Source organism: Pygocentrus nattereri, chromosome 1 (genome assembly GCF_015220715.1).
Source record: "Pygocentrus nattereri isolate fPygNat1 chromosome 1, fPygNat1.pri, whole genome shotgun sequence".
NCBI classification, from domain to species: Eukaryota; Metazoa; Chordata; class Actinopteri; order Characiformes; family Serrasalmidae; genus Pygocentrus; species Pygocentrus nattereri.
The window spans coordinates 5,129,854-5,234,114 of NC_051211.1; the positions used below are offsets into that span (position 1 = coordinate 5,129,854).

Below are 104,261 nucleotides of genomic sequence, written 5' to 3' on the forward strand. Positions count from 1 at the left end.
TTAAACCCTGTCCACTCACTGTCCACTCTATTAGAGACTCCTAACTTGTCGGTCCACCTTGTAGATGTAAAGTCAGAGATGACAGCTCATCTGCTGCTGCACAGTTTGTGTTGGTCGTCCTCTGGTCCTTCATCAGTGGTCACAGGATGCTGCCCACAGGACGCTGTTGGCTGGATATTTGTGGTTGGTGGACTATTCTCAGTCCAGCAGCGACACTGAGGTGTTTAAAACCAGTGCAGACCAGCGCAACACACACTAACACACCACCACCACATCAGTGTTACTGCAGTGCTGAGAATGATCCACCACCCAAACAGTACCTGCTCTGTGAGGGTCCATGGGGGTCCTGACCACTGAAGAACAGGGTAACAGAGTATCAGAGAAACAGATGGACTACAGTCTGTAACTGTAGAACTACAGAGTGCAGCTATACAGTAAGTGGAGCTGATAAAGTGGACAATGAGCGTAGAAACAAGGAGGTGGTCATAGTGTTATGGCTGATCGGTGTATGTAATGCTGATGATGAAGAGTGATAAATCTTTTTTGTGTGCTACTTCATCTTACAGTGGTTTGCACTGAATGGATACAAAAGGTTTTACTTTTAGATCAAAATCTTATCTTGAAACTGTAGAAACACAATGTCTCAGCCATCAGCAAGTGCAGTGACCACATTTCGTCTAACTGCTTTCTGTGAAGGAGCTTTTAGAGGCATTGAACTCTTGTGGACTCCTGTGAACAATTCTGACGTAGCAAGTTCCTCTACAATGAAACTTCACATCAAACCACTTTAAGTGGCTTTATTTACATTTGAACCATTTAATTATGCAGAATTGTCGGTGGAATGCCCCTTTCGAATGGCCAGGAGCGGCTAGCAGGTCCAGGCTTCCGCTCCTCAGTCCTATAGCTGAAGAATAACTCAGCCAGGCTGCCTTTTCCATGATTTAATAAGGCTGGGATTTGAGGTTAACAGCCTCTACTTAGAAAACTCCCTGACAATTAGGAAAAAAACGAACAATTCCTCTGTTTTAGGACGTTCTATTGAAGTTCTATCCACTGTTACTTTTGGCTCCTGACCAGCAAAGTTGGGGGGAGGACATTCCTTCAATGCACTGCAGGCCATTTACTTTGTCTCCAGAGAAAGAGGAGTGTTCCAGGGGTGGAGCTTTCCTCCTGTAGATAAGGTCTAGCAGCAGAGGACTGAAAGCGCACCTTCCACGCTCCCTGTACCAGTGTGCATGTGGCAAATCTCCTGCCTGACAGAGACCGGACCATCTTACGAGCTCACAAACTGAGGTAAGGAGTAACGTCTGAACGTTGTCTGGACATCGCTCTCTTTCATGTTTCACCACTTTGCTGACAGAGCGCATTCCATTGTATTTACTCTGGACGTGAGGAAGTGGCAGAGGAAGCGTAGCAGAATAGGTTCATTTGGGTCAGTGTCCTGCAGCAGATCCACAGTTATGGTCATGCAGTAAAGAGGCACTGCAAACATTTCCACCCAGCCAACCTTTGATCATTCATGACTGAGGCGCAGTGTATGTGGTGATGGTTGTTAAACATAATTTAAGGGTGGGTCACTCACTTCTATGGTCTTATATGGTAGATAACAGATGTCCTTTTCCCAGGGTGTTATTACTCACTAAAGGGACACCTTTTAAATGATGGGTAAACAAAAATAAGAAATAATAGAGTAAAATGTATTTTGCACTGACCAATCAAAGGATGATAAATACAAATAATACTGGGTTGCTACAAAAAAGGCTTGGAAATGGTTAAACAGGTTATTGTATTGATATTATTCCCGATAACTGTCCTTTTCTGAGTAAATAAACACCTACCGCCCAAATAAACAGACAAAAGCTGTTGAATCATAGTTTATTCTCCCGCTGTCAATGTGAATGTATTAAGCTACACAAAAGGAGCGTCCAGCGGCCCAGCCCATACTCGCGGTCTTCCATGCAGGAGGCTGAAAATATGCCCGTGCAGGAAAGGTGTCATTTCCGTCGCTACTCCAGACGTGTTTGGGACATTTACATCATGAAGAAAGAATGCTTTTCATCACTAACAAGGTCTACATCATGAACCTTGCATGCCGAAACCCATCACTGTTGCTAGAACAAATTCCAGAGCGACTCGTAAAATGTTTTTCTATTGCCACATCAGCGCAAAAGAACATATAACCCAGGTGTTGTTAGGACGCTTTCCCTGATTTGAATATAAAAAGGCTGTTGCACAAGAACTGGGGTGGGTCTTCTGGACAAGGCAGTGCCTCTCATTCTTGAGATCTGAGCTGATCTGGAGTGAATTCAAACAGATTTGGGTAGTTTGGGTTTTGTTGTTTGGGCTTGTGGCGCTATTTCTGACAATATGGCCTTTGTGCTTTGTAGCAAGTGTCATATTACTGTACAGCAAATACCACAACAAATGCATGTTTGGTAAACGCAGTAATACGGGCCTCTGAGTGAAGTCACAATACCTTTCTTGCCTCAAACTCTGTGGAACTGTTAATAGATTTTCTCATGTATTTTCCGACGCACCGTTCACTGTTCGGCTTCAAGGCGGCTGCTATGACTGTTTTTAGTTGTGAGACATACAATTGTGCATATTTACAGATAGAATTATGTCATAGACTCATGAATCACAAAGCAAGTCTAATTATTCTCCTGCTCAGTGGTTCAGGGAGGTGTGGGATGATTTATGTATACAGTTGGCACAGAGCTAATTACAGAGTTTTAAGCTGCCAGGGCCTTGGAGCTCCGGTGGAAGACTAAAGAAGCTTCAGACACCGTACAGATAAACTTTTAATCCAAAATATCTTTCACATCAATTGAGCATGCCAGCTGTCATTTACATTGGACATTTCATGATGGATGGGCCAGTAGAAATGCTCCAACTTCATCCTTGGAATAAAACCACTTTACATTAGCTTACATTAGAAGTTAAGAGAGTTTTTGCTGTAAACGTATCATTTTGGAGATTTTCTTTGGACAGCGGCTAAATGCAGTCGTACGGAAAAGTTTGGACACAATTCCATGCTCATTTTTGATTTTCTAAGTGAAAATAACTCCTCCACAGAGAAAATGTATAAATATACTTCTTCTGCAAACTGCATTGTAAAAATGGCTTGTCAGACCAACCTAAAACATTACTAGTAAACTGAAAGTAAATAAATTAGTTTTATTCAACTTCTATATTTTGAGCGAATGCTCCTTTCAAGCAATGGAATTTTTCGCGTTGAATAAAACTCGTTCAACTGCTTGTTACTATATGATGTCATTTTTTAAAGGTTGATCTGATGTTCCTTTTTTTATACTGTGTGGTGCCCAATTTCTGTTTACTTGTTGAGCTCAGTCCTGGAAAATAAACTGTGTCATATGTTTTGTACAGAACATATTTTATGTTTTATTTTTCATCAACATGCAAAATTCAGCAAACGTTTTACAACCAGTAACTGTGTATTAAAAGGTGCAGAAGTGTTCTCTCCGTAGAGGGTGTGTTAACTTCGCTTAGAACGTAGTTTGACCAACTTTTGCATATGACTGTGTATACATTGTATGCGCTAAAGCACCTGAGCACTATTATTTAAAAACATTTATTTTGAAAAAAAGTACATTTTTTGCTGTATCTCTTCAAAAAAATTGGCTGATATCTTAAGTAGTTAATAGCTACAGTTTGGCTCCAGATTAGGGCGGCACGGTAGCGTGGCGGGTAGCGCTGTCGCTTCACAGCAAGGAAGGCCTGGGTTCAATTCCCCGGCCGGGCGACCAGGGTCCTCTCTGTGTGGAGTCTGCATGTTCTCCCCGTGTCTGCGTGGGTTTCCTCCAGGTTCTCCGGTTTCCTCCCACAGTCCAAAGACATGCAGTCAGGCCAATTGGACATGCTAAATTGCCCCTGGGTGTGAGTGTCTGTCTGTCTGCCCTGTGATGGACTGGCGACCTGTCCAGGGTGTATCCTGCCTTCCGCTCGATGACCGCTGGGATGGGTTCCCGCTCCCCTCGAACCTGAGGGAGAAGTGGCTTAGAAAATAGATGGATGGATGGCTCCAGATTCTCCAGGATGCCTTTACTCATTGCATGGAATTATAAACTTCATCACCAGCATGCTTGACTAATGAAGTATGATCTGCCAAACCAGGTGCCAGATAATAACGAGGCAATAAATGCTGACTGCCTAGAATAATTTGCACAGCACTGTACAGACAGTCTATTCAGAACTGGGTACATTCTTAGATTATTTAATTTCGCTAGAATACTTTCTAACTGACTTTGTGGTGATATTAGCATGCAACATTGTTTCCATTGGAGATGGAGTCATGCAATGACCAAAAGCCCAAAAACCGTGTGCAGTGACGGACATAGAGTGCTATATAAGTAGCATAGATGGTGTAAAAGATCTGGAGATGTCCACTTTCAGATGTTTGCAGCCAATGGCAAAAGATCCCTGGAGAGACATGTTTCAGGAATGTTAATCTTGTCATCTCTGCCTGTGGGAGTCTGTGTTTCGTATGTGAGTGAAATGTCATTTGCAATTTCTCAGCGAGAGAAAAGTGAGCTGTCTTGTGACATGCTGTGATTTAATACTCCCTACTTTTAGTCAGAGTGATAAGGAGGGAGATTTCCAGCATGTTCTGTCCAGCTTTAGGGATGATTTATCTTATCCATTAGAATGCTCCCTTTCCTAGTGTTGAGTGTGGATCTTATAAAACTTTACTATGGAGTTAATCTGTACCTGAAACACACTGTATATGCTCAAGCTTCCATAAATGGTAGCTGTTTGATGGTGCAACACGTCCTACCAATGAGGTTTCTTAGAGCCTGTCCCTTCAAGAACACACCCAAAATGAAGATAGCACTGAAAGGAGTTGTCTGTTGCGACAGTCTGTATATCTTATCTCTGAAATATCAACAGATGAGAGACTGGACTGCCCTGTGTAGCTTGGGAAAGACGTTTTACATGGTGCAGCTTTCATGCAACTAGTTGCATGCAACATAATTTTAATGCAACATGAAACAATTAGAAACAAAGTTGCACATATTTATTTACTAAACTACTTAGTCAAATTAGCATCCATCCATCCATCCATCCATCCATCCATCCATCCATCCATCCATCCATCCATCCATCCATCCGATTACCTGGAGTAGCATTTTATGCCTTTTGCTAAGAAAATAACTGTATACCATTGAAGTTTTCCTTTACCTTGTAGTATTTCAAGTTGTAAAATAATAATAATAATAACATTAATATTTTTCATGTAATAATTTAAGTGAAACACATCCTGAGCTTTCCTTATTTATACAGAATATTCAATATAATATTTGAAAATATTTGATTTGCTATTTCATGCAACTTCTTTCACAAAGCTGCAACTGTTCAAATGAGTTGCAAATAGTTTCATGAAAGTGTACAATCAAATATTTTTCTCTTTCTGTCCGGCTGGGTCCGCTGACTTTGGATGGTAGTTTACACTGTCAGTGCAGACAGTTTGTTGATTTTTTACAGTTTACAAGGACACTTGGACTGCCTAATGCTTTGTGTACCCAGACACTGTGATAAAATCTTATTGCTCCTTTACAGCTGTTCATTATGGTACAGTGATCGTTTTAATGATCTCTATGATGAGCTCCCTGCATGCATGATGATCCACTTCTAGACCTTTAGAGAATTAGCATCCTAAAGATAAAGCATTAGTTAATCTGCAAGATTAATGCAGTTTAATCATTTACCAGCTTCCTGCATCTCTAGTGTCGCTATGCGAAACACCAGCCGCCCATTTTTGTAAACAGACCCTTATGTTTTCCCTGAATGTCATGATAGCCTGTATGCACACGCACACACACACACACACACACACACACATATATACACTGATCAGGCGTAACGTTCTGACCACCTCCTTGTTTCTACACTCATTGTCCATCTTATCAGCTCCACTTACTGTATAGCTGCACTTTGTAGTTCTACAGTTACAGACTGTAGTCCATCTGTTTCTCTGGTACTCTGTTACCCACTTTTACCCTGTTCTTCTATTGGTGTGTTAGTGTGTGTTGTGCTGGTCTGAGTAGATCTGACACAGCAGTGCTGGTGGAGTTTTTAAACACCTCAGTGTCGCTGCTGGACTGAGAATAGTCCACCAACCAAAAATATCCAATATCCAGCCAACAGCATCCAGTGACCACTGATGAAGGACTAGAGGATGACCAACACAAACTGTGCAGCAGCAGATGAGCTGTCGCCTCTGACTTTACATCTACAAGGTGGACCGACAAGGTAGGAGTGTCTAATAGAGTGGACAGTGAGTGGACACAGTGTTTAAAAGCTCCAGCAGCACTGCTGTGTCTGATCCAACTGATCTGACCAGCACAACACACACTAACACACCACCACCTCATCAGTGTTACTGCAGTGCTGAGAATGATCCACCACCCAAACAGTACCTGCTCTGTGAGGGTCCATGGGGGTCCTGACCACTGAAGAACAGGGTAACAGAGTATCAGAGAAACAGATGGACTACAGTCTGTAACTGTAGAACTACAAAGTGCAGCTATACATTAAGTGGACAATGTAGAAACAAGGAGGTGGTCATTTTAAAATACTCTTTAATACTTTTTAAAATGTCTGCTTGTTACAAAGGAGCCTTTAAAAGACACATTTACAAATTGAGACTTAAACAAATAGAGGTTGTTACAGTAGACATACAGTACCCCTCCCTCTAAGCCCTGGCTGTAATAATATGAATAACCAAATTATCACCAGATATGTCAACAGCATGTGGTATGATAACAAGGAATACTGCCTTCAATAAAAAGCTGATATGGTTGACATCTGGTCTGTAGTCAAGTCAAGAGGCTTTTATTGTCATTCCATCTATGTACAAGTACACAGTGGAGTGAAATTACGTTCCTCCAGGAATAAGGTACAAGAAGTAAAAAGGAACAATATAATGTAGGGAAATAATGCCCCTGGTTCTGTCTCACCTGGTCTTTTATATATTTTATATTCTAGTTTACCTGGTATATTTTATGTTATATAATATATATATATATATATATATATATATATATATATATATATATATTATTCTTTCATATAATATGTACTTATGTGTTGAGTTCTGTTCATAGCCATTTCATTGCAAAATAATTATGGGATTTATTTTACAGTGACAGGGGAACTTTGGTGGCAGACACAGTTGGTGGAATTCAGCATTATAGTAGACGGTAGAAACGTTATGCCAAAATGTGTTAAAGTAAAGTGTAGCACTTTATAAACACATATTTTTATCACAGCAAACCTGATTTGTGTATAGTTTGTTGTAACAGTTAATGAGGTAACTGCACATATAATGTGTGTATTTCAGTGCAAAACATGGTACTGCTTTTCCTACACAATTTCCTACACAAATGATATGCATATATTACAGTGCTTCAGAACTGTTTTCCTTTTTAATTTTACTTACAGGTTTGGGAGCAAGAGATCATCAGAACATGGCAGTCCAGGAAAATGGCCAAACCCGAGGGGCAGTGGCTGGGGTGTTTCTCGAAAAGTCAAATGAGACTATCACCATATACCAAGCCTTTAAAAAGCGGCTACTAAAATCAGGAACATGTTTGGCTCTTTTAGAAGCCCAAGCAGCAACGGAAGGAATCATCGACCCTCTTAACAACAGAAAGCTCTCAGTTGAAGATGCTGTCAAAGAAGGAATTGTTGGGCCAGAGATGAAGGAAAAGCTGCAATCTGCAGAAAAGGCTAGAAAGGGTTATGTGGATCCCTATACCAACCAACCAATCTCATTATTCCAAGCGATTCAGAAAGATGTGATTCCTAAAGAATATGGAATCAGGTTGCTTGAAGCACAGATCTCAGCAAAAGGCATTTACGATCCTGTTGAGCAGTGTTACATTTCAGAAGAGAAAGCTTGTGAGCTAGGGCATTACGAAAAAGGCATCTTCACAGACCAGGTGGATACCCTGAGAGTGTTCTATGACCCAAATTCTCAGGAAAATCTCTCATATTCACAACTGGTTGGGAAATGTTTTTCGGATCCACAGACTGGCTTGCAACTCTTCCCAGTGTATATTACATTCAAAGGTCTTCGCAGGGGAGTGACTTCCACTGAGCTGCTGGCATCGAAAATCATTGACCAAAAAACGTATGATGATCTACAAAAGGGCACGACCACAACAAAAGATGTCATGCTTATGGAAACAGTTAAGGAGTATCTGGAGGGGAAAGGGAGCATTGGGGGAGTGGCAGTGCTCCCCTCTAATGAGAAAATGAGCATCTATCAGGCAATGAAAAAAAGCATTCTCATGCCTGGTACAGCCTTGATTTTATTAGAAGCACAGGCAGCTACTGGATTCATGATAGACCCTGTTGAAAACAAACAGTTCAGTGTTGATGATGCCATCAAAAACAAACTTGTAGGCCCAGAGTACCATGCAAAACTACTTGCAGCAGAACGTGCTGTCACTGGTTACAAGGATCCATATACTGGTAAAACAATTTCACTGTTTCAGGCACTGTCAAAAGATCTGATTGTCAAAGAACATGGAATCCGTTTGCTTGAAGCGCAGATCGCCACAGGTGGAATTATTGATCCAATAAACAGCCACAGAGTTCCTGTAGATGTTGCATACAAACGAGGCTTCTTTGATGAGGACATGAACACCATCCTTGAAGATTCCGGGGATGATACCAAAGGCTTCTTTGATCCCAACACAAAAGAAAATCTTACATATCTGCAGCTGATCGATCGTTGTGTTATTGACCCCGCCACAGGCCTCACATTGCTGCCTCTCTATGAAGAGACTGGTGGCCAAAATCACAAATTCATTGACTACAAAACCAAAGTAACCTTCAAAGGTGTTATGGTTAAAGTGACACATGGAAAGTACAAGGGAATGACTGTTTCACTTTGGGAATTACTGATGTCAGAATACTTCACAGAAACACAAAGGCAAGACATCTTTCAACAGTACAGAAAAGGAACCCATACTGTTGAGAGGATAATCACCTACGTTCTGGAGATTATTGAACATTCAGAGAGAACAACCCATGTGATTTTTGAAGGCATCAGGGACCAGGTCACTGCAGATCAACTTGCTGAGGCTGATATCATTACCAAGAATGATCTAGAGAAACTAAAAACAGGGAGTATAACCGTAGAAGACATTACAGAGGATGAATCGGTTCAAATATACCTTCAAGGTAAAACAAGCATTGCAGGGGTCTTGCTTCCTGACTCTCAAGTTATGACAATCTACCAGGCCCGTCGAAAAGGAGTGCTAAGACCAGGAACATCACTGATCCTCTTAGAAGCCCAGGCAGCAACAGGATTCATCATTGATCCAATTACAAATCGGAAATTTTCAGTTGCCGATGCTGTTAAGGCTAGAGTAGTGGGGCCTGAGCTTCATGCAAAACTGCTGTCAGCTGAAAAGGCAGTGACAGGCTACAAAGATCCATACACCAACAAAACCATATCGTTGTTCCAGGCAATGCAGAAAGAGTTGATCTTGAAAGATCATGGAATTCGCCTGTTGGAAGCCCAGATTGCCACTGGAGGCATAATAGATCCAGTAAACAGCCATCGAATTCCTGTCCATATAGCATACAAAAAGGGGTACTTTGATGTTGAAATGAATCAGATTCTGGACGATCCATCTGATGACACAAAAGGATTCTTTGACCCAAACACTCAGGAAAACCTTACATATCTGCAGCTTATGAACAGATGTGTCACTGACCCCAGCACAGGCCTCCGCCTTTTGCCAATCAAAGGAAAAGATAAGCGAGTCAAAATACAAGACAGCATCAAAGAGATATTTCAAGCCACATATGTCACTGTGAAATATGGAAGATTCAGTAACAAGAAAGTGACACTCTGGGATCTCATTAACTCTGAATATTTATCAGAAGAGAAGAGAATGAAGCTGACACATGGGTACACATCAAAGACGCTCACAATTGAGAAAATCATTACAATAATTCTGGAAATTATCGAGAACAAAGAAGTTCTGAGGAATGCTGATCTCTACATCAAGGGTCTTAAGAAGAATGTCTCTATTTTGGACCTTCTTAAATTGAACATCATAGATGAGAAAACATACAAATTCTTGCTTGAAGGAAAACTTGGACTGAGAGATATTCTTCAGATGGACTCAGTGAGGAACTCTGTAGAAGGAACCAGCTCCATTGCAGGTGTGATTCTGAAACCATCTGGTCAGAAAATGAGCATCTATGAGGCTAAGAAAAATGGTCTGCTTACCCCTGGTACTGCTTTATGTCTTCTGGAGGCACAGGCTGCCACTGGCTTCATCACTGATCCCATACACAACCAAAAACTCTCTGTTGAAGAGGCCTTAAAACAGAAATTAATCGGGCCAGAGTTATATGAAAAGCTCTTGTCTGCTGAGGGGGCAGTAACTGGTTACAAGGATCCTTACACAGGCAATAACTTGTCCCTTTTCCAAGCCATGAAGAAGGACCTTGTTCTGCAACAGCATGGGATCCGTTTACTTGAGGCTCAAATTGCCACAGGTGGCATCATTGATCCCTTGACAAGTGTCCATTTACCTCTTGAAGTTGCTTACAAAAAGGGTTATTTTGATGCAGATATCAACCAGATACTATTAGACCCAAGTGATGACACCAAGGGTTTTTTCGACCCTAACACAAAAGAGAACTTAACGTACAAAGAGATGACAACAAGATGCATCAAGGATCCAGGCTCAGGATTTCTTCTTTTGCCACTGACCGAAAAAGGGAAAGCACAACAAGAAACTGAAAACATCCTCTCTGATTCTGAAATAAAGAAGGACTTTGAGAAGAATACAATCGCGATTTCCGTTGGCCGCTTTTCTGGAAAATCTCTTTCCCTGTGGGAGTTGATCAGTTCTGAGTACTTCACTGATGAGCAAAGGCAAAAGTTCATTGAACAATACCGATCAAAGCTGCTAAAAATACAAGACATTGTCACTATAGTCCTTACAACTATCAAAAAACTGGAACAAAGGGAAGCAACTCTTGAAACAACAATGGGCTTGAGAAAACCTGTTTCTGTGCAACAGCTTTTTGATTTTGGAATCATTGATGCCCGTACTTACCAGGATTTGCAGGATAGAAAAACTACTCTGGAACAAGTTGTAAAACAGGATTCAGTGCAACGCTATTTGAAGGGCACAGGATGCATTGCTGGAGTGAAAATTCATCCATCAGAAAGAGTGCTGGATATATACGAAGCCAAAACAAAAGGACTGCTCAGTCCTGACATGGCACTGATACTACTTGAAGCTCAGGCAGCAACAGGTTTTGTGATTGAGCCCATAAAAAACAGTCATCACTCTGTTGAAGAAGCTGCCAAAGAACAACTCATTGGGCCAGATCTACTTGAGCATTTACTCCTTGCTGAACAAGCTGTTACTGGATTTACAGATCCATACACAGGTGAGGAAATTGCCTTACTTGAGGCCATAAAAAAGGATCTTATACCCAGAAACCATGGACTACGACTCATGGAGGCACAGCTTGCTACTGGAGGTATCATTGATCCAGTTCTCAGCCACCGATTGCCTGCCAGTCATGCCATAAAACGAGGATGCCTGGATGAGGAGATCAGTCAGCTTCTAGCCAACCCTGATGATGACACAAAATGGTATTCAGACCAAAACACAAAAGGAAATCTAACTTACCAACAGCTCAGAGAAAGATGCATCAAAAATTCAAACACAGGACTTCTGCTTTTGCCTGTACCTGAAAATAATGAGAGGTCAATATACACTGATGAGCAAGTGAAAACAGTCTTCAAAGAGAAATCACTTGTCAATGTTGCAGGAAAGTTTGAAGGACTACGGGTGTCATTGTGGGATGTATTAATGTCTGAGTACATAACAGCAAACAAGAGAAAGCAGCTAATTGAAGAGTACAAGTCAGGAAAATTAACAATGGAGGAACTCATACAAATGGTTATTGCAATAATAATTGAAGTTACAACAAAGAGACATTCTTTTAAAGGCCTCAGAAAACAAGTTTCAGCCAGTGAGCTTTTTCAATCAAAAATTATAACAAAAGAAATGTTAACTAAAATCATCAATGATGAAGTAACAGATGACGAAATCAATCAAACTGAATTCATTCAAAAATTCCTTGGTGCAACAAACTGCATAGCTGGGGTCAGAGTTGAATCAACAAAGCAAATTTTAAGCATCTATGATGCCAAATCCAAGGGACTTCTGACTCCTGGAACTTCACTGGTTTTACTGGAAGCTCAGGCAGCTACTGGATTTATGATTGATCCAGTGAAGAACAAAAAACTCTCAGTGGAAGAGGCAGTGGCTCAGGGAGTTGTGGGGACTGAATGGAAGAACAAACTTCTGTCTGCAGAGAGAGCAGTCACTGGTTACACTGACCCTCACAATGGAAACACCATTTCACTGTTCCAGGCCTTGAAGAAGGATCTCATTGTCAAAGATCATGGCATCCGTCTTCTGGAAGCACAGATTGCTACAGGAGGCATCATCGATCCAGTGTACAGCCATCGAGTCCCTGTGGAAGTGGCCTACCAGAGAGGATATTTTGATGAAGAAATGAACCAGATCCTCTCTGACCCAAGTGATGACACCAAGGGCTTCTTCGACCCCAACACGCAAGAAAATCTCACATACTTGCAGCTGGTTGAGAGATGTGTGAAAGATCCAGAGACAGGTCTAAGCCTGCTTGTCATTGTGAAGAAGGGAGAATACTACTTCTTCATTGATGAACATACAAAGAACATCCTCAAATCCACAACCACAAACAAGGCCGAAGGTAAATTCCAAGGACAGGTGGTATCTCTCTGGGATCTCTTACACTCTAAATACATCACAGAGGAGAAGAGAAGAGATCTGGTCCAGCAGCTTAAATCTGGCACAATCACAATTGAATACTTCTTGGAGCAAGTTCTGACAATTATTCAGCAGAAGACATCTAGCACAACTATTACCACTATCACCACAACCACCACCACTGAAACAAAACAAGCCCCGACCTTCCAAGGCATCAAAAAGGAAGTGACTGCTGAAGAGCTGCTGAAATCCAAAATCATTGATAAGAAACTTTATGAAGACCTAAGTGCTGGGAAGGTCACAGCTGACCACATAAGCAAAATGGATTCTGTACGAAAGTATCTGCAGGGAACCGACTGCATTGCAGGGGTGTTTGTGCAGTCAACCAAACAGACCATAAGCATCTACGATGCCAAGTCTAAAGGACTTCTGACTCCTGGAACCTCACTGGTTTTACTGGAAGCTCAGGCAGCTACTGGCTTTGTGATTGATCCAGTGAAGAACAAAAAACACTCAGTAGAAGATGCAGTGGCTCAGGGAGTTGTGGGGACTGAATGGAAGAACAAACTTCTGTCGGCAGAGAGAGCAGTCACTGGCTACACTGACCCTCACAATGGGAATACCATTTCACTGTTCCAGGCCTTGAAGAAGGATCTCATTGTCAAAGACCATGGGATTCGTCTTCTGGAAGCACAGATTGCTACAGGAGGCATCATCGATCCCGTGTACAGCCATCGCGTCCCTGTGGAAGTGGCCTACCAGAGAGGATATTTTGATGAAGAAATGAACCAGATCCTCTCTGACCCAAGTGATGACACCAAGGGCTTCTTCGACCCCAACACGCAAGAAAATCTCACATACTTGCAGCTGGTTGAGAGATGTGTGAAAGATCCAGAGACAGGTCTAAGCCTGCTTGTCATTGTGAAGAAGGGAGAATACTACTTCTTCATTGATGAACATACAAAGAACATCCTCAAATCCACAACCACAAACAAGGCCGAAGGTAAATTCCAAGGACAGGTGGTATCTCTCTGGGATCTCTTACACTCTAAATACATCACAGAGGAGAAGAGAAGAGATCTGGTCCAGCAGCTTAAATCTGGCACAATCACAATTGAATACTTCTTGGAGCAAGTTCTGACAATTATTCAGCAGAAGACATCTAGCACAACTATTACCACTATCAACACAACCACCACCACTGAAACAAAACAAGCCCCGACCTTCCAAGGCATCAAAAAGGAAGTGACTGCTGAAGAGCTGCTGAAATCCAAAATCATTGATAAGAAACTTTATGAAGACCTAAGTGCTGGGAAGGTCACAGCTGACCACATAAGCAAAATGGATTCTGTACGAAAGTATCTGCAGGGAACCGACTGCATTGCAGGGGTGTTTGTGCAGTCAACCAAACAGACCATAAGCATCTACGATGCCAAGTCTAAAGGACTTCTGACTCCTGGAACCTCACTGGTTTTACTGGAAGCTCAGGCAGCTACTGGCTTTGTGATTGATCCAGTGAAGAACAAAAAACACTCAGTAGAAGATGCAGTGGCTCAGGGAGTTGTGGGGACTGAATGGAAGAACAAACTTCTGTCGGCAGAGAGAGCAGTCACTGGCTACACTGACCCTCACAATGGGAATACCATTTCACTGTTCCAGGCCTTGAAGAAGGATCTCATTGTCAAAGACCATGGGATTCGTCTTCTGGAAGCACAGATTGCTACAGGAGGCATCATCGATCCCGTGTACAGCCATCGCGTCCCTGTGGAAGTGGCCTACCAGAGAGGATATTTTGATGAAGAAATGAACCAGATCCTCTCTGACCCAAGTGATGACACCAAGGGCTTCTTCGACCCCAACACAAAAGAAAATCTCACATACTTGCAGCTGGTTGAGAGATGTGTGAAAGATCCAGAGACAGGTCTAAGCCTGCTTGTCATTGTGAAGAAGGGAGAATTCTACTTCTTCATTGATGAACATACAAAGAACATCCTCAAATCCACAACCACAAACAAGGCCGAAGGTAAATTCCAAGGGCAGGTGGTATCTCTCTGGGATCTCTTACACTCTAAATACATCACAGAGGAGAAGAGAAGAGATCTGGTCCAGCAGCTTAAATCTGGCACAATCACAATTGAATACTTCTTGGAGCAAGTTCTGACAATTATTCAGCAGAAGACATCTAGCACAACTATTACCACTATCACCACAACCACCACCACTGAAACAAAACAAGCCCAGACCTTCCAAGGCATCAAAAAGGAAGTGACTGCTGAAGAGCTGCTGAAATCCAAAATCATTGATAAGAAACTTTATGAAGACCTAAGTGCTGGGAAGGTCACAGCTGACCACATAAGCAAAATGGATTCTGTACGAAAGTATCTGCAGGGAACCGACTGCATTGCAGGGGTGTTTGTGCAGTCAACCAAACAGACCATAAGCATCTACGATGCCAAGTCTAAAGGACTTCTGACTCCTGGAACCTCACTGGTTTTACTGGAAGCTCAGGCAGCTACTGGCTTTGTGATTGATCCAGTGAAGAACAAAAAACACTCAGTAGAAGATGCAGTGGCTCAGGGAGTTGTGGGGACTGAATGGAAGAACAAACTTCTGTCGGCAGAGAGAGCAGTCACTGGCTACACTGACCCTCACAATGGGAATACCATTTCACTGTTCCAGGCCTTGAAGAAGGATCTCATTGTCAAAGACCATGGGATTCGTCTTCTTGAAGCACAGATTGCTACTGGGGGCATCATCGATCCAGTGTACAGCCATCGTGTCCCTGTGGAAGTGGCCTACCAGAGAGGATATTTTGATGAAGAAATGAACCAGATCCTCTCTGACCCAAGTGATGACACCAAGGGCTTCTTCGACCCCAACACAAAAGAAAATCTCACATACTTGCAGCTGGTTGAGAGATGTGTGAAAGATCCAGAGACAGGTCTAAGCCTGCTTGTCATTGTGAAGAAGGGAGAATTCTACTTCTTCATTGATGAACATACAAAGAACATCCTCAAATCCACAACCACAAACAAGGCCGAAGGTAAATTCCAAGGACAGGTGGTATCTCTCTGGGATCTCTTACACTCTAAATACATCACAGAGGAGAAGAGAAGAGATCTGGTCCAGCAGCTTAAATCTGGCACAATCACAATTGAATACTTCTTGGAGCAAGTTCTGACAATTATTCAGCAGAAGACATCTAGCACAACTATTACCACTATCAACACAACCACCACCACTGAAACAAAACAAGCCCAGACCTTCCAAGGCATCAAAAAGGAAGTGACTGCTGAAGAGCTGCTGAAATCCAAAATCATTGATAAGAAACTTTATGAAGACCTAAGTGCTGGGAAGGTCACAGCTGACCATATAAGCAAAATGGATTCTGTACGAAAGTATCTGCAGGGAACTGACTGCATTGCAGGGGTGTTTGTGCAGTCAACCAAACAGACCATAAGCATCTACGATGCCAAGTCTAAAGGACTTCTGACTCCTGGAACCTCACTGGTTTTACTGGAAGCTCAGGCAGCTACTGGCTTTGTGATTGATCCAGTGAAGAACAAAAAACACTCAGTAGAAGAGGCAGTGGCTCAGGGAGTTGTGGGGACTGAATGGAAGAACAAACTTCTGTCTGCAGAGAGAGCAGTCACTGGCTACACTGACCCTCACAATGGGAATACCATTTCACTGTTCCAGGCCTTGAAGAAGGATCTCATTGTCAAAGACCATGGGATTCGTCTTCTGGAAGCACAGATTGCTACAGGAGGCATCATCGATCCCGTGTACAGCCATCGCGTCCCTGTGGAAGTGGCCTACCAGAGAGGATATTTTGATGAAGAAATGAACCAGATCCTCTCTGACCCAAGTGATGACACCAAGGGCTTCTTCGACCCCAACACAAAAGAAAATCTCACATACTTGCAGCTGGTTGAGAGATGTGTGAAAGATCCAGAGACAGGTCTAAGCCTGCTTGTCATTGTGAAGAAGGGAGAATTCTACTTCTTCATTGATGAACATACAAAGAACATCCTCAAATCCACAACCACAAACAAGGCCGAAGGTAAATTCCAAGGGCAGGTGGTATCTCTCTGGGATCTCTTACACTCTAAATACATCACAGAGGAGAAGAGAAGAGATCTGGTCCAGCAGCTTAAATCTGGCACAATCACAATTGAATACTTCTTGGAGCAAGTTCTGACAATTATTCAGCAGAAGACATCTAGCACAACTATTACCACTATCAACACAACCACCACCACTGAAACAAAACAAGCCCAGACCTTCCAAGGCATCAAAAAGGAAGTGACTGCTGAAGAGCTGCTGAAATCCAAAATCATTGATAAGAAACTTTATGAAGACCTAAGTGCTGGGAAGGTCACAGCTGACCATATAAGCAAAATGGATTCTGTACGAAAGTATCTGCAGGGAACTGACTGCATTGCAGGGGTGTTTGTGCAGTCAACCAAACAGACCATAAGCATCTACGATGCCAAGTCTAAAGGACTTCTGACTCCTGGAACCTCACTGGTTTTACTGGAAGCTCAGGCAGCTACTGGCTTTGTGATTGATCCAGTGAAGAACAAAAAACACTCAGTAGAAGAGGCAGTGGCTCAGGGAGTTGTGGGGACTGAATGGAAGAACAAACTTCTGTCGGCAGAGAGAGCAGTCACTGGCTACACTGACCCTCACAATGGGAATACCATTTCACTGTTCCAGGCCTTGAAGAAGGATCTCATTGTCAAAGACCATGGGATTCGTCTTCTTGAAGCACAGATTGCTACTGGGGGCATCATCGATCCAGTGTACAGCCATCGTGTCCCTGTGGAAGTGGCCTACCAGAGAGGATATTTTGATGAAGAAATGAACCAGATCCTCTCTGACCCAAGTGATGACACCAAGGGCTTCTTCGACCCCAACACGCAAGAAAATCTCACATACTTGCAGCTGGTTGAGAGATGTGTGAAAGATCCAGAGACAGGTCTAAGCCTGCTTGTCATTGTGAAGAAGGGAGAATTCTACTTCTTCATTGATGAACATACAAAGAACATCCTCAAATCCACAACCACAAACAAGGCCGAAGGTAAATTCCAAGGGCAGGTGGTATCTCTCTGGGATCTCTTACACTCTAAATACATCACAGAGGAGAAGAGAAGAGATCTGGTCCAGCAGCTTAAATCTGGCACAATCACAATTGAATACTTCTTGGAGCAAGTTCTGACAATTATTCAGCAGAAGACATCTAGCACAACTATTACCACTATCAACACAACCACCACCACTGAAACAAAACAAGCCCAGACCTTCCAAGGCATCAAAAAGGAAGTGACTGCTGAAGAGCTGCTGATATCTAAAATCATTGATAAGAAACTTTATGAAGACCTAAGTGCTGGGAAGGTCACAGCTGACCACATAAGCAAAATGGATTCTGTACGAAAGTATCTGCAAGGAACCGACTGCATTGCAGGGGTGTTTGTGCAGTCAACCAAACAGACCATGAGCATCTACGATGCCAAGTCTAAAGGACTTCTGACTCCTGGAACCTCACTGGTTTTACTGGAAGCTCAGGCAGCTACTGGCTTTGTGATTGATCCAGTGAAGAACAAAAAACTCTCAGTAGAAGAGGCAGTGGCTCAGGGAGTTGTGGGGACTGAATGGAAGAACAAACTTCTGTCTGCAGAGAGAGCAGTCACTGGTTACACTGACCCTCACACTGAAAATACCATCTCACTCTTCCAGGCATTGAAGAAAGATCTCATTGTCAAAGACCACGGGATTCGTCTTCTGGAAGCCCAGATTGCTACTGGGGGCATCATTGATCCAGTACACAGCCATCGTGTCCCTGTGGAAGTGGCCTACCAGAGAGGATATTTCGATGAAGAAATGAACCAGATCCTTTCTGACCCAGGAGATGACACCAAGGGCTTCTTCGACCCCAACACAAAAGAAAACCTCACATACTTGCAGCTCATCGAGAGATGTGTGAAAGACCCTAACACTGGACTAAACTTACTTCTTTTAAAGAAGTAGATTCACAGATGAACCTGATACAACCTATGTGACACTGACTTAACCATGCGTTAAACATTTCCTGGCAGATATCGTCATGAGCTTTCATGTACCTGCTTTTTTACAGACTTCAAAACGATGCCATTGGTAAAGGGGAAACAACTTTTTCATAGATATTTTACTTCTACATAAACTTTAGTTAGATTATTTTGCTTTCATGTACTAAACGGTTATATTTTAGTAACAATATATGTGTTTTGGGACTTTCATGTTTTAGTATTTTAAGTTTTACCTGTTCTCCTTAAAATACATTGTTCTGAAAACCGTTACATTTTCCCTGCCATCCATATCTCCCTTATTGTGATGTGTTAATACAGAGAACCCATGAAATGGTAAAACGTCTCAGATTTGACTGTTAGTGCACTGATTTTGGGTACATTTGTATATGTCTATTTGATTAAGATCTGATGAAAACATCCCAATCAGCAATACTTGACTGGAAGAAAAGAGAATGCACTAAAAACATAAGAAAATATGAATCTTTATTCTCAATACACCTTTCTCATTCACACTGGAATATTGAATGTTTTTCTTCATCTGCTGCACCTTACTGGAATGTTTTCTTTGTCTTTTGCATATGAATAAAACATCCTTAAACCACAGCTGTTGATGTGTTAACATTATAACAAGCAAACTTAAATTACACAATGTCTTTGTTACCTCATAACACTGGAAGAGCTTTGATGTTGCAACAATTCCAGGTTGTGTTCATACATAACATCATACTACTACAACGTCACACTTCTTGCACATTAGTCAATCCTATGAACCAACTGAACTATGATCATTTGCGAACTCCTAACTGCATTACCACAATACAAACATGTCAATACACCATTGAATGCAGTTGTAAACTAAAACTTTCAAAACCCATGTACAAAAACAAGACACTACAATTTATCCAGGAGCTGTTGAATGTCCTCTTGGCCACGATAAACCCGTTTGAGTCCTCTTGGAAGGTAACGGCAAGAGGATAGATTCAAGTAGCTTAGAGCTGTAGCCGGGGCCACTAGTAACCTGTGAAATTGAAGATAATGTTAATGTTATCCGTTAACTGGTCAATTGTACATTAAGCAGGACAGTTCAAAACGATACATGACCAAAAGCATGCATACAGTTATAGGCCTCTAAATACATGCCTTTTTCACAACCCCCCCAGCTTGGAACTCCACCTTGCTGATGTACAGTTAGAGACTGTAGCTATTAACTGACAGTTTGCATTAACTATCCTCTGGAACTCCATCAATGGCCAGTTTCTGACCACAGAGCTGCCTCTGTCTAGATATGCCCCAAATAATATCTAACTGAGGGGGGGGTGATCAATTGTGCAGCAACAGAGTAGCTACAGTTAGTAACTGTAAACCTAAAATGTGTATCTATATGGTAGGCGTTTCTGATAAAACGGCCAATGAGTAAAGGCACGAAACAGGCGTACTCAATAAACTGCCAACTCTGCATGCACAATGTAATTTAGGGGCAGATGTACTAAGTAAGGCATTAATTACCACCAGTCTAACGACAAGTTGCACTGTTGGGGTAGCCAATGTAGCAGTTTATCTGACCTGAATCTTAATCTTAATTCAAATTTGACCAGAACAATTTAACCAAGTGTTTGACTCACATACCTTTAAAATGATAGTTATTACCAAGAAAGTGTGTAATTTATTTCAACATAAGCAGTTATTGTGGAGAAAATAAGGCATTATTTTGACAGTCACTTATTTTCTCAGTTGATTTTCTCCGTTTCTGGATTTTCTTTGCTTGTTAGCGGAGGAGACAAACTTGAGTTCTGTGTTGTGCCTTTAGAAAATATGTAATATTGTAAATTCCTGCTTAGATTCACTGAGGTTGCAATTTTGAGCGTAACCTCTTAACTTTCTCCTCCAATAATTGATCAATTAAATCCTGCTTCCTGCTTGAGTTTAAAACGGTTGCGCAGGACATCTACGTGCAGTACTTCAAAGAATGGCCGTGGCATCTCTGTTATAGAGCACAGAAACTACAGCATGCAGGAATAACAAAGTATGGAGTAGCTTTAGTAAAGCAAGCACTGCAGAGCCAACTGTCAAATCATTATTTAGGAAAAACCTTCACGTTGAAATGTAAAATCTACCCAAAGTATTAGGAAACAGTAGTTTAAATCACTTTTTTCATTTAAACTATTTGGTTTCATTTTTTTCCCCTTTACAACTTTATTCTTAATGTGGCATGCATGGGTTTGTGTTTTTTCTATTAAAAATAAATGTGTGTGAAACTGAAAATGTGTCTTTTTTCCCCTCTGAACACCAAAAATAAGACAATCTTTTCACAGGAGTTAAACAGTGCAGACAGTATTTACTGTCGGTCTTGGTAAATGGAAGTAGATGTCTCATTACATTAATCTTCTCCCAGGGTTTTGAGCTTTGAGAGGGAAGCTCCTATAAATGCAGATGCAATTAGGCAAAATCACAAAACAGCAGCGACCACTCCTTTGGTCTTATTATGGACGCTAAAAGACCTTTGTACCTTTGCATGAAATAATCAAGAAAGCTACTTTGTAAATCGTTAGTTAATCTGCACTTTAGTCTCAAAATATAAATACTATAAAAAAAATATAAAAATATAAATACTATAATATAAAGTATAGTATAAATACTATACTATAATATTATATATTAATAATATAATAATAAATACTATAATAAATACTATAAATACACAAAATATAAATACTAAAATATAATATAATATATTTCGATTACTGCTCCCTCATTGGCAGGAGAGCTCCTGTTAGTACCTGAGTGCAGATGAGGTGATCTTTGTCCCACTGACATTCAAGGAGCGGAAGGCATCTGCTCCAGGGCTGTGGGCCAGATGGCCCATTGCAATCTCCATGTCCTCTTCTGTGAAAGGTTGGTTGGTCAGATCCAGCTCACGCAGGGTGCTACTCCATTTCTGAGTGAGCATGTGGATGCCCTTGTTGGATGCCACCATAACGTTGCTATTGAAATAGAGCCCCCAGTACAAACACTCCAGCTCTAAAACCGTTGAGAGAATAAGGTGCAGCATGAACACGTTTTCATGAATATATTAGATTTTATTTTTAAAAATAGATGAAATCCTTTGACTAGCAGGTTGTCATTTTTGGTGCAGCATCAAATGGTTGCTTTCTCTAATCTACTGAGCAAGGAACAGTGGGCTAAATGTCTAATTCAAAGCTGCGCTATGTAGGATTTGGGGATTTGGAGACCTCTCTGGTGGAAATGTGTAATTGCACAATCTAATGATTGTGAATGCACTGAAAGATGGTGAAGAAGGATGGTGAAGAATGCATCTTCTGAGGATGTGAGTGAATTATCGACTACTGTCATCAAATCTTCATCAGTGCAATGTTGATTTTAAGACGATTTGAGACCTAAACATTGAGCCAGACCTTCTTTTTGAGCCAGTGCTCATGAGGTTCATATGTAAAGACGTGTGAAAAACCCCAGACTCGACGCCTCTGACTTTATATAATTATTTCAGGCTTGACTCACAGCAGCACACACCATATTTTAGCCTGTTTTTATTCACTGTCATGACATAAAAATATGAGCTAATGTTTTATAGTATATAACATTAATTTACTAAAACAATATTCTGTTTGACGAGAACAGCTTTGCGTCTCTATATGTAACAACACTTTACCTTCACAGGGCAGACTGTGGAGTCCCATAGCAGTTACGCGTGAGCAGCCACGCAGGTCCAGCACCCGCAGCTGGGGGGAGCCATGGAGAACATTTAGCAGGTCGAGATCTGTTAGTAAGGAATGCGCTGAAGAGGCTATACACAATTCCTCCAGCAGGGGGAAGCCAGGAGTGGAGCTGGGTGTGTTGCGAATCATTTTTGGTATAGGGCTAACGTTCATCAGCCTGAAAATCTAAAACCAGAAACAACGAGGAAAAACTGTGAGAATAAAGTCGGCAGAGAATCAACTGTGCAACCAGAGTGGGCTGCTTCCACAGACCATGACTGGTTCTACGTTTATATATTCAAATGTATTAATAACTAATAATTAGCATGACTCATGCTAAATTCACATCATCATACAAGTGTTTAAAACATTATTTGGCAAGGCAATGAAATTTCAGCAAAAGACTTACACACACACAAAACCCTGTTTCAAAACAAGAGGGATGCTGTGCAAAATGTAAATAAAAACAGTGCAATGATCTGCAAATCAAGAAAATAGGACAAATATTTTATAATTTTTTAATTTAATTTTGAATTTGATGCCAGCAACACATTTCAAAAAAGTTGGGACAGGGGCAACAAAAGACTGGTAAAGTTGTGTACTGCTTCATATATATATATATATATATATATATATATATATATATATATATATATATATATAAACTCCTGGAGGAGCATCTCACAACTAATTCAGTTAATTGGCAACAGGTGATTGGATATAAAATATGATTGGGTACAAAAGATCATCCCAGAGAGGCGGAGTCTTTCAGACGTTCACCACTCTGTGAAATTTGCATGAGCAAATTGTGCAACAATTCAAGAACAATATATCTCAACGTAAAACAGCAAAGACCTTTTGCTTTTCGGTACATAATATCATTAAAAGATTCTGAGAATCTGGAGAAATCTCTGTATCTCTTTGACAAGACATTGACAGTATGTATTGGCTGGCCATGACCTTTGGCCCCTTCAGGTGGCACAGGATTAAAAACAGACATAATTCTGTAGCGGAAAGATCACTGCATGGGCTCAGACGTCTGAAGAAGAAGAAGCACTTCTGAATATTATTGCCTGTGAACACAGTTTGTCGCTGTATCCATGAGTACAAGATAAAACTCTACCACGCAAAGAAGAAACTAAATATAAATAGGAGCCAGAAACACTGCCACCTTCTCTGGGCCTGAGCTCATTCAGGATGGACTGAGACAAAGTGGAAGTGTCCTGTGGTCCGACGAATCAAAACTTACAATTAGCTTCTGAAAATCATGAATGCTGCATTGTCAAAGCTAAAGAGGACACATCTGATGTTCAAAGCTACAACTGGTCTCTTATAAGAAGTGATAAACATGCTCCTGTCTCAACGTTTTTGAAAGGTGTAGCTGTCACCAAATTCAAAATGGACATATATTTTTCAAAAATAAATAAATACAAAAATAAATAAATAAAATGTCTTTGTTTCAACATTTGTTTTGTTGTCTTCGTACTATTTTCAACAAAATACAGGGTTTAAATGATTTGCGCATTTTATTATATTTTTATTTATATTCTGCACCACGTCCCAACATTTTTGGAAATGGAGTTGTATTTTCTACTTTTTTAAGGAACTTCCTTTTTACATACTTTTTACATTAAACTTGAAATGTGACTTTTCATTAGTCGTTTTCATGTCAAGCGATGGGTGGTTTTAATGAAGTGGCGATTCTTCCATACATTATAAAATCCAGGGTACATGGATGCACAAAGAGAGTGCAAGCATTAAAAGTAGTGCAGCAAACTAAAAACAACTGTTTGACTTTAGACAGCAAATACTAAAAGCTAAAACATCTGCACTGAGCAGTTTACAGAAGAGACAACAAAATGATGGTCATAGTACACACGAGAAGTTTTCCTATTCTTATTTTTTCCTTTTGATCTAGTGAAGTTTCGAGCCATCAACTTTGTGACTGAAGTCCAAGTCAAATGACCCAATTCCACACCTTGAAACTGCAAATCAGTGAGTGCAACTACCGTGTTTTCAAGCACTGTACCTGGAGCTTAGGGCAGCCAACCTGTAGAGCCTGTATGCAGATAGGAAGTGGGCAATATCCACTGTCTAACTTCGTGTTGATCTCCAACAGTCTGAGTTCAGGACAGCACCCCCTCTGTAAACAAACACCTAGATGTTTTATACAGTCATAGGCTAAAGTTTGGGCACCCTGGTCAAATTACATGTTAATCTCTTGTCAATGGGGTGGGACCCTCAAGGGTTCATCTCAATACCTTTAGTCAGGGAACATAACTGAAGCATAATCCACTGAAATTATATTTTCTAAGCTGTACCGACTCCACACGCCCCGCCTCGCCTCCAGGCTTTTGATTTTAGTGATCCATTTTAAAACATTAGATGAAAAAAAAAGGTATAAATATGTATTTTTCACCTGGAAAAACTTATAAGGTTAACATTTGGACCTTAAAACCACTGTTGTACCATTGAGGGAACATATACACTGATCAGCCATAACATTATGACCTTGTTTCTAAGCTTATCAGCTCCTCTTACTGTAAAAATAAAATAAAATAAAATTATGACCACCCCCTTGTTTCTACGCTCATTGTCCATCTTATCAGCTCCACTTACTGTATAGCTGGTCTCTGTAGTTCTACAGTTACAGACTGTAGTCCATCTGTTTCTCTGATACTCTGCTACCCTGTTCTTCAGTGGTCAGGACCCCCATGGACCCCCACAGAGCAGGTACTGTTTTGGGTGGTGGATCATTCTCAGCGCTGCAGTAACACTGATGTGGTGGTGTTGTGTTAGTGTGTGTTGCACTGGTATGAGTAGATCAGACACAGCAGTGCTGCTGGAGTGTCCACTCACTGTCCACTCTATTAGACACTCCTACCTTGTCCGTCCACCTTGTAGATGTAAAGTCAGAGACGACAGCTCATCTGCTGCTGCACAGTTTGTGTTGGTCATCCTCTGGTTCTTTATCAGTGGTCACAGGACGCTGTTGGCTGATACTTTTGTTTGGTGGACGATTCTCAGTCCAGCAGTGACAATGAGGTGTTTAAAAACTCCAACAGCGCTTCTCTGTCTGATCCACTCACACCAAAGCAACACACACTAACACACCACCACCACGTCAGTGTCACCGCAGTGCTGAGAATGACCCACCACCCAAATAGTACCTGCTCTGTGAGGGTCCATGGGGGTCCTGACCACTGAAGAACAGGGTAACAGAGTATCAGAGAAACAGATGGACTACAGTCTGTAACTGTAGAACTACAGAGTGCAGCTATACAGTAAGTGGAGCTGATAAGATGGACAATGAGCGGAGAAACAAGGAGGTGGTCATAATTTTATGACTGGTCAGTGTATATAGTTTGTACCTTAATGGACAAAAAAATGTATCTGCAGAGAAACTTTATTTCTAACAGTGTAAAGAGTAACATTAGTGAGCAAGAGAGAAAAAAAAGGAAAACTGTCTTACACATAAAACACTGAGTAGTTTTTCACTCTTCGAGTTGCGTGTAAGAAAGAGCCTTTTCAGTTTATTTCCGTTTGTCTCAAGGAAGGAGATCAGGCCATCGTCCCGAAACTAGATTGTAAAAGAAAGAAAACAACAAGATTTAAATAATGGGATTGAGAGCAACACGTGAGGTTACATTACATCACCAGCGTGAGATAAAAGATCTCAGGCCAACTTGCACTTTACGGCATAAGCATGCATAATCCTGGGCTGAATAAGCAGTTTTAACATAAAGCCGTTCCATACAAACCTCAGTGTGTTGCACATTTATGCTCTCCAGAGATGGACAGGCAGTGCCAAGGTTTTGAAAGGCCTCTTTTGTCACACCCACGCAGTATGACAGCTTGAGAGACTGAAGATTTGCGCAGGATTCTGCCACGACCTAAAAGTCATAGTTAAATAGGATAATCACTAAATGAGAGCAGTCATGCCGTCGAACAGCTTTGATCAATTTTTCAGCCCTCTACGTAAACATTCAGAACAAAAATCATGATGTCTTATGCCGTATTTCAAAGGATAGGTTTTTTTTCACCCTTTTTATTCCAGAACACATAAAGCTCAATTCCTACATGTCTCATTGTTAATTTTAGCTGTTACAGCTGGTGGGGACATGGCTATATCAGCAGGGGTCACACCCCTCACATACAGCAGGTCATTTCATAAAAATATCTAGGATTTCTCCAAAATAAACAAACATTTTTACTCCAAATCAGACAATATGTCGACTTTTGCTGTTTAACGGCACTCATGACAGAAGTCTGAAGTCACACACTAAAAAAGCAAAGAGCTTAAAAGGCTACGTTTACACAGCAGGTAAAAGTGGCCCAAATCCGTGTTCCAGTCACTTCCATGGCCACAGGTGTATGAAGCCGAGCCCCTAGGCCTACAGACTGCTTCTACAGACATTAGTGAAAGAATGGGTCGCTCTCAGGAGCTCAGTGAGTTCCAGCGTGGTACCGTGATCGGACGCCACCTGTGCAGCAAGTCCAGTCGTGAAATTTCCTCACTACTAAATATTCCACAGTCGACTGTCAGTGGGATTATAACAAAGTGGAAGCGATTGGGAACGACAGCAACTCAGCCACGAAGTGGTCGGCCACGTAAAATGACAGAGCGGTCAGCGGATGCTGAGGGGCATAGTGCGCAGAGGTCACCGACTTTCTGCAGAGTCAATCAATACAGACCTCCAAACTTCATGTGGCCTTCAGATCAGCTCAAGAACAGAATAGAGAGCTTCATGGAATGGGTTTCCATGGCCGAGCAGCTGCATCCAAGCTTTACATCACCAAGCGCAATGCAAAGCGTGGAATGCAGTGGTGTAAAGCGCTGCCACTGGACACTGGGATGAATTAGTGCGGAGACTGTGAGCCAGGCCTTCTCGTCCAACATCAGTGTCTGACCACACAAATTAAACTCCACCTGCGACTGCGGCTAGCTCTGTATTTCTTGCGACTACTTGTTCTATTGAAGGAATCTGAAGAAGGTTCTTTAATGGACGGCTCTAGATTGACTATTTCTGTTGTGAGTGAGCTTGAAGGGGTTGTTATGTAATTTATTGGACCTATAAGGGAAACTTTGCTGGCCATGAACACCCAATCTGGGTACAGAACAGGCAAAGCAGCACCGCATGGGGCTGTGGGGGATTAAGTGCTTCACCCAAGGACACAACCAGGTATACCTGGTCAGTCATGGGATTTGAACCCCATGATGGCTCACCCTTCCTACCACTACGCTACCGGTCACCCCATATTTAATCCATTTACTGAGTAAAAATGATCCTCTACACAGTATAAACTGAAATATGACATTTTCTACACATTTTCGTGCACAATTTATATTTATTTGCTGAGTTTAAATAGTTAAATATACCATTTTAAAATATTCCATAACTTTTGCATAGACCACACTGTGTGTTTTAGTTTTTCACAATATGTTAAATTCAGCAAAGTAACAATAATTATGCGATAAAATGTGCGTTTGTATGATCTCTGTAGAGGATTCGTTCACTTATTTTCATTCAGAATATCATGAAGTCACACAAATCAATATTTAGGAGAGGGCATATTTACAGTTGGTCATGTTAACCTAGACATGCAGTTTATTTGAAATAAATGACAGGAATTACTGAGAAAGCATTACGACAATAACAGATTTACTGGGTAAAATTAACCCAGCATTCTGGTCAGTTCAGAGTGTAGTGAGATCTATTCAGCTACAAATTACTCGTTAACTATTTCCTCTCTTTAACAGAGGCAAACTAACATTAAGAAGAAAAAAAAGTGCACATATCATCCAGTAGAGTAACTCGGAATACCTGGACAACATAGTCGACGTGCTTCTTCCAGTGAGAAAGCGTGAAATCCCTCAGCTGGGAGAACCTTGGAGAGAAGAAACAGGGTAGGACAAACAAATGAAATAATAAAAAGAGCCTTTATGTGATGTAGACTAGATCTCAGCGAGAGCCTGTAAGCTCCATAAATTGACACAACCCCTCGGTTGGAGATGAAGACTGTACAGGTAAGACCACTGACCTGTTTTGCGCTAGCCAGTTTATAGTGTTCCTAATCTTCTGTTCGGTTCCAGGTAACTGACTCTTACCAGGTTCAATCCAGCAGTAGCCAATGGACACACTGCGCCAGAGGCTTGGGGAAGATGCAGCACTGTTCCACAGACGGCAAACTCTGCCAACCCTTCCAGAACACAACAGTTTGAGTTACTAAACAACGTTTTAAGCCAAATTCAGCGCTTTAACAATCCCACTAACTCAAAAAAAGATGCAAAAGGTAATCGGAGTGATCTGATGTGAACAGCTACTGAAACTCACCGAGTCAAAATCGCTCACAGTGCTGATAGGAACCAGACGTCTGAAGAGTTTAATTCCTCTAAAACCTCCCTCACAGAAAATTATTACTTGAAATGGTTATGAACAGGCTGCCTAATCCTTGATGTAAGGTTGAAATTTGAACTGAAAATATTTTCTATAAATGACTTTTTATGGAGCGCTGTCGCCTCACAGCAAGGAGGGCCTGGGTTCGATTCCCCGGCCGGGCGACCAGGGTCCTCTCTGTGTGGAGTTTGCATGTTCTCCCCGTGTCTGCGTGGGTTTCCTCCGGGTTCTCCGGTTTCCTTCCACAGTCCAAAGACATGCAGTCAGGCCAATTGGGTGTGCTAAACTGCCCCTAGGTGTGAGTGACTGTCTGTGTCTGTGTGTCTGCCCAGCGATGGACTGGCGACCTGTCCAGGGTGTATCCTGCCTTCCGCCCGAAGACTGCTGGGATAGGCTCCAGCATCCCCCCCGCAACCCTGACGGAGAAGCGGCTTAGAAAATGGATAGATGGACTTTTTATGGCTTCAGGCTTGAAGGCTGAATTCAGGGAACCTGATGGTATGTTGTGATTGTATCCTCATATATTCGTCAAGCTGGAGTTTAGTTGCTTCTGACTGGTCTATCCAATCCACAGGCAGCTCAGGAGCTCTGTGCTATTTAAAAAAATCCCTTCTCAAAACTTACAATTACAATTTCATCTTCCAGAACTAGTTTGATGCACTGTTTTAATGATAACCATCTCAAAACTTTGAGGAGGTCCATGCAGGCAGTTGTAAGGCAAAACAGCAAAATCGACAAAAAACAACCTTTTTTCAGATTTACCACCATTTTACCATCATCAATACTACATATTAAAAAATTCTTGCCTGTTGGTTTTGGATGGTAAATAAAATGTCTACATTGTGACCCCTGGTTCCTCTCACCATCACGGTAAAGACATCCAAGTCTCTACAATGACCATTTCACATCAAACCACTCTGACTGACTTTGTTTACATCTTTTTAAAGACTGGTGGAATTCCTCTTTCATCAGTGCACTGAGGAGTTGAGCCAGTTGAAGGCTGCAATAATTCTAAGCGGTGACCTCCATGATTTGAGCTTGATGAGCTTTAAAAGAAAAGAAAAGATATAAGTCAGTACCTGCACAGAAACGGTATGGCACCATCTTGAAGAACTGCCAGCTCAAAGATTTTCACCAGCACCTCCACTGGCAGACTGTGGCCCCAGTCAGCGCTCTCTGCGTGGTCCACATTGACCGACGCTTCCTCTGTGACTTTAGACAATCTGGGCCTTGTAGGATTTCTCCTCCTGTTGACGGGGGCGATCTTCGTCTTAGTTTTCTTTCTTCTGCTTCCCCGTCGTTTAGGCTTCCAAACGCTGTCAAACTGGTTAATGTTGGATATAATGAGCAGCATATCCTCCCCATGCTGTACGGTGTAACTGGGTCTCGGGGCTCGTCTGACGCTGCTTCTCTTTTTCTTCTTGCTCTTTTCTTTGAGTGACGTCGATTTCCTTTTCAAGGGTTCTTTTCCTTTGGTACTTCTTTTCTGAGATGTTCCTGCCCTGTCTGACTGAGGATTCGCCTCCTCTTCGGTACCCGGCGTGATGTGCTGTGAAGATGGGCCACTAACTGGCATTTCAGCAGGAGCAGACGGCTCTTCACGAGGGCTGTCCATGTCTGACGAAAACCTGATCTGTTCAGTGGAAAAACAGAGGTAGGATTCTACAAGTTGATCATATAGAGCAGACAGACCATCCTTCTGAAGGAGGCCTAACGCATGTAATCAAAGTCTTGAAGCTCCAAGACTCTACATTGTTCTCCTTTTGTAACATCTACGAGGGTTTATGCACCCAAAACGGTTGTGATTCATTTTTACACAACCTCTTTATCCCTTAGAATTAGGCTGTGGTGAAAAGGCACCGCAACACTGATTCTTCTATGATCTCATGCAGTCTGGGGCCTGGCATTAAGTCAAGGAGGCCATTTATATTTGTATTGTACTTTTAATGCTCATGAAAAAAAAAGACTAGGATGTGCGCACAATCAGTTTCAGACCAAAACCACTTACAATCCCCAAACTCGTAAGTAGAATCTTCTGAGAAGAACTCAAAGGCAGCCTTAAACAACTATAACTGTACCTTTAAGACTGGTGTGTGGCTTTGTTTACATTTTAACCATTTAATTATGCAGAAATGTCAGTGGAATTCCCCTTTTGAATGGCCAGGAGCGGCTAGCAGGTCCAGGCTTCCGCTCCTATTCCTAAGAATAACTCAGCCAGGCTGCCTTTGTCACTAATGAATAAGGCTGGAATTTGAGGTTAACAGCCTCTACTTAGAAAACTCCCTGACAATTATGAAAAAAACTAATTCCTTTGTTTTAGGATGTTCTATTGAAGTTCTATCCACTGTTACTTCTGGCTCCTGATTGAGAAAGTAGGGGGAGGACATTCCTTCAATGCACTGCAAGCTTTGTTTCGAGAGAAAGAGGAGTGTTCCAGCGGTGTAAAGCGCTGCCACTGGACTCTAGAGCAGTGGAGACGTGTTCTCTGGAGTGACCAATCACGCTTCTCCGTCTGCCAATCTGCTGGACGAGTCTGGGTTTGGCGGTTGCCAGGAGACGGTACTTGTCTGACTGCATTGTGCCGAGTGTAAAGTTTGGTGGAGGGGGGATCATGGTGTGGGGTTGTTTTTCAGGAGTTGAGCTCGGCCCCTTAGTTCCAGTGAAAGGAACCCTTAAAGCTTCAGCACCAAGAGATTTTGGACAATTTCACACTCCCAACTTTGTGGGAACAGTTTGGGGACGGCCCCTTCCTGCTCCAACATGACTGCACACTAGTGCACAAAGCAGGTCCATAAAGACATGGATGAGCCAGTTTGGTGTGGAAGAACTTGACTGGCCTGCACAGAGTCCTGACCTCAACCCGACAGAACACCTTTGGGATGAATTAGAGTGGAGACTGTGAGCCAGGCCTTCTCGTCCAACATCAGTGTCTGACCTCACAAATGTGCTTCTGGAAGAACGGTCAAAAATTCCCATAAACACTCCTAACCCTTGTGGAAAGCCTTCCCAGAAGAGTTGAAGCTGATATAGCTGCAAAGGGTGGGCCGACATCATATTAAACCCTATGGATTATAAATGGGCTGTTTTTGTTACTGCACTTTTAAGACCGATATAAACTGACTGGTAACTTACGTAAACCACCTTCTACCCACACTCACTGAACATAAGAGCACTTTGCAGTTCTACAGTTACAGACTGTAGTCCATCCGTTTCTCTGTTACCCTGTTCTTCAGTGGTCAGAACCCTCACAGAGCAGGTACTGTTTAGGTGGCAGGTCATTCTCAGCACTGCAGTAACACTGACGTGGTGGTGGTGGTGTGTTAGTGTGTGCTGTGCTGGTAAGAGTGGATCAGACACAGCAGCGCTGCTGGAGTTTTAACCCTCTTGCTATCTTCAAATTTCCCTTTATTTATAAAATTAATTTCTTTTATCAGTGATGTAAGTTTGACCCTAGCAATTTAAACGTCCAGGAAAATATCACAGTTCTGTTGTGAATTCTGTTTTAACCTCATGTGGTGCGAATGTTCAGCGGGTCCCTCAGTGCTACAGGTGTGGTTATGTTAAGTTAGGACCGTAAAGCAGAGGAACGTTTTTGAAGATTATGAAACTGCATCTTATAGTGAGCTCAATATCATTGAAAACAACCAAGACCAATGTGTCACAGGCTGATATTTCTTATACTTTATATAATTAAACCAGCAAAACTGACAAAATGTGTATACAACACTGAAATCATCATGTCAATTTCATGTTTAGCAATAAATTGGAAAAAAAAACGAATTAAAAACAATGCAAAAAAAGGTCAATCCCTTAAATTGAGATGTTAAACACTGAATGGGGTCAATTAGACCTTAAAGAATAGGAAGATCAACATGACTCAATGTTTAACATCACTAAATAAATGACCGACAACCTTTTTTTGTAAAGAAACAAAGTAGCTAACACACAAACCTGTGTGATCATTTTAATAAAATAACTTTTTTGATGTTTAAATTGAACAAACACTGTGTCCACTCACTGTCCACTTTATTAGACACTCCTACCTTGTCCGTCCACCTTGTAGATGCAAAGCCAGAGACGACAGCTCATCTGCTGCTGCACAGTTTGTGTTGGTCATCCTCTAGTCCTTCATCAGTGGTCACAGGATGCTGCCCACAGGACGCTGTTGGCTGTCAGTGGCTGGTGCTGTTGCGGCAATTATGTTATTTCACCTGGACAAGAATATTGACAAATACAGGTGTTTATGGTCACACGCGGATAAGCGGATCTGTGAACTGATCTCAGCTTTGTTAGATCTGCATTTGTGCACATTGAACAGCAAACCTGCTTTAATGATGTGTGTTGGTGCTTCATCTTTAGCAGCTTAACCAGTGATATTGTCCTTGCTATGATACAAGCAAACTACAAGGTGTGTATCACTGAATTTCTGCAGTTATCCGATTTTTCAAATGGTCGTGTAAACACCATACTCCGATCTAGAAATCCCAGTCGTGGGCTGGAGGCTGGGGAACTGGCCCTGTAACCGGAAGGTTGCTGGTTCGATCCCCAGCACATGACAGGTGTCCTTGAGCAAGACACCTAACCCCCAACTGCTCCCCGGGCACCGTGGATAGGGCTGCCCACCGCTCCGGGCAAGTGTGCTCACTGCCCCCTAGTGTGTGTGTGTGTGTGCTCACTAGTGTGTATGTGGTGTTTCACTTCAAGGATGGGTTAAATGCGGAGGTGGAAGTTTGTGGGATTAAAAAAAGTATCACTTAACTTACTTTCTAATATAGCAAGAGAGTTCTGGACAAGTGATTAGAAACGATCTGAACTTTTCGTTTTTAGCCGTTTAGCTCCATTCACCCCCATTCATTGACGACTCGCTCGCGGGCGCCCTCTGGCGTTGCGCAGTCGTGTTTTTGATATAACACTGGAAATAGGAAGAGGCCAGACTCCCCCTAAACCGGCCTTGGACAAAGCTTTACGCTTATCGCTGCTTTTGTTACAAAAGGGGGGAATGCATCACTAAATGTGAGCGAAATCAACTTTAACAGCCCTTCTAATTTGTGAAATGTATCGTAACTTACCTGCTTTACTCCTTAAATGTGGACACTCGAGCGCTCGCAGCACTCCTTTGTTGTTGCAACTCGTTTCCCACGATGCTCTGCTCTACGAGTCCGAATAGCCAATCCAAGGTTGAGTCTCAGGCCGCATCGCAAATGTCGCCTTGCTGCCTATGTAGTGCACCATGTGAGGCGTGACTCGTTGACGATTTCACCCAAAATAGTGCAGTTAGTTATAACATGCGCACGCTATCTGAACACTGGACGGATCTTTGTTGGAAATGTTACGACACGCTTGAGTGTAGGAGGCGTTATGGTTTTAGCCCCACGTAGTGCCATACCTAGTGAGCAGGGAGTAAGGGAGCAGTTTGAGACACAGCCCGGATTCGAGTTCAGATTCTCCTCGTTGCCCTCGAGTGTTTCCTACTGCCGACGCAGTCTCCTCCGTAAAACCGCGCTGTGTAGGTGAGTCTGAATCACTAGCAGCATTTATCTTCTAATATGCTGTAAAGTCATAAAATAGACCGCGTTTACCACAAACTCTGTGCCTCCAGCGCACGACAACGAAGCTAGGTTAGGTTAGCTTATTCACCAGCTCGCTTTTCGACTTTTTTTCCCGTTCCACCTTAAAGGGTTGCGCAGTTTAAGGTGGAACGGGAAGCCTCGTGTTTTGTTTGGTAACGTTAACTGGCTAAGCTGTGTTTGTAGGTTGGCTAGAATCGCAAACTTTCAGGCAAATCCAAGTGTTGCTTCATTCAGCCAGCCAACGTTAGCTTAGCTTGCGTGACTTAGTCAAGCTAGGTTAGCTAATTTTAGCTGAGGTTAGTTTCCCAATGGAATTTTTCCGGTCCACCTTAAGCGAGGAGCTCCACCGAATTTGGTTAGGATGTAAACGGAGTCATTCAGAGCGGTCTGGTGTGAAACGCTCTGTTCTGGAGAAGCTTACTGAGTCAGAACTGTTCACAGTGGTGGTGATAGGAACCAGACGTCCACCTCTAAATACTCCCTCACAGAAATACACACACAAACAGCAACAACAAAACAGATTTTAAGCCCAAATCTCGTTTCATAACCGTCATTAAAATGCCTCAGCACATTCATAACAACTTCATATATAGTCTTCCTTTCAGGGGGCTTTTAGAGGCGGACGTCTGGTTCCTATCACCACCACTGTGAAGAGTTCTGACTACCAGTTCACTCTGAATGGCTTTGTTTACATCTCAACCTGTGCACTTATGCAATAATGAAGCAACAAACTCACAGCAACATGTTTATTTGGTGCGAGAATCCGCTGACATGGCTAAAATAGACCCAGGCGTGGGTTAAAAGTAACAAAGTAGGTCCCTAACTCAGTTCAGAACACAGCATTAGTAATACTGAGCTGAGAAACCAGAGCAGTATAATTATTATTAATTATTAATTATTATTATTATTATTATTAAATCTGCACTAGACTGAAAAACAGCGGTGTAGTAATAGTCATGATAATAACTGCAGTGGTTACATGTTTATCTCTGGGATTGCGACATGTGGCGAAGCTGCTGACCTTTAGCACCGATTCTGATGTTCAGTAAAGGAGGATCTGCCCAGGGTTCCTCATTTGATATGGGCCTCGTTTCAGTTCTAAGCTTGGTGCGGTTGCATGCTGGTGTGCAGTTGCACGTTTTTCTTTCTCCCCTGCTGAAAATCCACTGATACTGCTTCCACTAACACTAGTGATCAAGCTGCATGAGTGTGTATACATTAGGCTAACCTGTAACATACTTATAAAACATCAGATATTAAAAAAGTGGTTCGCCAAAAATCGAGATGCACCGATATGGAATTTCTCGTTAACTGATAATTGCAGTTGTTTTAATTCACTTGCTTTATATTGGTATGTACACACAGAGTCTCTGGTCTAAAGAGCCTCTGCGTGTGTGAACAGACGGCATTAAGGCTGGAAAAAGTAATGTCATGGTTCACCCACGTGTGTAAAGGAGCTCCCGCAGCTACGTTTTCACACGTCACCCCATGTTTTGAGGACTGAAGACAGTTTAGTGAAAAATGGAAACGAAAAAAATCTGGTGATTTTATTTGGATGGTCCCCTGTAGATGCTCTGCAGACTTAAATCATCAACAGACTTTCTGGTGGTGTTCAGTTGATTATCAACAATGTTATGGTTGTGGTTAGGAGTAGGTGTAGGTTTGCCTTGTGGTTAGGGTTAGGGTTAGGAGTAGGTGTAGGTTTGCCTTGCGATTAGGGTTAGGTTTAGGAGTAGGTGTAGGTTTGCCTTGCGATTAGGAGTAGGTGTAGGTTTGCCTTGCGATTAGGGTTAGGGTTAGGAGTAGGTGTAGGTTTGCCTTGCGGTTAGGGTTAGGGTTAGGAGTAGGTGTAGGTTTGCCTTGCGGTTAGGGTTCGGTTTAGGAGTAGGTGTAGGTTTGCCTTGCGATTAGGGTTAGGTTTAGGACTAGGTGTAGGTTTTGCCTTGTGGTTAGGGTTCGGTTTAGGAGTAGGTGTAGGTTTGCCTTGCGATTAGGGTTAGGTTTAGGACTAGGTGTAGGTTTGCCTTGTGGTTAGGGTTAGGTTTAGGAGTAGGTGTAGGTTTGCCTTGCGATTAGGGTTAGGTTTAGGACTAGGTGTAGGTTTTGCCTTGTGGTTAGGGTTAGGTTTAGGACTAGGTGTAGGTTTGCCTTGCGGTTAGGGTTAGGTTTAGGAGTAGGTGTAGGTTTGCCTTGCGATTAGGGTTAGGTTTAGGACTAGGTGTAGGTTTGCCTTGTGGTTAGGGTTAGGTTTAGGAGTAGGTGTAGGTTTGCCTTGCGATTAGGGTTAGGTTTAGGACTAGGTGTAGGTTTGCCTTGCGGTTAGGGTTAGGTTTAGGACTAGGTGTAGGTTTGCCTTGCGATTAGGGTTAGGTTTAGGATTAGGTGTAGGTTTTGCCTTGTGGTTAGGGTTAGGTTTAGGACTAGGTGTAGGTTTTGCCTTGTGCTAAGGGTTAGGTTTAGGACTAGGTGTAGGTTTTGCCTTGTGCTTAGGGTTAGGTTTAGTGTTTAATAAACTCTTGAAGTTCAGTTGCTTTTAATATATATTTTTATTTGAATGCTACTATAAAATACTAAATACTACTAAATACTAAAAAGTATTTGCAAAGCCTTTACAGTGGACTTTCCAAATAAAGTGTTACCAAAAAGTTTACACAAAATAAAATGGTCCCTGGCTCTTTTTGGCTTATGTTTTGATGTTCAGGGTGAAGCCGAGAGCTTCCTCAGTCACTCAGCATTGCTGAGATGCACCTGAGCACAGAGAGATAACAGGCTAATCGAGTTATCCGATTCATAAGAGTGTAACATTTTGGAAATGGAGACTGAAACCGTGATACCAGCATCCATGGTCTTGTGTTGAGGTTCCGTCTTCCTCCCTCCGCTGGTGGTTTTGAATAGTGAATAAAGTGGCTGTATATACACTTGTCCTCACTCTCTCTGGGTGGGTAGGATGGCCCCCTTCTCCCCCCATCACTCTAGCTGTCGTAACAGAACTGGGGGTTGGCGCTTTCCTCCGAGCGCGTTCGGCTGTCCCGTGACGTCGCGTTGATACCACACTGGTGGTATCATGTGACTGGGAGAGCCTTAACTAGAGGGTGGATTTGGATGCGACCAAATTGGGGGGAATATTGGAAAAAATAAGAAAAAGCTTATTCTTGTATTGTAGTCATTGCATCCCCTGCTTCCCATCTTCACTGCTGTAGAGAGATCTGATTCAGTACGTTTCTCAACAAGAAGGTCCGTCACATCAAACCACTTTGAGTGACTGTTTACAGTATCTCAACAACTGAATGACGCAGAAATGGGGAAAAAAAAAGTAAAATTATTTAAATATATTAAGAAACTATTAACTAACCAACCAAAATATGTTTAACGATGGAAGTTGTTTTTCTGTCAGAATTCACCAAAATACAGTGTGATTCAAAAAGTTTTACGAGTGCTCAGTGTGAACCTCCTCCAACGCAATTTCGTCCCATGCTGGATTGAGTACGTCGGGCGTCGCTGCACTCGCAGCTCTTTCAGTGCGATTTCCGAGATCATCCAGTGCTGTGGAACCAGCGACGAACGCTCTGAGCTGTTGGAGGTTCACGATACGCAGTTCTGACGGATTCACTCTCATTGAAGTGGAGAACGCAGAATGCTTTCTGCTCAGGGGTCTCGTCTCCCCTCAGACTGAAGGGAACCATCTTCCGGTGACAATCGGAAACTCTGACACCCCTCTTACAATTTGTGTGTGATTGGTTCCTCAGCGCCTCACGGTTGTAAAAATGTGGCGCTTTGAAATCGGATGAATCTTTTTGAGTCGCCCGGTAGCTTTCACTAAGGGTGGCAGTTACAGGGAAACTCACTTCAGCCAGCAGAGGGCGCTTCTAGGGATCTAGAAGAATGGAAGGTTGCACCACTGGCATCTACTACACAATTTCAGAAGCAGGATGATAGCTGTTGCTTGTTTATCAGCCATAATTTAAATATTGTGCCAATAATAATTGCGTTTTTTTCTACTTATTGTCAGATAAACAGAAAAATGCATTTATTATTGGCCTGATGTAATTCATCGCCCATGGATATATTGTGCATTCCTACAGGTTTACGTAATTTTTCCCATATCCCAGATGTGAACAGCCAGGACACGTCTGGTGTCTGAAGGTTGCCTTTTAGTTTTCCAGTGTAGTGAAGGGTAATATAGCCACATGGTTTTGGGTGGTGTCTGTTACTTTAGCCTCATAGCGCCGGTGTAAAACTAAAGAAACACAAACTACAGACACCAAACTGGTCTTTGCTGATTAACTGCATTTGTAATAAGGGGAAATTTTTGTGTGCATTTTTTTGGTGAGCCAGTTCTTTAATGATGGTACCATTATGTCTTGCAGGGCCGCTTCTCAGCTGGGTGGGGAATTGGGCTTTTCTATTTTTATCTGGTGTTGAACACCTAGGACACCCCACTCCAGCCTTAGAACCGGCCACTGCGCGCTACCAGAATGAGCAGAAACTGGACGACGATTTTGTGACCGTCAGCACTAAAACTTTTATCTGACCTTTATTTGGAAGCTTGTGCTCCTCTGGATGTTTAAAAACCTACTACCCAAGCCACCGCACGACTTCGTGCCGTTATGGAGGACCTGCAAGACTCCGCTTTCAGTGGTCCCACTGCCCTGAGTCTCACAGCTGAATTAAGTAAGAAAAGATTTCATTTTATTTTTAATGCAGTTCAGTTGGTTTTAAAAGAAGCCAGAATGTATTTTAGGGGTGGGATTGTTTTAGACCCCTCAAAATTCCATTTGATTTTGCTTCAAGGTGCCGAGATGCAATTATAAAACGACTTTTGGCTTCTGTAGCCAGCGTTATTCTTTCTCCTGCGTTTGTCATGAACGTTAATTACTGTTAGTTAAGTTTTAATGTCGCCTGGACACACTTCTTCAGTCTGTAGGCCTGTTTTTATCATCTAGTAAGTTTAAATAAATAAATAAAAACCTAAAAAAGGAAAGGAAACATTGTTTTACTGTTGTCTGTCATGTATAGATCCGAGTGTTTAATTTTAGAAGCTTTGGATACCGATTAAATATTTTAATAAAAAATTTTATTTTTTCACATTTTGTGTTGCTTTTGTAAATGAAACATTGTCATACAGCCAAGGTATCATGACGGGTTTAAATACTGGTCATTGCAGTTTTTGCTTACTCTACAGTGAGTCCTTCAGTAAATTTGTAAACCTTGCTCTGAATATGACTGAATTAGCCTGTTAGCAAGTTGTGGTTGTTTTAAAATAAATAAATAAATAAAGGCGATTCTTAACCATGTTATTTGTGCTTTTCCATCGTTTACTATTATTGTGGATCTTTTCGTATACATGAACATTGTGACCACTTTGTGACTGCTGGCAAATGCATTAGTGAGATCCTGCATTTTTCATCCTCCAAGCAGGGCTGTGTTAACATGTCCTAACATATACAGTCTTATTTTATTAGTTATTATTAGTTTTTTTTTTTTTTGGTGACAGTTTATTTTCAGTGGTCCTTTTTAAATGAAGCAAACACTCAACAGACTCTCAGTAACATGCCAAACACATGAGGGTTAGGATTCAATTTTGGTTTGAGGTTTAGGTTTAGTTTTTGCTTGAGGTTAAGGTTAGGGCTAGAGCCAGGGTGAGGGTTGGTATTAGGTTTTGGGTTAGGGTTAGGATTAGGGCCAGGATGAGTGTTAAGATTAGGTTTTGGGTTGAAGTTAAGGTTAGGATTAGGGCCAGGGAAAGGGTTTTGGGATTAGGTGTAGGTTAAGGTTAGGATTAGGGCCAGGGTCAGGATTAGATTTTGGTTGAGGTTAGGGTTAGGGTTAGGGCCAGGGTGAGGTTTTGGGTTGAGGTTAAGGTTAGGCTTAGGATTCGGGGCCAGGGTGAGGTTTTGGGTTGAGGTTAAGGTTAAGGTTAGGGTTAGAGGCAGGGCCAGGATGAGGTTTGGGTTGAGGTTAGGGTTAGGGCCAGGGCCAGGGTGAGCTTTTGGGTTGAGGTTGAGGTTAAGGTTAGGGCCAGGGCCAGGGTGAGGTTTTGGGTTGAGGTTAAGGTTAGGTTTAGGATTAGGGGCCAGGGTGAGGTTTTGGGTTGAGGTTAAGGTTAGGGTTAGGATTAGGGGCCAGGGTGAGGTTTTGGGTTGAGGTTAAGGGTAGGGTCAGGGGCCAGGGTGAGGTTTTGGGTTGAGGTTAAGGTTAGGTTTAGGGTCAGGGGCCAGGGTGAGGTTTTGGGTTGAGGTTAAGGTTAGGTTTAGGATTAGGGGCCAGGGTGAGGTTTTGGGTTGAGGTTAAGGTTAGGTTTAGGATTAGGGGCCAGGGTGAGGTTTTGGGTTGAGGTTAAGGTTAGGTTTAGGATTAGGGGCCAGGGTGAGGTTTTGGGTTGAGGTTAAGGTTAGGTTTAGGATTAGGGGCCAGGGTGAGGTTTTGGGTTGAGGTTAAGTTTAGGGTTAGGGCCAAGACCAGGGTGAGGTTTTGGGTTGAGGTTAAGGTTAGGTTTAGGATTAGGGGCCAGGGTGAGGTTTTGGGTTGAGGTTAAGTTTAGGGTTAGGGCCAAGACCAGGGTGAGGTTTTGGGTTGAGGTTAAGGTTAGGTTTAGGATTAGGGGCCAGGGTGAGGTTTTGGGTTGAGGTTAAGGTTAGGGTTAGGATTAGCGGCCAGTGTGAGGTTTTGGGTTGAGGTTAAGGTTAGGGTTAGGATTAGCGGCCAGGGTGAGGGTTTTGTGTAATGGAAATATTAAAGTGTTAATTAAAGTGTTTTCTTTTACAGTAGGGAGACAGTATAAAAGCTTTATGATGTTCGTTATCAATTCATTATCTTTCAGGAGAGAATTCTGATGTATAAGAATTGATCACTCTTCCCACCCCTAATTTTTAAGGGTAGTGTTTTTTTTTTTTGTTGTTTACATGAGACGCTTTCATTTCTCATGGCGTCCTAAAAATGTAAAGCATATGTCTGTTTTATTTTTTCTTTTCATTTTTGTGATAAAACGTGCTCTTTTCCAGTGTATTTTAATAATGTTTGATAACAGTAGTGTCAAGCATTCCCTTACGTGCTTTTATATATGCACTTCTTTGCAGAGGATGACTTCTACGTCAAGCTTGTTGATGACTTCCTTGGACCTCAGACTGGTGATTTATTGGGTCCAGGAGAAAAGCCCTGCACAAACCGGTTCTTGGTGCAGGTTGGACTGATGAGAGAGGAAAACGATGTTCCATGGGTCAATATATTAAAATGGCTTCAGAAGACTTTTCCCAAGAATGAATCTGCAGATTTTCGTTGTTTGATTGAGAGGAACTCTGAAACGGCTCTGAGTTTAACAGGAGATGCCAGGAAAAACTTCCTTGATTCAGATGTTAATTTTGAATTTGTCGGCCCTATATGTGACAGCATTGGCATTGGACGAAGAGACTTGCTGGAAATGTCAGATTTTTCTGATCGTGCAAAGCTAACAGATGTTACTAATGGTCTGATATTGGAGTTGACCAGCTTTATTGCAAGAGAAAAAATTGACCCAGTTGTCTTGGTGTCATGGCTTCGTAACTTTGATCCCACGTTCTGTAGCGATGGTAAGATCCAGAAAGCCAACAAGCTCCTTCAGGCCAGTCTAAAAAAGTTTAGGATACAGTACCGAAACAGTCAGAGGAGCAGGAACAGGAGCAGTGGATTGTTTGACGAATTTCTTCATAGTCCGTTTGAACTCGTTTCTGATATTGATGACTTGGAGTACAGGAAGGCAGCAGTAGTCAAAGGTACCTGGAAAAGGAAACAGTTTAGATTAACCCCAGAAGGGTCTAATTTCCAAAAGCTTAATATCAAAGAGGAAAACGAACCCTTTGATATCTCAGAGGATAATGCTTCATTTGGGTATGGAAGAAGCATGGAGAGTGGTCTCGATTCCAACCAGGCACCCCACCTGACAGACGTCAAGGAGGAATATGATCCTGTAAGTATTAGGAGTGAGCCTGCTCAGATCCCACCACTAGACTTGGAAGAAACCCCCCGATCTGACACAGGTGATTGTGTTACTCTACTTGATACGTCTTTCATGTCTTTGCAAAAGCTTATGGAACTATATGGAGGGAAGAATGAAACCGCTATAAAGGTGTCTATGGATCTCCTCAAGAATCAGTTTTCTCTCATGCTCAGAGATGATCTTAAAATGAAGTCCCTGAATGAGAAGGTCATGGTTCATGCCACGGCTGAAGAGAACCAACCTGTATTGCTACCTGTCAGCTTCCTTCAGTTCACCACACATTTCCTTTTTGATGTTGTTGATGCAATCGAGAAGCAGATAATGTCATTTGAAAGGGAAATTGTGAACAATACAGGGGACAAGCTTGGGCGGGACAACAACCCAAGATTTAGAAGTTTTGTGAACTTTGACGAGAGTGCAGTCACCCGTTACATCCACATGGCTTGTGAGATCTTGTGTCCAAGAGTAGAAACCAGCAGCAGTTACCGGAGGCACTGGCTCGCCTTTTGCATCGAGAGGAATAATCCTTCCACGTTACCGATGAATCGGTCAAATAGGTTCATGAACTACTTTGAGGCAGCAGCCGGACTTGTTCACCATTACAAGGACGTTGCACTGTTTGTTTCTGACCTGCAGCAACTGAATGATGATTCAAATATTCTTCTTGACAGTGTCAGTGATGATGCTAGTGATGAGGCTATACAAACTCTAGCCTGTGTGGTGGCTGTTGTGTACTGTAAAGTGTTGGGTCCCTTATGGCAGCTTCTGAAGAGTGATGCGCAGTACTCGCTGTTCAGTAAGTACATCTTCTGCCTTTATGAGAAGCTCCTGGAGTGGTCCCAAGATGTCTCGGCTTTGCTTCGGCCTGAGCCTCTGACCAATGTGTTCCTCCAAGTTCCAATGCAAGAGAAGAATTTTTCAGGGGTTTTTAGGTTCTGCGAAGCAAATGCAGACAACCAGTTTGGGACACTGTTAAAGGTGTGTTTGCAACGGATGATGAAGATCCTTGCAGCCGTGATGGAGGAAGATCTCAAAGATTTCTTACCTGGAGGCAAATACTGCAAAGAACCTTCTCCAGAGCTTGTAGAACAGTTATCAGATTGCACATTTTCCAAGCTGATGGGTGAGTACCCATTCGGCCATACCTACCCCTACAACAAAAAGAGACCAGACATAGTTCATGTCCGGACAGAGGAAAGCACACCAGAGGACTCAGCAAGGCTGCCCGCTGCTTCGCCTCAGGAGAAGACCACTTCACCTGAAGTTTTTTCTGGACCTTTTGTGAAGCGTAGGACATCAAAGCCTTACATCATGTTTGAAAGAGCAAATCTGCTACCTCTTGAGAGAATAAAGAAGAAGAGGATAAAGTCGATTGACCAGAGGCTGAAAGTTCAGAGGCAGGACCAGTTTTACAAGAAAATGATTGTTGCTACAGTGGCTAAAAATGGTGGCCCGTGTAAAACCGTTCAAGATGTTGATAGACTGCTCACGCGAATGGAAGGAGTGCACCACGCTCAAAAGCGATCGGCCATCCGATGCGAGCTAACCTACCAGAGGTTTATGGCTGGATCCAAAGAGAAAAAGCCAGAAAACATTGGATTCTCTTTGGGAGACATGGTCTCCAAATTGAAAGCCATCTTGCCGAGTGAGGAAAGTACAGCAAACGTCGTCTCTGCACCAACTATGAATGTTATCCATGTTGAAGGTGATGGAAATCAAAGTACCGATGTTGCACCAGATGTGACGGAACCGCAAGAAGACCCAACGAATCAACCGTCCCTGCCTTTGAACATCGATGTGGGGAACAGAGGCAGACAAGTTGTCTTGCAGAGTTATAGGGAGAAGTTTTTCGATGAGTTTGCACCCATTTCATAGCTAAATGGAAAGGAAGTGGTTGCGTGGTAAATAAACATAAACCTTTTTTTTTTTTACAGTCTTTCCTTTTTTATGGTCTTAAAAACGTAAACATACACTAAAAAGTTTTTTATTGCTCAGAGGCATTATTTTTGTATGTGCTTGTAGCTGTTAAAGCTGTTTTTAAATAAAGAAGACATTTAAACTTTCTTGTTCAGAGCTTGTTCTTCAATATTTATCAATATGCTATTAATGTACTACGTCATATATAAGATATTTATTATTCTGTGAGTTTATATCACAACTGCACTGTAAAAATCTAATTGTAAGATGTGGGTTAGACCAGAAGAATGAGCCATTTACATACAGTACTCTGCGTAAGTCTTGTGCTTGTGAGAAAATATGTAAAGCTGTTTATCTGGGAAGTAAACAATGAATTGTAATTAGATTTTTTTTTTTTTCATCAACATTTTCAGGGTTCTCATCAAAGAAGTCCAGTGTTTACAGTTACCATCCAATTCCTCTTCAGTCCTTTCGATAGATATAATCAGATGCTGCTGATGAAATTTGAAATTGAACAGATCTTTTTTGTTCAAACATGCAAAATGTACTGCTTTCAATTACCCCAGGTCAAATTACAGGTTTTGTTGATTGTTTGGGGGGAAAAGTTGCATCCTGTAACTTTTGCACATTTTATGATTTATATGGTTTCAAATAAACAGTAACACAAAAGTGCATTCTGCAGATAAAATACTTGGAAAATCAGCAAAACATGTAACTTAAACCTTTGGATTCATCTGTATGGACATATAAATGCATATAGCCTAAAAGGACATATACACCAACCAGGCATAACATGACCTTGATACTCTATAGCTGCACTTCGTAGCTCTACAGTTACAGACTGTAGTCCATCTGTTTCTCTGATACTCTGTTACCCTGTTCTTCAGTGGTCAGGACCCCATGGACCCTCACAGAGCAGGTAGTATTTCTCAGCACTGCATTAACACTGATGGTGGTGGTGGTGTGTTAGTGTGTGTTGCGCTGGTATGAGTTGATCAGACACAGCGGTGCTGCTGGAGTTTGTAAACACTGTCCACTCTATTAGACACTCCTACCTTGTCGGTCAACCTTGTAGATGTAAAGTCAGAGACGACAGCTCATCTGCTGCTGCACAGTTGGTGTTGGCCATCCTCTGGTCCTTCATCAGTGGTCACAGGACGCTGTTGGCTGGATATTTTTGGTTGCTGGACTATTCTCAGTCCAGCAGCGACACTGAGGTGTTTAAAGACTCCAGCAGCACTGCGGTGTCTGATCCACTCAGACCAGCGCAACACACACTAACACACCACCACCATGTCAGTGTTACTGCAGTGCTGAGAATGACCCACCACCTAAATAGTACCTGCTCTGTGAGGGTCCATGGAGGTCCTGACCACTGAAGAACAGGGTAACAGAGTATCAGAGAAACAGATGGACTACAGTCTGTAACTGTAGAACTACAAAGTGCAGCTATACAGTAAGTGGAGCTGATAAGATGGACAATGAGCGTAGAAACAAGACACCTCTTAAATTCTCAGGCTTATTTCATGCTGAGGCTTTTTTTTTATAACTTAGTTATCATAATCATTAACTGTATTGGCCTCATATCCGACTTCTTAACTGCACACATACATACATGAAGCACAGAGTGCGACAGTTTTCTAGGTTATTTCCTTGTTTCGTTGCCTCAATTAAACTGACCTCAGTTGTTCTCTACGGTCACTAGTCTTTTCACGATCATAGCTTATCACGATAAGCAAAATATGAAATGTAAGCGTTTCCATCGGGCGTTTTAAATGAACCAATCTAAATGAAAGAAAGTGGGAAACGTTTCTTTGGGGAAGGTTAAGGGTTTTTTTTGGGGAACCAGCTGAAGTTCAGATTTTTTCAGGCTGTGTTTTGCTAGGTAAGTAGCTAAAGCTAACTCTACCATTCGTGCTTTTCACAAGAACGTAAGCTTTGAATATTTGCACCTAATTTTGTGCGCATAAACGCTAGAGTGAACAAACAGTGTGGTGCTTTACTTGATGTCAGGACAAACTTGTGTTTGCTGCAAAGTAAACATGGCTTGGAAGCAAGACAGCTAATCAGTTGATTTCACTGCTTTAGGCCTAAACTTTAGCCTCTTATTCTCAAGGGTAAGGTTATCATAAGGCTAATTTTTCAGTGACTGCATGAAAATTTTTATTTTATTTTTGTTTTTTTTTTGTAAAAGCTCTCCTCAAATTAAAAGAAAGTGTGTCTTATGATCTCCACATATCACTACATGCTTATAATTTACTGCTGAAAGCCAAAAATCTCCGCCGCTCTTTGTCTTATTTTCTAAAAGTGATGTTTCCAGAGCAGATCACTGAAGAGACGCCGTCTGTTTATAGTTTAGAGCCCAGATTTGGGGAAAAACGGCTCGACTTTCAGTAGAAAAACAAAGTTCAGTTTCTTTTATTATAAGGGTTTAAAATGACGTCACCGTCTGTTAGACTGGAGAGAAGAGCTACAGCCTCACACGACGCCCAGCTTCTGAATGGAGCTTATGAAATATGAAAGCTATGGGGAATATGAGTAAGTGTGTTTTGGAACCACTGGTGGTTCTAAAGAGTATAAGAGGCTAATAGTGATATAAAATTAACAGTCAATGCAGTTGTTATTGGATTCTAATTGTAAGCTATATTGTATTATTTGGACAGGCCTATTTAAACAATGAAATTACAGAATTATAAATACTAAATAGGCATTACACATGCAGTAATATTAATAGCCATTGGGCAGTAATGCGAAAGGAACGCTTTGTTTTTGTCAAAGGCCTGCAGCTAAATGGCGGACGCATGGTGGAATCGTGCCTTGGTAACACACATTCTGGTGGCCTTGTTTGGAATGGGATCATGGATATCTGTGAACTCACTCTGGGTTGAACTGCCTGTGGTTGTGGACATCTTGCCAGAAAGTAAGACACCACACACACACACACATAAATGCACACATACTCACTGAACACTTAATTAGGCACACCTATCTTTTATCTACATTTATTGCCCATGTTTTCAGCTCCACTTACTATATAGATGTAGTCCATCTGTTTCTCTGATACTTTATTAGCCCCCTTTTACCCTGTTCTTCAGTACCACCACAACGGAGCAGGTGTTATTTGGGTGATGGATCATTTTCAGCACTGCGGTAGCGCTGTGGTGGTGGTGGCAGCGGCGGCGGCGGTGGTATAGAATAGTCCACCAACCACCAACCATATCCAGTCAGCATCTTGTGGACAGCATCCTGTGACCACTAATGAAGGACTAGAGGATGACCAACACAAACTACAGCAATAGATGAGCTGTCGTCTCTGACTTAAAAGGCTGGACCTAAAAGGGAGTAGTGTCTATTAGGGTGGACAGTGCAGGACTGCTGTGTCTGATCCACTCACACCAGAGCAACACACACTAACACACCACCATCATGTCAGTGTTACTGCAGTGCTGAGAATGATCCACCACTCAAACAGTACCTGCTCTGTGAAGGTACAAGAGGGTCCTGATCACTGAAGAACAGGGTAACAGAGTATCAGAGAAACAGATGGACTACAGTCTGTAACTGTAGATCTACAAAGTGCAGCTATACAGTAAGTGGAGCTGATAAAGTGGACAGTGAGCGTAGAAACAAGGAGGCGGTCATAATGTTATGCCTGATCGGTGCAGAACAAAGAGAAAGACTTTATAGCTGATACAATGTTTTCTATGCTTTATTTATAGAATGGAATCTGCCAGCGTATCTCTCTGTGCTCATTGCCTTTGGAAATCTGGGACCGTTGGCCGTCACCTTAACCCACCACTTTGCCCCTGGATGTCTGAATGAACGTGTGGTCATCCCCAGCATTCAAGTGCTGGCAGTGGTCGCTTCAGCCTTTCTTGCCATCTTCTGGTCCTGGGTCACCACGGTCGCCGGGGAGCAGAGATCTCTGCCGTTCCTCCTGCTGACGTTCGTGCTATCATTTGTATGCTGCACCTCCAATGTCACCTTTTTGCCCTTCATGTACCGCTACCCCCCACAGTACATCCGCACGTTTTTTGTGGGCCAGGGGCTCAGTGCCCTCTTTCCCTGTGTTGTGGCACTAGGGCAGGGAGTGGGGAAACTAGAGTGCCTTGAGACGGAAAATGGTACGAAGCCTGAGAAATTCAAAGAGAACTTCCCTGCACAGGACTTCTTCTGGTTCCTGTTTGTCATGCTGACAGTCTCAGCCCTCTCCTTCCTCGCTCTGATGTACAGAGATGTGGCACCTGTGGTAAGGAAGGACATTCAGGCCCCAGAGCAACAGCTGGAGAAAGATCAAGAAGAAGAAAACCCATTGAAAAACGGAGGCACGCCATTGTCTGAGGAACAAGTGGATGTGGAAAAACAGACCCCTGCCGTGTCATTCTGGACGTTGAACAACATCTACCTGCTTTTTCTGCTTGGAATCTCCAACGCTCTGACTAATGGAGTGCTGCCGTCTGTGCAGACCTTCTCTTGCCTCCCTTATGGCACCATGGCCTTTCATCTCTCTGTCGTCTTGGGAAACATTGCGAACCCTCTGGCGTGCTTTGTGGCCATGTTCGTTCTGCTGAGGTGGGTTCACAAAAGAGCTTGAGGACGTGAATCTCTTCAAATAGAACACATACACTGAGCTACCAGTTAGGTTCCTTTATCTTGTAGCTACACAATGGCCATTTTTTCAGAAATGCCTACCATGGCTCCTGAGTGGCACAACCGTCTAAACGTTGGGCCGGTCATCAGAAGATCGCGAGTTCGATCCCTGGTGATGCTGTAGCCGTCCGTACCCGGGAGTCCAAGAGAGCACAGTTGGCCTTGCTCTCTCTGGGTGGGCCCCCCTTGTACCCCCATCACTCAACGTGATACTAGTCAGCGAAGGCGTCCGTCAGCTGACGTAACAGATCTGGCGGTTGGCGTTTTCCTCCGAGCACGTTCGGCCGTCCTGTGACTTTTTATGAAGTGGTGGCTGGTTTCACAGGTCTCAGAAGAAGCCTGTGCTGCCTTCACCCTAGCATTGGTAGTATCATGTGATTGGGGGGAGTCCTAAGTAGCGGGTGGAATTGGAAACGACTAAATTGGGGAGAAAAAAAAAACTACCATGTAGGTGTCACCATTGATCACAGTTTTATTGCTCCTTTCTACTGGATATTTGGGTAGTGGCATAGTAGTTATGATGTCAGTCTTCAGTCATAGTTGGGCTACAAATCAGGTTGAATCAGAATTGCTTTATTTTGGTGAGGATGTTACAAGGACTCCACTGTCCTGATTATGGGCTGGAGTTTGGCTTGTTCTTGTGAGGTGGAGCAACGAAACCAGATGGTTGTAGATGATGCGATCAGGACTCTAGAAATGGTGTTGAGGTGGTAGGGGAAGGGTGGTAATACACTGAAGCCTTAACGATATACACACATATGTATACATACATATGTATAAATGTAATATCAAATTTTCAGCATTTGTGTCCTCTCTATCTTTATTACAGCTCTCATTCTCAGGAAATTTGGCTTTTGTTTTTCAAAGAAATACATTATGTACTTTATTGGACCGACATGGGAAATTAATCACTTTGCTGCCTCACTATGCCCAATCTGGGAGCTGCGCAGCGTAGCCAGCAGAGCAGCACTGCCTGGTGCAGTGGGGGGTTAAGTGCACAACCAGGTGTAGCTAAGCTGCATCCCAAGGCCGCATCCTCCAGAAGCTGCATTTGAAGGCTGATTGGCTGATTGAAGGCTCCTTCATATGCAGCCAAGAAAATCTGCCTTAGAGCAGACCACCTTGTTTCAGTTCAGCCTTCACAGGTCTACACAGTTTTCAAAGTTTCATAGACCGCGTCCTTCAAAGGATGCAGCCCCTAAATTGGGACACACTGCTTGTCAGGTGTGAGATTTGAACTCTCAGCCTTCTGGTTGAAGGCTCATCACTGGCCAACTAAATCTCAGTGTATGTGTGCTGTTGTTTGTGTTATTTATTTATTTTAAAAAAATTACTGAGGAATTAAAGCAAAACAGACATATCCAGAGGTTTCACACAATCAAAAACTTCCTAAATTTTTTGGATTTTCCACAAAGAGATGTACTCTCACACAAAAACACACACACGTGTACACACAAAAAGACAGGCAAATTATAACTACTTATTTCATAATCATGATGACAGAAAAATATATTTTACAATTAGATTTAAAAGAACATAATGAATAAATAAAAAAACAAATAAAGTCAAATAAATAAATAAATCCCCTCAGTCAGCTGGCATAACCTGAAGTGAATTAAAATATCTAAATATCTAAACAAATGAGATGGGGGGGGGGAATTAAAATCTGCAGCTAATTGAGCAAAACTGTAAAATGTAACATCCTTATAAAGGTCACGAAAAGATCTGATACCTCTTTCATGCCATATATTAAAAGCTAAGTCAGTCAGAGCAGGGGGAAATAGATGATTTTCCAATAAAGGCATCGATAAAGAAGGAGACGTGAGCTTAAAATGACGTCTAAATTGAGACCAGATTGGCAGAGTAGACAGCGCTAACAGATTGTACGTTGAATTTGTCAGGTTGAGTGGTAAGGAAGATGTGAGAAGTGCAAGCGGAGAGGATGGAGAACTTTGAATGATAATTTGAATGAAAGAGAGATGGCAAAGGTCGAGATACATGGATACCTAAATATTTGATCCCAGTCGAAGCGAACTGAAAGGAAACAGCAGACTGATTGAGTGATAATGCAAGAGAATTCACTGGGAAACATTCGCTTTTCTGTATGTCAACTTAATCACCTGAAAACGAGCCAAACCTCTTCAAAAGTGAAAGAATTGGAGGAAGGGATCTCACTGGATCAGTCACGTACAGTAACAAGTCATCGGCGTATGATGGTAATTTCAATTTGATACCGGCGCGAGAGAGCCCCCGGAAAGATGGAAGAGATTTCAAGGCGATAGACAAAGGTTCTGTAGCAATGGCGAACAATAATGGGGACAAAGGGCATCCTTGTCTAGTCCCGCGTGACAACGAGAAATAGCCAGGTGGATATCATTAGTGTGGACACTAGCATGGGGGGGGTATATAACAATTTTATCCAAGAGATAAATTTATTCCCAAACTCAAGTTTGTACAAAGTTGAAATTAGCTAGTTCCAATTGACTTGATCAAAGGCTTCCTCTGCATCCAGTGAAACTACAATTTCAGGAGCAGAGGAGGAATATTTTGTAAAAATTAAATTTAAAAGAGTACGGACATTAAAAAAAAGATGACGCCCTTTAACAAAACCCATTTTGATCTTGTGAAATTATATCTGGGAGAATATTTTCCAGCTGCAGAGCCAATGCTTTTGCCAGGACTTTCACATCTACATTTAGGAGAGATATACACTCACCGGCCACTTTTAGGTACACCGTGCTAATAAAAGGTGGGACCCTTCAGAACCCTTACCTTCAGAACTGCCTTAATTCTTCGTGGCAGACTTTCAACAAGGTGTTGGAAATGTTCCTCAGAGATTTTGATTGGTTATCCAATGCGAACGCCTCGTTCAGGAACACTGGAAGTGGTGAGGGTGAACGACTCTCCCTCCAGAATTCCTACAATGCGGATGTTTTGTCGACGAGATCTAGACTCCAAATCATCGCATTTAGCATCCAGCCTTCTAATTTCTTTAGACAGAGACTCAACTTTAGCTTGTAATGTTACCACGTCATCCGTGCATGTAGAGAGAGAGCGCTCAATTTCCGAAACGGTGGATTTCCGACCGGCAAAGTCTGACCTTAACACTGCAAAATCACGAAGCAGCTCTGACTTCATGTCGAGTAGTTCTGTCTTAATGTTGGAATAATGTTCATCCATTACCGTGCATATATCAGAGACCACCGCTCGAACAATCTCTGAGACAGTCTCGGACCTGAGCGCTGAAATGTCCAGCAACACCGCCGGAGCAGAGCTCACTTCCGCCGGGCAAGCGGCGTCACTCATGGGCGTAGATGTAGCCTGCGCGACAGGCCGGATAAGAGACTGTGATGGTCCTGGCGTTTTATGCAGCTTGGGAGGCATGGTGACAAACAACACTTGGTACAATGATAGCGCTACTAACCACGGCAATCAAGAGACCGATAGATAAACAAATAAAACTCAAAGTGCATCAAATCTTTTAGAGAAAACTCCGCTCCGCAGAGAGCTCAAGCATAAGCCACGTCACACTGGAAGTCCAGCTTGTTTGTGTTATTTTAATCAGTCTCCAAATTATTTTCTACACCAGGCGCCGATTGGTCATGCATTTTTGAAATGTTGACTGTAGCAAGCTTTAAATGACTCGCCTTCCTGTCACAGGTCTAGTGCTGGTCTTGGTATTATGTCTCTTGGAGGATGTGTTTTTGCTGCCTATCTCTTGGCTCTGGCTGCCCTCAGTCCCTGTCCACCCCTTCTGGGAAGTAATGCAGGAGTGGTTGTTGTGGTAAGTAAAGTAAAAAAAAAAAAATGTTGTTTTTATGCAGCTTTCACTGACTTGTGTTTTTACTATCAAGCATGACTTTCCCAGTATTTTTGTATTTAGTTCACATTTCTTTACAGCCAAACTGACCAATGGCAGATTTTTTGGCCAAGTTTTATTCTAATGTATTTGCTCATGAATAAGCCAAGTTGTTAAATGAAACATTCAGCTGCCTACTTCAAATAACATGAAATGCTCCATCACAAAATAAGAGGAAACGACTTAGGTGGCACAATGAGTCATGCGTAATTACATGCATCACTTCATTACGTCATAACTGCAACACACATCAGCCAAAAACAAATTTGAGAAGCAATGATAAATATAATACATTTCCAAAAATGTAACAAGGTGTTACACTGTTGGTAAAAGGTTCATTACATTAGCCTTTAAGTATGAGAGGGAGGCAGGTGGAAAGGTGAAGATGCAAGGAGTAGAGGTCGTAAAGGTGGATGACTTCAAATATCTTGGGTCAACCATCCAGAGCAATGGACAGTGCAGAAAAGAGGTGAAGAAGAGGGTGCAGGCAGGATGGAGTGGGTGGAGACGGATGTCAGGGCTGATGTGTGACAGAAGGATAGCAGCAAGAGTGAAAGGGAAGGTTTACAAGACAGCAGTGCGTCCTGCTATGATGTACGGTTTGGAGACTGTGGCTCTGTCTAAAAGACAGGAGGCTGAGCTGGAGGTGGCGGAGATGAAGATGCTGAGATTTTCGTTGGGAGTGACAAGGATGGACAAGATTAGAAATGAGCAGATCAGAGGGACGGTGAAGGTGGAGCAGTTTGGAGATAAAGCCAGAGAGGCCAGGTTGAGATGGTTTGGACATGTGTTGAGGAAGAATAGTGGATATATTGGGCAAAGAATGTTGGAGATGGAGCTGCCGGGTAGAAGGAGAAGAGGTAGACCTCAGAGAAGGTTTATGGATGTAGTGAAGGTGGACATGGAGATGGTTGGTGTGAAAGTAGAGGAGGCAATGGATAGGGCAAGATGGAGGCAGATGATCCGCTGTGGCGACCCCTAAAGGGAGCAGCCGAAAGAAGAAGATGTAGTATACATATTACATTATTTGGGCAAGTTACTACATAATTGGGTTTTATTACAGTTTGAAGTTAAATGCCCCCCCCCCCTTTTTTTAGGGGTTGTTACATCACAGGGGAACCATCATGGCCCTCTATGTCTTCAGAGAGGGCCTAAGATCTTCTAAAAATAATTCTAAATTGAGCAGTTCTGCATCTAAACAAATACAAAACTAAGCGAATAAGTCCTTCAAACCTGCCTGTTTAATTTGTACTGGAATGTCAAAGGTTAAATTAGAGAAGCCCCATTGTCTCCCCCTATCAGAATTTTGCTGTATCTGCTGTTGCTGGAAAGAACGATGGTGATCGGTGGTCCAGCTGTAAATGTACAGAGGGCCAAGCGACAATAATTCAATGAGAGACCAATTTCAAATGACAGTAAAATTGACCAATCATACCTTCCCTCTAAATGGGAGGACTCTGTTATCGCTAACTTTGACACGTTACGCTCACTGGGGCGACACGGAGGCTCTGGGGACCAAGCTAGTGAAAAAAGTTGGTTCATGGAAGCTGAGAGCAACGTTACCACTAGTGAGGAGGACATCACTGCGAGTTTATTATCCATACTGCTTTCTAGATTAACTTTTAGTGAAAAGTTGGAGTTAATCGGCAAAGAACGACCTACACCAGAGCTTAATCTGGTGCCAAAAAGGCCTTCGAGAGGCATTTCAACCCCAGCAATTACAGTACAAAACCCATAGATGACGAGATCGACCTAGGAGCGAAGCTTTACAGCTGGGGTTGCTTGCTGTTGAGTGCGGAGAGGGGGTCTCAGGCCAGAGATGGATCTTGTGATTTAGAAAGTTTGTCCGATCGCCATCAGAATGCTTGAGAAGCATTTGTTGTTGAATTTAAAGCAAAGGATCAGTTGCATGACCCTGCCATCAACCAGTTCATCCAAAAGGACAGGAGGATGGATTTCAGGTGGCCGAGGTTTAAGAAACACGGTTTGCTACTGTGTTACGTTATTGGGAATTTAAAATACCTTAGCCCTGCCCTTTCCCTCAGAGAGTTTCAGCCCAAGCTGCTTTTTGGCAAAAATCAGGGCAGCCAGTCACCAGAGTGCACATTTACATATCGCTGTTGTTGGAAGACAACCTCATATCTCCTTTTTTGACGTTTTTCAGTTTTTTACAAAAATTGAAAATACCTGTTGTCCTTTACATAGTCTGTGAATTTCATGATGAATGGACCAAAAGAAACAGCCCAAAAACGACTTGGAAAAATTCTGGTTCCATTGACTTACATTAACAGTAAAGTAGGTTTTTTCCTTCTCCTGTAAAGTTACCATTTTGGAGATACGAGGTTTTTTCCGACAACAGCAATGTATTGGTCGTAAAGGCAAAGTGACAGAGATGAAACGAAGTGCGACGGATTTTATTACGTAAACCCACACAAACATGAGCAGACTACAAGAAATATGCAGGACCTGGGCTGAGTTTCATGTTTTGAGTCTGAACGTATCTCTCTCCTCAGGTGATCTCCTGGATCATCTTCACAGGGTTGTTCTCCTATCTGAAGGTGGTGGTGGGGACTCTGCTGCATGGAGCTGGTCACACCGCTCTGCTGTGGTGTGGAGTCTTCATCCAGGCGGGCTCTCTCATTGGAGCACTTACGATGTTCCCACTGGTCAGTGTTTACCATGTCTTTCATCAGGCTCAGGACTGCGTCGACAACTGCAGCTAAGACCAGTGGGAGCACTTCATCGCGTTCACCTTATGCCTTTTTGTGGTGGGTCACATTACGTGGGAAAAGACATCTGAAGGCTGGATGGAAGATGGAAGATGTACGTTGTACACTCCAGAATTATGAAGTAGCATTGCTTTTTGGGAAGTTAGCTCAATAAATAAGCAAATTTCTTTGGCGATTTGTGGCCAAAGCCTTGCTTTTAGCATAAATATAGCCTGCGTCGGGATATCTGCAGTGCCAGTTACCTGCTTACTGAGCTCCTGTCTTCTCTGATTAGGGTGACTATTTGTGCCAGTATATACCAGCTCACAGCAGCACCTTGTAGAAGCAGAGCTGATTTATCCACAGTACAGTGCAGCTGAACCAAGTCATGCAGACACCCAACTGTCTAGAACTCAGGGGAATAAAACTACACTCTTAAAATCTTAAGATCATTCTTCAAGGGTTCTCTGGTAAAGACAATAGTTCTATATAGAACCATGAACACACAAAGTAGCATTTGCATGCTTAAAGGGTTCTTAAATGGTGAAATGGAGGATATGGTTCTATATAGGACCAAAAAGGGTTCTGCTATTGTTATGATGTTGAGCTTGCAACAGTGCTAACTAGAACCATTTACAACATATTCTCCATCAAGCTGAAGAACCCTTTAAGCATGCAAGTTGTTCTTTGTGTGTTCATAAAAGAACCCTTGAAGATTTACATGCTTAAATGGTTCTTAAATGGTGAAATGTAGGATGTCTGGTAGATGGTTGTGTATATATATATATATATATAGCACCAAAAAGGGCTCTGCTGTTGTTATGATCTCAAGCTTGCAACCATAGAAGAATGGCTTTATACAGAACCATTTACAACATATTCTCTATCAAGCTGAAGAACGATTCACCATGCAAAGAACGCTTTAAGCATGCAAATGGTTCTTTGTGTGTTTGAAAAAGAACCCTTGATGATTTACATGCTTAAAGGGTTCTGCATGTGAAACAACTCTACAGATTTATGGAGAATGTGTTGGGGCAGTCGTGGGCTGGAGGTCAGGGAACTGGCCCTGTAACTGGAAGGTTGCTGGTTCGATCCCCAGTGCTAGTAGTCCATGACTGAGGTGTCCTTGGGCAAGACACCTAACCCCCAATTGCTCCCGGGCGCCATGGATTGGGCTGCCCACCGCTCCGGGCAAGTGTGCTCACTGCCCCCTAGTGTGTATGTGGTGTTTCACTTCACGGATGGATTAAATGCGGAGGTGGAATTTCCCCGTTTGTGGGATTAAAAAAGCTTATTGGTTCTGTCTACCACCAAAACAAGATTCTTCTATCGTTAGACTTGACATTGTAACAGTAGCAGAACCCTTTTTGTTGCTATATAGAACCCTTTTCAAAAAGGTTCCATATAGAACCATCTACAACACACTGTAATCTGCAGTCTGAAGAATGTTTTCACCATACAAAGAACACGTTAATCGTGCAGAAGTTTCATTGAGTGTTCATGGTTCTATATAGAAGAGTCATTTTTCCTAAAGAACCCTCGAAGAACCATCTTTTTTAAGAGTGTGCCCACATCAGCAGGCATTCTGTCCTTTAACTGTTTATCCACAAGACAAATAGCAGGGCTTGTTGACAAAAGATGGTTATGTTAAAGGGCTATTCTGCAAATTCTTCACATCGTCTACAAAATTCTGAGCATTTGTGATGTAAATAAGTCATTAATCGTGGTTTGATGTAAACGGTTCTAGAGAAACTTGCCAAGTCAGAACTGTTCACAGTGGTGGTGATGGGTAACCCCGTCACAAGTAATAAATAATCACAATTATTTGAGAAGATCGCAGTTATTGAACCTGACTGCGTTTTCCACAATAAATAATATTAAGCTGCAACAAGGGAAATATGACTGGGGTGCATTGAGGTCGAATTTAAAGCAGGAAACGCCTTTGTTGAGACATTATGAGGATTATGAAAATTAAAAAAATAAACATATTTAAAGGGAGTAATGTTTTTAACTAATTCTAACATTTTTACTATGTAAGCTGGCAGAATTAGTGTTTTGTGGGCTTGTAAAGAAATTGCTGCTTTGCTCGACGTCACACACAATTCTGTGTAACTGTAGACATTTGTGTGTGTGTGTGTGTGTGTGTGTGTGTGCAGCACTGATTAGTAAACATGCTAGTAAGCAAGCTAACCAGCCCACTTGGCCACTTCAGATTTGTAGTTTAATAGTTGCAAATGACAAACAAGTCAAGACAATTCAATTGTTAATCACAATTGCTTATATGAGAATTTGATCAGAGCAGACCTCATGATAAGAGTGTAATGCGTCTTAAAGCTATTAGGTTATAAATTTGCTGCCTGATGCCCAAAACCTTGTTTTCAAGAGAGTTTTGAGCAAGTTTTGACTTAAAACAGCCGAGCAGGAGAGATACATACAGGGCGAAGTAGTTCCTAAAGAAAGTGCTGTTTCGCCATCATCCACATTATATACAACCCCGTTTCCAAAAAAGTTGGGATGCTGTGCAAAATATAAATAAAAATCGAATGCAGTGATATGCAAATCATGTAAACACTGTATTTATTTGCAAATAGTACCATTTCAAACGTTGAAATGGAGAAATTTTATTGTTTTTTGAGAAATATATGCCCACTTTGAATTTGATGCCAGCAACACGTTCCAAGAAAGTTGGGACGGGGGCCTGTTTACCACTGTTTTAGACACTGCTATAGTTTTGAAAGTGAATATTTTTTCTTATTCTTACTTTACTTGGGAGTATATATAAATATGGCATATATTCAGCTGCTCAACAGTTCAGGGTCTCCCTTGTTGTAGTGTTTTAAGTGGGTGATGGTTCGGGACTACATTCAGGCCAGTTAAGCACACAGACTTTTACTAAGGAGCCAAGCTGCTGTAATACATGCAGAATGTGGTTTTACATGGTCTTGTTGAAATAATCAAGGCTTTCCCTGAAAAAGACGTCGTCTGGATGGCAGCAGATGCTGCTTATATGTTATGTTTGCCATATGTTGTGTGTGCTATGTGCACTAACGCACCCCCATGCCATCACATGTGCTATGTTTGAACTGTTCAATGACAACAAGCCGGGTGGTCTTTAGCCCGGAGGGTTACCTGACGTCCATTCGGTGGACCACTGGGCACTTTTCCACTTCATCTCAGTTCATCTTAAATTGCTGTTGTCTAAAGAAAAAGCATTTTATTTTAGGCACTTTTAGAGCTTCTCTATTGATCCATTCATCATGAAAATTTAACAGTGTGGAGAGGAGCTGATCTTCTCAAATCAGGCTATATCGACGCTATACTGTTAATATATACTCAGCCACACTTCTTTGCTTGATATTTGTCATTTTATTGTGTACAAGTGAAGTCTAAGCAGGTTTTTGATTGTGGAAAAAGAGCCTTTAGTCAGTCTTTGTATATGAAAAACATTTTAGCACATCACATAGGATGTGCAGCTCCACCATGAGGCCGAAAACAAATTCCACAAATTAACATCCTAGTGTGAGAGAGTAACTCACCTGTATGCCGCCTCTGAAATATCTCATAAATTACATGATTACACTTTAATGTTCCGCTCAACCGTTTGGTAGAGCACATTTTAAGTCAGTATATATGCCACAAAGTGCCACCTCCACCGTGTGGTAGACGTGATTATTTTAAAAACTGGGTTTTTTTTATTGCACCAAACAAATTTCAAATTTAAAAAGAAAAAATTCCGTTGCTTTTTTCCAGGTGAGGATATGAAAGCCTGGTCAAAGCACATGATTTGTTAACTGAAGTGAAAATTTGATTGCAAACAAAAGTTAACACACCCTCTAGAGAAAACTGCCATTTTTATTTGTGTTTATTTGCTGAACTTATTATAATATTGAAATTTCAACAAATAAATAGACATATATAAATACCCGAATTTCAAGTGTTTTTACTGCTTTGTTGAAAATGAATTTTTAACTCTGTGTAAACAACAGCAGACAGGAAGCAACAAAAATTTAGATTCAGTGTTGAGACAGATCAAAACTAAAAATATTAAAATAGTTTTCTTGTATAATAATGCCAAAAATGACTGTTCTGAAATGAATTCGTTAATCAAAGACGCCAGTCAAAAGGAAACAAATGCAGTTTTCTAAATCTTTGTCATTGCACTTATCACTGTAGTAACTGTGTGGAGGGATGTTGTTAGAAACAGTTAAACTGTTGGATTTATTATTGGTCACATTCCACCACACTGATAGATTTATTGGTGAAATTCCTCAAAATTTCTATGAATATTTTATGTTGACTGATTGCATATTGAGGCTGTTTTGTTGAGATTTCTTTCTGTTCAGGTTTACGTTTATATAGATTATGTATATAAAGTTTTATTTTCTAACTACCTTTATACCAATAAAACCCTTTTTCAGGAACAATTACAAGAACTGTTAACAGTTTATAATAACAGTCTCCTGTAAAAAGCACCATGATCACATACAGCACTGTGTGAAAGTCTCAGGCACCCAAGACACATTTTCAAAATCTATTTATTTGTGTATATATATTATATATATATTAGAGTGATTTTCTGGACGTTGGTGTGTTTGTTTACCCATCTCCAAGCCGCTCCTCGAGGAAGTCCAGTATTATATCTAGTTAAAAAGCAGCTCCTGGTTTGACCAATCAGTGCTCAGTAAATTGAGCTCATGATGTAATTTATGATATTAACGAGTCTCTGTGGCGGCTGTGAAGGTGTCAAGGAAAAATACGGACACAAGAAATTCTTGTTACTGTTTATTGTTTTTCTGTTTATTTGAATTATGAATACGACTTTATTCTAATGTATATTATGATAAACTCACTGCTGAGGTCAACTGTTTAAAAATGATCTTAGATGCCTGAAACTTTCTCACAGTACTGCATGTTTATGAATGATAGTTTATGATGATTGAGCGTTCATAGATTCTACCTACAGATGTATTGCGTTTAAGTGTAATCAGTAATCTGATCTTTATAAGTACAGTCACAACTTTGTAATAATAGCGGTCCAGTGATAATTATTAACGATTTCCCACTTAATAATGATTAACTTTAAGTTTTTGTATCACATGGTAACAAGATCTTAAATAACTATATAAAATTAGAATTAGGAATTGTTTTTATGCAACAGACTCATAATGAGCAAAAGTTTTGGCACCCAGGGTCAAATTATGTTTTGCCAGCTTTCTGAGTGAAGTTTGCACGTGGGTAGCGCCGTCGCCTCACAGCAAGAAGGCCCGGGTTTGATTCCTGCCCGGGTGACCGGGGTCCTCTCTGTGTGGGGTTTGCATGTTCTCCCTGTGTCTGTGGGGGTTTCCACCCTCAGTCCAAAGACATGCAGTCGGGCTTACTGGACACACTAAATTGCCCCTAGGTGTGGATGTATATGTCTGTGTGTCTGCCCTGTGATGGACTGGCGACCTGTCCAAGGTGAATCCTGTCTTCCGACCAACAACTCGAGGAACCCTCGAGGAATCTTTTTCAGAGTGCAAAGCAAATAAAGGGGCTGATGTGAATGTGATATATGAGTACCAACTCTTTTTGCTCTTAATTGTGTTCAGTTGTCTTTTGTCTTTTCATCTTAATTGTAATGTTTCTTAATTGTAATGACTCTCCAGTGATTTAACTATAATTCGTCCAGTAGATTAAAAACTGTTGGTGTTTATATTTCAGGTTCATCTCAGCATTATTAAGGACTGCTGGGCTTGCTGGGACGGTTTCTCGGTGTTTTGAGTTTAGTCTTTGCTGAAGTTGCTGTCCTGCGCGTTCTTACGTAACACAGCCGTGACGTCGTCTGTCAGAGTTAAAGTTTTCCTCAGGTTTACAGTTACTGAGGCTCCTTAAGCTGCCCTGATTATGGGTTCTGCTTTTGACAGCAGTGTGACAGATTATCCCGAATGTTTCTCTGTTTACACAAACGCACGATTCACTCGGGTCCTGTTTGTGTGCTCTTAGAGCACAATCCTAATGGCTGAAACTCTTTTCAGTACACAAAGGAATCTAAGTTTATCTTTTATAGCCTGTTGACCAAACATAGTTAGTGCTATTCTACACAAAAATAACCTAGTAGGTCACAAACCAGGGACGGGCTTTAATTACTGGTTTCCCAGGTGTGGATTAAGCCTAATTTACCATGGGACATTCTTGTTAGTTTAGGCCTAGGCTTCAATAGGAATCCCACCGATTTTATAACAGCATAATCCATTTACTGAGATGTAAACAAAGTCGTTCAGAGTAGCTTAGAGAAGCTTTCCACCCTGGATGTAGCTCTTCATCATGAATGTATTTTAAAAAGAAATATGCTTTAGACAAAAACCTTCTCTGAGCTACTGTAAAACAGTGATGTCTCAGTTTTTGTAACTGTGAGACAACTATCTGAGCTAATAGTTCAAGCTTTGCATATTAAATTTGACATTTCTTCACATCACAGGTTTACAGTAGGATGTGTAGCGCCACCATGAGGCTGTAAACAATGAAATACCTTTTAACCATACCTCATACGTTACAGAAACGGAAGGCTTTCATGGCCAAATTGAAGAGCACTTAAGTTGAAGCATGTCATAACTACTGCTCAGGTCAAATGGTCAAAGTAGATGTTTTTACTGGTTTTCTAAGTGAAAATGACCAAAACAAAACAAATATATAGTCAACACCTCTATAGAGAAGTGCACATTATAATGCACAGTGTTTATTTCCTAAATTTTATTGTTGATTATGTTAAACTCAGATAGATGGATAGATAGGTAGATATAGATATAGATAGATAGATATAGATAGATATAGATATACAACCCCAATTCCAGTGAAGTTGGGACGTTGTGTAAAACATAAATAAAAACAGAATACGATGATTAGCAAATCCTTTTCAACCTGTATTCAATTGAATACACTACAAAGACAAGATATTTAATGTTCAAATGGATAAACTTTATTGTTTTTTTGCAAATATTCACTCATTTTGAATTTGATGCCTGTAGCACGTTCCAAAGAAGTTGGGACAGGGGCAACATAAGAGGAATGCTCAAAAAGCACCTGTTTGGAACATTCCACAGGTGAACAGGTTAATTGGAAACAGGTGAGCGTCTTGATTGGGTATAAAGGGAGCATCCCTGAAAGGCTCAGTCGTTCACAAGCAAGGACGGGGCGAGGTTCACCACTTTGTGAACAACTGTGTGAGCAAATAGTCCAATAGTTTAAGAACAACATTTCTCAACGTGCAACTGCAGGGAATTTAGGGATTTCATCATCTACAGTCCATAATATCATCAAAAGATTCAGAGAATCTGGAGAAATCTCTGCAGGTAAGCAGCAAGGCAGAAAACCAACACTGAATGGCCGTGACCTTCGACCCCTCAGGCGGCGCTGCATTAAAAATTGACAGCATTCTGTAACGGATATTATCACATGGGCTCAGGACACTTCAGAAAACCACTGTCAGTGAACTCAGTTCGTCGCTCCGTCTACAAGTGCAAGTTAAAACTCTGCCATGCAAAGCGAAGCCAGATATCAACACCACCCAGAAACGCCGCCGGCTTCTCTGGGCCCGAGCTCATCTGAGATGGACTGACGCAGAGTGGAAAAGTGTCCTGTGGTCTGACGCGTCCACATTTCACACTGTTTTTGGAAATCATGGACACCATGTCCTCTGGGCCAAAGAGGAAAAGGTTGTTATCAGCGCAAAGTTCAAAATCCAGCATCTCTGATGGTGTGGGGGGTGTTAGTGCCCATGGCAGGGGTAACTTGCACATCTGTGAAAGCTCCATTAATGCTGAAAGGTACATACAGGTTGTGGAGCAACATCTGCTGCCATCCAAGCAGCGTCTTTTTCAGGGACGTCCTGCTTATTTCTGCAAGACGATGCCAAGCCACATTCTGCACGTGTTACAACAGCGTGGCTTCGTAGTCAAAGAGTGCGGGTACTAGACTGGCCTGCCTGCTGTCCAGACCGTCTCCCATTGAAAATGTGTGGCGCATTATGAAGCGGAGACCCCGGACTGCTGAGCAGCTGAAGCTGTACATCAAGCAGGAATGGGAAAGAATTCCACTTACAAAGCTTCAATAATCAGTGTCCTCAGTTCCCAAACACTTATTGAGTGTTAAAGGAAAGGTGATGTAACACAGTGGTAAACTGTCCCAACTTCTTTGGAACGTGTTGCAGGCATCAAAATCAAAATGAGTGAATATTTACAAAAAACAATAAATTCTAACCGTTTGAACATTAAATATCATGTCTTTGTAGTGTATTTAGATGAATATAGAATTATTCAATAGAATATATAATATAGAATAAATCATAATATTCTGTTTTTATTTATGTTTTACACAACATCCTTGGAATTGGGGTTATATATATATATATATATATATATATATATATATATATACACTGTGTGCACAATTATTAGGCAAGTCTTAATTTTGAGGATTATTTTTATTAATGACCAACTACAGCGCTCTCGTTTAATCCAAAGTGTTAATAAACCTCAAACATGAATGTTTAAGAAAAATAAAGTGAGGTTTTGGCTTTCTGAGGAGAATATCTATATGTGCACAATTATTGGGCAACTATAATGGTGCAGAATTATTAAACAGCTAAATGGAAAACGCACATTTTCCCATTTCACTTTATTTTCATCTGTTCAAGTGAGAATTATAAACAAACAACTCAAAGCTTTCCAGTGAACATTTCTGAGAAATAAAAAAAAAAATCAGTGACCAGTATAGCCACCCTTCTTTTCAATAACAGTGATGAGCCTTCCATTCATGGAGTCGGTCAGTTTCTTGATCTGTTGACGATCAACTTTTTGTGCAGCAGCAGCCGCAGCCTCCCAGACCCTGTTCAGAGAGGTGTCCTGTTTCCTTCACTGTAAATCTCCCGTTTAAGAATTGCCCACAAGTTCTCAGTTGGGTTCAGGTCAGGTGAGGAAGGGGCCACGTCATAAGTTTTTAATCTTTAACGCCTTTACTGGCGACACATGCAGAGGAGCCCTTGGATGCATGTGATGGAGCATGTCCTGCATAAAAATCATCGTCTTTTTGAAAGATGCAGATTCTTCCTGGACCACTGCTTAAAGAAATTGTCTTCTAAAAACTGGCAGTAGGATTGGGAGTTGATTTTGAGCCCATCTTCAACCCGAAAAGGTCCAACCAGCTCATCTTTAATAATACCAGCCCATACCAGTACCCCACCTCCACCTTGCTGGCGTCTGACTCGAAGTGGAGCTCTGTCCCGTTACTGATCCAGCCACGGGCCCGTCCATCTGGTCCGTCAAGAGTCATTCTCATTTCATCAGTCCATAAAACCTTTAAAAAATCTGTCTTCAGATTCTTCTTGGACCAGTCTAGACACTTCAGCTTATATGTCTTGTTCAGTGGTGGTCGGGTTTCAGCCTTCCTTACCTCGGCCACGTCTCTGAGCACTGAACATCTTGTACTTCTTGATACTCCAGCTAGGTTGCAGTTCTGGAATATGACAGAACTGGAAGATAATGGGTTCCTGGTGGCTTCACGCTGGATTCTTCTCAAATCCTTGGCAGTTAATTTGCCTCTTTTTTTCTCAGCACATTTCTTGCGACCCTGTTGACTATTTGCAACAAAACGTTTGATGGTTCTGTGATCACGCCCCAATATCTTAGCAATTTCAAGAGTTCTGCATCCCTCTGAGAGACTTTTGGTCATTTTTGACTTTTCAGAGTCAGTTTAATCTCTTTTTTGGCCCATTTTGCCAAAAGAAAAAAGCTGCCTAATAATTATGCACGCTTTGATTTAGGGTGTTGACCTCCTTAGGCCACACCCTCCCTCATTACACAGATACACATCACCTGCTAGGCTTAAATCCATTAAGCATTCAAGTTTATCCAGCTTGGAGGTAGAAAATATGCCTAAATATGTATATATATATATATATATATATATATATATATATATATATATATATATATATATATATATATATATATATATATATATAGAGAGAGAGAGAGAGAGAGAGAGAGAGAGAGAGAGAGAGAGAGAGAGAGAGAGATAGATAGATAGATAGATAGATTGATTCAGTGTTTTATTCAGACAGCTTCAAACAGTTCTTCAAAACAACTGACTCTCAAAATCATTGTCTTGCATAATAATGGCAATAGTGACTGTTCTGAAATGAAACTATTTGTCAGTGATGAGTCCGTTGATCAAAGATGAGTCCATTAATCATGGATCAGTCCATTCATCAAAGACGAGTCCATTCATCAAAGATGATTCCTTTGTCTTCTGTAATCCAGTCACTTAACGCTGCCATTGTAAGAGGTTCTATTACTAAGTGGGTCAAACTGAAACTAATGCAGTGTTGTAAATCTTTGTCATTACGTTTCTGTCACTGTGTGGGGGAATGTTGTTAGAAAAGGTTGAATTGTTGGTGTCATTTCATTCTTTCTTCCTTTTTTTGGTCACATTCCACCACATTGCCTTTACTGGTTGATTGATTATAGACTGAGGCTGTTTTGTTGTTTGTTATTCGTTCAGGTTTATGTTCATATGCAGTTTTTTTGTCTAACCTACCTTCATGACCGTATCACTACAGAACTATTTTAAAGTTGTTTTAGGAACATTTACAGTTTATAAACAGGCCCCTGTAAAAAAGCAACGTCATCACTATCTAATCCTTGTCTAAAAGGTTCTACGTTGAATCATGTAGGACACATTCTCCATCCATCTGAAGAACAATTTTACCATGCACAGCACCGTCTAACCATGCAGGTGGTTCTTTGAGTGTTCATGGTTCTGTGTAGAACTATTGTCTTTATTAAAGAACTCTTGAAGAGCCATCTTTTTAATAGTGTAGAGTAAATAAAGGAGCTGATGTCAATATAATGCATCGTCTTTTCATCTGAATTGTAATGTATGGCTTTGGAAGGTCGCCGGTTCGATCCCCAGAGCTGACAGTCCATGACTGAGGTGTCCTTGAGCAAGACTCCTAACCCCCAACTCCTCCCCTGGGTGCTGTGGATAGGGCTGCCCACCGCTCCGGGCGAGTGTGCTCACTACCCCCCCTAGTGTGTGTGTGTGCTCACTAGTGTGTATGTGGTGTTTCACTTCATGGATGGGTTAAATGCGGTGGTGAAATTTCCCCGTTGTGGGACTAATAAGGGTCACTTAGTTTGTCCAGTAGAATAAAAACTGTTGGTGTTTATATTTCAGGTTCATCTCAGCATTATTAAGGACTGCTGGGCTTGCTGGGACGGTTTCTCTGTGTTTTGAGTTTAGTCTTTGCTGAAGTTGCTGTCCTGCGCGTTCTTACGTAACACAGCCGTGACGTCGTCTGTCAGAGTTAAAGTTTTCCTCAGGTTTACAGTTACTGAGGCTCCTTAAGCTGCCCTGATTATGGGTTCTGCTTTTGACAGCAGTGTGACAGATTATCCCGAATGTTTCTCTGTTTACACAAACGCACGATTCACTCGGGTCCTGTTTGTGTGCTCTTAGAGCACAATCCTAATGGCTGAAACTCTTTTCAGTACACAAAGGAATCTAAGTTTATCTTTTATAGCCTGTTGACAAAACATAGTTAGTGCTATTCTACACAAAAATAACCTAGTAGGTCACAAACCAGGGACGGGCTTTAATTACTGGTTTCCCAGGTGTGGATTAAGCCTAATTTACCATGGGACATTCTTGTTAGTTTAGGCCTAGGCTTCAATAGGAATCCCACCGATTTTATAACAGCATAATCCATTTACTGAGATGTAAACAAAGTCGTTCAGAGTGGTTTGATATGAAGCGGCTCACTGTGGAGAAGCTTGCCGTCCTGTATGTAGCTCTCCATCGTGAATGTATTTTAAAAAATAAATGTTTTCGACTAAAAACCTTCTCAAAACCCGTGTAAGACAATCGTGCCTCAGACATCCCTCAGCATGTTCATAACGTTTCAGAGTTCTTAACCAGTTAATGCAACAACTTTCTCTGAGGGAGTTTTTAAAGGCATTAAAGTTCGAATGTCTGGTTCCTATCACCACCACAGTGAACAATGCTGACTCTTAAAAAAGATGGTTCTTCAAAGGTGCTTTAGTAAAAGGTTCTTCAGATTGATTGAGAAGGTGCTGTAGATGGTTCTATATAGAACCTATTTGAAAAGAATTGTACACCAGTGTATTCTGCTAGTGTTTGGATGTCAAGCTTGTAACAACAGAAGAACCATTTGTGGTGCCTAATAATAATAATAATAATAATAATAATAATTTATATAGCACTTTTCATTCCAATGTTCCAGTGGCAGCTCGACGTGCTTTACCGACAGGTGATAAAACATAGTTAAACGAGAAATCATTAGTTTTTATTTAGAATCATTTTTAATGAGAGAACCATTTTCAAAATAGGTGCTATATAGAACCATCTATAGCACTTTCTCTGTCAATCGGAAGAACCATTTCATGAGGCAAAGACTGGTTTAATCACGCCAGGTGTTCTTTGGGTGTTCATGGTCCTAATATGGAACCATTTTTTATACTAAAGAACCTTTGAGGCGTCATCTTTTTGAAGAATGTACAACAGATCACCTTGATTTTTTAACCACGCACAAACGTTAGAAATCAGTGGACTTTCACATTTGATCTTAGTCTGGAAAACCAGCCGTATGAGTTTAAGTTTCCACTGATTTCAGTTCATAGCCAAGAATCGAGTAGCATAACTGCATTCGGCGTCTTTTACTCTTAGAACATTATCCAGCATAGAAATCAGTGTAGTAGCTCATTTCCATCTGAATTTCAGGCAAAATATCCTTACACTGTAAATATCTTAGCTTTTTATTTATTTTTAATTCTTTATTTTATTATTCTTTGCGAAGGATAGGGTTTATATTTTTTATCTTATTTTTTATGTTTAGTTTTATATATATTGTCTATATAGTAACAAGTAATAAACTGGAAAAACCTTGTTAAGTACTTAACAAAGTTAATTACTTGCTTGTTACTTCTCTTCTTGTTACTTCTTCTCTTTTTTTCGTTGCTGTCCCTTTGCTGCTGTAACACTGAGAATTTCCCCCTTGTGGGACTAATAAAGTTCTGTTTTATCATTAATAAGCTAATAATGCACTTATCATTTCAATATTCAGCTGCTGCAGGTATTATTGCTATTATTGCTGTTTTAGATGTAACAATGAATCTACAGTGCTTTTATACTTGTTACCTTCACATCTGCCGTGATTTTAAATCCAGCTTTGATAAAACATCAACAGGCAGGTCTTCATGGTTGGTCAGACTGATCACACCCACGTCTGCGTGAAAAAAATAAAGGTGTCTTCACTTCTTGACTTCAGATCCTCCCAGATCCTGCTGACAGGCTGACCTGTGAGTACCTACCTGTTCATCTTCATCTGTTTAAGCTTGACTCATTATTTCTCCTTTAACCTGTGCTTTGTACTTGTATTTTATGCTGTTTTACATTGTGAAATATTCCCTGTAAAATATTTACTGGGTTGTTAGTGAAGCTGTAGTTATGGATTTTGAGTGCTGTGCTGTTACTGAGTCCCATGCTAGGGTCATTACTTTTCAGGTACAGCTCCTTTAATGCTGGGCCCTTGTTTGGATGCTTATATAAAGGATTATTTTTGCAGCTGTGGTGTAACATCACGAATGCTGGCCTGTATCAGCAATTGTTTGCGTGCAGATTGAATAACAGACAGGCCAAGTCCAAATAAGCGCCGTCTTCCTGACATTGTTCCCAAAGTACTTTGGCTCTGCTTTAGAGCAGTGTTGAGGTTCCTGTGCCTAAGCTGCATTTCTTATGTCCTGTAGTTGTGCTGTGCAGTTAAAGGTCTGTCAGGGGGATTCCACCTATTATTTTTCTAGTTTCTGGGTAATTCAGTCTTTGAGATCAAATGGTTTGATGTAAAATGGTTCATTGTCAGAAACTGATTCAGATTTCTTTACAGTGGTGGTGAGACGAACCTGCACCAGGTTTGCGTAGGTTTGTGCTTAACTTTGGGCGTAAAGTCTTTACCGAGTCCTCGGTTACACTAGTTACGTTCAGACTGTCCTTTACTAAATTTGGTTGCACCTCAAATCCATAAGTCGTGTCTTAGCTTGCAACAACTCACTGATGCGGACTTCACTTTAACATGATGTAATTCGAGTCTGAGACCATTGCAGGGTTCACATCAGACTTATTAACTAAGGCTGCCAGCTTAGTTAACCCTTGTTTGACCAACGGAGGAGGAGACGAAGTACCCTGCTTCAGAGCTTTAGGCGTCCTACTAAGTTCTGTTCCATGCGACTTATCTCACACCTTTTTTGCTTTTTCCCAAGCCAACCATGATTTCTCCATATAATCATAATCCCAGTTTGGATTCCCATAACCTCCATGAATCAACCAGTGAGTTAAATCTAGCATCTCTTGCTTAAATGAGCCAGTTCTTGGATATTGCCTAAGTCCTGTACACTCAGTCCACCCAGCCAAACAATCGATATAAGGATTGCAATGTGAGCCCAAATTACAACGTTCAAGCCAATCCTTTGGCGTTTCCCCTGCTTTAGGTTTAACATAACTAACACCCGACCACATGGTTCACAGGCAGTATGTTAAATGGTTAATAAACACACACAAAACAACACACAGACAAGAACGAAAACACACACACAAAAACGTCAAAAATTATAACAATGAATGACTCGAAGGAGGGAGGCTTCAGGTTCACAAACACTGCATGTACTCAGCTCAACCCACGCATGAAAGCGGAAAAAAAACAGTAAACCAGTCCAATTTGGACAAGGAGTGATCCTCTCCTTTCTCTCAGTGCGCACAAAACAACCCTTTCCTGCACGGGGCGGAATCCCAGTCGGCCCGTGTCAAGAGAAACTCAGCTCCGCTTACAGCGGAGGCTTCTTATGCCTTTACAGGGTTATGTAATACATTCAGACATTAACCATGAGATGCTGTGCGAGTAATAAGACAGAAGAAGAAAAAAATTCTTACTTACCATCACAGCATCCCACTTCTGACACCAGGTTGTTAGAACCGTTTGATCGTGTTTTAGGTTCTAGGGTTCGACCTCGTTTATGACGTCCAGGAACATGGAGCCTAAACAACAGATAATGTTAGAACATTGCTAATCAGACATCATTGTCACTATGGGTTACAACTAACCATATGAACGCACGAGCATAAGCTGAGGCCTCTGTATGACGCAAGCCCTAAGGCCTTATGCGTACCATAGACCTGAACCCCATAGGTCATGATACAGTCATGGACCCAGGATTGTGCATTGATCAGTATGCACTGACATTAGGATCTAACAGATATGTTCAGAACCCGTCTGTAAACCCGTTGTCATGGAAACACAGCAGCTACAGTGCTGTGTGAGAGTTTTAGGCATCTGAGCAAATTTTTAAACAGTTTTTAGAATTATTGACATAATTCAAATAAACAGAAAAACAATAAAAAGTAACAAGAATTTCTTGGGTCCATATTTTTCCTGGACACCTTCACAGCCGCCACAGAGACTCGTTAATATCATCAGTTACATCATGAGCTCAATTTACTGAGCACTGATTGGACAAACCAGGAGCTGCTTTTAAACTACATATAATACTGGACTTCCTCGAGGAGAGGCTTGGAGATGGGTAAACAAACACACCAACATCCAGAAAATCACTGTTTTATATATTTATGTATATATATATATATATATATATATATATATATATATATATATATATATATATATATATATATATAATCATTATTAATCAATATTCTATAAGCTTTGTTTATTCAAAAATTAACACTTTTCTCAGCAAATAAACACAAACTACACAAATAAATAGATTTTGAAAGAAGACTGAAGATTTCCACACAGTACTGTAGCTCTGTTTTTTTCAATGGAAAAAATATCCAGCATAGAAGAGAAAGATGTGTACAAGTTAACCTGAATGCAGCTGATTATATACAGCCAGTGTCTGTTTGTCCTTTAGATAACCAAACATGCAGTTTTTTAATCGATGGTTTCTGGATGACTGACACATCAGTTTAGCTGCTTGAGCAGCTGCTGAGTCTCTTTGAGCTGAAGCTGTGGGTGTTTACCTTCATGCTTAGTTTAAACCAGGATGACGATTAGAGCTGTGAGTAAAATCACAGTGTATCGCATTTAGAATTTTTAGCTTAGCCAGTGCTGGATGAAGTACACAAATCAGGTAAAATATTCCTCCAGTAAAAGTAGAAGTTCCTCCCTTTAGACCTCCAACTTGAGTAAAAGTACTAAAGTATTTCCCTTCAAATGTACTTAAGTATAAAGTAAAAGTACTAAAAGAGTAATTCTGGCTCTGATGTCCTGTTATCATTTTTATAACCAGACTGGCTTCATGAACTCATTTCAGGTGAAAGTCCTCCAGCGTCTCTCTTGGTAAACCAGTCTTTTAATAGAACATCATTAATTAGTGACGCTGACGTCTATTAAAATGATCAGAAGCACAAAACACTGAAGGTAAACAGTTTCCATCAGGGAGAACCGAGTGGCTCTGAAATCACTTTTTACACACAAGCAAAGTTTCAGTTTCAGATTTATTTACAACTTAGTTCCAAGTTTAAGTTGAATAAAAACTGGCTTTAAACTCAGGATCACAGATGAGCTCCTTTACTATGTTGATCTGTAGGCGTCTGTTCATAAACATAAACCAGCCCAAACTCATTTACTATAAAATGAAATGGTGTTTGTAGAAATTCAGAAAAAAGCCGCGTCAGTCTCGACTGCATATGTGGACATATTTCTATATTGTGCTCTATTTACACAAAGTTAGGTTAGTTAATCATTTATGTTGAACAGACTCTCCCAAAGTTTTACGCTGCTGCGCTGACGTTGAACCGCGTGCTGCACTGGGTCGGTATGACCAACAGGTCAAAACCAGCTCTAAACAAAGTGACCGCTGGGCCCTGATTGGTGCTCTGGCTTTGCGCTTCTTTCGTTTTGACATGTTACATTTTTATACACACAGAAACCAAAAGGAACGACAGATTTCTCAAAATGTAGGAAGAAAAAGTCGGATATTAGACTCTGAAATGTAGTGGAGTGAAAGGAAAAAGTCCAGAATGGAGGAACTTCAGTACAGATACACCAAAAATACTTAAGTCAAGAAACTAATTACAGTTAACCAGCTTAATTAACCAAAATTCATGTTTTTGGTCTTTCCTGTGCTTTCTATGTGGTTTCTGATGGCTTCTTCAAACCGTATACCTGCTCAGGGGAGGTGTAAATATTTAGTAACTACTAAGCTCGATGTTAAAACTAGTTTGTGGTGCAACCCGTTGGATTTAGTAATGCACAAAACTGAACTTAGTTACTGAACTTATGGTACAGCTAGCCTACGTTTTAACTTACGCACAGCTGGTGCGGCCGGCCACAGGAGATTGTGTTGTCTACAACCCAAATATGGCTGTTTAACCATCTTCCAGTGCTCTGCATGGACCTCCCTTCCCACCACAAATGGATAAAAAAAACATTATAAACATTATATATTTCATGTGATATCTTTCTATAATTGAGCTTTTAGAGGTGGACGTCTGGTTCCTATCACCACCATTGTGAACAATTCTGACTCGGCATGTTTCTCTAGAAAAGAACATTTCACAACAAACCACTTTGTTACATCTGAACTAGTTAATGAAGTAGTGAAATTCCCCTTTAAAGGCAGCACAAAATTCAATTATTGAAAGCAACAGGGTTCTTTCAGACATCTAGGTCTGATCCCACACATGCAGTGAATGTTTAACCAGGCGACTGGGTAATTATTGTGTGAGTGAGTCGTACACCCAGACCAAAAGTCAGAAAAAGTTGCATGGGGATCATTAAAAAGTGCAATTAAAACATTCCTACATTATTCAAAAGATGTAAAAGCTGTATTTTCTAATTTGGATATGCATATTTCCCTCATAGAGGAGTGCATCTTTGAAATGTTAACCATAATAATTAATAATTTACTCAATCCTGTGAAAGGCTGGTGGTCTTCAACATGTAACTGTGTGTAGTACAGTGAGCTGTGAAGTACAGTACATGTTCTAAGTCAAATCTTCACTTAAAAAACAAAGTACCTAAGGGGTTGTATATACAGTTACACACTTTAAAAGCTGGGCCACAAACTTCTTTGAGCAGAGCCGTAGTAGAACCACAAAGAATCATGTTTGAAAAAGAGTTTTGTGCATGTAAAGAACCTTTTAAAGGTTTAAACATACATTCTTGAAAAAAGAGGTTCTTCACAGGTTCAGGGACAGAGTGCCATGAATGCTTAAAACGTTCTTTTCTCTGATGCAGCAACATCAAAAATATAAAAAAAGTTACCATCTAATAAAAAAAAAGATTTTTTCCCTATTTCGAGGATTCTTTAAAGAACGTTTACATGATGTGAGGGTCATTGAAATTAAAAAACTTCTTCACACTCACATTGCATCCAAAAATGGTTCTTCTAGGGCATCATGCAAAGAACCTTTTCTGGCTCCTTTGTTTTTAAGAGTGTAGGCAAAATTTCATATGGTGTAGAATGTTTGTTACATGTTACTAAATGTCTTTTTAAGAAAACCAAAAGTGGTTCTTCAATTACAACGTACACAAAGAACCACTTGTGGCACTTTTATTTTAAGGCAGGTAGGAAAACCTTTAATTGGTATTGAAGCTCTGTTTAATGTGATCGTCTTTAAACTAATGTTAAACTACTTTCAACATGGTGGTGGTAGTATGAGGGAAGACCGATTGAGGGAGGGGGGAGAACTCAGAGAACTTGGGCTGGAGTTCTGGGCGGCTTCTGCTTTTAGCTAGAAGACCAGATCCACCTCATAGCTGTAGTAGGACTGATGTAGGACTGAGGAACCGGGAGGAGATGGGGTGGTGGTGGGGATTACGAACTCATGGGAACAGAAGGTGAGGATCTGAATTTATAGGGTGTTAAATTAGAAGAAGGAAGGGTTTCAACCATGTTACGCCCTGCCCCAAACGTCAGTTATAACATACCTGTGCTTCGGGTCTAAAAGAAGAATTTTCAGGACAGTGGTTCTCAAATTGGTCCTCAGGGATCCCCAGACAGCCCACATTATAGCTGTATCCCTTTGTGCTGAACGTTGGATTGGTGGACATATCTGGACCATCTAAGGGTCCTCAAAGACCAGTTTAAAAACCACTGTCTTAGGGAACCAGAAGTGATTTTTCTATTGCATCACACTGAAACTTTATTGGCACCTTTATTTTAGGAGGCTTGTGTGATAAATGAATATTGGGATTTGTATCTTTGCTTTGGTTGTTCACCTTTTTTCCTTTTTACTCTACTTCTTTCAGAAATTTCTGCAGAAGGTTCTGCACCAAAGAGAGATCCAACATGTCTCTGCTCACTCATGTGTTGGCTTGTCTGTTTGGCATGGGATCCTGGGTGACCATCTGTGGGCTTTGGGTTGAGCTGCCACTCATCGTGCCTCAGGTTCCTGAAGGCTGGTACCTTCCCTCCTACCTCTCGGTCCTGATCCAAGTGGCTAACATCGGACCTCTGTTTGTCACTTTGATGCACCGATTCCAGCCAGGAAAGCTCAATGAAGTTGCTGTCATCTACGTCATTGTCAGTTTTGGGATGCTGGCAAGCCTTCTCCTGGGTTTCTTTTGGAAGGAAACAGTCATGGTACAAGGAGTTCAGCGCAGTGTTCCTCTCCTGCTTCTAACCTTCTTCATCTCCATAGTGGACTGCACCTCGTCTGTAACTTTCCTGCCCTTCATGATGCAGCTGAAGCCAGAGTATCTCACCACCTATTACATAGGTGAAGGGTTAAGTGGCCTTGTTCCAGCCATAGTGGCTCTGATTCAGGGAGTGGGTGTCATGCATTGTGTCAACGGCACTCAGAACCTAAATCTCAATGAGGCGGCACAGCTCCAAGGCAGGAATGAGTCAGTGGAACCCCTTGACTACCTCGTACCACTCTACCTACCTGCCAAGTTCTCAGCTGAGGCCTTCTTTTTCTTTCTGGCAGCCATGGTACTTGTTTGCTTGGTGGCCTTCCTACTTTTGAACCACCTTCCAGCTGTGACTCGAGAGCGTTCCGTCAGCCGGAGCCGCCGTGGCGTCGGCGCAAGGAATGCGATCGCTCTAGAGCGGAAACATATGATGGATTCCCTGAAAGATGAACAGAAGATCGACAGCAAGTTTGGAACAGGAACATACAGCTGGCCACAAGTAGTGTACATCTTCGTCATCCTGGCCTGGGCAAATGCTCTGACCAACTCGGTGTTGCCATCCATTCAGTCCTACTCATGCCTGCCTTATGGAAACCAAGCCTATCATTGGTCAGCCACTATGGCCTCTGTAGCAAACCCTGTGGCTTGCTTCATTGCCATGTTCTACTCCCAAAGGTGAGTAATAATGCTGTTACTACAAAGGGCTTTTAACGTGTTTGTTTGCAGATAGAATGCTTGTAATCGCATTTTGGTTATGGCTTAATTGTGTAAAGTGTTTGAGCACAGTTCATATTTTCTTAAATAAGGAACCTGCAGTGCTGTTGAGCCTAAACATACATAGCGTCATTTTTTTATGTTATTTGACCCCGTAGTTTTCCTTTGTGTTGTTTGAAATTTTCCTGATGATTGGACCAATAGAAATGCCCTAAAAATTGTTAGAATAAAATCTCTTCACATTAACTTACATTAAAAGATATATGTAATATGTATTTTATTCAAATGATATCTAGTATGTTTTTAATGAATCTGTGCGTACAAATCCAAAAAATTGATGGATCCGTATTTATATGGGGTTTATGGAGTTCTCTCATTGTTTACTTGGTGGGGGGGGGTTTACATTGTAACAGAGATAAGGGAGGGAGGTTCAAATGATATGAGTGAATTCTGTGATTTATAAACACAACTCAGTAATCTAAACTTCCTAGGATACTGTTTTTTTATGGTCTGCAGGGTAAATCTGAAGAAATGTCTGGCTAATTATTGTGAAAATACGAGATGTTGACAAAAAGCATATTCTACTTGACTCGTTAGTTAGCCCTTAAGTTCTGCCATTATTCAATAACCTTATGAAATCTGATATTAGTGGCAATTAAGTTATAACTGTTGTGTATGAAGCTCATGAGTTTTTGTATGTTTTCTCCTGTATATTCTGTTCATCCCGTGCAACCTGGTGGTCCAAAGCCCCAGTTTTTTACTGTACAGAGAGCTGCTAGATTAACAACTGCAATCCTAACAAGTTCTTGTGTCTGTCCAACAGGTCGTTGGTGCTGATGGGTTTTCTAAGTGGCTTTGGTTCACTTATTGGGATGTATATCATGGGCATGGCAGTGCTGAGCCCCTGCCCGCTGCTGGTCAAAAACACCACTGGAATTGTTCTAATAGTAAGTACTATGACTCCTTTGGCTCTGTATTTTATTTATTTTTATATACATATAATATATAGTGGTAGACACTGAGCTGCCAGTTAGGGCATTTTTCCACTGCACAAAGTACTAGAATCTGTGACACCATAAAGCTGGAACTGCTATTTTCCATTGGCCTGCAATCTTACACAAAGATGGTTCTTCAAGGGTTCTTTAGTAAAGACAGTGATTCGACACAGAACCATGAACACATGAGTGCTTGGATAGTTCTTTGCATGGTGAAATCGTACTTCAGACTGATGGAATTTGTGTTGTACATGGTCCTATGCCAGGACCTTTTTGAAAATGGTTCTATACAGGACCGAAAAGGGTTCTTCTATTGTTAAAGGTTTCTAAAACCTTTAGTTTCCTTTAGTCTCGCTTTAAAGGAAATTCAACTACAGCTCAACCAGCCAAGACTCTTGAGCTCATGAGCTTCTCGGATGCTTTAGCCACAGCTGTGTTGGCCTCAGATGTGATTCCTGCTTTTCGCTGTGCTGAAGTTGAAAGGCAGAGATGATTATCAGAACGACAGCTGTACAGAATTGCTTCTCTGATGTGGAACAAAACCTACACTGCAGCACTAAGTTACTCAATCTAAGGTAGTGTTATGTAACACAGCTTAGTTACCTAATGCACTTCATTAAGATTGGGCTCGATTTGGGCTCAGATCAGCTTGAGTTAACTCATTTACACTAACAACTGAATTCTGAACAGGTTACTCAGTATGGTATCGATCTCGGCATCGATGAGTACTAAAACTGTGTACTAAAACACGTATGCTGCTGATGCAGCCCTAGATTTCAGTATTCTGACGAACGCGGTGGGAGGTGGTGTTTGATAAGAGAATGAAATAAGCACAACAGTACATTCATCTTGTCTCATTTTCAGCCTTCCTTAAGCTGCTGGTGGGCCCGAAGTTTTATTACACGTCTATAACCATAGAATAGCTCATTTAGTTTGCATTGAAGTCCCTGTAGTTATTGAACAAAAAGTCTTAATATGTAATAAGCCTGGGGCGTTAAGGGGTTAGGGAGTCCACTAAACTCTCATTCACACACTGAAAAAATAAAAGTAGTTTTATAGTATATTTTGGAAAACTTGTTTATTTTACTATAATAGTTTAGTTTACTGTTATAACACTTTCATCAAGCAGGTGGAAAATAGAACCGTGAGTTCCGTTGGTTCTGCTTGGGTTCGTTCTTGTTTTTGAAGTTGCAGTGGAAAAACGCCCTTAGGGCCCTTCATAGGCATACGTCTTGGCCATTTTATCAGAAACACCTAGGTGCATGTTGCATATACACAGTTGCAAACCTGAGGCCATCTGCTGTTGCGTAGTTTATCAACTCGTTCAACTTTCCGTCAGTGGACAGGGGCCACCTTGGGACCACCGCTGACACATAGTGACATTTGCATGGTACGAACAATAGATACAGGGTGGAAGGTGGAAGGTGTTTCTGATAAAATGGCCAAAGATTGTATACATATGTATACACATGTAAACATACTGGTACATTTATTTCAGGAGTCTATGTCTTGAACTCTGCTTGAGGGTGGTGGTACTGTTTTTGTCCAACAGGTGGCAGCCTGGACCGTCTTTGTTCTCACACTGTCCTATGTGAAGGTAATGGTTGCAGTGATCCTGCGTGATGAAGGCCACAGCGCCCTGGTCTGGTGTGGAGCAGTAGTGCAGTTGGGGTCGATGCTGGGGGCTGTTATAATGTTCCCTTTAGTCAACGTGTACAGCTTGTTCTCCTCAGGAGACCCATGTAACACTAAGTGCTGATGTAAAAAAAAGTCTGCTGGATGTTTGAGTCCACCTTTACCATTAAACCGACTGTTTATTTTTAATAGGATTCGTTCATACATATTAGTCATACAGTCTTAGTGAATTTAATCATTGAATGTTTGATGTGCTGAGAATCTAGTCATTATTCTGTAATGTAGCCCCTTTTTTGTCATATAAGCTGCGTGTAAGTCCCTTTGGTTTGTGCTGCTTTTCAGGACTTAAAGGAGAATTCCAGTGATATTTCAAAATTTCTGCATAATTGTGTGACTGAGATGTAAACAGAGTCATTCAGAGCGGTTTGGTGTGAAATGGGTGATTGTAGAGACTCAGATGTCTTTACAGTGGTGATGATAGGAACCGGGGGGGTCGCCATGACGACAACACGTAGACATTTTATTTACCATCCAAGACCACCAGTGAACCTGCATGCCTGGTTCCTGTCTCCACCTCTGTGAACCATTCTGACTCGGTAAGTTTCTCTAGAACAGAGCAATTCACACCAAACCACTCTGAATGACTCTGTTTACATCTTAATCATTCAATTATGTAAAAAAAAAAAAGTGCACTTCCACTCAAAAGTTTGGGGTCACTTGTTGTAATAATTGTTATTCAGTAATAACTCATAGTGTAGATTGAAGTGCTTTAAAACTAGACAAAACCTAAACCGACATTTTACTTGACAGTTCGCAGTATTTTAAGAACAACGTAAAGTTACCGCAAGAAGGGTCTGGGTTCGATTCCCTGCCTGGGTACCCAAGGTCCTTTCTTTGCATGTTTTCCATGTGTCTAAATGGTCCAAAGTCATGCAGTAAGGCGAATTGGAGAAGCTAAATTGGCCCTAAGTCTCAATGTATATATCTGCATGTCTGCCCTGTACTGGACTGGCAACGTGTCATTGAAAATGTCTTTATTTTCACAGATAATGACAGTGATTATTCCGTCTCTCATTCAAAGATTAGTAACAGCTCTGGTCTAACGCAGAATGGATTGACATTGACCGTTGATTAAATCCTGCATTTAAAATGCTGGTTATTCTGGGTAATATGGATGCACATCTCTCAGGTGATAATAACCACCGAGTATTTATCCAAGAGTATAAATAGTATTTTGAAAATGTATAAAAGGAAATGAACGGTATTATCTACACTTTTATATATTGTTGGATTATTCCTCACTCTACATGTTCTCAGAGCAACAGATAGAGCAAACAGTTTAAAAGGGGGAGGATTATAGGGAAACCCACTGGGGTATCAGGTGTGACTGTGTGGCAGCTGCGATCGGCTCATGGGTCAGGCAGGAGGTCAGGAGCAGCTCTGCTGCCAGAGCATCACCAGGACAAGCAGGATTGACAATGTGTCAATGTTGTGATAGTCAAAGGGGCATTTCAGCCTAAAACTATGATGTTATTGCAGTATTCAGCACTGCATCCCTGCAGCCTCAGCGGTTTAACAGAATTCACGATTGTGTGCCCTTTTTATCTTTTTGCCCATCAGCAGTGTCTCACTACAGTATCCAGCGTGCATTACATCGTCATAATTATGTCATGCAACTATTTGGACTGGGATAAAGAACTCTACTCATGTAGAGGCTAACAACTACAGCTGATATTCAGCTGGCGTTAATGCCAGCCATGTGGCTTGCCTCTGGATTAGCCAGCTGGCAAGAAAAAAGAAAATGTGCCCTTCCACCTTCAAGATACGCCAGGAGAAAAGTGTCTTCCTAGTCTTGAAACCTGAACCTCACTCTAGGCCAGCGGTCGTCAACTGGTGCAATCAGCAAAGTATTTTAGCAACATAACAGCCGTTTTCCAAAGCCGAGGTAGGGCGGGTCCTCGGTAGGACTGTCCTACGGAGACTCCTCCTTAGTAGTCTGTTGGTCGAACAAATGGAGCTGTCCTAACGAGGCTGCATGGTGATGCCACCAGAGCGGCGCCAAACTCAAGAGGGAGCTGCTGAGAGAAAACAGGGCCCGATTGAGTTTGTTGCTATTTTCATTTCTTCACAGAAACGGAGGAGATGTTCTGGTGTTGTATGATGAAATACATACACAAATACTTTTAAATAAAATCAGATATATGGGTGATATAAGATATTTGGACAGATGCTTTAACTCATCAGTCATTTAACACTTTATTAGGTATCAAAGACGAATTCCGGGACGTGAACAACTTCAGCTCCAACGGCTTTGTTTACCGCCCGTTTTGTGGTGCTGTTTTTCCTTCACGTTGTTCGTGCGCAGAGAAGTGTGGGTAACCGAAGGCCTGGAAAGAGACATCTGGTGTGTCCTTGAAATCACTTTTCTAGGCTGTACACGGAGGGTCCTTCAGCCTGCTATGACTTAGTGGTCGAGAAATGCAGCCTACCTTGGCTGCAGCCAAGGCTTTGGAACGCAGCTAATGTTTATGAGCGCTTGAAAAATATTATGTTGCAAAGCCGATTATACGGTGGTCGTATTTCATGAACTGACATGCATAAACCAGCGTGGCTTCTGTGGCAGTCCTGTGTTACAGTTTATCCAATCCCATGCACACAGTGTAAGCAAGCTCATCAAAACGGAGACTACAGGGCTAGACACCAGGTCGGAAAGAGAACAGTCTCCCACACATAGATTTATAATTTATTATTTCTGGCCTGAGCAGTGAAGTGACAACCTGACTCGTTAAAACGAGGGAAAAGTCAGTGATGAAAACAAAAATATTCTAAAAAGAATGAACAGACCGCTGGGATAGGCTCCAGCACCCCCTCGCGACCCTGAGGGAGAAGCGGCTTAGAAAATGGATGGATGGAAGAATGAACAGAACGTTTTCATTCCCATGTCAGAGTCAGAACTGATCCGTTCCGTTCAGAGTGCATGGCACCCTTTAAAAGTGGAAATGTCAAAAGGGAACTGGTTTAGTGGTTGAGATTTTGAGCAGACGTCATTCGGAGTGATTTAGTGTGAAATGGTTGATCGTAGGGACTCAGATGTCTCTACAGTGGTGGTGATAGGAACCAGGGGTCACCATGACTACAACACAAAGATAGACATTTTATTTACTATCCAGAACCACCAGAGAACCGACACGAGTCTCCTGAGCTTTTATATGGAATGTTGAATGTTTTCTTTTGGGGACTATTTTGCCTCACAGCACTTTGCATGTACATTTCCACCAAAAGCTGATCTCAGACCATCATCAAACAATGTGTCAGTGAATTCATCACCATTTCATGTGATGACTTTCTGTGAGGGAACTTTTAGAGCCCAAACCACCAAACCACTCTGAATGGCTTGGTTTACACCTTAACCGTTTCATTATAGAGACAAGTTTGAAAATCAGCGGGATTCCTTTCCAGCGCCACAGTGAAGTAAAACACAAGTCCCGGGTCTTTTGGTGCTGCCTGTATCACCATTTATCAAACCTGGCCGGTCACAAAAACAATTCGGTCAAATGTTACTATAACAGATATAACAGTCATTCAGCAATAACTTTTATTCTTATGACATCATTGTTTTTCAGGATAATTATTCAATGCCTGTAAATAAAAGTATTCATCCCTTTGGACTTTTTAATTTGTTTTATAGTGGAATTGCGGTGAAGGAATTATACTTTTTTGCAGAATATCAACAGAAAAAAACTTTTTATTGTCACAGTGAAAACATATACACTCATCGGCCACTTTATTGGGTAGTATTCCAGTTGCTTGTTGACACAAAAAGCTCATCAGCCAATCACACGGCCCCAGCTCACTGCATTTAGGCATGTAGAGGTGGTCAAGACGACTTGCTGAAGTGCAGACCGAGCATCAGAACGGGGAAGAAAGGGGATTTAAGGGGCTTTGAACGTGGCGTGGTTGTTGGAGCCAGACGGGCTGGTCTGAGTATTTCAGAAACTGCTGATCTACTGGGATTTTCACGCACAACCATCTCTAGGGTTTACAGAGAACGGTCCGAAAAAGAGGAAATATCCAGTGAGCGGTCAGTTGTGTGGACGAAAACGCCTTGTTGATGTGAGAGGTCAGAGGAGAACGGGCAGACTGGTTCCAGATGATAGAAAGGCAGCAGGAACTCAAATAACCAACCAGAATCTCTGAGGAACGTTTCCAACACCTTGTTGAAAGTCTGCCACGAAGAATTAAGACAGTTCTGAAGGTAAAAGGGGGTCCAACCTTTTACTAGCAAGTGTACCTAATAAAGTGGCTGGTGAGTGTATGTACAAAAATCAAAGATATGAAGAGTTTTGTTCTGAAATACGTCACAGACCACCGTCATCACTGTCCCTTTTCTGGTATTTAATGATATACATTGTTGTCAACTAGTCATTAAAAAAGTAGCTGTCTAGCTGTTCACATATTTTGTTGGTAGTGTAACCAGTGAGCAGAGTTCAGACGCTCGCGGACGAAAGTGATAAAGTTAGTTTTATTATGACAAGACGAAAAACGTAGTCAAGCACGGGTCAAAACCAAAAAGCGGAGAAGGATCACAATGGTGATCAGAACACCAGGCCAGCAAAACAGGAGGGCAAGGCAGAAGACGTGGTCGAAAGGCAGGCAAAACATTTCCAAAAACACAGAGCAAAAATCCAAGGCCACGGTACAAAAGGGAGAGTGACTAAACAAGAAAGGGCTGAGTATCAGAGAAATACAGTCAGACTAAACACTCAGAAAGTTCATCAGGCAGCAGTACCTCGCACTGAGGCTGACTCAAGCCCGAGCTCATAATAATACAATGGAACAGGTGAAAACGGGGGAGGCTGTGATCTCTGATACGTTTGTGAGAGAACCTCAGATGTCATGTGACTGTCCAGTGTATCATGGGAAATGGAGTTCATTTCGGATTCCGAGTCAGAAGGAAGTTGCCTAGTCATATGATCTCCCATAGGATTCTGGGAAATGGAGTCTGTTTCAGTCAAAGAATTCTGCCGATGCGCGACAGGTAGCGGAGGCTGAGCACTGAGGTGCGAGACATGCTCACAGCGGTACAGAGACTGTCTGATGTAAACTGCACGCTAAAATCCCAGCAGCTCTCAGAAACTCAGCTCTCCCGTTTTTTTTCCGTTCCACCTTCAGGATCATAATTTATTTTATTTTTTATACTTTATCTAAGCTCAGGTTTACACTGGGCGGTGGGGGTGGTGGCACAATTGATTTTGTTCAAACAAAGATTCCAATGAAAGGATAAAATAGGATAAAATAGGATAGGATAGGATAGGATAGGATAGGATAGGATAGGATTGGATAGACTTTTATTATCCCACTGGGGGAAATTTACATTGTTACAGCAGAATACACAGTAAGCAGATGAAGAGCAGTAAGTAGACAAAGATGTGCATCATACAAAATACTAAATATAAGATATACTATAGAAATAAATAAATAAACAAAGGCACCTGTTAGCAGAAAAATATAAAAAATAAAAATAGAATTAAGAAACTATACAAATGTACAGTTTACACATGCAGTTGCATGGATATTGCACATTTCTGAGCAGGTAATGACTGGATATCGCATAGAAATTGTAGATATTGCACAGTAATAATACAGATATTTCACAGAACGTGTGTATTTATTGCACTTGTACCATCTATCAGCAGCAGATACTGCACATTAATTAGAGGTAGGATAAGATACAGGTCTATGTGGTGTGTTGGTGATGGAGTGCACTATGATAGTGAGGTGTGAATCCATAGTGTGTTTATGACAGAGAGTGTCTGATGATGATAAATGATAAAAGAATATGTTTCAAAATATTAAATAAATACACAATATTAGGGACGAGAAAAGGGTTTTCCTAATCTAGACCAGGGGTCATCAACTGACTGACCCAGCAATATATTTCAGCAACACCACCTTTCAAGCATTTGAAAAGCATGTTGCAAAGCCGATGCAATGATCGGAGCTCAGCTTGCAGTCCAGTCACTTTCACTTCGTGTAGCATTTGCATGTGAATAAAGTGCTTTGGCTTTCAGTTTAGCTGAGCAACTGATTTGTGTTCTCTCCTCCAGCCTGTTTACTGCAGTGTTTACCTCCACTGTGTTTCTGGCACCACAACTAGTCGACTAATAAGTCCACTAGTGGGCACTGTGGGCAACAGTCGATTACTTGTGGACAATGCCTGAAATTCAGTCCATGCAACCCATGAAAGAAATGCCACTGCATTATTGCATTTAATAAAAACTAAAACGTGCTTTCCGTTATGAATATACAGCATTCTGGAATGAAACTCTTCTACTTTCACAATCACAGCAATTAGTATTTCATCACTGTCCAATGAAAAACAAGTATCTCCAAAATATTAACTTTACAGGAGAAGGCAAAAGCAGTCTTACCCTCTAATGTAAGTCACTGTAAAGAGGTTTTGTTCCAAGTGATTTTAGAGCATTTCTATTGGTCCCTTCATCAGGAAATTTTAAGGACAGCTGGTGAGTTGAAATGATGAAGAAAATGGCCAAAACGGCAGGGTGGTCAGGGAAAGGGCAGCCTAAATGAAGAAGAATCAGCAGAAGTCGGACAGAATGAAAGTCATGTAAAATAGGCAGCAGGCCTCCAGCTGCAGTGTTTGCAAGAGCTGAAGTCCAACATTGGAGGGAACGAATAATTAAGCCAGTTCAGGTCATGTTGCTGTAAATTTGTTGCTGCATACGTACATAATAGTTTTATTAGCCCAAAACACTGTCCCACTTCAGCTGAGAATAAGTAGGGTATAAAATCTGATCTGAGTAGGAAAGTGTTTAAAACATGATCCTTATGGTTTTCATATGAATATAAAGTGTGAAAACTTTATAGTGAGATCGTCAGCGTACAAATCAGAGCGTTATGTGTTGCATATACAACAATAATCTGCCGTGAATTCCATAACAGTATACGGAGTATGGAATTTCTAGAACATATACATGTGGAGAGATTTTAATCCAATTGTAAGACTACACACTGCAGATTCATACTGGATTAAAATCACTCCACAATTATTACAGTCAGACTGTAAAACTACACACTGCAGATTCATACTGGATTAAAATCATTCCTCAATTATTACAGTCAGACTGTAAAACTACACACTGCAGATTCATACTGGATTAAAATCACTCCACAATTATTACAGTCAGACTGTAAAACTACACACTGCAGATTCATACTGGATTAAAATCGCTCCACAATTATTACAGTCAGACTGTAAAACTACACACACTGCAGATTCATACTGGATTAAAATCATTCCACAATTATTACAGTCAGACTGTAAAACTACACACACTGCAGATTCATACTGGATTAAAATCATTCCACAATTATTACAGTCAGACTGTAAAACTACACACTGCAGATTCATACTGGATTAAAATCACTCCACAATTATTACCGTCAGACTGTAAAACTACACACTGCAGATTCATACTGGATTAAAATCACTCCACAATTATTACAGTCAGACTATAAAACTACACACACTGCATATTCATACTGGATTAAAATCTCTCCACAATTATTACAGTCAGACTGTAAAACTACACACACTGCAGATTCATACTGGATTAAAATCTCTCCACAATTATTACAGTCAGACTGTAAAACTACACACACTGCAGATTCATACTGGATTAAAATCATTCCACAATTATTACAGTCAGACTGTAAAACTACACACTGCAGATTCATACTGGATTAAAATCACTCCACAATTATTAAAGTCAGACTGTAAAACTACACACTGCAGATTCATACTGGATTAAAATCACTCCACAATTATTACCGTCAGACTGTAAAACTACACACTGCAGATTCATACTGGATTAAAATCACTCCACAATTATTACAGTCAGACTATAAAACTACACACACTGCATATTCATACTGGATTAAAATCTCTCCACAATTATTACAGTCAGACTGTAAAACTACACACTGCAGATTCATACTGGATTAAAATCTCTCCACTATTATTACAGTCAGACTGTAAAACTACACACTGCAGATTCATACTGGATTAAAATCACTCCACAATTATTACCGTCAGATGGTAAAACTACACACACACTGCAGATTCATACTGGATTAAAATCTCTCCACAATTATTACAGTCAGACTATAAAACTACACACTGCAGATTCATACTGGATTAAAATCACTCCACAATTATTACAGTCAGACTATAAAACTACACACTGCAGATTCATACTGGATTAAAATCACTCCACAATTATTACAGTCAGACTGTAAAACTACACACACTGCAGATTCATACTGGATTAAAATCACTCCACAATTATTACAGTCAGACTATAAAACTACACACACTGCAGATTCATACTGGATTAAAATCACTCCACAATTATTACAGTCAGACTATAAAACTACACACTGCAGATTCATACTGGATTAAAATCACTCCACAATTATTACAGTCAGACTGTAAAACTACACACACTGCAGATTCATACTGGATTAAAATCACTCCACAATTATTACAGTCAGACTATAAAACTACACACACTGCAGATTCATACTGGATTAAAATCACTCCACAATTATTACAGTCAGACTATAAAACTACACACTGCAGATTCATACTGGATTAAAATCACTCCACAATTATTACAGTCAGACTATAAAACTACACACTGCAGATTCATACTGGATTAAAATCACTCCACAATTATTACAGTCAGACTATAAAACTACACACTGCAGATTCATACTGGATTAAAATCACTCCACAATTATTACAGTCAGACTGTAAAACTACACACACTGCAGATTCATACTGGATTAAAATCACTCCACAATTATTACAGTCAGACTATAAAACTACACACACTGCAGATTCATACTGGATTAAAATCACTCCACAATTATTACAGTCAGACTGTAAAACTACACACTGCAGATTCATACTGGATTAAAATCGCTCCACAATTATTACCGTCAGACTGTAAAACTACACACACTGCAGATTCATACTGGATTAAAATCACTCCACAATTATTACAGTCAGACTATAAAACTACACACACTGCAGATTCATACTGGATTAAAATCACTCCACAATTATTACAGTCAGACTATAAAACTACACACTGCAGATTCATACTGGATTAAAATCACTCCACAATTATTACAGTCAGACTATAAAACTACACACTGCAGATTCATACTGGATTAAAATCACTCCACAATTATTACAGTCAGACTGTAAAACTACACACACTGCAGATTCATACTGGATTAAAATCACTCCACAATTATTACAGTCAGACTGTAAAACTACACACACTGCAGATTCATACTGGATTAAAATCACTCCACAATTATTACAGTCAGACTGTAAAACTACACACTGCAGATTCATACTGGATTAAAATCTCTCCACAATTATTACAGTCAGACTGTAAAACTACACACACTGCAGATTCATACTGGATTAAAATCACTCCACAATTATTACAGTCAGACTGTAAAACTACACACACTGCAGATTCATACTGGATTAAAATCACTCCACAATTATTACAGTCAGACTATAAAACTACACACACTGCAGATTCATACTGGATTAAAATCACTCCACAATTATTACAGTCAGACTGTAAAACTACACACACTGCAGATTCATACTGGATTAAAATCACTCCACAATTATTACAGTCAGACTGTAAAACTACACACTGCAGATTCATACTGGATTAAAATCATTCCACAATTATTACAGTCAGACTGTAAAACTACACACTGCAGATTCATACTGGATTAAAATCACTCCACAATTATTACAGTCAGACTGTAAAACTACACACACTGCAGATTCATACTGGATTAAAATCACTCCACAATTATTACAGTCAGACTATAAAACTACACACACTGCAGATTCATACTGGATTAAAATCACTCCACAATTATTACAGTCAGACTGTAAAACTACACACTGCAGATTCATACTGGATTAAAATCTCTCCACAATTATTACAGTCAGACTGTAAAACTACACACTGCAGATTCATACTGGATTAAAATCACTCCACAATTATTACAGTCAGACTGTAAAACTACACACTGCAGATTCATACTGGATTAAAATCACTCCACAATTATTACAGTCAGACTGTAAAACTACACACACTGCAGATTCATACTGGATTAAAATCACTCCACAATTATTACAGTCAGACTGTAAAACTACACACTGCAGATTCATACTGGATTAAAATCACTCCACAATTATTACAGTCAGACTGTAAAACTACACACTGCAGATTCATACTGGATTGTGCATTGCATATTTTATCCCCGTAGTCTATTGACATGCAACATATAACCAAAAGGTATATGGACAGACATTTATTTAGTGGGTTCAACTATGTCAGACACACCCATTGCAAATTCAAGTCATCCATATGGCCTTGCATTATCTTTACTCAAACTCTGGCAGTAAAAGGAGTTGTACTCTAGACTTTATTGACTTTTAGTGTGGCACTGTTATACAATCCTGCCTTTCCAAGTCAATCAAATTTCTGCCCTGCTAGAGCTGCCCTCTTGAACCATAAGTGCTTTAATTGTAATGTATAGAGCTCTAGGAAGAAGTCAGCTGTGAGGCAGTGGAAATGTGTTCTCTGAAGTGATGAATCACACCTCTCTATGTGGCCGTCTGATGGTTGCATCTACATTTGGCAAATGCCAAAAGAAGGCTACCTACCTGAATGCGTAGAGCAAAGTGTAGAGTTTGGTGGAGGAGGGATAATGGGCTACAGCTGTTTTTTCATGATTTGGGCCTCTTAGTTCCAGCGAAAGAAAATTTTATTGCTACGAAACAAAACAATAAGAAATTGTTTGGTGGGTTTAGTGTGGACGTTTCAGTCGCATGCACAGTAAATCTGGCAGTTACACTGTGCAATGAGATTCTTACTTTGCTGATCCTCACAAAATCGTTCACAAAAGAAGACATAAATAAAGAGGTAAGACATAAGCAAGTGAATTGACTCATGAAAATTACTTGCGCAAAGAGCAGAGAGCAGCGGTTATAAAGTGACATAAGGCATCGGTCATAAAGTGCACTGTGCATTATGGCAAATAACGACAGATTGGCAGCAGCAATAAATGTACATGTGTGTATAGTTCACTGCGGTTCAGTAAATAATGTGTGCACGAGTTCAACCAGTCAGAGTGATGGAAAGGGCCAGTGTGTGAAAGCTGTGAAATGAACTTGACTACCCTGCACAGAGCCCTGACCTCAACCCGGTCCAGTACTTTGGGGAACTGCAATGGGTCAGGCCTTATTGTATAACATGAATACCTGACCTCAGAAATGCTTCTGTGCTCAAATGCTTGGAAATTTAGACTGCTCAGAAGAGGAGGTGGTTACTGCAGCAAAGAGGGGACACACCTTATATTTATCCCCATGGTTTTGGAATGAGATGTTCGATGCCACAAGTAGATGTGATGTTTGGTTGTATACATACTTTGGTCAACCTCCTCTGGTAAAACTAATCCATCCTTAATACTACATAAAACTGTAACAGTAACTAAAATTATAGATGTGCCAACATTTTCATGCTGTAAAATCTGTTAAATATGAAATATGCTTTAATTTACAATGCTAGTAATTGTTTAATTGCAAGCTACAAGGTTGAAAAATAAATGAATTTAATGCAACTGATGAAAAAGCTGCATAAATGCAGATCGGCAGCTGGGATTCCATCAGGTTTACACAGTTATTTTGTATTTTATGTCTCTCAAATAATTTATTGTAAGAATAGATTCTTGGTGTAACACTGTCATATTTTATTGTGTCTTTTATTTTAAATTTCTTGAATGTTAAGCAATATTATTATTCTTTTTTTTATCGTAGAGTAAATATATAATATAACTCACCTTACAATGGTCTGTTCTGCACTTCCAGCTCAGTCTAAATGGTTTATTCTGTCCTCAGTAGGAATCTCATAGCTTTTGGTCCTGATTTGACAGGTTGGGAAACGCTTCAGTAACATACAAATCAGTAGAGATTGCATGAGAGTGATGATGGTAATGATGCAAAAATACCTGATCTTTTAATACCAGTCTTATAAATAAGACTATATCCATGTATATACAGCACCACGGAAACCGCAGAGAGCACCCTTCATCTAATTAATCTATCATCAGCACAGACATCAGCAGGAACGTTTTCCCACACGTCCAAAGTTCAGTCTTAGAAGCTGGTTGGTGATTTTCTGAAGTAATCAGACACATTCAGTGGTGCTGAGGTCTGGACTCTGGGGTGGTCAGTCCATCGTTCAGCTTCTCTGTTTGATGTGTCCGTCTCCTTTTCTCAGTGAGGTTCTTCTTGATCAGCTACACGTCCTTTCAGACCCACAGCACTGAGTGGTCTTCTCACAGTGGAAGGATGGACAGAAACACCGGTGGATGTTTTCAGATCTGAAGCAGCTTGATGTTCTCCTCTCTCTCAGAGATAAAAGCTTTAAGTGCTGTTTATCTGATGGGGGCAGTGTTGGTGTCTATCAGGTCTTCCAGGTGGTTGTTAGGAGCCCCATTTTCTCTTTTAATCTGGTTGTAGTAAGTAGTAGTTAAATCAAATATGCACTCCTGTAGCTAATCTCGTTCATTGAATGCATGTTATGCAGAACCCTGCTGGTGACATCCTGTATAAAAAGAAAAAGTATGGCCACGCCACATTAACACCATGACTTAGTAAGGCATGGGAATGAGAAAGTTGTGGTCACGACATAGTAAGGCATGGGAACAAGATCATGTCTTATTAGGCTGTTTTCAAGGCTTAATTGTCTTATTGCCACACTTTACTTAGTTGTGGCCGCTCGTTAGGATCTCATTCCCATGCCTTACTATGTCTTGGCCATGACTTAATTATCTTGTTCCCACGCCTTACTAAGTTCTGTTTTTTATTTATATAGGATGCCACCAGCAGGACACTGTGATTTAATCCTATTCAGGCACATACAACTCAACAATGACCATAACATTAAAGGATATTTGCCAAACTGATGCACAGAACAGCACTACAGACTATCCAGTGACCCCCAGAATTACTGGCATCTGAACAAAAAGACTCAACAAAGCATTAAAAAGCAGAAAGAATTGCAAAACTGGATTCTGAGTTGAGTCAGGTGTGTTTGTGTTGGAAGACTACAGAACCTTCAGCTGGATGACCACTTGGTGGTGCTGCTCACCTACTTTTTTCCTTTGAGTGAGCCGTGTGGATGTAAACATGTAAGTGAAAATGTGTTAACAGGTCATCCACAGAGAGCACACGTCTGCACATTTTATACAGAATTTGCTGAATGTAACACACTGGAAAAAACCATAACGTGTGGCTTGTGGTGAAGTTATGGCACATTTTATGTTTTCTTTTTTTCCAATGTGTCAAACTCAGAACACAAATAGAAACTGTGCTCTAAAATGTGCAGACGTTTGTCAAAATTAAGCTTGTAGAAGACAAAAGTGTGGTTTGACTGGAGTAGACATGAAACTGTAACACTGACTTCACTGAATAACAATCAGCAGCAAACATGAGACACAACGTGTCTTCTGTCATTGATCCAACCACTGAATCAACTCCTTGGCCGTCTTTTGGTTCTGTTTTTCAGGACGGAAGACAATTCAAGTCTGACCTTTTCAGTCAGCAGATGGATTATGGATTTACTGTAGATATTTTTACTGTATGGTAACGGGGGAGATTAAGTGCCCCAGCCTCTCATAATCATTACAATCACCAATGAAATATTGAGTGCTATGTTTTGTTGAAACTGATATTGTTATTAAGGTTGCAAAACTACTACTCCTCCTCTTACTACTACTATTACTACAACCACTACTACTATTACTACAACTACTACTACTATTATTACAACCACTACTACTATTATTACAACCACTACTACTATTACTACAACTACTACTACTATTACTACAACCACTACTACTATTATTACAACCACTACTACTATTACTACAACTACTACTACTATTACTACAACCACTACTACTATTACTACAACCACTACTAATATTACTACAACCACTACTACTATTACTACAACTACTACTACTATTATTACAACCACTACTACTATTACTACAACCACTACTACTATTACTAAAACCACCACAACTCCTCTTACTACTACTATTACTACAACCACTACTACTATTACTAGAACTACTACTACTATTACTAGAACTACTACTACTATTACTACAACTACTATTACTACAACCACTACTACTATTACTACAACTACTACTACTATTACTACAACCACTACTACTATTACTACAACCACTACTACTATTACTACAACCACCACAACTCCTCTTACTACTACTATTACTACAACTACTACTACTATTACTACAACCACCACAACTCCTCTTACTACTACTATTACTACTACTACTACTATTACTACAACCACTACTACTACTACTACTACTACTACTACCACTACTACTACCACTACTACTATTGTTACTACTACCACTACTACTACTATTACTACTACTACTATTACTACAACCACTACTACTATTACTATTACTAATACTACTACTACTACTACTACTACTACTACTACTACTATTACTACTACTACTACCACCACTACTACTCCTCTTACTACTACTATTACTACTACTACTACTACTACTACTACCACCACTACTACTACTATTACTACTATTACTACTACTACTATTACTACTACCACTACTACTAATATTACTACTACCACTACTACTACTACTATTACCACTACCACTACTACTACTGTTACTACTACCACTACTACTACTATTACTACTACTACTACTATTACTACAACCACTACTACTATTACTACAACCACTACTACTCCTCTTACTACTACTATTACTACTACTACTATTACTACAACCACTACTACTACTACCACCACTACTACTACTATTACTACTACTACTATTACTACTACCACTACTACTACTATTACTACTACTACTACTACTATTACTGTTACCACTACTACTACTGCTGCTACTATTACCACTGCTATTACTATAACCACTCCTACTACTACTACTATTACTACAACCACTACTACTACTACTACTACTACAGCTACTACTATTACTCTTACTACTACTATTACTACTACCACTACCACTACTACTACTATTACTACTACCACTACTACTGCTACCACTACTACTACTATTACTACTACTAATATTACTATTACTACTACTACTATTACTGTTACCACTACCACTACTGCTGCTACTGCCACTGCTATTACTATAACTACTCCTACTACTACTATTACTATTACTACTACTACTATTACTATTACTACTACTACTATTACTATTACTACTACTATTATTACTATTACTACTACTACTACTGCTATTACTATTACTATTGTTACTACTACTGCTACTATTACTACTAGTACCATTACTACTACTACTACTGTACCACTACTATGCTACTACAATTACTACTACTACTATATTTCTACTACTACTAATAGATTCAGTGCTGTTTCAGAGCTTTTTTCTCCAATGCAAAATGGCCTGTTATAACATCATCTTGTCTGTGCTATAACAACCTTGCTGTTCCAGTGCATTTCTCCCTGACTGTGCACATCACCATCTTCTTACACGAGCTAAACTGATACGATTAGCCTTACAGCAAACTGGAAAAAGCAGTACTTTTTAGTTACTTTGCTTCTGTGTAACTCTCTAAAACCTACCCACATCTGTACCTGCTGTGCACGAGAGAAGCCAACAGTCCTTTTCAGCAGTTTGTTCAGGAAAAAATGGCCAATTACAGTCACAACCTCTTATTCTGAGAGAGTATACAGCGGAAACAAAACAGATGCCTCCAAATAAAATCTTCACCAGTGAAATGTAAAGCTTACAGAGTCTGTCGAGGTGAGGTTCTATTCTTCACCACGGAGATCTTTATCCATCAGTTTCGTATCAGCAGGATTAGATTGCACCATTTATTTAGTTCTCTAACAGACGCACGAGAGGCATGAGTAAGAAATCTTGTTTAGGTCAGCAAATGTAATGTGATTCCAGGAATTTACACTCAGCGGCCACTTTAGGTACTGTTCAAACTGCTTGTTAACACAAATAGCTAATCAGCCAATCACACGGCTGCAACTCACTGCATTTAGGCATGTAGAGGTGGTCAAGACAACTTGCTGAAGTGCAGACCGAGCATCAGAACGGGGAAGAAAGGGGATTTAAGGGACTTTGAACATGGCGTGGTTGTTGGTGCCAGACGGGCTGGTCTCAGTATTTCAGAAACTGCTGATCTACTGGGATTTTCACACACAACCATCTCTAGGGTTTACAGAGAACGGTCCGAAAAAGAGGAAACATCCAGTGAGCGGTCAGTTGTGTGGACGAAAATGCCTTGTTGATGTGAGAGGTCAGAGGAGAATGGGCAGACTGGTTCCAGATGATAGAAAGGCAACAGCAACTCAAATAACCAACCAGAATCTCTGAGGAACGTTTCCAACACCTTGTTGAAAGTCTGCCATGAAGAATGAAGGCAGTGCTGAAAGCAAAAGGGGGTCCAGCCTTTTACTAGCAAGGTACCTAATAAAGTGGCCAGTGAGTGTATACTGTAATGTGTTTCTCTATTTCAATACAGAAAAAGCTCCTGTGTTACTGAACACCACGTGACCCCAACGCTGCTGATTCACATCTCACAGCTAATCTGTCCACACGGTTGCACTTGCTGATCATGTTTTATTTGCATTTCCCAGATAAACAAACTAACAAACCGCAAGACAGATTAAGCATAAACAGAGTGAGGTCCTGCTGGTGCTCCTGTTTGCATGTGCAGCTCTTTCTCTTTGTTCCCAAATGATCGTCATGCTCATTCTACTAATAGCAATGTTATTTCTGGGGGACGGCGTTGATGATAACGCGCAGTCAAGGGGGGGTTTGTCACCATGGCTGTGTCAGTGGGGATTCAGGCGGGTGGAAAATATGCCCGTCTTGCCACCCTGGCAGGTGTCACCGGGGCCTTGGCACTGGGCCTGAGGTGAACAGCTGTTTATCCAGTAGTGCACTTCAACTCATCCTCCCTCTGTATACTTTACACAAGAGATCTTGGTTCTCCCTCATTCACTCAGGAGCAACTCATAACTCACCATTTATTAGGTGATCAGGTCAATTATAAGGCATTTCTAGAAGTTTAAAGGCAAGAAACGTTAGATTTTGTTTGCAAAAATATGGTGGGTGTTGTGAAGTAACCTTTTCATAACCTAAAGTGTTACATTTACATTTACAGCATTTAGCAGACGCTCTTTCCAGAGTGACTTACAGAAAGCACTTTGTCTGTCTAGAGAAAGTATCTTTGCTGGTTACCAGTAGGTTAGAGAGAAAGACAGTCCTGAGCTCAGATACTGCTAGAAACAAAAGTCACTGTAGATACTCAGAGAGAGAAGGAGCAGAGTGGAACACAGAGCAGTGCAATACAATACACTACAATACACTACAATACAATACACTACAATACACTACACTACAATACAATACACTACAATACACTACAGTACACTACAATACAATACACTACAATACACTACAATACAATACAATACACTACACTACAGTACACTACAATACACTACAATACAATACAATACACTACAATACACTACAATACAATTCACTACACTACACTACAGTACACTACAATACACTACAATACACTACAATACGTTACACTACAGTACACTACAACACACTACAATACAATACACTACACTACACTACAATACAATACACTACACTACACTACAATACACTACAATACACTACAGTACAATACACTACAATACACTACAATACACTACAATACAATACACTACACTACACTACAGTACACTACAATACACTACAATACACTACAATACATTACACTACAGTACACTACAACACACTACAATACAATACACTACACTACACTACAATACAATACACTACAGTACACTACAATACACTACAATACACTACAATACACTACAGTACAATACACTACAATACACTACAATACAATACACTACAGTACAATACAATACACTACAATACACTACAATACAATGCACTACACTACAGTACACTACAATACACTACAATGCAATACACTACAATACAATACACTACACTACAATACACTACAATACAGTACAATACAATACACTACAGTACACTACAATACAATACACTGCAATACACTACAGTACACTACAATACACTACAATACAATACACTACAATACACTACAATACAATACAATACACTACAATACAATACCATTCAATACACTACAATACACTACAATATAATACACTACAATACAGTACAATACTTTACACTACACTATAGTACAATACAATGCACTATAATACAATACACTACGGAAGTGCAGTACAATACATTACAATCAATACTTAATTGAGTGCTCATTTAAGTGCTGTGTAAAGAGACGGTCTTCAGTCTGAGTTTGAAGACAACAAGAGTCCCTGCTGTATGGACAGCCATTTGGACCCACCACCTGGGTGCCAGTACGGAGAACAGTCTCGATGCCTGTCTTCCACACGCCTTAAAGGATGGCGGATCAAGCCGAGCTGTACTCGAAGCTCAGAGGGCTCATAGTTCAGTTCGAGATTTCACCATTGCCATCAAGTAGGTAGGGGCTGGTCCATTTTTGGCTTTGTAGGCCAGCGTTAGTGTTTTAAATCTGATGCGAGCAGCTACAGGACGCCAGTGAAGGGAGCGCAGCAGTGGGGTGACGGACTGAACTTGGCGAGATTGAAGACGAGCCACGCTGCCACATTCTGGATGAGTTGCACAGGCTTGATGGCCTGTGTGGGAAGACATGCGTGTTTCATACCTCTATTTCTGAGAGTGTAAATGTAAAGATTTATATATAGTTGAAGTCTTAAAAATGATGGTTCTTCAAGGGTTCCTTAGGAAAGAAAAAAGTTCTATTTAGAACCATTAACACTGAATGAGTAAAGGGCTTTTTGCATCATGAATGGGTTCTTTTAGTTTGATGGAGAATGTGTTATAGATGGTTCTATTGAATCTATAACCTTTCGGGAAAAGTCTTCGATATAGCACCAAATTGTTTCTCTAATGTTACAAGCTTGACATCATCACAACAGAAGAACCCCTTTTGGTGTTATATAGAACCTGTGTTCTTCATCAATTCATTTTGAGCACGAACAGTGCAGCAAATTAATGATTTTCTAGAGCATGATGGTGTGGGCGGAGCCTTCACAGGCTCCACCTGATCACCATAGATACCAGAAAACCTAAAGGAAAACAGGCAGAGCTGTGTTGCTGCAGTGTTGGAAAGCTGCATAAAGCCTCATAAGAACAGCTGTGATAAGGTATCATCTTGCCAAACCACTATAACACCTGTATGTCTATAGTATAACCATCTAAACAAAAGAGAAATGCGTTAAAATTACACTATATTGCCAAAAGTATTCGCTCATCTGGCTTCATACGCATATGAAATTGAGTGACATCCCATTCTTAATTCATAGGGTTTAATATGATGTCGGCCCACCCTTTGCAGCTATAACAGCTTCAACACTTCTGGGAAGGCTTTCCACAAGAGTTAGGAGTGTGTTTATGGGAATTTTTGACCGTTCTTCCAGAAGCACATTTGTGAGGTCAGACACTGATGTTGGATGAGAAGGCCTGGCTCACAGTCTCCGCTCTAATTCATCCCAAAGGTGTTCTATGGGGTTGAGGTCAGGACTCTGTGCAGGCCAGTCAAGTTCTTCCACACTAAACTGGCTCATCCGTGTCTTTATGGACCTGCTTTGTGCACTGGTGAGCGGTCATGGTGGAATAGGAAGGGGCCGTCCCCAAACTGTTCCCACAAAGTTGGGAGCATGAAATTGTCCAAAATCTCTTGGTGCTGAAGCTTTAAGAGTTCCTTTCACTGGGACTAAGGGGCCGAGCCCAACTCCTGAAAAACAACCCCACACCATGATCCCCCCTCCACCAAACTTTACACTCGGCACAATGCAGTCAGACAAGTACCGTCTCCTGGCAACCACCAAACCCAGACTCGTCCATCAGATTTCCAGGCGGAGAAGCGTGATTGGTCACTCCAGAGAACTCGTCTCCACTGCTCTAGAGTCCAGTGGCAGCACTTTACACCACTGCATTCCACGCTTTGCATTGCGCTTGGTGATGTAAGGCTTGGATGCAGCTGCTCGGCCATGGAAACCCATTCCATGAAGCCCTCTACGCTGTTCTTGAGCTGATCTGAAGGCCACATGAAGTTTGGACGTCTGTAGTGATTGACTCTGCAGAAAGTCGGTGACCTTCTATGCCCCTCAGCATCCGCTGACCGCTCTGTCATTTTACGTGGCCGACCACTTCGTGGCTGAGTTGCTGTCGTTCCCAATCGCTTCCACTTTGTTATAATCCCACTGACAGTCGACTGTGGAATATTTAGTGAGGACATTTCACGACTGGACTTGTTGCACAGGTGGCGTCCGATCACGGCACCACGCTGGAATTCACTGAGCTCCTGAGAGCGACCCATTCTTTCACTAATGTCTGTAGAAGCAGTCTGCAGGCCTAGGGGCTCGGCTTTATACACCTGTGGCCATGGAAGTGATTGAACACCTGAATTTAATGATTTGAATTGGTGAGTGAAAACTTTTGGCAGTATAGTGGAGCAATACAGTGGAACGTTACAAATGCAGACCACAGAGAACAGGTGGAAAAATGCTGGAGTATTAATTCCTATAACAAATGTTAGTAAGCATGAAGCATAATAGTAGTCTGGAAACTTGGGACTTTAGGAAAGCCTGTCTTTCCTACAGTGGTCACACTGATGATGGATGTGTTCCAGTGTCTCTTGTTCAGCATCAGGACAAGCCATGTGACCACCAGTGAGGCACTACTGTGTGACCGATGAGCAAAACCTAAATGTTACCTATGATACAGTACTGCGTTGACGTCACAAGACCACCCTTGTACTCTTTTAAGAAAGATGGTTCTTCAAAGTAAGGAAAATGGTTCTATATAGAACCATGAACACTCAAAGAACCCTTTGCATGGTGAAAATGTTCTTTTGATTGATGGAGAATGTGTTGGTGCCATACATAGCGCCCATTCTAAAAGGCTCTATATTCAACCATCTACAGCACATTCTCCATCAATCTAAAGAACCGTTTCACCATGCAAAGGGTTCTTTGAGTGCTCATGGCTCTATAAGCAACCATTTTCTTTACTAAAGAAGCTTTGAAGAACCATCTTTTAAAAGTGTATATCATTTCCATTTAAAACTGCCATTAATTAACGGTAATTCATCTTTCAGCTTCAGGAAAAAAAACATTTAAAAATTATTATTTAAAAAATATTTAACACACAGTTACACAAAAGACTCAACAACTGAATATGATGAATTTCAGTGGTGGACAGTAACTGAGTAACTGAGTAAATGTAATTAGTTGCTGTACTTAAGTATTTTTGGTGTATCTGTACTGAAGTTTCCACTTTCTCCTTTCACTCCACTACATTTCAGAGTCTAATATCCGACTTTTTCCTCCTACATTTTGAGAAATCTGCCGTTCCTTTTGGTTTCTGTGTGTATAAAAACGTAACATGTCAAAACGAAAGAAGCGCAAAGCCAGAGCACCAATCAGGGCCCAGCGGTCACTTTGTTTAGAGCTGGTTTTGACCTGTTGGTCATACCGACCCAGTGCAGCACGCGGTTCAACGTCAGCGCAGCAGCGTAAAACTTTGGGAGAGTCTGTTCAACATAAATGATGAACTAACCTAACTTTGTGTAAATAGAGCTCAATATAGAAATATGTCCACATATGCAGTCGAGACTGACGCGGCTTTTTTCTGAATTTCTACAAACACCAGTTAATTTTATAGTAAATGAGTTTGGGCTGGTTTATGTTTATGAACAGACGCCTACAGATCAACATAGTAAAGGAGCTCATCTGTGATCCTGAGTTTAAAGCCAGTTTTTATTCAACTTAAACTTGGAACTAAGTTGTAAATAAATCTGAAACTGAAACTTTGCTTGTGTGTAAAAAGTGATTTCAGAGCCACTCGGTTCTCCCTGATGGAAACTGTTTACCTTCAGTGTTTTGTGCTTCTGATCCATTTAATAGACGTCAGCGTCACTAATTAATGACGTTCTATTAAAAGACTGGTTTACCAAGAGAGACGCTGGAGGACTTTCACCTGAAATGAGTTCATGAAGCCAGTCTGGACTTTTTACATTTGATTCTTCCTTTATCTAATTTCCTCAGAAATATCTCCTGATAAATTAATAACTTGTACTTGCTGCTTTGAATTTTTACTAACATAAGTGGTCTCTGACTTTTGCAAAGTAAAAGCCTTATTTATATATTTATTATTAATTAGTTGTTTTTTTCTGATGCTCTGATGTGCAGCTGTAGTTGTGTAGTATGCTTTTACTTATAGGTTTGCACAGTATGGTGGTGCAGTGGGTAGCGCTGTCACTTCACAGCAAGAAGGGCCTGGGTTTGGTTCCCCAGCCCGGCAACCACAGTCCAGTCTGTGTGGAGTTTGCATGTTCTCCCTGTGTCTGTCGGTTTCCTCGCACAGTCTTAAGACATGCAGTCAGGCTAAATTGCCCCTATGTGTGGGTGTGGGTGTGTGTGTGATTGTATGTGTCTGTCTGTCTGTCTATCAGCGATGGACTGGTGACCTGTCCAGGGTGTATCCTGCCTTTTACCCAATGAATGCTGGAAGGGGCTCCAGCACCCTTGTGACCCAGAAGGATAAGCGGTTTACAAAACGTGTGCGTATTATTATTATTATTATTATTATTATATGAACATATATATTATTATATGAATTATATATTATTATATGACTTATTGGCTTAAATCATTGCTGAAAGTGCATTAGGTGGAAGGTATGGACATTTTCTCAGTCACTATGTTGTAAAATTCCCTAATTGTAAAGTTTCCTGCCCGCTGGAAAAGAAACGAAAAAGATTATGGAAGTTATTAAAAGTGCTGTCTTGTGAACTTTAGATATTTCCACCAGAAATGAGTCAATCTAGAATTGTTCATTTCTAGTTAATTAAGAATTTTGTTAACTTCAACCTTCTTTTTCATGAAGTTGCCTCAGAGTAACAAATGCATTTTCCTCACTGTACAATGACACAATATATAGAAATGATGAGAGGATCAGTAATGAAGGGAAGGGTTTTCCTACACTGTGGCACTTTTAAACCTGTTTGTCCATCCAAAAACATGATTCACACCTGTGTAAAAAGTGTACATTTCATTTTTAATATTCAGCGCTGTGTATATATATATATATATATATATATATATATATATATATATATATACACAGCGCTGAATATTAAAAATATATATTTAATATATATATTAATATATTAAAAATATATATACACACACACACACCGCTGAATATTAAAAATGAAATTTACACTTTTAGTACTGTGTGAAAGTCTCAGGCACCCAAGACACATTTTCAAAATCTATTTGTGTAGTTTGTGTTTATTTGCTGAGAAAAGTGTTAATATTTGAATAAATAAAATGTGTAGAATATTAATTAATAATGATATATATATATATATATATATATGAATAATAAACAGTGATTTAATGGACGTTAGTGTGTTTGTTTACTCATTTCCAAGCGTCTCCTCGAGGAAGTCCAGTATTATATGTAGTTAAAAAGCAGCTCCTGGTTTGACCAATCAGTGCTCAGTAAATTGAGCTCATGATGTAATTGATGATATTAACGAGTCTCTGTGGCGGCTGTGAAGGTGTCGAGGAAAAATATGGACCCAAGAAATTCTCGTTACTTTTTATTGTTTTTCTGTTTATTTAAATTATGAATACGACTTTATTCTGATGTATATTGTGATAAACTCACTGCGGAGGTCAACGGTTTAAAAATTTGATTAAATGGCTAAAACTTTCACACAGTGCTGTAGATGTACTGTACTGTACCGTTGTCAAATCAAAACCTCGTATTTCCAAATTGGTAACCTTACAGGAGAAGGTAAAAACCTACTTTTAATGTAAGTCAATGGAACCAGACGTCTTTCCAAGTTGTTTCTTTTCGTCCAATCATCATGAAATTTATGCACATCATATAGAACTATGGGTATTTTCAAATGTCAAAAACTGAAATATACGAGGCTTTGTTCCGACAGAAGCTATATATATATATATATATACACTGCTGAATATATTTATTTTTGTTATTTTATGTTATGAAATATATTTGCTGCCTTGAAGCAACAAATATATTTAATAAATACATTTATATTTATTTATTATTTTGTGTTTTTATGGTGCCCCTGATGGGACGTGGTGTAATTTTTATTTTTATTGTTTATTTTTTTTTAGGTAAATCGTGGTATGCATACTATTAGGTGAGCATGAGATATTATGTGGCGTGCACCAGATATTATCAAGCACACAGCAGAGACTATTAGGTGTACACTACCTGCTATTCCAGCTATTTGGAATTTTTTTTATTATAGAAAAATTTTTTATTCATCTTTTTATTTTACGTTCTTATTTGTGGTTCTAAATGATTATTTATTGGTCAAGAAATTGAACCATTACTCCTTCAGATTTCTCTGAAAACAGCACGAAACAGAATCATTCTTTTTTCAGCATGTACATTGGTTATAGTATGTTTCAGTTTATAGTATATTACAGTATTTATAGTAAATTTCATGCCAAATATTTAAATAAAAATCCAGTTTCCTATATAACACAAAATATCACACATCAGCTTTTAAAACGGTTTGACTTCAGTGATTCAGGCCCATTTTATACAGGCAATGCATTCAGTAGAGTTCATTGTTCATAGCTGACGATGGGAAAAGTCCACTGATCATATTTTAATTTAAAATTCATTTGATTCGGGAAGAAAAAGAACAATTACGACTTTATTTTGACAACGATGGCCTGAAAATCCTGTAAGTGCTCATTCAGGACATTTTATACATCCCATAATAAAACAGTAAAGTATTTACAAAAAAATATGTCTTGCCATTGCCACACAGTAAAGTGATCTGAACCAATGACATACGTGTTTATTGCGAATATTTTGCTATTTTTATGTGAGAAGCTTTGGTAAATATGAGTTGCTGGTGCGAAAAAACAAGATCCTTGTTTTTTTTTCTATTGCTGTTAAAAAAAACAACAACAAACAAAATAAACACAAAAAAGATGAGTACAAAGTAAAGTGCATACATGAGCTAATAATAACCTACAATATGACACAATGGCATGAAAACTAACAATACTGAGTGTCAGGAAACAAAAAGGACGCGGCCAAAGAAATGTTTTCCTGTCGTCGAAAGAGAGAGAACGATTATACAAAGTTCCGCCAACATGCAAAATCAGCAAA

The 104,261-nt window shown here is 40.8% G+C and overlaps 5 protein-coding genes across 8 annotated transcripts in view; 3 read left to right on the top strand and 2 right to left on the bottom strand.

Moving 5' to 3' along the window:
• Positions 1 to 1,200: 1,200 nt before the first annotated feature.
• On the top strand, positions 1,201 to 19,495 carry eppk1 (epiplakin 1). Its single transcript, XM_037541857.1, has 2 exons — positions 1,201 to 1,293; positions 7,462 to 19,495. Exon 2 carries the CDS (start codon positions 7,488 to 7,490, stop codon positions 18,852 to 18,854), a length of 11,367 nt encoding a protein of 3,788 aa, XP_037397754.1. The 5' UTR covers positions 1,201 to 1,293; positions 7,462 to 7,487; the 3' UTR covers positions 18,855 to 19,495.
• On the bottom strand, positions 19,359 to 34,176 carry fbxl6 (F-box and leucine-rich repeat protein 6). Its single transcript, XM_017721347.2, has 11 exons — positions 34,073 to 34,176; positions 33,047 to 33,214; positions 30,083 to 30,636; positions 28,648 to 28,806; positions 28,431 to 28,494; positions 26,367 to 26,498; positions 26,078 to 26,185; positions 24,635 to 24,748; positions 22,560 to 22,791; positions 21,670 to 21,910; positions 19,359 to 19,910 (listed from the first exon to the last, which is right to left on the bottom strand). Exons 3-11 carry the CDS (start codon positions 30,616 to 30,618, stop codon positions 19,784 to 19,786), a joined length of 1,713 nt encoding a protein of 570 aa, XP_017576836.1. The 5' UTR covers positions 30,619 to 30,636; positions 33,047 to 33,214; positions 34,073 to 34,176; the 3' UTR covers positions 19,359 to 19,783.
• Positions 30,637 to 69,023, top strand: slc52a2 (solute carrier family 52 member 2). Of its 4 annotated transcripts, XR_001858962.2 has the most exons (6): positions 34,430 to 34,513; positions 47,241 to 47,382; positions 48,182 to 49,034; positions 52,773 to 52,896; positions 55,485 to 55,794; positions 68,920 to 69,023. XR_001858962.2 is itself a non-coding variant. In XM_037541868.1 (5 exons), exons 2-5 carry the CDS (start codon positions 47,253 to 47,255, stop codon positions 55,692 to 55,694), a joined length of 1,317 nt encoding a protein of 438 aa, XP_037397765.1. In that variant the 5' UTR covers positions 30,637 to 30,657; positions 47,241 to 47,252; the 3' UTR covers positions 55,695 to 56,804. The 4 variants fall into 4 exon arrangements, 3 of the variants coding, with proteins under 3 accessions (XP_037397765.1, XP_017576834.1, XP_017576835.1); XM_037541868.1 differs by lacking the exons at positions 34,430 to 34,513; positions 68,920 to 69,023 and adding an exon at positions 30,637 to 30,657 and having other exon boundaries at positions 55,485 to 56,804; XM_017721346.2 differs by lacking the exon at positions 68,920 to 69,023 and having other exon boundaries at positions 55,485 to 56,804.
• Positions 69,024 to 75,014: 5,991 nt separating this feature from the next.
• si:ch73-196l6.5 (riboflavin transporter 2) lies at positions 75,015 to 78,914 on the top strand. The gene is made up of 3 exons (XM_017687432.2): positions 75,015 to 76,056; positions 76,919 to 77,042; positions 78,643 to 78,914. The coding sequence occupies exons 1-3, from the start codon at positions 75,038 to 75,040 to the stop codon at positions 78,847 to 78,849; spliced, it is 1,350 nt and encodes a 449-aa protein (XP_017542921.1). The 5' UTR covers positions 75,015 to 75,037; the 3' UTR covers positions 78,850 to 78,914.
• A 24,613-nt stretch (positions 78,915 to 103,527) lies between these two features.
• nfatc1 (nuclear factor of activated T cells 1) overlaps positions 103,528 to 104,261 on the bottom strand; it is a 92,242-nt gene continuing 91,508 nt past the window's right edge. The window contains exon 10 of the mRNA XM_017700612.2: positions 103,528 to 104,261. This exon is cut by the window's right edge and continues 839 nt beyond it. The gene's annotated coding sequence lies outside the window, so the exon portion shown is untranslated.

Excerpts from the sequence above, each read along its gene's own strand:
- eppk1 (XM_037541857.1), top strand. The coding sequence starts at position 7,488 with ATGGCAGTCCAGGAAAATGGCCAAACCCGAGGGGCAGTGGCTGGGGTG.
- slc52a2 (XM_017721345.2), top strand. The coding sequence starts at position 39,181 with ATGGAGGACCTGCAAGACTCCGCTTTCAGTGGTCCCACTGCCCTGAGT. Across the intron at positions 39,245-41,649 it reads GAGTCTCACAGCTGAATTAA|AGGATGACTTCTACGTCAAG; the intron begins GTAAGAAAAGAT and ends ACTTCTTTGCAG.
- fbxl6 (XM_017721347.2), bottom strand. The coding sequence starts at position 30,618 with ATGGACAGCCCTCGTGAAGAGCCGTCTGCTCCTGCTGAAATGCCAGTT. Across the intron at positions 24,749-26,077 it reads AACTACTCAGTGTTTTATGT|AGGGGGTGCTGTCCTGAACT; the intron begins GTAAGACAGTTT and ends GTTTGTTTACAG. Across the intron at positions 22,792-24,634 it reads TTGGCTGCCCTAAGCTCCAG|ATTTTCAGGCTGATGAACGT; the intron begins GTACAGTGCTTG and ends TTCTGGTTTTAG.
- si:ch73-196l6.5 (XM_017687432.2), top strand. The coding sequence starts at position 75,038 with ATGTCTCTGCTCACTCATGTGTTGGCTTGTCTGTTTGGCATGGGATCC. Across the intron at positions 76,057-76,918 it reads GCCATGTTCTACTCCCAAAG|GTCGTTGGTGCTGATGGGTT; the intron begins GTGAGTAATAAT and ends TCTGTCCAACAG. Across the intron at positions 77,043-78,642 it reads CCACTGGAATTGTTCTAATA|GTGGCAGCCTGGACCGTCTT; the intron begins GTAAGTACTATG and ends TTTGTCCAACAG.